This window comes from Amblyraja radiata, chromosome 20 (genome assembly GCF_010909765.2).
Source record: "Amblyraja radiata isolate CabotCenter1 chromosome 20, sAmbRad1.1.pri, whole genome shotgun sequence".
Lineage (NCBI taxonomy): Eukaryota > Metazoa > Chordata > Chondrichthyes > Rajiformes > Rajidae > Amblyraja > Amblyraja radiata.
Window position 1 is genome coordinate 35,459,264 of NC_045975.1, and position 121,896 is coordinate 35,581,159.

Consider the following 121,896-nt stretch of genomic DNA (forward strand, 5'->3'; position numbering starts at 1 on the left):
CTTGACAATCCGACTCTCCGTAATCTTCTCAGGAAGTAGAGGCGCTGATGAGCTTTTTTGATAATTGCGTTAGTGTTCTCGGACCAGGAAAGATCTTCAGAGATGTGCACCCCCAGGAATTTGAAGTTCTTGACCCTTTCAACCATCGACCCGTTGATATAAATGGGGCTGTGGGTCCCCCTCCTACTCCTTCCAATGTCATACAGCCCACTGAGACCATATGCAAGAGTTGGCAGGTTATGGTGGCAACATAATCAAGTACCATGAAACAGGACCTTTGGTCTGCATTTGACCCATATCCCCCCAAACCTTTCCTATCCATGTAGTTATCGAAATATATTTTAAATGTTATCATTGCACCCGTGTCTATAGCTTCTCCTAGCAGCTCGCACCATATATTCATCACCCTATGTGTGAAAAACCTGTTTCTTAGGTTCCCATTAAATCTTTCCTCTCTCACACTAAACCTATGCCTTCTCATTCTAAACTCCACAACCCTGGGTAAAAGACTATGACTATCCACTTTATGTCTCTCATGATTTTATATATCTCCTTCAGGGCATCCTTAGTCTCTTATCAGTCTTTGTGAATCGTTTCAAGCTTAATGATATCCAACCTATAGCAGATCCACCAGATCTGCACTCAGTACTCCAAATGTGGTCTCGCCAACGTCTTGTACGGTTGTAATATGATATTCCAACTCTTGTACACAAACCCTGCCAAACGCCTATTGTTTACCCTGTGTACCTGTATCACCATTTTCAGGGAGCTCGGTACCTGTACCCCTGTCTCATTAATTCAGCCTTTCAGGGCCCCCCTCATTCCACGAGTTCTCTGGTTTCTTTACCAAAAGTCCAGGATACTTGCCTCAAATGCTCGCTGTGGCAATTAGTTCCACATTGCTTCTGAATACTTCCCCTTGACTGGATTTATCAGTGATCATCAGTCACCTTCTGCATGGCAACGTTCCATAATCACGCCATTAAAGACTCCCCTGTGGTCTCCTCTCTTCTGATAGGAAATCCCAGCCTGTTCAATCTTTTGATGGATTACATAAATCAGTAGTAATTGAACATTATGTTTAATGTAGTGGAGGATATTTAGCGCAATACAGCAATGACAACTATTCTGTTTGCTCATTTTTCTTTTATGTAAATCGCCCCATTGAATCTATAATAATAATAATAATACATTTTATTTATGGGCGCCTTTCAAGAGTCTCAAGGACACCTTACAAAAATTTAGCAGGTAGAGGAAAAACATGTAAGGGGAATGAAATAAATAGTAGAGACATGACTAGTACACAAAGTAAAGACAGAATACAATTCAAAACACAATATGCCAGTTCTCAAAGTAATCCCATCAATCCCAATCCCCCAATAACTTCTGTGCAACATATTATCTCTGTCCATCAACTGCCTCCTGATTCTCTGAATCATACACATACACCAGAGGGAATTTACAGTGGCCAGTTACCTATCAGCCAAAATGTCTTTAAGATTGTGAGGCAACTGGAGCACCCAGGGCCAATCCATGCAGTTGCACGGACAACGTGCAACCTCCCCACAGACAGCACCAGAAGACACGATTGAGGGTGGATCTGTGAAGCAGAACTACCTGCTGCCCTACTGTGCTGTGCACGAACTCAGGTTATAAAGCACCAGACAGCTAGCACCCTGCTTTATGTTCTTGAGATCAAGGGAGAGGAAAGTTATGCTGGTTTTGCTTTTGGATATAGCTACCAATCAGAGCAAAGTATCCTGGAGGAATAGAGTCATAGAATCATACAATGGGGAAACAGGCCCTTCGGCCTAACTTTCCCACGCCAACCAACATGCTCCATCTACACTAGTCCCACCTGCCTGCGTTTGACCCATAATCCCTCTAAACCTAAGATAGACACAAAATGCTGGAGTAACTCAACAGGTCAGGCAACATCTCTGGGTAAAAGGAATAGGTGATGCTTCCAGTGGGAACCCGCTTCAGACTCCTACACATTTTGTCCGATAAACCTACCCTATCCATATACCTGTCTAAATGTTTCCTAAACGTTGCGATAGTACTTGCCTCAACTACCTCCTCTGGCAGCTCATTCCATACACCCACCCCCTTTGTGTAAAAAAGTTACCGCCTAGGTTCCTATTAAATCTTTCCCCCGTCACCTTAAACCTATGTCTTCTGGTTCTCGATTCCTCTCTGAGAAAAAGTCTGTGCAATTACCTGATCTATTCCTTCCATGTTTTTGTACACCTCTATAAAATCACCCATCATCCTCCTGTGCTCCAAGGAATAAAGTCTTAGCCTGTTCCAACTTTCCCTAAAGCTCAGGCCCTTGAGTCCTGGCAACACCTTCATAAATCTTCTCTGCATCCATTTGAACTTGACAACATTAGATTAGATTAGATTATTTAATGACCACACAGTCAAGCTGGTGGAATTCAGGTTCAGTACAGGATGTTACAAGGTAGGCTGATTCCCGTCAAACATAACATAAAACACAACATCATACAATATACAGTACATGCATGGGGAGGATATGTGCTGTTGTCATAGTGTGTTCAGAATTCGGATTGCGTGTGGGCCATTTTAACATGCTAGTGACAAGGTGTAATCAGCTCCATGATGCAGCTTCTCAGGATGAAGTTAATTTCTGGAGATATTGCTAATTACTTACACTTGAACTCCAATGAACCATTATAATTCTGTGTTTTAACTTGTCAACTTTTAATGCATGTTTATTTAGGCTAATTGGAACACTGCACACTGTTCTCAGGGAAACAATCCCTTCTTAAATTGTTAATCAGTCACAAATTAAATGGTAAATTATTGATGTAACTAAACCCTTTCTATTACCCATGTCAACACTTATTATTTACATTATGTTTAGTTTGATTTCTTTATGATTCTAAACTTATTGAACCAAAGTTATAATATTCTTATTAATAATAACACCTTTTATTTATGTGGCATTTTTACGTTGTAAGTCATCCCGAAACAGTTTGGGAAGATTAGCAAGCAAAATTACTGAACCATATCAGGTAATATTAGGTTTGCTGTTCACAAAAGGTCACAGAGATATTTTTAAAGTTAGAAAAGTAGATAGACACAAAATGCTGGGGGAACTCAGTGGGTCAGGCAGCAACTCTGGAGAAAAAGGATGGGTGACGTTTTGGGTCAGGGTAACAGACTCTGCCGGACAGCCGTCTACCCTCTCTAGACCTTTTCATTACGACCCGAGATGAGAGGGAAATGATTTAATAGGAATGAGGGGTAACTTTTTCACACAAAGGGTGGTGGGTGTATGGAACAAGCTGCCAGAGGAGGTAGTTGAGGCTAGGACTATCCCATCGTTTAAGAGACAGTTAGTGGAGACAGTAACTACACGGAGGCAGTAACACCGGAAATTGGAGGAACAGCACCTTATATTCCGCTTGGGGAGTCTGCATCCTGCGGGCATGAACATTGAATTCTCCCAATTTTGTTAGCCCTTGTTGTCTCCTCCCCTTCCTCAGCACTCGGGCTGTCTCCTCCCATCCCCCAGCCCTCAGGCTCCTCCTCCTCCTTTTTCCTTCCTTCTCCCCGCCACCCCCTATCAGTCTGAAGAAGGGTTTCGGCCCGAAACGTTACCCATTTCCTTCGCTCCATAGATGCTGCTGCACCCGCTGAGTTTCTCCAGCATTTTTGTGTAACTACATGGATAGGTCAGGTTTGGAGGGATATGGACCAAGCGCAGGCAAGTGGGATTAGTGTAGCTGGGACATTTTTGGCCAGTGTGGGCAAGTTGGGTTGAAGGGCCTGTTTCCACACTGTATCACTCTATGACTCTATGAATGAAATGGTAAATTCTAACATAGATTGTGACAAGGATAATCATGGATAAGGGAGGATTTTTCAAGGATTTAGGGGGATAAAGGGTGGAGATGGGGCTGTAAGGTATAGGGCCAGAGGGAAGCTTTAAAGGGAAGTCAGACTGTACATGAGGAAAGGGAATATTATCAAGTAACAGGGAGGCCTGTAAGGGCAGCTGGGTGGTCAACATCTGGATGGGAATAGGTTTGAGGGAGTAAGAAGCAGCCCTCCGGGAGATGAAAGAAAGAGGAAATGAGGGGAAGCAGAAGGAAAGATAGAAAACAATATGATATTTGGGTGAATTCAGATGGAATTGACGTAGATGTCTGACCTGCTGAACTTTATGAGGGTAGCGGGGAAACGATTGAACTCAGCTCAATGAAGCGGCAGGCCCAATGAATTACACAAGCTGGTATCTTGAGCAACCAGCAAACTACAGGAAAACTGTAGTTGGGTCGAAGGGCCTGTTTCCGTGCTGAATGAGTCTGTGACTTCAGGGCTCTACATCTCTCCAGAGTTTTGAGCTGCCTGCTGCAGATGATCCACATCTCAGAAGCATGAAGTTGGTCAGGAATCATCTCTGCTCGCTGGACCATGGCTTGGTGCCAGCTTTGAAGTCTTGATCTATAAACACTCCGTTCCTTAGATAGCCAAAGGCTGTGTTGCGCACATGGACAGTGATGGTAAAGTTTATCATCTGATTTTACAAGGAGGTGGCATTTGAGATATGAAAAGATTCTTTATGGACCTTGATTACGCAGTGGGTTGACAAACAGCCACAGCCCCACTGACTGAGAGCCCAGACTAATGAAGAGCTTATGGTGGACAGGGAGACTAACAGTGGGAAGGGACATCTCAAGGAACAGTTCAACCTAGTGTTCATCTTTGACATGATTGTCTTTGATTCCATTCTGTAATACATTCCAATCCACCTCTATGCTGCACCAGACAAACAAGAGGCTTAATAGGCCACCCAAGACCCAATACAATGTGGCCTCTGGGCCAGATGGTGAAGACCTAGAGCATGGCAGAAATTTACTTCTGGTACAAATTACCAACCTTGGCTCCTCCACCCAGAAATTGGAGAGCATGCCAGGGGTGACCAAACTGTCAAAACACAAACCATCTTCAGGAAAGGAAATGAAACTGGAAACGGTCACAATTTAACCTGCACTGAATTTCTGCTGGAGTTTTCTTTTGTCCCGGTTTTACTGCACCCCAGAATAGTGACGTAAATGACTACTGAGGTTAATGTTAATTGGATCGTGCATGAGAGGCTGTCGGAGAAACATGCGATGCTTAATCATTTGTTTACCTGCATATATCGAGTGTGTCTGGGGTGTCTTTAACTAAATGCTTAATTGGCAAGATATTATTGTTATTTCCAGTGAATGAACAAACAAAATAAGCTTTGTTTTTGCAAAGCCCAGCAAGGAATGCCAGCATTAGTATTTCCTGCTCAAGGAAATAAATAGTTAGCAAACAGTTGAATGCGAGCTGGCCAATCAGCCCTTAATGAGCTACTCCTACCGTCCAAAGAGACCTTGGCCCACCCACACACCAAACTAGCCTTTTTCTACAACACTTCCTGTGCTTCCCTCAAGTAGAGGAAAGGAAGATGCTGCCAATGCGGTGGAAGAAAGCTTGGAGGAACAAGTAGTGGCCACGGGGAGAGGAATAGAGCATACACTGTGGTGTCCCATTGCTGCTAACATCCATGGTGCTCAGTCCTGAAGGTTACTGTTGACCCCAGCGCTTCTCTTCCTCTAGTTATATAAAGGGTGCACTGGGACAGGTTTCATTCAGTCGATTGTAAAAACTGGGCAAAATATATATATTTTTTGTATTTCTTGGGATGGAGAGTGGTGGACTACTCATGACAGTGCAAATAAATATCATCGAATGCCCTATTGTTGGCTTAATTGATGGCATTATAGTGACAATTAGGTAATTAGATGTTTGCTCATTCAGGAACCCTTGTATCTACGGTGTTTGGCGGAGTATGTCTTGCATTTCCCATCCTGTGTTCCTGAGGAATCAGTAATGATTCACAAATTCTTTCTCTAAGTGGCCAGCTCTGATTTTGAGATAATCCCTAAGAAAGTGGCTTCTTAGCATTCAATCTTATAATAATTTTAAACACATTGATTAGCTCTTTTTCGACTCCTCTATACCCAATGTATTTGTAAAGAGATTCTTCCAATTTAGCCCATCGTCACACTGCAGCCCAGCCAAACCTTGCAGTGTGCATCAGGTGGTGTAATCTGGAACTCGACTTCTACAAGCAGTTGAGGCTTGGATCTTGGAGACTGTGAATGGAAAGTACAGCAGGGGAACAGATGTTCATGAAGGGACTGAAGAGGTAGGGTGGGGTGGGGGATAGAATATGGGTGTGGGAGACTGTGAATGGAGATGAAAGGTGGCTGGGAGAGGGGTTAGTCCAGGGAGATGGGAATAAATTAAACACATTTCAAAATTCATTTTTTAATTATGGGTTAATAATAGCAAAAATACTCATACTCAAATTTTGGGAAAATACACCCATACCAACGCTTAAAATGTGGATTATAAATATGTTGGACACAGCACATCTTAAAGAAATGCGATTCCTCCTAACAGATAAACCAGACCAATTCTTAACAAGTTGGTCTCCATTTATTGACTTCTTGGAAGCATATGGTGCAACAAAATCGTAAAATCCAACTGTTTCAGGTTTGGGTGAAAGATGGTCTAGAATATAAATACTTATCTCCTATCTCCTATTTTCTACTCTTTCTCTCTTTCTTTTTTCTTTTTTACTTCTCTCCCTCACTCTCTCTCTCTTTTCGTTCTTTTTTTTCTCACACACTACACACCACATGTTTTTTCTACTCTCTATAGCCTACTCTCTTTTTCTCTCTCTCATTAAAAAAAAAAATGAAGCTGTACATAGCCTGAAAAAAGGTACTGAAAAAATGAAGCATTGTACTTACTTCTAATAAATAAATAAAAATATTTTTCCTCATCTCAGTCCGAAATAGCATACCCCTTATTCTTACACTGTGACTGGAGTATTGTGTGCAGTCCCCAAATTTGAGGAAGGACATTCTTGCTATTGAGGGAGTATAGCGTAGGTTTACAAGGTTAATTCCCGGGATGGCAGGACTGTCATATGCTGAGAGAATGGAGCAGCTGGGCTTGTACACTCTGGAGTTTAGAAGGATGAGAGGATATCTCATTGAAACATATAAGATTGTTAAGGGCTTGGACACGCTAGAGGCAGGAAACATGTTCCCGATGTTGGGTGAGTCCAGAACCAGGGTCCACAGTTTAAGAATAAGGAGTAAGCCATTTAGAACGGAGACAAGGAAACACTTTTTCTCACAGACAGTGGTGAGTCTGTGGAATTCTCTGCCTCAGAGGGCGGTGGAGGCATGTTCTCTGGATGCTTTCAAGAGAGAGCTAGATATGGGCTCTTAAAAATAGCAGAGTCAGGGGATATGGGGATAAGGCAGGAACGGGGTACTGATTGGGGATGATCAGCCATGATCACATTGAATTGCGGTGCTGGCTCGAAGGGCCGAATGGCCTACTCCTGCACCTATTGTCTATTGACTAATGACCCCTGGTTCTGGACTCCCCCAACTTCGGGAACATTTTTCCAGCATCTACTTTGTGCAATCCTTTAAGAATTTTATATGTTTCTATAAGATATCCTCTCATCTTTCTAAGCCCAGTCGATCCATTGTCATTTGAACTTATTCATTTGGCGTCATAGAGTCACAGAGGAATAGCATGGGAAGAGGCCTTTCAGCCCATCGAATACAGGCTTACCACATACATCTATTTGCATTAATCCTACACCAAACTCATTTTATTCTCCCCACATTCCCAGATTCTATCTCTCGCTGATACAGTACGGGCAACTTAAAATGGCCAATTAATCTACCAACTCCGCGCATCTTTCGGGTATGGAAGGAAACTGGAGCACCCCGTGGCGGAAACCCGGGGGAAGGGGCCACAGGGAGCACGTGCAAACTTCACACAGACAGCACGGAAGGTCATAGGTCAGTGGATCTGTGAGCAAGCAGCTGTTTGCTGCACCACAGTCGAGTCTCCACCTTCAGTTTCCTGCAGTTAAAAATACAAACCTCAAAAGAATTTAGAAGTTCGGCAGTTTTATTATCTAAGAAAAATTTGAATAAATTAGAAAAATTATTCTGCAATCTTGTTAAATCTGCTGCTTTTATTATCGTTACTAGACAATGCCATCTCCAGCAACTTTAGATGTAGATTTGTAGATCACATGATCTATCTGTGCTGCACTTAAATCACGTGTCTCAAGATGATCATAATACTTCTAGTGTCAGCTAAAGAATAAAATAGTTCACTGTGAACCTGGAAGAAGAACACTGGTCTGGATATTATCTTCACAAGGCCAAATCATAACTCTTTTCTCTGATGGGTGATGATTGCATTGAATGATGGCATTGTGTGGCTTTGCGTGATATCTGTGCTGAACATGATGCCATTTCTAAACTAAACCCATTCCTATCCAAAGATGCTGCTTGTCCCGCTGAGTTACCCCAGCATGTTCTGTCTATCTTCAGTATAACCCAGCATCTGCAGTTCCTTCCAATACATTCAGTGATCCCTCTTCAGAAAATCCTTGTCCTTTTCTTTAGTTATACTGAAAATCTGCAATTTCCTCTGCATGCAGTCAGTCCCTTTTAATGGAAGTAACGTTCTCTCATCTCCAACACACACTATTGCTAATATTTTTTTTGTATTTGTGGAGAAATTAAGAGAAGGAGCTTTAGCTGGATTTTCTCTTGAAATGAAATTGTTTTGTATTTCGGAAGAACTTGTATCTTTAAAATATTCTGAATCTCAGATTAATGTAAGGCCGCTGGATTTAGTCAATTTGTGCAATTTAACAACCCACATCAAAAAGTAATCAAATCATGCTTTTTCTAGACTGAATCTGAGCTAAACCATAGCTATAATATCCTGTTGTTAGGCTGTGCTAAAATGCAAGCATGTTTTATTAGATAATAAATCCATTTAGGTTTTATAGTGAGGAAGCTTTGCTTGCTTTACCCAATATTTTGTTGAAGTTTATTTTCAACCAAGTGCCTTAGTGAAGAAGATCCAATAATCGTTTGAAGCTTTTCTATCTATTCGACTGATCTGAAGCCAGTTTTGACATTCTTCCAGCAAACTAGTTGGTGAGACTGTGAATATACAGCCAGGACAGTTCAATGATTAGTCTTCCACAGGAGTAATCGAGAGGGCTCTTCCAATCAGAGTCCCCAATAGGACTGCACAAGACCCAGACCTGTCGGTCAAATCAGGGGAGCAGTAACCACCAAATGAAACAGAGAAAACTCCCCCTCAGACTGTGAAAGATTTAACCTCACAAACAACAAGCAAGCTGTAATTGACAGCAACATCAGCCATCTGCTCTGCTGCTGGATGTACAGATTCATCAGCACTGCCACCAGTGATCAATGTCAAACACCAGCATTTGTCGTGTGCATTATATTTAATGGAGGGGTGAGCAGAGAATGAGGGGCTGGCAGCTATGATGCTGATGAGCTCTGGGGGAGGTTGAGATGAACAGTCCACTGGGAAGTCTAGGAGGCAAGTAGCACTCATTTGCTGAGGTGTAGGAAGATTGGGAACACCTCCTCCTCCCATTGATGGCTACGCTTCAGGAATACCAGGGGTAGACCTACAGAGATCGCAGTTACTGTGAGCCCGCTTTGCATCTGTTGAAGTTTGTCGCACACTTAACTCCACAGTGGCTGCCCCAGGTCAGAGCTTGGGCTGTATGAAGGTGTTTGGTGCATAAGCATGACGTAGAAACATAGAAATTAGGTGCAGGAGTAGGCCATTCGGCCCTTCGAGCCTGCACCGCCATTTAATATGATCATGGCTGATCATCCAACTCAGTATCCCGTACCTGCCTTCTCTCCATACCCTCTGATCCCCTTAGCCACAAGGGCCACATCTAACTCCCTCTTAAATATAGCCAATGAACTGGCCTTGACTACCCTCTGTGGCAGGGAATTCCAGAGATTCACCACTCTCTGTGTGAACATGCGTATGTGCACATGCTCAGAATATTTGGAGAATGTTGAATAATCATCCATTTGTTTATTTGTACCTTTTCATATCTCTTGTTTCCCTCTCCCATGACTCTCAGTCCGAAGAAGGGTCTTAACCCAAAACGTCACCTATTCCTTTTCTCCAGAGATGCAGCCTGACCTGCTGCGTTACTCCAGCTTTTTGTGTCTATCTTCCATTTGTTTAAGATGGACACCATGATTCTTAGTGGTGTGAAAGAGCTATGAATATATCGGAAATTAGGAAATGTTTTAATTTATATTTTCATTTTTGGGGGGTTATGAGTGTCATTGGCTAGGATAGCCAACCACCGCCCTACCTTCATAGCCACCGTATTTATGTGGCTGACCCGATGAGCTTCACGTCAGTGTTAACCCCAGGATGTTGCTGATGGGGGTCTTACTGCATGTGCGTGTGTACATATGCCACGGTGTGCATGCATGTGTATGTGTGTATGTGTGTCTGTGTGTGTGTTTGTGCGTCTGTCTTGTGTGTGTGTATGTGTCTGTGTGTGTCTGTGCATGTATGTGTGCCTGCCTGCCTGTGTGTGTGTGTGCGTGCGTGCGTGTGTGTGTTAGTGTGTGTGTGTGTGTGTGTTTGTGTATTAGTGTGGATGTGTGTGTGTTAGTGTGTGTGCATGTATGTGTGCATGTATGTGTCTGTGTATGTGTGTGTGTGTGTGTGTGTGTGTGTGTGTGTGTGTGTGTGTGTGTGTGTGTGTCTGTGTCTGTGTCTGTGTCTGTGTCTGTGTGTGTCTGTGTGTGTGCGTGCGTGTCTCTGTGTCTGCGTGTGGGATAAGAGAGTTTCATGATGGGTCAAACTGTATGGCAATAACAATAACAAATCATTGCAGTTAGATTAATGAATCACAGAGCAAAGGAATTAAATAGACACTATAGCAACAGGAAATGTTGCACGTTTTGGTGTGACAGCATTAATTCCATTGGAATTGTATCCGTCGCAGAAACAAATTGCTGCTTGCACTCACTGGTTACATTGGAAACCTCAGTGTCTGATCAGAGATGCAAGCCTTTCATCTTGGTCATGACACTGTTTCTGGAGGAAATATTACAGTGAAAGTTGATGGTGAGAGGTACATCTGCATAATGTTTTGCAGTATAGCTACCTTGGCTCTAGACATGCTGAGGTTGCATGCAAGATATGTATACTTCTGACTACAATGGAGTACACTAGGAAACCTTCTCACACTATGGAGAGTCAGAGATGTTTGTTTTCACAAAGTATTTCTAATGTTACAAGATGCCTTCAATCCTAATCGTTCAGAGAGTGCCAAATTTAGAACTAGGAATCCAACAGCCAGGCAAGACTAACAGCAAGTTTAGTTTGGTTCATTATTGTCATGGGTACTGAGGTATAGTGAAAAGCTTTTGTTTGCATGCTATTCAGTCAAAGAAAAGACTACACATGAATAAAATCAAACCGTCCATAGTGCGCAGATAAATGATAAAGGGGACAACTATCTTTAACTGGACAAGTTAAAGATAATTCAAAGGTCTCCAATGGGGAGATGGGAGGCCAGGACTGCATTCGAGCTGATGAGAGGTTCGTTCGGTGGCCTGATAACAGCTAGGAAGAAACTTTCCCTGAATCTGGAGGTGAACGTTTGCAGACCTCTGTACCTCTTGCTTGATGGGAGTGGGGGGGGGGGGGGGGGGGGGGGGGGGGGGGTTAGGATGTGACCGGGATGAGACTGGCCCCATGTGGTGGTGGCCTTGCTGACGCAGCCTGAAGTATAGACAATGGAAGGGAGGTAGGTTTGCTCATGGTCTGGGCTATGTCCACAACTCTCTGCAATTCCTTGTGGTCTTGGATGGAGCTGTTCCCAAACCAGTCTATGATGCATTTTGATAAAATGCTTTCTACAGCGCATCTGTGCAAGTTGGTGATGGTTGTGGAGAACATGCTAAACTTCCTAACCCTTCGAAGGAAGTAGCAGCGTTGGTGGGCTTTCTTGGCCATAGCTTTGGATGTGGCTGATCCAGGACAAATTGCTGATGTTATTTATTCCAAGAAACTTGAAGCTTTCCACCGTCTCTACTTTGGTGCCATCAATGGAGACTGAGGTGTGTGTTCTGCTTTGCGTCATGAAGTTAATCACAATCTCCTTTGTCTTGCTCTCTTGGCACCAAGTTACAAGATTTTTTAATCTCCTTTCTGTACTCTGTCTCATCATTATTTGATATCTGGCCCACTATGGTGGTGCCATAATCATAGAGTCATAGTCATGGAGTGATAAAGTGTGTAAACAGGCCCTTCGACCCAGCTTGCCAACACCGGCCAACATGTCCCAGCTACACTAGTCCCACCTGCCTGTGCTTGGTCCATATCCTTCCAAACCTGTCCTATCCATGTACGTCGAACTGTTTCTTAAACATTGGGATAGTCCCAGCCTCAACTACCTCATCTGGCAGCAGCTTGTTCCATACACCCACCATCCTTAGTGTGAAAAATTTACACCTCAGATTCCTATTAAATCTTTTCCCCTTCACCTTGAATCTATGTCCTCTGGTCCTCAATTCCCCTACTATGGGGTAAGAGACTCTGTGCATCTACCTGATCTATTCCTCTCATGATTTTGTACACCTCTATAAGATCATCCCTCATCCTCCTGCGCACCAAGGAATAGAGACCCAGCCTACTCAACCTCTCCCTATAGCTCATACCTTTCCTATAACATGGTGCCCAGAACTGAACACAATATTCTAAATGCGGTCTCACCAACATCTTATACAACTGCAAAATGACCTCCCACCTTCTATACTCAACACTCTGACTGATGAAGGCCAATGTGCAAAAAGCCTTTTTGACCACTTTATCTACCTGTGACTCGAACTTCAAGGACCAATGCACCTGCACTCTTAGATCCCTCTGTTCTACAACACTCCCCAGAGGCCCTCCATTCACTGTCTAGGCCCTGCCCTTGTTAATCGTCCCAAAATGCAACACCTCATACTTCTCTGTATTAAATTCCATCAACCATTCCTCAGCCCACCTGGTTAATCGATCCAGATCCTGCTGCAATCTTTCACAACCATCTTCATTATCTGCAAAACAACTCACTTTTGTATCATCAGCAAACTTGCTAATATTGCCCTGTATGTTCTCATCTAAATCATTGATGTAGATGACAAACAGTAACGGACCAGCACCGAACCCTGAGGCACACCACTAGTCATAGGCTTCCAGTCCAAGAAGCTATCTTCCATCATCACCCTCTGCTTCCTTCCATGGAGCCAATTTGCTATCCATTCAGCTATCTCTCCTTGGAGCAGCCCACCATGTAGCCCTTGCCCATCCAAATGCCTGTATAACCTATCCTTCAGAATACTCACTAGTATCCTTCCAACTACAGAAATTAAGCTAACCGGCCTATAATTCCCAGCATTTTCCCTGCAGCCCTTCTTGAATAGAGGCACAACATTTGTCACCCTCCAGTCTTCCGGCACCTCTCCTGTATTTAGGTACGAATCATAACTTCAACCAGGGCTCCCGCAATTTCCTCTCTGGTTTTCCACAATGTCTTCGGATATATCTGATCAGGCCCTGGAGATTTGTCCACATTCATACATGATAGTACCTTCTGTACTTCTTCGATGGTAACATTGACTGCACTCAACCCTTCCATTGACTGGTCCAGATTCCTCTGTCCTATTGTCTTTCTCCTCGGTAAATACTGAGGAGAAATACACAATGAGGACTCTGCCCATCTCCTGTGGCTCCACACAGAGGTGACTGCTTTGATTCCTCAGAGGTCCCGCTCTCTCTCTAGTTACCCTTTTCCCCCTTACGTATTTATAAAATCTTTTGGGATTGTCCTTAATGCTAACCGCCAGAGCTATCTCCTGGCCCCTTTTTACCCTTCTGATCTCCTTTTTCAGTTTACTCCTTAGTTCCAGAAACTCCTCCAGGGATGCACATGATAGAAGCTTTCTATACCTGTCCCATGCATCTTTCTTGTTTTTGACCAATGCCTCAATTTCCCTCGTCAGCCAAGCTTCCTTACTTTTGCCTGCTTTGCCCTTCACTCTAACGGGGACGTACATATCCGGAGCTTTCATCAGCACACTTTAAAAAACATCCCACTTGGCCGATGTTCCTTTCCCCTCAAATAACCTGCTCCAGTCAACTTGAGCAAGACCTTCTCTCATACCCTCAAAGTTGGCCTTACCCCAGTTGAGTATTTTAACACGTGGACCCTCTCTGTCCCTATCCATAACTATCTTAAACCTAATCAAACTGTGGTCACTAGTTCCTGCGAACTTGTAGATTGAGTTGGATTGTTATTTGGCTGCAGAGTTGTGAGTGTATAAGGAGTATAGAAGGGGGCTGAGAATGCATCCTTATGGGGCACCAGTGTTAAGAATTATCATACAGGAAGATTTGTTACCTATCCTCACTGATTATGTTCTGTTGGTCAGGAAGCCAAGGATCCAGTTGCAGAGATGAGTGCTGACTCCAAGTTCCATGGATTTAGAGATGAGCTTGGTTGGGGTAATGGTGTTGAAAGCAGAGCTGTGGCCTGTGAATAGGAGTCTGACGTAGGTGTCCTTCTTGTCCAGGTGTTCCAGGGATGAGTTTAGGGCCAGGGAGATGGCATGAGTCTTGGGCCAGTGGTGTCGGTAAGAGAACTACTGTGGATCAAGGATGCTTGGAAGGTTGAAGTTAATGTGTGCCATAAACAACCTCTTGAAGCATTTCATGATAGTGGATGTCAAGGCCACTGGACACTAGTCATTAAGTATGATGAAGATTCTAATGAAAATTCATCGAGCAAACTCAATTTCTCTTTCCTCATTTGCTGCGTGATATGCTGAGAATATTGAGAATTTTCTGATTTATTGTTAATTTTACAGCATCCACAATTTATTATTTTCAATTATTGACAGCAAGAATGTAATCTTTGTACTCTACCTCAGCACTAGAGTATTGGTCCCTTTTGATACTTTGTGCCATGAACCTGGTTTGTACAGAATGAATGCTGTCAATTATTAAAAACACAAATCTCACATTTAAGGAGACAACATCGAGGAATGTTAGTGAATTTTGTCCAGAGCAAAGTACAAATGTGTGAGGAGCTCAAAGTAATGGAACAGGAGACTGGGGTTCCAAAGCTGATGGCAAAGTGTCTGACTGGGACTGGTGAGAATTGTGGTTGTGGATGGATTGGAAGCCATTCACCATGTGTGGCAATTTAAAATACACGGGGTTTCAATACATAGAGAAAAGATCCGTATCCGCAGCAAGCAAGTCTGAAGTCGAAACAACTCCAATACATGATTTCTTCACAGAATCAAAATGTCTGCAGCAAGAAACTAAATGCTATATTGGAGTGAGTGGAAAGGATGGAAAGATGGGCTTTATGGCATTCACACCAGTGACATTTTCGGACAACAGTGAGAGCAAAGTCTAGTTAAATTGTCGATGCATCGACAAAGAGGTAGGTGGGTCAATGGCGACAAGGACGTGTAGCTCAGTCAGTTCAGTAATGGTCCAGGGGTGATGAGAACAGATACTTGTAAGCAAGTATTGAGGACTTTAGGCCAGAAGATCAGTGTATGACAGCAACGACAATGAGCAAAGATTAGCTCGGAAGAGTTGTTCGGTTGGGATGCTTTACGAAAACTCTTAAGCTGCTGGGAAAGATAATAGCAATGAAATGGAGAAACAAGGAATTGCCGATACTGGAATCGTGAGCAAAACACAAAGTGCTGGAGTAACTCAGCAGGTCAGGCAACCTCTGTTGGGGGAATGAATAGGCAACGTTACAGGTCAGGATTCTTCTTCGGGCACAGACTATTCAGAGATTACAACAGTGCTCAGTGTACAACAGGACCCACATAGTTATGGCAGATTATAATGCACTATCAGACGGATGCACAATATATCTACTACAGGTTCCATTCCTGGACTTCACTCTTCATCGGTGCTAGTTCCCCATTGCCCTCAATTCCCTGATCTTTCAGCAATGTATCCGTCTCCTCTTTAAATACCCACATGATCCAGCCTCAACAGCCTTCCTGGGCAAAGATTCACCTCCACCATCTGCGAAGAAACACAGGTGAACCTCCAGCCCCTCATATTTCCCTTGGGCAGTTTACAACCCAGCAGTGAACGTTAATTTTTCTAATTTCAAGTAACCTCTGCTTTCACTTCCGTCCACCCTCCCACACCCGAGTCATCCTACAAGTTCCACTGTTTGCATCCTAGTATCCCTTCATTACCATCTCTTCCCCAGCCAACAATGGGTCATTATGGGCTCCACCCTTCCTTGGTCATCTTTTGCCAGCCCTGCTCAGTTCTGATCTTTTCTTACCTCCAGTTCTCTCCACCTCTACTTTCAGACTGAAGAAGGGTCGTGACCCGAAACGTCATCTATCCTTTTTCTCCAGAGATGCTGATTTACTCCAGCACTTCATGTCTATCTACAGAGATGAGTAATTGGGCAAGGAATTAGGCAATTTGGTCAGGGAGACAATCAAGGAGGCAGGTGATCAGGGGCTTGGGTGACGGTGTGGAATCAGCATCAGCGAGGAAGTCACTGAGGTCCGATGACAAGGATTAAGAGGCAGGTGGGAGTAGTCACTAACAAATAAAAGTTAATGCGGGACCTTCCTAAGACACACTGGATTTCCCAACGGACACTGAAGTGAGGATAGGCACCTTAAATAATGACATCAACCTTCCAGTACAATGGTACTTTATTATCACATGTACCTGTGCCCTGTGAAATTCCTTTTTTCAATACAGTTCAGTAAATATTTTACTATACGTGGGCACAATCATGCTTAGGTACAAGAATACGAATAGCAGATTACACTGAGGCAGTGCACAAGAGTCACCGTATTCTGTCACTGTCTTGTATCCTTCAAGTTCAAAGTTGTTAAAAAATGTAGAGTCTTATTGTACCCATAAAAGCTTGTTGTCCTGGCAGCAGAACTGGGTCACAGTTGCAGGGGTCGGCTTGGCCAGTAGATGTTGTTGGTCCTCCACCACTTCTCTGCGCCGCTCAAGGCCATAATCGATCCACGTGCTCGGCCTCTTCGGGCAGTGCTGACCCAATCGAGCCCCAGGCTGCTGCAAGGCCTCCAGCGGCTCACTCCACCGAAAGATCGATCTGGACACGTCGACCCATGAACATGCCATCCTTGCCTTACATGGCCACCTCTTAGCCTCCATGTCCTAGGATACCTCCTGCAGTTAACCTTGAAGCCCCAGAGTGCCTCCGAGGATGCGGGAAGTGAGCCCACAGCCCACTCACAGTTATTTTCCACTGTCCACAGCCGCAGCTGCCATCTTGAAAGATCAGTTGAAATCAACTTCAGGTTCAGGCCCACATTATATTTGGTCCTCATATGCACAATGCGGTTTTGTGCAAGTGATGGCAAAATTAGTATTGTACAGCAGAGTGATAGAGCTGTACAGCGCAGAAACAGGTCAGCACACCAAATACATACCAACATTGAACTTATTCACTTGTCTCTCTTGCCCACATTTCATCTGTAGTCCTCTATGCCTTGGCAATTAAAGTGTTTATCTGGATGCTCTTGAATATTAGGAGCGTTTCTGCCTCAATCATCCCCTCAGGCAGCACATTCAAGGTTCCAACCACCCTTTATGTGACAAACTATTGTTGTCACCAAGAATGCCAATGTCCTTGTTGCAACGTGTGTCTTATATATATAGAACATGCAGCTAATGGCTGGGAGCACATTCGGTATGCTTGATGCCTAAACATTTAGTGATCAGGACTTGTAAACCATTCCATTTCATTGCAAGCTACTATGTTGTAGAATTTCTGGACAAATGTTTGTTTAAGTTGAGCTGATTGGCATGTGCATAAGTACAGTGAGTACCTTGCTTGCAGCAGCAGCACAGTCACATAGACACAAAAACATAAATCATACATAAATTACACATAAAGTCTGCAAATTGTGAAAAGGAAAAGATTGCAAGAAGGAACAAGACATAACTGCAAAAATACACAATTAGAAAATAAGTCTATGGTAGTGAAAGAGGTAGTCCGTAGTGTTCCATCTCACAGTAGGATTAGGGTTACGCAAGCTGGTTCACGAACCTGATGGTTATAGGAAAGTAACTGTTCTTGAATTTGGAGATGTGGGACTTCAAGATTCTGTGCCTCATGCCCAATGAGTGCATGGCCCAGATGGTGGGGAACTTTGATGATGGATGCCACCTCCTTGTTGCAGCACGTCATGTAGATGCTTTTGATGAAGAGGAGAGCTGTGCATGTAATTGGCTAGACTAAGTCCACTACTCTCTGCAGCCTCTTACATTCCTCTGCATTGGAATTGCCATACCAGGCCACAATGCAAACTGCCAGGATATTTACATGTATTGTTTTTTAAAAAACCCCGTCACCCTCCACGTCCTAGCTACATCTCTTTGAGGAGAGGAATATGGGGAGGGAATTGGCCAAAAGCTATGGTCATTGTTGGGGTTCCAAGCTGATGTGAAAATCGCCATCCCGTTTTGCCAAAACTTATGTTATCCTGACACAGAAGACCTAGAAGGTCAGCTCCCTGGAAAGCATTTCCTTAGTTCCAACCCCCTCTCCTCATTCCCCTGTACGTACAATAGTTCTTCCACACACATGCCCATCAACCCTTTGGTTTGCCACCTGCCAACACCAAGGGTATTGACAGCAGCCAATTGACTTTCCTGTGAGCTGTAACCGGAGCATCTGGGGAAAACCAATCCAATGCCAGCAGACATACACAGACAGAATTCGAGGACAGGACTGAACCCAAGTTCAGCTGGAGCTTGGATTGTTTGCTCTGGAGCGTTGGAGGCTGAGGTGAGACCTGCTAGAATGTTATAGAATTATGAGAGGCGTTGATAAGTGGACACAGAAACTTTCTCCTAGAATGGAAATGTTAAATACTGGAGGGCATAACTACAAGATCAAAGGGATAAAGTTTAAAGGAGTTTTGTGGGACAAGTTTTTTCACACTGGGTGCCTGGAATGCACTGCAGGAGTGGTGGTAAAAGCAGATATGATAGTTCAAATGGGTTTTAGATAGACATATGAATATGCAAAGAATAGGGAGATATAGATCACGTAAGCTGAAGGGATTCATTTAGGCAGGCACAAACATTATGAGCTAAAGTTCACAATTTCCCTGAGCTGTGCTGTTCTACATTCTATGTTTTATTGAGCTATGGGCAGAAGCATTACTTGCTATGCACCTCACACCCGCCTGAAGTATAGAGGCAAGGAATAACAACAGTGCAATGTTAATTGGCCGCATTGGAACCCTAGACTACAACTAAAGGTCTATTTTATTGCAATCCAACTGTGTACACCATCACATTCTAAAGTGCAATTAGTAATGGGCAATTAACGCTGGTAATGGCCAAATCTACAAAAATTAATAAATCCAAAAACAGATGGTAAATTGTGTGGACCTGCTATCTACACTAGTTTGCCACAATATTGGACCTTTACACAACAGCTGCAGTCAATGAATATCACGTTTTATACAGGCTGTAAGTACATTTCATGACCACATCTGTATGATGCTTGTGTGTAATGGCTCCTTTTGATTCCTTTGGTTACTGCACTGTATATCTGGCATTAATATCATTAACCGGAACAGCTATTATATTCACCCTATAAGAAGAACCTTAACAGTACATACCATTGCACCTGTTGATGTGAGATCATTTAGCTCAGTGTTCAGAACCAGGTTACTTGTAAACCAGCCACCTCCCAGTTATTCGTTCTGCCATTTTTCAGGATTTGCGGATCTCTTTTCACACTCAGTATAAAATCCTGGAAAGTAAGTGAACCAATGTCAACATCCCAACCAAAGATTCTCTAATTATATTCAGTCACCTCCGTTGGGCAGACCATATTACAGGAAGGTTGTGAAGGCTTCGGAGAGGTTGCAGAATGCTGCCGGAATTGGAGGATATTAAAGGTTAGACAAATTTAAATTGTTGTATCTGGAATATTTGTGGCTGAGGGAACACTTGATCAAATGATATAAAATATTGAGAGGCATATATATGAAGGCAATCAGAACCTTTTTCCCAGGGTGGAAGTGTCAAAGACTAGAGGCCATAGCTTTAAGATAAGAGGGGCAACATTTAAAGGAGATATGCTGGACATGTTATTCACACATCCGATAACACATTCCCAAATCAGACACTTTATTCCCAGCTCCATCGTGGGAGGAGATTGCCAGACGGCAGAGGAAATGATTCAAGGATGTGTAGGAAGGAACTGCAGATGTTGTTAAAACCGAAGATAGACACAACAAGATGGAGTAACTCAGCGGGTTTTCTCTAAGGAATAGGTGACGTTTCGGGTCGAGACCTGAAGAAGGATCTCGAAATGAAACGTCACCTAATCCTTTTCTCCTGAGATGCTGTCTGACCCGTTGAATCACTCCAGTTTTTTGTGTCTATCTCTGATTCCAGGATATGCTGTGAGCCTACTTGGAGAAAGATAACAGCTCCAATGAATCCTGGGAACCTGGCCAAAGTGGAGAAGGAGCATTCTGGGTGGCATTGCGAACCTAGAGTTCATGCATCAGAAACACACAGAGGCCCTGCTTGAACCTCACAAACTACTCAACTGCACTGTCCGGCACCTCCACCTTCACCTGCGAGAGCCTGCCACGTTGACCTCAGAACTCAGAGAACTGAAGCAGAAGCAAGCCGTCTTCCATCCCTTTGGACTGTTACATTTGAGAGCAGTAACAAGGAAAGAACTATCATTTATGTGAGCTTCATCCATGCTTACCATGTCAGTGCTGAAATGGTGAAGACCCAGTGGCCAATAAGGACCACAAGAGTCCATAAAGTGCAAGGAAATAAATGGTCAGATGGTTGATGCAGGCTGGGGAGTAAATATTGCCCAGGGCAATAGGTGAAATTCCATACTCGTAGTTGAGATATTTTATGTCCATTCTTGAGGGCAGATGGAGTTAAATGTCAGCCAAATCTCTTCTACCAATGAGCAAGGTTATGTATGATTTCCTACTACTCAGCTGCAGTTTATGGAGTTAATGAAACTGAATTTCAGAGCAGATTATATTGCAGAGTAACTGAATGCAACTGAGCAAAGGTCAACTATCCTGTACATGACTGTTTCACTCTTTCAGTGTTGCACTGAAATGTTAACTGAGGTTAGATTGCTCGGCCCAAGGACTGTTTCAACCTTATTCTCATAACTCCTGGTAAAACTCCTACAGTCTGATATCAAATAATTTCAAAATCCCAACCCCTCACCAGCGCCTCAGTTCCTACACTCCCTGTAGACTTACCTGGTTCCCTGGAAAGTTTATTATAATAATATATCGCATACGAAAGAAAATGTTAATTAAGCGATTATTGGTTTACTATTGTAACACTTACCAAGATTGAGTGAAAAGTTGTTGTTTTATTTAGTTTCATGATATGGCATGGAAAAGGTCCTACAGCCCACCAAAGTACGAGTGGTGGTGCCATCGAGTGTGGCACCCTTGCCAGCAGCTGTCTGTCCTTTCATCCTTTTTGTTATTTGTATTCTGTCTAAAATTTTGTTTTTAGAGGTCTTTTAGTCTTTTTTATGTGGGAGGTGGGGGGCGGGGGGGGAACCGTTTTTCTCAGTAACTACTTGGTCGCGTATGCGTCTTTTCTCCGATCCGCATCTTCACCCCCTCCTCGCGGCCTACCATCTGGATTGGTGTGGCCTTTCCTGCCGGAGACCGGCCAGAGCTTCAGCGGCGTCGCAGCACTGAATTCCATAGCAGAATGGGCGATGCCTTACCGGGATCGCCGTGTTGGAACTCCGGAGTGTTGGGCCTGCTGACGTTAACACCGTGGAGCTGTGGTCTGCGGCGCTTCCAGCCGCGGGCGGCGCTATCTCTAACATCACGGAGCCCTGGGATCTTTCGCCGAGGATCGCCAGTGTTGGAGCTCCTCCCAGCTCGGCCTGTGGACTTTGGTCTCTGGTAGGAACCGGCCGATTCGGAACTCCAAGCCGCTGAATGTGTTCTTCTGTTCCAACATCGGAGTTTCATCATCCCAGCGAGAGGGCCTGAAACATCGCGTCACCGTTGCGGCGACTGCGGAGGCTTCAATAAGCCCCAACCATGGGTGAACATGAGGCAGAGGACTGAACTTTATTGCCTTCCCTCACAGTGGGAAACGTTGATTTATCTGTGGGGGATGTTTTATGTTAAATTCTATAGTGTTGTGTTTATCTTATTTGTGTGCTGCATGGCAACTCAAATTTCACTGCACCAATTGGTGTATGTGGCAATAAATGTCCTTTGTTCTTTGTCCACACTGACTATCCATCGCCCGTTCATGCTAGTTCCAATGTCCCACGTGCATCAATTGCCTACACACTAGGGCCAATGTAGAGAGGTCAATCAACCTACAAATCTGCAGGGCTTTGGGATGGAGCACCCGGAGGAAACCCATGCAGTCACAGTGAGAACATGCAAACTCCACTCCGACAGCACTCATGGTCAGGTTTGGACCGGGGTCTCTGGGGCTGTGAAGCTGCAGCTCTACCAGCTGCACCACTGTGCCGCCCAGTTTATGGAGTCAACGTTTTGGCCCGTTTTGTTTAGTACCAATAGAAATAAAATCCAATAGTCCATAACATATAGTCTGGCACTGGCAAGGTCGTAAGCATGTTAGATTAGTAGAGTGTTTCTGCATTTACTTCTAGGTGGAGAGGTAGTTGGGTTGGCAGTCCCTCGGGGATCAGTAAACCTCCAACTCATCAGTCAATAAGGTCCCTAAACCCCAGCCTGTGCCCCAGTGGTGGAACTCCCTGCATGACCACCGGGACTGGCCTGCATGGAATGGTGGTGGGCCTCTGACTGATGAGGCCCCGGTACTGTATTCAGCCTGGTGGCGAGGTGGGGAGGGGAGGGGGGCATAGAGTGGGAGAAGTGCTTGGAGAAGGAATGCAAAGCTGCATTTTGTTCCTAATGTCGGGGGAAGCAGCTGATCTATTTTAATCGAGTTAAACAAACTGCATGATTAATTCCTTAAATATAATTTTAAAAATCAACATTGTTGGAAGCACACTGGAGGTCAGGCAACATCTGTCGAGAGAGAAATGTTTAACATTTCAGGTACAGCACCCTTCATCAGATCTGGATCGTAAACTTGAAAAGTTGGTTCTTTTGATTTCAGATTTCCAATGTCTGCAGTTTTTAATAAATGTTTGAAATATAACCTTCCCCCACTTTATTGATGGATATGTCTTTGCTGATGCTGCTTGGCTGTGTGGGGATGGGTTGAGGCCACTTGCGGCCCCAAAGAGAATACTGCTGTGGAGTGTCTCCATCAGTGTGTGTGAGCAGGGGTCTCACGGACTTCCACTGCCTGCCACGGATTAATGATCACCAGGCCCTGACTGGCATATATTGCCGCCGTAAACTACCACAATGCAGGTTTCCAATCCGATAATCTGGCACAGAGTGTTCTTGAGTCAAAGAAAGGTACAGCATGGAAACAGGCCCTTCAGCCCATTGAGCACCCCATTTGCACTAATTCTAGCCTAATTACATTTTTTATTCACCCCATATTTCCACCACCTCCCCGCACTCACCCACTCGCTAGAGGCCATTCACGGAAGTCGATTATGTTCCCAAGCTGCACGTCTCAGGGACAGGGAGAAAACCAGCCTGCCCAGGGGAAACCCTCATGGTTGCAAGGGAGAACGTGCAAACTCCATAAAGACAGCACCCAAAATCAAGATTCTCTGGCACTGTGAGGCAGTGGTTCAACCTGCTGCACCCCTATACCACCCTAATGCCCCTGTCCCACTTAGGAAACCTGAACAGAAACCTCTGGAGACTTTGCGCCCCACCCAAGGTTTCCGTGCGGTTCCCGGAGGTTGCAGGTGGTTGCCGGAGGTTGCAGGTAGTGGAAGCAAGTAGGGAGACTGACAAAAACCTCCAGGAACCTCCGGGACTGCACGGAAACCTTGGGTGGGGCGCAAAGTCTCCAGAGGTTTCCGTTCAGGTTTCCTAAGTGGGACAGGGGGACAGGGGCATAAGTGTTTGAGTCTCTCATGTGAGTTCTGTTTCAGAGGCAAGAGTGCTCATAGACCTGCAGCTGGTACCCCTTAACTTCTGATGTAGATTTCCATGATTTATTATTCTTTTCTTCCTGCCATTCTACATTTTAAAGCTTCTGTCATTTGTCTGCCAGATCAGCCACCCTATTGACATCCCTTTTTAACCACCTGCCTCCTTTCTGGCAGTTTGTTGCCACACTTGCTGTGGTGTCATCAAACACTGACACCCATTGTTTATGCTGAGCTCCAGCTGGGGTATGTGGAAAGGCCTCTGTTGTGACCTATGCTGCTTAGGTCACAGCTTTGCAGCTGACACTGGACCACAGGGATCCTTGCCTTGCAAAGCAGTGAGGCATTTGTTTAATGGTGTTTTGATGTCAGGAAAGTTGACAGGATCTGAGCACTTCCTTGTGTAATATACCGACTCAGCTTTCCAAACCAGACATTAAGCCTCTGTGCATAATTATAACTTTTGTCTAGCAGCGCACAAAAGACATCAAATGCGCGGAGGTGGCAGTTGACAGGTTCATCATTTCAGAAAGATGACAAAAAAGATTAAGAGGGTTCTGTAGTCAGACCATAAAAGAGTGAATTCATTTCACCAGGCCATGGATATGGAAGCAGGAGAGAATCAGTCTCTACTGCAAGGGGAGAGATGGAGAGACCAAATGGTGGGGAGGACAGAGTCTGGTTAATGTCTGCGGACCCGGAACATCACCTATTCCTTTTCTCCAGATACAGTCTGGCCCGCTGAGTTACTGCAGCTTTTCGTGTCTATCTGCCGGTTAATGATTGCATTACATTCAAAAATCCAGACAGCAGAAGGAACAGACAGTGAAATCTCATTGCAACAAATATCATAGCAGCGACCCCCCTCCCCCTCCAAACCCAATTGGGGAAGGGGTTGCAAAGTGGCAGCTATGGATAAATGACTCCTAAAAGAAAGGATTGAGCCCAATGTCAGGTCTCCATAGCAACCTGCCCTTCCCGACTCCTCAAGGCAGATTCCCACAGGCAAGTTAAAATTGCCCCCTCTCATGCCTCACTTTACAATGGAATTGCAACAGTCGGAACTCATAGCAAAGGGTTGCTTACATGAGACCTGGATCTGACTTTCGAAAAAGCAAAACTGAATGCCTTGTGTTTGAACCTGGGATAATGTTCAGCTCTATCTGCATTCACCAGCTGCAGGCCGACATTACTGATGGGTAATAAACTTCCTTTATACACCAAGCTTCAAACTGAGCTTTTAATGGACTAAAATTATAATAATCAATATATCAACCTTTACTTTTCAATGTCTGCAAGTATTTATCTTTATTTGATTGCTCTATATCCGCCTTTGAGTTTGAATGCTTAAAGTTATTTTAGGCTATTTATAAAATATTTATATGTTAGAGCTGTATATTACATCCTCATTACTTACATAATTAAGATGTCAGATTGCTTCAAGATTGCATGGGATCCAAGGAGAGCAAGGTTGCACTGTAGAGAGCATTTTATCGGGATGCATCACAGCTTGGTTTGGGAACAGCTCCATCCAAAACCGTAAGAAATTGCAGAGAATTGTGGACGCAGCCCAGACCATCACACAAACCAACCTCCCTTCCATTGACTCCATTTATACTTCCTGCTGCCTCGGCAAGGCCAGCAGCATAATCAAGTACGAGTCGCACCCTGGCCGCTCCCTCTTCTCCTTCTCCCATCAGGCAAAAGGTATAGAAAGAAGTGTGAAAACGAACACCTATAGAATCAGGGACAGTTCCTTCCCAGCTGTAATCAGGCAACTGGACCATCCTATCAACAACTAGAGAGCAGTCCTGGACTACTATCTACCTCATTGGAGATCCTCTGACTATTTTTGATCGAACTTTACTGGACTTTACCTTGCACTAAATGTTATTCACATTGTTCCCTTTATCATGTATCTGGACACTGTGGATCGTTCTATTGTAATCATGTATCATCTTTCCGCTGACTGGTTAGCATGCAACAAAAGTTTTTCAACAAGAAATAGTTGAGGCAGGTACAATAACAACATTTAAAACACATTCAGACTGGTAACTGGATAAAAAACACTTGGAGGGATATGGGCCAATGGTGGGCAAATGGGACATGTTTGAACAAAGTATCTTGGTCTGCATGGACAGGTTTGGCCAAAACCCGTGTTTCCATGCTGTATATGATTCTATGATACTAGAAACATAGAAAATAGGTGCAGGAGGAGGCCATTTGGCACTTTGAGCCAGCACCGCCATTCATTGTGATCATGGCTGATCATCCAGAATCAGTTACTCGTGTCTGCCTTCTCCCCATATCCCTTGATTCCGCTAGTCCCTAGAGCTCCATCTAACTCTCTTTTAAATTCATCCAGTGAATTGGCCTCTACTGCCTTCTGTGGCAGAGAATTCCACAAATCCACAACTTCCTGGGTGAAAAAGTTTTATCTCATCTCAGTTTTAAATGGCCTCCCCTTTATTCTTAGACTGTGGCCCCTGGTTCTGGACTCCCCCAACATTGGGAACATTTTTCCTGCATCTAGCTTGTCCAGTCCTTTTATAATTGTACACGTCTCTATAAGATATCCCCTCATCCTTCTAAATTCCAGTGAATACAAGCACAGTCTTTCCAATCTTTCCTCATATGACAAGTCCCGCTATCCCAGGGATTAACCTCGTGAACCTACCTCAATAGGAAGGATGTCCTTCCTCAAATTAGGAGACCAAAACTGCACACAATACTCCAGATATGGTTTGCATAAGGACCTCTTTACTCCTATACTCAAATCCTCTTGTTATGCTCTCGATACTGTATGATATAAGTGTATAATACCCACACAGCATTGCGTACTCTGAGTTATTTTCTCTTCTTATGGGTATAATATCTTGGATATCCTGTTCTAAATGTCACAAAAATCAAACAACCATTAGAAAGTGTGAATGGATGATCGATGATTGACAAGAACTTGATGGGCTGAAGGGTCTGTTTCCATGCTATATTTCAAAAAACATTAGACACACGGGGTGGCACAGTGACGCAGTAGTAGAGTTGCTGTCCAACAGCACCAGAGACCCAGGTTTGATCCTCACTACGTGTGCTGTCCGTCCAGAGTTGGTAAGTTCTCCCTATGACTGCATGGGTTTCCTCCAGGTGCTCCGGTTTCCTCCCACACTTACAGGTTTGTAAGTGAATTGGCTTTGGTAAAGATAGTAAATGATACCTAGTGTGTAGTATAATGTTAGTGTACAGGTTGGTCGCTGGTTGGCACAGTCTCGTTGGGGTGAAGGGTATGTTTCTGCGCTGTATCCTTAAACTAAACTAAATTAGACCTATCATTTCAGAGTTGTTGAGCTATACACAAGTAATTCCAGTTTGATTTTCTTTGTTGCAACAAAATGTTTCTTCATAAAGAATTTGCGGGATTCAGTTAATGAATTCTGTGTGATCATCAGCTTGGACAACAATTTCCACCCCCTTTCAAACAGTGCATTCAGTACCATGATAAGGCACTGCATAAAAACTCCTCCTTGGTCTCCCACTCAGCTCCCTTGTCATTTATTACATAAGCTATAAGCCAAATGTAGTTCATAGATTAGGTTGTATATTCTTTTCCCAGACACATTGAGCCAGAAATTCCATGCAGCCCCGTAATTCCCTGGATAAGCCTCAAGTGACATTCTGATAAGGAAACCTCCTTGGTATGTGTAAGAAGGACCTGCAGATGTTGGTTTACACTGAAGATAGACACAAAATGCTGGAGTAACTCAGCTGGTCAGGCAGCATAAAATAAATAACATAACATAACATAAATGGGTTTCCAAAGCATACCTTCCATTAAGTCACCAGGCCAAAGTTACCGTGCTACATACATATGTAAAGACTTCAGGTCTGAGTTACACAATGGGGAGAAAAAAATTTAAAACTCGTTTTGCAGCCGGGAGGTGCTCTCCATGCTTAAGTCAGTCCATCTGAAATAATTCCTTTCCATGTGTATCAACTCTCCACTTGAGTCATGCCTCTTGTAAAGAACACAACAGCATTTTGAGGGTCCATGCATTATTTTCAAGTCTAGGCTCAATTTTGTTGGATTTTATTACATGGTAATGAATAATGATACTCCTGTGATAGTGTCCCCCAGTTCACCTGAATCACAATGGATAAGGATCATAGAATTGTTCGGATACATAAGGAGGCCCCTAGCTCCTGAGGCTATACTAGCTCCTTGCAGAGAAACAAAACATTTTGCAATTATGCAATGCATTCAACATGAATGTGTTGGCCGTTTAGATTCAGAACTGGCTTACACATAGAAAACAGAGAGTAGTGGTGGAAGGATATTATTCTGGCTGGAGGTCTGTGGCCAGTGGTGTCCAGAGGGGTCAGTGCTGGGTGCTCTGTTGTTTGTTTTGTGTGTATAAATAACTGGGATGAAAATGTGGATGGTTGGTTCAAACATTTGCAGACATCACAAAAATGATTGGAATGCAGATACTGCAGGATATAGATCAGTTGCAGATAAAGTGGAGGAATGGCAGTAGAATTTAATCTGATCAAGTTTGAGGTGTTATACATTGGGAGGCCAAATGTAAAAGGAATATATACAGTTGTGGCAGGTCCCTGAACAGCTTTGATGTAAAGAGGAATCTTGGAGTTCAACATCTATGGCCCCCTGAACATAGTATCAAAGTAGATAGAATGGTAAAGAAAGCATGTGGTATGCTTGACTTCTTTGGTCAGGGCATTGAGTATAAGAGTCAGGAAGTTGGGTTGCGTCTTTATAAAATGCCTGTCACATTTGGAGTATTGTGCGCAGTTCTGGTTGCTTCAATATAAGAAGGTGAAGTACTTGGAGAAAGTGCAGAAACCATTTACCAGAATGCTACCTGGATTAGAGGGTTTTTGCTATTGGGGGAAGTGGATTGTTTACTCTGGAGGTTTGTAAACTGAAGCAAGACCTGATTGAAGTTTGTAAAATTCTGAGAGGCATGGATAGGGTAGACAGTCGGTATCTTTTTTTTCCCAGGGAGCAAATATCAAATACCAGTTTAACGAGGATGTGAGCAGAAAGTTACTTAGACAAGTGCCTGAAACCCACTGCCAGGGGTGGTGGTGGCAACAAATAAATTTGAGGTGTTTAAGAAGCTTTGAAATAGGCACATAAACATGTGTGGAATGGAAGGATGTGGATCATGTGCAGGCAGAGAGATTGGTTTAGTTTGCCATCATCTTCAGCATATGCATTTTGAGTTGAGTTGTAGTTGAGTTCCTGTGCACGACTATTCTACTGATGTGAAGATTGCTATTGTTAACTATTACTGTTAATGTGAAGAATGTTAGGTTGGGTAGCTGTGGACAGAACTGTTTTAGACTTTTTTAGAGATACAACGTGGAAACAGGATCTTCGGCCCACCAAATCTGCACCGATCAGTGATCACCCCATACACTAACCTACACACTCGCGGGACAATTTTACAATTTTACCTGTAAGTCTTTGAAGGGAGGTGAGGACATCGAAGCATCTGGAGAAAACTCATTCAGTCACGATGAGAACGTGCAAACTCCATACAGACAGCACCCGTAGTACATAAATAGTCCACTGATCTTGTGTGCTAGAGGCGCCAAGTTTTGGCGCCTTTTTCAAAGTTCAGACCACACACTGGGTATTATGAGTGGTGCCCATTCCAGGCAAGCCCCATGTGGGCCTCCAGCCTTCCCTGGGACGTGGGTTGATCTGCCAACCAACAACTTTCTCCTTGCCCATCCACCTTTGTGCTTCAGGGGAGTCTTCCACATCCGACCTCGAGGGCGCAGTGGGTCAGACCCCGGTTACCTCTACTCTCCTCTCCTCTCCTTCCGGCCTCGCTCCTCATACCATCATGCCCGTCATCGCTGGCTCCAACCTCCAGGTGTTTGGTCTTCATGGAACGAGCATGGGTCCACTCGGCGGGTTCCCCCTTCCAGTCCGCGGTTCGTCGGGTTCTCCGAGCAGGGGTCGGCTCGGCAGCTTCCCCCTGCAAGTCGTGGTCCACTGGGTCTTGCATTGTGCCACGTGGGGCCGATGCCGCGGCCATCCCCTGTAGGCAGCAGCCATGCTCTGGAAGCATTTGCTGCCACAAATTCGCTCACTGGAAATCTTGCTTCCAGCAGCATCACAACATATAAAAACATAAATTATATATTAATTACACAAATTCTACAAGACTGAAAAGAAAAAGATCATGCAAAAACACGACATTAGTACAAAATGATAATTGGAATACAGTCCATGATAGGCATGATTAGTGACGCTGCGTGCTTTATGCCTTTATTCAGACTCTGGCTCACAGCGATCTCGCTTGATGTTTGCTGAATGACCACAGTTCACTCTGCTGTGTGAGTTTAATTTGCTCATCCTAGTAGAGCTAGTCAAATAGCGTGGAGAAGGCCGTCTACATTTTTGTCTTTCCACATTTGACAGGTTCTGAGGGACGTACCCGAGGTCCTGAATGAATGGATCCATCTGTCAGATGTAGCAATTAGATCACTGCTCACCTCATTATTCCAAGCTGAATCCAGACATTGACTCTTTATTTTGAGGCCTTATACATGCTTCCATGGCTTACCACCAAAAGGTGAAAAGTCACCTATTTTTCTCCAGGGATGCTGTCTGACCCGCAGGGTAACTCCAGCTTTATGTGTCTATCCTCACTTTGGTTGGTGATTGATTGCACTTCCTAGTATTATCATAATATTAAATCCCTTGCACAAAGACTTCTCAATTAAAACTAAACATTCAGACACATTATGATGCACTTCCATGACTGCAAGTTACAGAGGAAATTTTTCAATATTTCCTTTAAACTCTTGAACCTCTTTACTTCATTCAGATTCTCAAAGAACATTGAAAAACCTGTCCATTCCCATTTTCCTTCGGGATGCCTTCAACCACTATGAATATGAGCCATTCTTTCCTCAGGTTACACCGTGGCTTTCGTGCTACTTGCCGTGCTTCTCCCTGAAGTGTTTCACGGTTGACCTGCACGCCTTACCCACTCAAACCCTCAATGTGCTCAGTGTAGGAAGGAACTGCAGATGCTGGTTTAAACCGAAGATAGACGGAGCTTCTCTTCTTCAGAAGAAGGGTCTCAACCCGAAACGTCACCCATTCCTTCTCTCCAGGGATGCTGCCTGTTCCGCTGAGTTACTCCAGCGTTTTGTGTCTATCTCAAGACGCTCAGTATGTTTCAGGAGAAATCGCCCCATCTGATTGTCACCCCATCCACCAACCTAAACATTCATTCCCTCCTCCACTCGCGTAGGGCGGTCACAGTGTGTACCATTTCCAAAAGGCTCTGTAGTTACTTACTCAGGCTACTGCGAGAGCACCTCCCACACCCACGACCCCCACCATCAAGAATGACAAGAACAGCTGGTGCATGAGTACACCACCACCTTCAGGTTCCACACCAAGTCACGCACCATCCTGCCTTGGAAGAATATTGCTGCTCTTTCATCATCATTGGATCTGAATTCTGGACTTTGCTAATCAACTACACTCCAATGGTTCAAGAAGGCGGCTTACCACCACCTTATCAAGGGCAGTGGCAGAAGGACAATGAATGCTGGCTATGTCAACAATGGCCAGACCCTGAACATGTGGTTCATCTCTGACACTTTTCATCTGAGCGTGTGCCAGCGGTTCACACAGGTGTCTGCCTTCTTTCTCCGCTTCACTGCAGTGAAACTGAAGCAGATCAAGTGATTCTGAAGGGAACGGAGGAAATCTGTCCCTTCCATCTGTCCCTGCTTAAGTCAAGGCCTCTATTTATTCATTCCTCAACCTGGGAAAAAGACTGTGCATTCACCTGTCCGTGATATTACAGTAAATCCTCATTATAACGGACCACGGGGGGGGGGGGGGAGGAGTGAACATTGTATTAATAGAAGAAACAAAGGAATGCAGATGCTGATTAATACACAAAAGGGCACAAAGTGCTGGAGGAACTCAGCGGGTCAGGCAACATCTCTGGAGAACATGAATGGGTGACGTCTCGGGTCCAGGCCTTTCTTTAGACTCTTGGTCTGGAACTGGACTTGGACTCCGGGGGAGAGGCGAGGATCGGTGCAGTCATTGGTGGCGGCTCATGGCTGGAGTGCAGGTAAGGGTCGGACTCGGCATTGGTGTTGGCGGTGGCGATGGTGTCGACTGCGGTGGTGGCGGCTATGATGGCAGTGGAGGCGACGGTGTTGGTAGTGACTGTGGTAGCAACTGTGGTGATGGAGGCTGTGGTGGTCTGCTATAACCGAAACCCGTTAACCGTTCGAAAAACGAGGGTTTACTATATACACCTGAAATATCACTCTTCAGTCCCCTACACCTTAAGGAATATGGTCCTAGCCTGTCACTATAACTCAACCACTCTGAGTCTTCACAACATCCTTGTAAATGTTTTCTGTATTCTTCCCGTCTATGGAAGGGTCTGTGGTCCCGACTTCAATCACTACAGGAATTCATGGACATGGAGCCTTTCTTCATCCCTGAGCATTACCATTAGACAATAGACAATAGATAATAGGTGCAGGAATAGGCCATTCGGTCCTTCGAGCCAGCACCACCATTCAATGTGACCATGGCTGATCATCCACAATCAATACCCCTGCCTTCTCCCCATATCCCATGGCTAGAGCCCTATCAAGCTCTCTCTTGAAAGTATCCAGAGTACCGGCCTCCACCGTCCTCTGAGGCAGAGAATTCCACAGACTCACAACCCTCTGTGTGAAAAAGTGTTTCCTCATCTCCTTTCTAAATGCCTTACCCCTTATTCTTAAACTGTGGCCCCTAGTTCTGGACTCTCCCAACATCGGGAACATGTTCCCTGCCTCTAGCGTGTCCAAACCCTTAATAATCTTATATGTTCAATAAGATGCCCTCTCATCCTTCTACATTCCAGAGTATACAAGCCCAGCCGCTCCATTCTCTCAGCACATGACAGTCCCGCCATCCCGGGAATTAACCTTGTGAACCTACGCTGCACTCCCTCCATAGCAAGAATGTCCTTCCTCAAATTAGGGGACCAAAACTGCACACAATACTCCAGGTATGGTCTCACTAGGGCCCTGTACAACTGCAGAAGGACCTCTTTGCTCCTATACTCAATTCCTCTTGTTATAGAAACATAGAAAATAGGTGCAGGAGTAGGCCATTCGGCCCTTCGAGCCTGCACCGCCATTCAATATGATCGTGGCTGATCATCGAACTCAGTATCCTGTACCTGCCTTCTCTCCATACCCCCTGATCCCTTTAGCCACAAGGGCCACATGTAACTCCCTCTTAAATATAGCCAATGAACTGGCCTCAACTACCTTTTGTGGCAGAGAGTTCCTGAGATTCACCACTCTCTGTGTGAAAAATGTTTTTCTCATCTCGGTTCTAATGGATTTGCCCTTTATCCTTAAACTGTGACCCCTTGTCCTGGACTTCCCCAACATCGGGAACAATCTTCCTGCATCTAGCCTGTCCAACCCCTTATGAAGGCCTTTACCCAGGAGAAGGTTACTGTGAGTATTGTGGAAGGAAGGTTTGGGTCTACCAGTTGCTTTACTTTGCTGTCCTAGACTGTACTGGAGACAACTGGAGATTGAGTACTCTGTCCCCATCGCTGGAGATAAAACAGTAACGGGATTCAAAGCTGTTTCAGAAAGAACTGCAGATTATGGAACAATCGAAGGTAGACAAAAAATGCTGGAGAAACTCAGCGGGTGAGGCAGCATCTATGGAGTGAAGAGTTTCTCCAGGATTGTTTTGTCTACCCACGGGATTCAAGGTGGGTTTTTCCCCATTCACTGGATGTAATCAGCAATGTGATCTTCCTCTCCAAGGTGAATTCCTCTACATTGTCTTTTTAAATCTCTAGAAATAATATAGCAGTGAGTCTGCGTTTATGGGATGAATTGCACTGCTTTTTGTCCATGACTGGAAGTTATACGGTGGGAGTGCGCATCTCTTAGGAGACTCGCCCTGGTATACTGAGGTAATACGGTAGGAGTGCGCGTCTACTGTGGGTATTGCGCGCCCGCCCGCCGGGCTCAGTGCGCTACTCTGGGTGCAGTGCAGGCTGCTGCTGCCCGGCATCGCCCTGGACTGGAGTCTAGTGGAGTGGACCAGACTGGAGTAGAGTGCAAGTCAGCGCTGGCAGCGGACACACGCGGGATCCCGGGCGGCACGGGGTGTATGCCAGTGCCCACACTCCCCCAGGTGAGTGACTCTGCTCGCTGCAGCAGCCCGACACCGCGGCGGGAGCTTGGTGCCTGAACTCATCCCATGCAACTAAGTGCTGCGAACTTTGGTGCCCGGAAGCCGGGTGGGAGAGTGACCCGGGGCAGTGCAAGGGTGGGCGACTCCCAGTCCAGCGGGCCATGCACGCCAGCAGTCTGTCGCCAACTCCAGTATGGACAGGAGCCGTGGGGATGAGAGTAGTTGTGTCCGGAACAGTCACAGACTCCGAGAGAGAGCGGGAGAGTGACCACAGGACTCTGTGTGTGTGTATATGTATGTGTGCGAGAGAGAGAGAGAGAGAGAGACCACAAGACTATATGTGCGAGAGAGTGACCACTAAACTGTATATATGTATGTATATATGTATGTGTGTGAGAATGACCATAAAACTGTATATATGTGTATGTCTGAGGGTGACCACTAAACTGTATATTGTTTAAGAAGAAACTGCAGATGCTGGAAAATCGAAGGTAGACAAAAGTGCTGGAGAAACTCAGCGGGCGAGGCAGCATCTATGGAGCGAAGGAAGTAGGCAACGTTTCGGGTCGAGACCCTTCTTCAGACTGGAGTTCCTTCGCTCCATAGATGTTGCCTCGCCCGCTGAGTTTCTCCAGCATTTTTGTCTACCTACAAAACTGTGTGTGTGTGTATATGTATATATATATATATGTGTGTGTGTGTGTGTGTGTGAGTGACCACAAAACTTTGTGTGTGTGTGAAAGTGATCACAAGACTGTGTGTGTGTGAGAGAGATACCGCAATACTGTGTGTGTGTGTGTGAGAGAGATACCACAATACTGTGTGTGAGTGACCACAAGACTTTGTGTGTGTGTGTGAGAGAGAGAGACTACAAGACAGGAAGAGAGACTGTGTGTTCCTGACCCCTGGGTGGGGAGAGTACTTGACAAACGGACAGTGACTGATTGACCATGGGAGAAGAATGACCGCAAGACTCCGAGAGAGGGGGAGATAGACACAGAAACTGACAGTAGAACAGACAGACTTGTCTTCCAGGTAGAGAATAACAACTTCCAGGACGACGTGACAGATTCCCAGAGAAAGAATGATGTGCCTCCGCCTCGACCTCAGAAGTTTATAAATCATGTGGGGTTAATGGTGACTGTCTTTGCCCCTGGGTGGGTGGTTATAACACTCGAGGGCATAGGTTTAAGGTGTGAGGGGATTATTTGAAGGAGACCCGAGGAGCATGTTTTTCACACAGGTTGGTGGGTATGTGGAATTAGCTGTCAGAGGAATTAGCTGTCAGAGGAGGTGGTCGAGGCAGGTACAATCAGTGTTTAAAAAACATTTAGACAGATACATGGAATAGGGGCCAAACGCAGTCAAATAGAACTAGTGTGGATAGGCATCTTGGTGAGCATTTCTGTGGGCTGAGTGAGTGACTCCCTCTGGAACAGAGATTTTGTACCCCCAGATGGCGAGGGGATAGATAGTGAGGGGCTCCAGTACACTGAGGGTGTTGCTATGTATTTAGCCAGGGTGTACAGAGAAGAGATGTGTGTCTCGGGAGCAAGTATTGTTGTAAATAACTCGAGCAGTGCTGAGGGAGATGATATACCATTTCCTCTCCGTTAACAATGAACCATTCTACATTTCCTTGAGCCTCATCTGCTTTGATCTGTCGTTTTCACAGGTTGCCATTCCATATCTCTAGTCCCCTCTCCTGACTCTCAGTCTGAAGAGGGTGCCAAACCAAAATGTCACCCTTTACATCTCTCCAGAAAAACTGAGTTACTCCAGCATTTTGTGTCCATCTAAGATATCCCAGTTGCCTGGGAACTCCTTTGATCTCAAGCAAGGTGTACTCTTGGCTGTTGCTTTGTGTGGTGTGGTTCCAGAGACCCTGCTGGGAACTTCATGGGTCTCTTGTTGTTGGGCGGGAAGGCTGCTTCCATCAGTGCCCTGTTCACTGTGACACTGGAGCTCCATGCAGAGGCTCCAGCGAGTGGTACAGAGGAGGACTCTGACAGGTTAAGGGCCCGTCCCACTTTCACGACCTAATTCACAACCTTTTTTACTCGTGGACATTTTACATCATGTTAAAAAAACACCCCGACCTACTTGATGCAACGAGTACCTACGACTAGCATCATGACCTGCTACGACCTACCTACGACCTCGTGACGACTATGCTGCTAGTACTAGTCAAGGGCAAACTCGGCAGAGGCCGTGAATTAGGTCGTGAAAGTGGGACAGGCCCTTTAGCGCTCCCAATCCCATCATTCTCTTGAGCCAACCAGCCCGAGGATCTACCTTGGGCACTGGCCTAGTCAGCGGCTACCAACAGCCTACCAGGCATTGAACTTCTCCCATTAGTTCTTCTGCAAATGTTTTATAAATATTAGTCTGGTAACCCAGTACATGCACAGTGAACATTTTGCACAGAGAATGATTTACCCACTTCCAGCTGGGGATTTTACACCTGTGGCCATACATGGGGCAGTGGCTCTGAAGGGCGGGGGGGGGGGGGCAGAGGAGGGTACAGACATGGTACTGCGATCAACTGTGTTGCAGAACAAATGGTGGCTGAAGACAGGCACACCCAGCAGTGAGGAGAACTACAGGTGGACGATCCTGCACTAGAGCTGGTGTGACTATGGTGTGTGGTGCCAGTTCCCATTGTCTGTGCAGTCTTCACAGTTTCCTGCATCAGCTCAGACTGATTGAGAAACCTAGTTAAGTTAACCTGGGGGGGGGTTGTCAGTGCTGTGCTGGGTGTAGTGAAAGAACAGGTTGCTGCTTAAATAAATAGGGTTAAAGAGTTATTAAAATCGTGGGTTAACAATAATAAAAAAAATTAAGGCAAAATTTTATTCGGAATAAAATGAGAACTAGTTGTGTCGCCAGTCCCGTGCATCCATACAGCGCCACCAGATACAGGGTTTGACCCTTTAATGGGTCATCCCAGCTTTGACTGTGTGTGGTGGCCACATGTTAGAGAGGGGCGGCTGTCCGAGCCCTGAAGGCCAAGGGTATTGGTTGTGGATGGTCTGGGCTTGTTGTGGGTTGGCAAATATCCCTGGGTGAGGAGGCAGCTACAGAACTGCAAACCTTCACCCCTCAGCTGGGATTGAAGAGAGGTGAGGAAAGGTTTGCGTTGGCAGGGCAATCAGAATGGATGTGGTGTGGTGCCCGCTGCCATTGCATTGATCCCCAGGGTGATGTCATTCCAGCCTCCAATGTCAGCGTGTCCCCATGGCACTGCCCAGTGACATTGTGGCACATCGCATCATGTCTCTGCCAGGCACAGAGGAATGCAGCATGCAAATAGACCCTTCAGCCCACCATGTCTCTGCTGGTCAACACATTCCTGATCTATGCTAATTCTACTTTACCACCACTTGGTCTGCAGCTTTCTATGCCTTGCTGAGTCCAGTTCTTGTCTAAATACTCATTAAATGTTGTGAGAGTCTTTGTCTCCATCATCCTCTTGGGCACTGTGTGTGTGATGCAGAATTTAATCATCCTCTAGGGGAAATAATTATTTCTAATATTCCCTCTAAACCTCTTGCTCAATTCCCTATGGTCATAGATAACTACGGGGAAAAATATTTTTACTATCCACGCCTCTCATAGTTTTGTACAGCTTCATCAGAATTCCCTCGTCAGACTACTCAGCTCCAAGGGAAATGAGCCCAGTTAGTCCAGCCATAACTAGTATTCCATCGTAGGCATAGGTTCATGTCATAGGAACAGAATTAGGTCATTCGGCCCATCAAGTCTGCTCTGGCATTCAATCATGACCGATCTATTTTTCCCTCTAAACCCCAATCTTCTGCCTTCACCCTGTAACCTTTGACACCTTTACTAATCAAGAACCTAGACAGCATCCTGGTAAATCTCCCCTGCACTCTATTCAGTGCAATTGCTTCTGGCAGCCAGAACTGTACACACTACAAGAGCTGTCACTCAATCGATGTTCCATATACGCTTGCATTTATATTTTGTGCCCCAGCTAAAGAAGGCAAGTAGCCATATGGCTTCTTCATCACCTTAACTACCCTCACGCAGTTGTACACCGAGTTCCAAGTACACCAAGGCCCTACCATTCATTACGTGGCCACGTTGCTTAACCATCTGCTCTATTAAGAGCTCAGGGTCTCGGGTGATCAGCAGGCAAGCATGACCTCCAGCTGCAGTCTGTGTAACAACGAGCAGAAGGTCTGGCTCAACTTCGCCTCGATCTCTGTCTCTGAAGTCTGACAGACAAGTAGTGTGGGCAATAAACTCTGCAATTCTGAGCCAAGAAGTCCAGTCATGTACAGATTTCAGTCACATGGTCCACAGTACCTGTTGAATCATTGCCTATGGACTTTAGCTAGTGGGTTATTATTCTACATAATATATTATGGCATTGACATTACTTGTGGCTGTTGGTTCCACATCAGATGTATGAGCGGGTGATTGATGCTGACATTTTGGTGTTGCACCCAGGTGTCACTTAAACAGTTAGTCTGGCAATTAGCACATTGCTGCCTGTGGGATAGCTGGGATGAGTTTGTTGTTCATGGAACAATAAGGAGGTGTCAAGATTAATTGGTGAGTTGTGAGTAGTGCCGTGTGAGTGGGGTTATTATTGCTGTTGATAACGGATTACATCTGGACGCTGATGTACCTTCAGGCACTTTAACTATATGTTATTCAGTCAATTACATGAACAGATTAATTTATGTAACAAAATGGCTATGTTTGCTTATCTGTTAATTACACTTGTTTGCCTGATTTAAGATATCTCCTTTCACAGTTGTTTCACTGTTTTCTAAGGTGTCCTAAGTAAGCCTAAACTATATAAATTCTCTAGTGGCTTCTAGTGGCAATAATTTGATACAACACTACCTTTCTACATTGAAGGAATTTAAAAAATACCTGCGATTTTAGGTGTGTGTGTGTATATATATACATGTTGTGCTGTGCTGGAATACACATTCAGGAGTTCATGTGTTACTGCATTGTCAACCATAAACTGGAATTCTATTTTGTTTAGAGTATCTAAATGTAGATAGTTGACAGCTGCTCTTTAATCTCTGGTACTGGTAGCTGTTTTAGGAATTTATAATTTAACGGAGCACAATAAAATAAGGTATAATAAAATACCCACTGGGCGTAGAACAGAGAGAGTGAAGTTGCCAGGGCATCTCTTGTTCTAAGTGGACCTGTGATGAGGAGGTAAGATGCAACTGATAGATATGGTGGGTTTGAGAGAGTGAAGCTGAGTGATTGAATTACTCTCCTGGTGTGGACCAGCGCAGACTGACATTGAGAGCCAAGATCCTGTTTGCTGCACAGGTGTAATCCAACTGGTACTGGCTCCCGGCTAATTACGTCACCCCTCCCCCTTTTCTTCTGCTGGAAACAATGAGTTGAACCTTTTGCGGATCAGTGGTGTGAGCGTCTCGTCACGAAATGCACGGGAACATCAGCACACAGCCAAATAAAGGCCAGCATCATTACTCCTGGAGTTAGTGTTAAAGGGGCAGGCCAGAGGAAATCAAAGAGTTGATTTGAGCAGCAAAAATTACCCAGTCAAAGCTTTATCCATCTCCGAGTAGAGATTCATTGAACTCTTGGACTCATTGTAGCTTGTACATGCAACTGAAGAATAGCACAAGCCCTAGTGAGTCAGATGTCAAGATTTCCAGCAAATCCAATCACAGGTATCGGAGTTTCACTGTCATTTGAAAGTGATTTTCGGTCCTCACCTGAAAACGCAACCTATTCATTTTCTCCAGGGAAGCTGCCGGACCCGCTGAGTTATTCCAACATTTTATGTCTATCTTTATTTTAGAGCTCATTCTGTGTATCTCCAGTAGTTGTTTCTTGAATCAGCAATTAATGCATTTACACATTGTCCTTAACGTAAAACATAAACGTGCTTCTGAAAAGCAATAGCAAATAAAATGTGGCTGTAAATCTCAAGGAGTTATTAGAGTAAGTTAACCAAAAGGCTTGGCTACAGTTTTAGCTTTGTAAGTAGACAGATGAGAAGAAGAGAAATCAAGTTGGTGGTGGGGAAGACATTAGCGACCATATGGGCCTACTCCTTCTGTTTACTTGTGTTGCTCTGTTCAGTTACCAATAATAGAGTGAAGAATTGCAGGAGATCACAGGATTGAGTGGGAATGGTGAGGTTTGAAACCGAAATAAGATTCAGACAGGTAGACAAACGTGCTGGAGAAACTCAGCGGGTGCAGCAGCAGCTATGGAGCGAAGGAAGATTCGGACAGTTTGATTGACCTGGAGGTCATGTAGTTGATAGGCTGGGGTCAGCAGTGAACGAGAGTTGATGTGATTGAAGATTCGGGTAATAGACATTGTTCCACACATAGGGGAGCCAACATATCGCAGTGGGGTTGTAATGTCACAGGAAAGATGGAGTCCAACTAATTTTTGGGTGGTGAGCAGGGACCAAGAAAAAACAACAGAGAGAACATGTTGAGTGTATAGATGACAGTGAGAGAAAGATAGTGATAAATAGTTCAGACACTGGAAGAGTCAGATAAGAGAAAGCACAAGAGGTTTGTGGAGGGGAGGGGGGAGGAAGGTTCAGAAGTACGTTTATGGAGTGTGGTAAAAAGAGGTCACATGCGACTGAGGTGGCACTGAAGGATTCTAAGACCTGGCTCAAGGAGGGAATTATAAGGAAATTGGAATAGCTTGTTGCAAATGACCTGAAAATGAAAAAAGGCTGTCCCTACGTAATGAATGGGATTTTTTAAACAGACGTCCATAAACCAATTTTGTCCATAAATCAGAAAATACACAAATCACTTGATTACAGTAACTCTGCCTCCAGGATATTACAATGAACAGCATCAAAAGTACATAAGACTTAAAAAAAAAAAAAAGAACAATTACCAGAAGTGGAGAGAGAGGAAACTAGTTCTGCCATTTGTCAGTATGTACATTTTGAATTTAGTAATGTAATGGGAGCTCATCCATATGCAGAGATGTCTGTAAGTAGAGCATTTGTAACCTGGAGATGGTTTAGATTAGGAGAAAAATGTGGTAGGGTTGAACAAATAAACTTTGGCGGGACTGAAGAATGTTAATGCTTGATTAGATTTAAGGAAAGTAGGAGAGCTAATATGCTCCTAGTTACTATAGGTCAACAGCAGCAGTAAGGAATCAAGGGATATGGGGAGAAAGCAGGAATGGGGTACTGATTTTGGATGATCAACCATGATTTTATTGAATGACGGTGCTGGCTTGAAGGGCTGAATGGCCTAATCCTGTACCAATTTTTTATGTTTCTAAGTAAGGAGAGAGAGGACTAAATTTGCAAGCATTTTAGAAAATTTGAAGAGGTGAATGTTAGTATTCCAGATGGTGCCGTAACCGTGTATCGGACAAAGTGAGCCAGCAATTCTTAATGTAGCAATGTTACAAAATTTTGAGATTTTAAAAATCAAGTCTGCAATTTATCCCATCAGATAAAGCATAAAAAGAAGTTGAATTTGACACCTAATTCACATTCATATCTTCAGTATTAAAAAAGTTATGGCCATTTTCATACTCTGAAATTAGCATCTTGTTCCCTATTGCTTTTCCATTGACTTAACTCAAAAGCTGTGATCGAGGACAGTCAAAAGCTCATAACTTTCTTAAAAATTAAGAGAACTGAATGAAATTTTCAGTTATTATAGATTGAAGCATTCTGAAACAAATATTGAACAATCTTACTTGGATGACCTGAAATTAAAGCATATAATTAGTTAGTTAGAGACAAAATGATCAAATAGTGAAGCATGAAAAAAACTGAACAAAAGGAAGAAAGTAAAAAAATCTGCCCATGTGTAATGTAATGACAGGTTGACAGGCAAACATGACGTTGAAAGAGAAGAGAGGACTGTGTACTGAATCAATGCAATCCAATGAAGAAAATAGGAAAATAATTTCACCTTGCATTCAGACCAATAAATAAACTGACAGAATAAATGTATCTATTCAAACAAAATTAATAAAATATCCAATAATCAAGTTGAAAGTGGAAAGTAGAAAGTAGAAGGTTGAAAATAAAAGAAATTGGCGGATCACTGGTGACTGACAGAAAAGTACAAAGTAAGAGGTTTTTTTCGAGTAAATATTTTCAATGGTCAAACAAAGTAGTCAAAAGAAGACGAAGGTTCAAAACAGAGGTCATTTTTTGATGGCTGGAGAGAGTTGTTGTGAAAGGGAGGAATTATTAACGAGGCATTCATTGCATACATTACTTTCTTCTCTAGATGAATAAAGTATCAGAACTGCATAATAGAGGATGTAATTGTGGTATTTGAGTGATAAAATGAGATGATGGAAGGTGTAATAAATAGAAGGCATGCATAAAGTTGTAGTGAATGGAATGATGGGGAATTGTAGAGTCTGGGTACCAGCTTCCTTCCACACTGGGAGATGCCTGAAGATTGTAAGATAGCAATATTACAACATTTTTACAAAAGGAGGAGATGAATCCCACAAACACTGGCTAGTCAGAGTAACACTTGGAGACAAAATTCAGAGCAAAGTTAGTGGTGCTTGAAAACAAACACACCAAATAGAACTACTGGGCAAAAGAGGGCTAACACAAATAACAGCCCGCAGGGAAATCCTACTCTGCTGATTGAACAGAAGTGTGTAGTGGATGCCCACCAAGGATTAGTAACTTGTCCCCTGCCCTTTCTGGTCATCATCGTGACCAACATGCAGGTAGAGAGGAGATCATTTTAAAGCTTGTCAGTGAAACAAGACAAGTAACCATTGAAGGGAGAGTGTCAAGCTTCTGAACTACACAATCTGGGGCCGCCAAACCTTTGTGCTGTGAGACCTGATTTAAGTGCTCAGCAGGAGATCATGGGCTAAAGTGACTGGTGCATCTGTTAACATGAATTGTTTGCTTGTCGTATGCTGTATTTGATGACTGCAGGCATAATTACTGAAACAGACGTTGACCAGAGGGCCAAGGTCTGGTTTAACAAGAGCTCACCTCGGTCTATTTTTTTGTGATAAAGTAAGATTAAATTCCGTATACTTTACTTTTTTCTTCATTGGATTGCATTGATTCAGTATATGGTCCTCTTTTCCTTAAGTCTTTTTAGCCTGTCAAGTTTTGATTCCAATCTGGTCAGTGTAAACCACCGCAGGAGAGTCCATGCGAGTATCTGCTTTGTTGTTTCCACCTCAGAGGCCTCTCTCCACCCAGCTATCTTCTTTGCCAACAATGCCTTTAGGGTGCCCTTAGGTTTATAGACGTCTGACCTCTCCCACTGTATCCCCTCATCCAGGGGCGGAAATCCAGGGGGGGACAGGAGGGACATGTCCAGCCCCCACCCCCCCTGCTTTGAGAGGTGGGAGACAATTGTCCCCATGTTTTGTAATCCAGACTTTATCAGCCGATTTCTAAGGGCTGAATCGGCCCGTTCGCGGGGCCTTTCAGCACCCGGTGGGGCTTAAAATCAAACTGCTGCATCGAGGCGATTGAGGCTCCCGATGCTGAAGCCCCCGCCGGCCGATGAAAGACCCCGTGAACGGGCCGATTCAAGCCCCACGATTCGGGGTGGACAAAGCTGCTGTTGCTGGAGTTCGGAGTCGGTCACCAACCAGGTCAGCTCCCGATGTTACCGTCCACAGGGCCACGGCCGAAGCCCCGCACGTGTGCCCATGCGCGCGCGGCCGCCAAGAAATTGTGTCCCCCGCAAGTTTTGACAGCGATTTCCGTGCCTCCCCTTACCTTCCATCCTCCTCCCTCACCCTTTGCCCATGATCATCTCTCCACTTCTGGCATACACACACACACACACACACACACGCGCGCACACACGCACACACAGACACACACACACAGACGCGCGCACACACAAATTCCATGTTTAAGAAGGAACTGCAGATGCTGGAAAATCGAAGGTACACAAAAATGGTGGAGAAACTCAGCGGGTGCAGCAGCATCTATGGAGCGAAGGAAATAGTCAACGTTTCGGGCCGAAACCCTTCTTCAGACTCAGATTCAGTCTGAAGAAGGGGTTAGGCCCGAAACGTTACCTATTTCCTTCGCTCCATAGATGCTGCTGCACCCGCTGAGTTTCTCCACCATTTTTGTGTACACACAAACTCTGTGTTGGCAGGAGATCATTCCAGATTATGCAGAAAATTCTATCAACCACAATACTTTGAGCCTCCTGTTCGTAAAATATCTGAGTCAGCTGGTAAACTGAGTTGCTGTGCGCTGGATTTGGCCCACGCACAATCCTCTGGGTTTCCCCCGATCTTGCGAAGCGGTGAACTAGGAAAAAACATGACAGAAAAAACTTGATAGAGAAATGAGTGAACTAATATGTTTTTGTCTGGAAGAATGATGCAAGGTAATTCCTGTAAACGGAACAAAGTGGGTATAGGAATAAGAATTTGTAAATGTACAAATCTTTACAGATGAGGAAGTTGTTGAGAAACATGTGAGATCACTTAGTTTATTCATAGGGGCTTGGTGTAGGAATGTAAGGAAATTATACCCAATCTACATACATTTTTGGCTAGGCAGTCTTTAAAAATGGGATGGGTTATACCTTAACTGGATGGGGACCAACCTTCTGGCAGGCAGGTTTGCTACTGCTACACACATGGGTTTAAACTAAATAGCACGGGGGGAGGGATTGACACATTGGGAGTATAAAGATGGAGTTAAAGGGGAAGTGAGTACAGGAAAAGTTACAAAAGACTCCCAAATTAATGGGAAGGAAAGTTCGACAAGGGATAAGAGAGTAAGGTCAGGGGCAATAGTGAGAGGGGAGGTGAATGCCCAAGTTAAAGTGTTATATGTGTGGTATAAGGATGAGCTTGAGGCTCAGTTAGAGATTGGCAAGTTTGATGTTGTGGGAATTACAGAGACATGGCTGCAAGATGACCTGGGCTGGGAACTGAATATTCAGAGATACACGTCCTATCGAAAAGACAGGCAGGTGGGTGTGCAAAATTAGAGCACATGGTATTGGGGGTAGGGTACTGATATGGATAGAGAATTGGTTGACAGACAGGAAACAAAGAATAGGGATTAACAGGTCCCTTTCAGAATGGCAGGCAGTGACTAGTGGGGTACCGCAAGGCTCGGTGCTGGGACCACAGCTATTTACAATATACATTAATGATTTAGATGAAGGGATGAACTAAAAGTAACATTAGCAAATTTGCAGATAACACAAAGCTAGCAGTGTGAACTGTGAGGAGGATGCTATGAGGATGCAGGGTGACTTGGACAGGTTGGGTGAGTGGGCAGATGCATGGCAGTTGCAGTTTAATGTAGATAAATGTGAGGTTATTCACTTTGGTGGCAAGAACAGAAGGCAGTGAAGAAAGCGAATGGCATGTTGGCCCTCATAACAAGAGGGGTTGAGTATAGGAGCAAAGAGGTCCTTCTGCAGTTGTACAATGCCTTGGTGAGACCATACTTGGAGTGTTTTGTGCAGTTTTGGCCTCCAAATTTGAGGGAGTGCAGCGTAGTTTCACAAGGATAATTCCCAGGATGGCTGGACTGTCATATGTTGAAAGAATTGAGCGACTGGGCTTGTATACACTGGAATTTAGGAGGTTGAGAGGGGATCTTATTGAAACATATAAGATTATTAAGGGGTTGGACACGCTAGAGGCAGAAAACATGTTCCTGATGTTGGGGGAGTGCAGAACCAGGGGCCTCAGTCTAAGAATAAGGGGTAAGCCGTTCAGAATGGAGATGAGGAAAAACTTTTTCACCCAGAGAGTTGTGAATCTGTGGAATTCTCTGCCTCAGAAGGCAGCGGAGGCCGGTTCTCTGGATGCTTTCAAGAGAGAGTTGGGTAGAGCTCTTAAAGATAGCAGAGTCAAGGGATATGGGGAGAAGGCAGGAACGGGGTACTGATTGTGGATGATCAGATATGATTACAGTGAATGGCGGTGCTGGCTCGAAGGGCCAAATGGCCTAATCCTGCTCGGTATTGTCTAATGTCATCATTGTAAGCACTATATTTTAGGAAGGATCTCGGTGTCTGAAAGAATGCAGAAGCATCATGCTAAAATTAGACACAGTTTACAGAAACATAGCCATGTACGGATTTAGAAGATTGGACTTTTTTGCCTTCCATCACAGTGAGGAATGTGTGGAATCCGCTGTGGTGGATGTTTATGGTAACTTTTATGTAGTTGTGTGTCTTGTTTCTTTTTTTTTCGTATGGCTGTATGGTAATTCGCAAATCACTGTGCCTTAATTGGTACACGTGACAAAACATATTTCTGAAGCTGCAAGAGACTGCGGCAGCTGGAATCTTGAGCAAAACCAGCGCTGAAGGAACTCGGCAGGCCAGACAGTATCTGTGGAGGAAAATGGACAGATGACGTTTCAGGTCGGGACCCTTCTGACCGATGAAGAGGAGTGGGGAGGGGAAGGACAATCCTGAAGTGGTAGCTTGATAACTTGGATATATTTTCAGGCTAAAGTTTGCACGATAGTTATGAGAGGTCAGAGCCAACAGTTGCGCATCCTGTAAACTAGATGGATCTTGACCAGTGACCTTGGAGGAGTAGAAACTGGAATCAATCTAGTGGAGAGGGGTGGACATATTCTCATGCTAGCCTGAAATCACATGGAAAAAGCAAACCGATGAAGGAACTCAATGGGTCAGGCAGCATGTCTGGAGGGAAAGGGAGGGACAATGTTTTGGGTCAGACCTTTCTTCAGACTGATGGAGCAGAGGGGAGGTAGAAGGAGTGCGGCAAGAATGAACAAATGATAGGTAAACTCAAGTGAAGAGGGTTAATTGGCAGATAAGTCAGATGGGGGAGAGATGGGTGAAGACAGGCTGGAGATGATAAGTGGAAAAAAGACAAATATAATCCATCATCCATAGTCGCTTGTCTCCAGAATCTATATTCCAGAACTCTGAGTGTTAAGTTCAGGCACGTGCCGTCAGGGTGGGCAAGGTAGGCAGTGCCTACCATAACTAAAATTATAAAATGGTAATTATTAAATATGAATAGTAAAGGCACGGGAGAATTATACCTACCTAAGAGATCGATCGCTTAGGAAGGCATAATTCTCCCGTGTTTTTCATCCGCAGTACATGTAACACGCGATAGTATGTGCAACTTGCGTGCCGTCGACGCTGCATCAAGCCTTCAATGAGAACGGTCGAAAAAGGCAGCTGAAATTCTGCCTTTGCACCGTGGACTGCGCATGCGCAGCTCGAGTTTCTTGGCGGGTTTTTCAAACATGGATTGTCATTATATTAAGAGTATCTTAAGAAACAAAGAGAGAAGAATGGAGTTTGTGAACAAATAATGTGGTAAGTACATTTCTTTGAGCTATATGTTTTTAAAGACTTTATTAAGAGAAGGCTTTTGAAGACAAATAACTATAAAAGTCGACTGACTGTCAACTGGAGAGGAGAACAATCTGCACATGTGCGGTTTTCAAGATTTTTTAAAAGCCTACCCTGAGTAATTAATCATGGCACGTGCCATGTTAAGTTAGATGTGTGCCAGTATAAGTGACACCCTGTGGCATTGCTTACTGTTCATTAGAATGTGAATCTCTTTCCTGTGGTGTTTTGTATCACCTGGCTCAGTGATCCAGACTATTAGATAACCCAAAACCCTTTCACAATCTGAAATGTCACAACCATTTTCACCAGAGATTCTGCCTGTCCTGCTGAGTTACTCCAGCATTTTGTGCCTATGTTTGTTTTAAACCAGCATTTGCAGTCCTTTTTACTGCCTTTTCACAGCTGCTGGCCTGTAATAAAGTGAGTGGCAGCATGGCAGGTAACCTATTCAGAGCTGTAAACCCAATCAATCAATCACCCAAGATAGACACAAAATGCTACAGTAACTCAGTGGGACAGGCAGTATCTCTGGAAAGAAGGAATGGGTGATGTTTTGGGTCGAGACCCTTCTTCAGAATGATCTTTGGTGTAAACCAGCATCTACAGTGTTTTCCTACACGTCAGTCAGTCACTTGTCCCTGTCTCACCACTCCCTCATTCCTGTTCATACCGGCTACCTCAGTCCTCATGCAGGGCTTTGACCCAAAACATGACTGTATCCTTCCTGCCATAGATGCTGCTCGACCTGCTAACTTCCTCCAGCACATTGCTTGTTGCTCCATGATTGCATGCTGCTGTCCTTTCCTTCCCAGTAAAGCTCTTTAAGTCCAATCAGATGATGGGTACAAAACGGAGTGCTGGAAATGCTCAACATTTTGGAAAGAGAAAGAATGGAGTTAGCGTTCCCTTTCATCAGAACTGGAAAAGTGGAAAAGCCAGCGTGCCTTAAGCAACAGCATGGGAAGGGTGGGGAAAACGAGAATCCATATAATGCAAATGTTATTGTGTCATCACCTTTCCATTCTAATAAGCATAGCTACCGCTTCTCTCTCTGCAGATGCTGCATGACATGCTGAGATGTCTGAAGCGCCCATTAAATAAAATTTATTATTATTATTATTATTATTCAACTGCTTCTGATTTTGTTTCAGATGCCTGGCAGGTGCTGCAGTTTCTTGCTGGTTATTTCGGTAATCGGTTCAATGTTCTGCAGCATTTTTCATCCTCGTTCCTTCTTTCTGAACAGTTTGATCCCACACAAATGAGAGACCGGTAAAGCTTTAAGCTGGTTCCTCTTTATCATTTGACAATCTTTGATAATTCCTTTGGAGAAGGACCAGAGCTTTACTGCTCCCCAGTTACGTAAACAGTTAACTTGAATCGTTCAGTTTTTCATTGCACATAACTGCTTCATCTTCTTTGAGCCGAACTGCAGATTCCAATTATCGCAGTGTTGACAGCTAAAATCTGTGCCACTTAGAGACTCGTGGGAGGTTTATTTCCTCGACCTAGATGAAGTAAATTGCTGTGTCTCAAAGAAGTTTCCGAAACATTGTGCTTCCAAAGTTTAAAAACAAACTGCTGGTGGATCTCAGTGAGTCAGGCGGCATCTATCTGTGCAAGGAAATGAACAGCGAAAGTTTCCATTCAGGACCCTCTTTCAGACTGAAGGAAACTACTTGGAGTCTGAGCCAGGGCCCCAAAGTGAAACATTGTCTGTCCATTTCCCTCCACCGAAGCTGCCTGACCCACTGGGTTCCTCCAGCAGTTTGTTTTGACTCAAGTTTCCAGCAGCCACAGTCTCTTGTGTCTCTATGATTCTAATGTTAACACTGCTCCCACTATTAGGGAAACAGTGTCTGAGACTGTGGTCAATGGGTTCAGTGACTTTGTGTATTTCTGACATTGAAATGAGTGATTTCACTGAATGAACAGTCAGTGTATTCCTCCCCTTGTAATTAGAGATTTCATGGATTCTGGAACACTGAGTTGACCAGTTTGTAGATTCCTTTCATGGGCATGAGTAGTTTCACAGATATTTGTGACACGGCTGGGTTTGATTTTGAAGAGTTCCTTCCGAAGACCGTCAAATGGGAATTGGTGCTGGGAGCAGATCTGCACTTAGTCTACAGCTGAGCAATGCAATAATTAGTGAATAAATAATCTGAACTGGCCATGAAATATCTTGAGTCGTCAGTGTGGTGGTCCAACTAAGAAGCTGTTGCTTCATCCGAGCTGCAATGGCCAGTGCTCTAGTGTTGAAGATGGTAATTGCTGTTCCCAGGGTGTACCAGATCCAGGAAAAGTTGCATTTGTTACTCGCCCCAACTTATCCTGAACAGTGAGACTGACTGTGCAGGAAAGAACTGCAGATGCTGGTTTAAATCCAAGGTAGATGCAAAATGCTGGAGCAACTCAGCGGGACAGGCAGCATCTCTGGAGAGAAGGAATGGGTGACGTTTCAGGTCAAGACCCTTCCTCAGACTGATATCGGGGGAGTGGACGGCACAGAGATAAAATTAAGTCGGAGACAGTAAGACTGGTGGGAGAACTGGGAAGGGGGAGGAGATGGAGAGAGAGGGAAAGCAAGGGCTACTTGAAGTTAGAGAAGTCAATGTTCATACTGCTGGGGTGTAATCTACCCAAGTGAAATATGAGGTGCTGTTCCTCCAATTTGTGCTGAGCCTCACTCTGACAATGGAGGAGGCCCAGGTCAGATTGGGAATGGGAGGGGGAGTTAAAGTGCTGAGCCACCGGGAAATCAGGGAAGTTTAGGCAGACTGAGCGGAGGTGTTCAGCGAAACGATCGCTGAGCCTGCGCTTGGTCTCGCCAATATACAGGAGTTGACACCTGGAACAGCGGATACAGTAGATGAGGTTGGAGGAGGCGCAAGTGAACCTCTGCCTCACCTGGAATGACTGTAGGATCCTTGGACGGAGGCGAGGGGGCAGGTAAAGGGACAGGTGTTGCATCTCCTGCGTTGCAGGGGAACGTACCTGGGGAGGGGGTGGTTTTGGTGGGAAGGGACGAGTAAACCGGGGATTTGCGGAGGGAACGGTCTCTGCGGAAAACAGAAAGGGGTGGAGATGGGACGATGTGGGACTGGCTTATCTCTCTGTGGACTGCAGACGTCCTCCAGGCAATGGGCGGTTCAACGGGGTCATAGAGTAATACGCACAGAAACAGGACCCTTGTGTATCTTGGTGTAGCTTCCAAATAATGATCCAGTGGCAGTGAAGGATGGGCAATGTTAAAGCCTACAGTGGAGATGGGGTCCTGGAGATAATAAGGTTGTCTTGACATCAGTGGTTGACTAGCCTACTCCGTTTGCTTCTATCTTTATTCCTCTGCCTTTTTGAAAAGACATTACAAGTGGGATAATGATTTGCCTTTAGTGTAAGGATGATTGTTAGAATCATGGGGATGTTGATGGAAATGTGAGGAGAACAAAATGGGATTGGCGTAGGATGGGTACCCATGGGTGATACGTGGTAATTGAAGTTGGTGGATGTCCGACTCCATGCCGCCATAACTATGACTATGTCTCAGTCAGTCCCTTCTGAAGTGTGAGAAGATGGAAACAAAGCACCAATTTTGCAAGCTTCCAATAACAGAAATCTGATAATGCCCAGATAATCGGTGGAGTATTCTTGAATGAGAGACAAATATTTTCCAGGATTTCAGGGGAATTAAGATTCCTTCAAACATTGACTCTTCCCCCCCCCCCCCCCCCAAACTTCATCTGACAAGGTCAATTTTGGCAACATGGACATCGCTGCCAAAGGCCAGCATTTATCACTCATCCCTAATTACCCTGGAGAAAATGGTGGGTAGCTGCCTACTTGAATCACTGCAGTCCTTCTGGTGAAGGTGCTCCTTTAGCACTGTTGGGGAGGGAGTTCGGGATTTGGAGATGGTGATGGTGCAGGAGCAACCGTATATTACCACGTTGGAATGGTGAGCGACTTGGAGGGGAATCTGCTAGTGGTGGTGTCCCCTACACCTGCTGCCCTCATCTTTCTCGGCAGAGGATGTTGCGCGACTCCCCTGATGAGAGTTCAGTTTAGTTTAGAGATACAGCGCGGAAACAGGCCTTTTGGCCCACCATGTCCGCACTGACCAGCAATCCCTGCACACTAACACAAGCCAACACACACACAAGACAATTTACACTTATACCAAGTATACAGACCCAAGCCAATTAACCTGTACATCTGTGGAGTGTGGGAGGAAATCGAAGATCTTGGAGAAAACCCACGCGGTCACGGGGAGAACTTACAGACAGCACCCGTAGTCGGGATCAAGCTACAGGTTTCTGGCGCTGCAATTCTACCGCTGCGACACCCTGCCGCCCTTTTCTGAATAGATTGGCAACATCATTTTAAACATGTATAGCCATGCTGGTAAACCGCTGAAGAGCTTTGCTGTGCCTCTCGCGTGCCCTCAGCAAGTTTTGCTTTTGTGCCTTAAACTACAAACAGCTGTGAGACAACTGTGAAGGACCCACATCAACCGCAGAACTAAAATAAACTCACACATTAGCAATAACTCATGTAAAACATGAATCAGTGGGAGGCCATTTAGGACTGAGATGAGGAAACATTTCTTCACCCATCAAGTTGTGAATCTGGAATTCTCTGCCACAGAAGGCAGTGGAGGCCAATTCACTGGATGTTTTCAAGAGAGAGTTAGATTTAGCTCTTAATTCTTGCCCTGAATGGTGTCAAACTCCTTAAGTGGTGAGAGAGCCCGACTCGTCCAAGGAAGTAAGAGAGTATTCCATCGTACTCTGGTTTGGCAAGGCTTTGAGGTATCAGGAGGCGAGTCACTCTCTATGGGATAACAAGCTTCCGACCTGCCCTGCAGTCAGAGTATTTATGAAGTTAGTCCTGTTGAGTTTCTGGTCCAGCATTTGAGTGCTTAAGACAATTCTGAAGAATTGCAGTAAAATTTGGACTGATTGCACAATCCATCTTGGCTTCCTGCAGAGGTCCCACTATCCCAGAAGCTAATGACACATCAAGAGATGTCTGAACGTACTGGATACAGCCAAGACCATGGGACCCGACAACCTCCTTGACTTGATCCCGAGAAATGGCTCTGCCTCATGAACTACCATGTAACGCAGTGAATCTCTTGGGGTTTTCCCTCAGAACTTGTAAAGTGTCCCGTCTGGCCAGCTGTACAGATGGTCCTGTTCAAAGTGGTGTCTGAATCATTAAATTCTGCCTGAATTATGCATTTCCAATGCTTCTTTACCCGACGGTTGACATCACACTTTCAAACGGAATGAATTTCTGACCATTAAATCCCCAGGTTTTTAATGCTCTTCATGTTCCTGCAGTGAGCTCTCTCTGGGGAAAATAAAGTTCATTCCATTTTCAAGGCCAGAATCGAAAATGAGAGCAGCTGTCCAGCTGTGACATCTATAATAAATCGCCACCTTCAGGAGACTGGGTTGCGGAGAGGAGAAGTTGCATTCCATCTGTGGTGTCTGGGATAACATGTTCACCTGCAAGTTAGGTCATGTACCGCCAGGCACCACATCTATGTGTAGCTCACTTTAGACGTGAGTGGAAAACATTCAGCAAAGGGAGTGGGTGGGACCACTGTAATCCTGTGGTGTCCTTCATCTTGTCCACTCATCTGCTAAGCCATGCAGGGACCAGAGGCGTGTCCCACAGTGTGACTGCCTGATGTTTTATTTAATGCCTGGGATGCATTGTCTGACAGCATTAATTCTCCTGTGCTAGTCACCTTGTGGTCTGAGTCTGTGTTCCCCTTCCTGTTCTGCCAGATTCCTCATGTAACTAATAGTCGACTCAGCTGCCTAGACCTGCTAGCTCTACTTGCCACCAAACTGCTCCCCTCATCGCCCAATACATCAGTGTGCAGGGTTGCAGAGGTGGCTTCCAAGAGTCAAAGCAGATAATGGTCATTGTTGTAGCTTGGTTTTCAAGACCAGTAATTAATCCAAAATACCAAATGAGTTTCTCCTAAAACCATGGTATCTTTCCCAAATATTCTTTCCCATTAAAGTCGATCCATTGCTGAGCCTTTCAAATTAGTGCCCTACAAATAATGTGGACTCGTATGCAGAATGCACCAAGTTTAGTTAAGGTGCAGGTTCTGTCGCTCAGAGGTTTCGCAACTGTTTGTAAATGATGTGTTGCGAGCTCTGTTTTTTGAGGAGGAGGAGGAATCAGCTTAAGGTTTTGACAGGAATTAATAACACTGTAGTGGTCTGCTAAATTCAAATACGTAGGTGAAAGAGCACCTCTCTCTCTCCACCCCAGATAACCCTTCCTTCATCAAAATAGTGAGAGTCTTGTTATTGTGGCACTATTGAGCGGAATTTGTGGTCGGCAAATATGTACACTGCATGCTACTAACCTCACAGGAAGTTCCTCTAAAAGATCGGGCTATTATGTGCAATTCTGGTTGCCGCATTACAGGAAGGATGTGGATGCTTTGGGGATGTTGCAAAAGAGATTCACCAAGATGTTTCCTGGATTAAAGAGTATTCGCTACAAGGAAAAGTTGGACAAACTTTCATTGTTCTTTCTGGAGCATCGGATGGTGAGGGAGGACCGATAGAAGTTAATAAAGTTATGGGTGGTGTGGAGAGTATAAAGTCCATGAATTCCGCATCTCCCTTCCCGGTGATGGGTGCCGCAGAATGACTTGCCACAAGCCACGTTGCCTGTGGTCTTCCTCGCAGCTGAAGAGTGATGATGCAGATGTCCTTTAATGGAGATGCACTGTGGCCCAGGGTGGAAATGTCCAATACTAGCAGATATAGCTTCAAGGTGAGAGGGGGATGGTTTAAATGAGATTTGCACAGCAAGTTTATTTTTACACATGGAGTGCTAGGTGCCAAGAAAGCACTGCAGGAAGAGATGGTGGCAGCAGGTACATTCAATATATTTACAAGGCATTTGGAGAGATGCGTGCACAGGTGGAATACTTGCAGGCAAATGAGCAGTTTAATTTGGCATTGTGGTAAGCACAGATATGGTGGGTAGAAGGGCCTTTTCCCTTGCTGTATCGTTCAACGTTCTATATCCCTGTGACAATTACCTCCCCTTTCTCTTTGTTGGTAACTGTCAGGCATCAATTCAAAGACATTTCTTCCATCATCAAGCTGGCGGATACAATAAAGAGTTCTCCCAAGCAGCAAATAAGGAAACAAAAAGCATGATGCATAAACGGTAGAAACTGTGGGGAGAATAAAATGTGGTTAATATTGTGTAGTATGTCCACACAGAGTCAGTGGGCTGAAGGGCCTGTTTCCATGCTATATGACTCCTTGTGAACAGTGAATTAAAGATTTGATTACATATGGTTATATATTTTTTTGATGTTAAAATCTCTTTTATCTGAAATATTCATGTTGAGGGAATTGTGCACAAGAATAAAATTAATATTTTCAGATCTGATGTTGGTAATTATACATTGGTTTAGTGCATTGTCACAACCCGCAGAACTAATGCAAGGAAGTGATAGCGACTGGCTTAAATTTGCATCACTTCAGATGACTTCTCTTGAGAGCAGGGGAGGAAGAGAAGGCGGGGGATGCAATGAATCAGCTTCACACATCGACAGCACAATCTCCATTCGAAGCTACACTGGGGCAGAAATCTCAACTTTTCTGCCGGTTTCACAAAGAAGTGAATGTGAGCGGCAATTGCTTTTGCCGTTATTTCCACCCAATGCATGGGTGTTAAAGTCCTGGCCAGATAGTGTAGTTTTCAATATAAATCGTGTTGTAAGTGATTGGAGTTGATTTTATTCAGAAATTATCCTATCCATCACAGCATTTTGTGAAGAAATAATATTGCACACATCCACATAGGTTAGGAGCAGGTACTACCCACTCACTCTTTTGCCTGTTCTAGCATTCAGAAAGAACATGGGTGATAATAAGATTGCAATCTGTAGATCACACTCCTGCTTGTCTCTGGCAACACTTATTAGAAATCTCTCTACCTCTGCCTTGAAAGCACTCAAACTCCCCTCCCACTGTGCTTTGGGTTCCAAAGACTTGCCGGTTGGCATAAAAGTGCAGGCAGTAGAGTGGCTGCCTCACAGTGCTGGAGACCCTGGTTCAATCCCGACCTCCAGTGCTGATTGTGTGGAATTTGTGCGTTCTCCACGTGACCGTTTGGGTTTCACATGGGTGCTCCAGTTCCCGCCACATCCTAAAGATTTGTGAATTGGTAGATTAATCGGCCACTGTTAATGCCCTTCTCGTGTAGGTGAACGGTACAATCTGTGAGCATTTGATGAGAATGCAGGATAGATAAACTGAGATTGGTGAGTGATTAGTTTAAATGGGTGGTTATGGTCAGCATGGATTTGGTGGGCTGAACGGACTCTGTTCTGTATGACTCTGATCCTCGAAGAGTAAAAATGCCTCACCTCTGTCTTGGAGCTGACTCGTTATTTTTAACCAGTAACTTTGGTCAGGATGCATTGGTGTTTCAGTTACGAATTTCTGTTTTCTGTAGTTTGAAGTAATTCTTCCTAAATCAACTCTGTTTGCAGTAAAACAGGTACTGTCTTAGTCTGGTCCACCGTGAACTCGCCTGCAGAGTTGTTGGTATTCATTCTGCCCATTTTCATTCACTAATCCAGCTCGGCTAGTTCCCCATGAGTAATCCCACAATACCGAAGACCAACGGAACTGATGAGTGTGGAATAATGTTATACCCTGCAAGAAGATTATCAAGTGGTCCTTCCCGACTGCTTTACTCTAGCAACCTTCCACCTAGTTACTAGCATTACTAACGTTTTTATTCAGAGGCATTGGCCAATTTATAAGCTTGCGCTTGTCAGCCTAGAAAAGGTAGCATATGTAGGAAGGAGCTGCAGATGCTGGTTTACAAAATGCCGGAGTAACTCAGTGGGTCAGGGAGCATCTCTGGAGAAAAGGAATAGGTGACGTTTCGGGTCGGAACCCTACTTTACCAGACCCCCGAAGAAGGGTTCCAACCCGAAGCGTCACCTATTCCTTTTCTCAAGAGATACTGCCTGACCCGTTGAGTTACTCCAGCATTTTGTATCTATAATAGAAAAGATAACAGTTGACTTATGGGTTTTAACAGGATGCGGAAGGATATGGGTGCACTCATAGTGAGGGTAAGACCCCATTCTAAATCAGCAGGAAATTTGCAAATAGCAAGTTTCCACTCACGTGGTGGTTGTCCAGTTTACAACAAGGATGTTAAACCTACGTGTTAAATATGCAGCTATTAATTCCCGGAAATTCAGTGTTCCTGCTGCGCTCCATAGGAAAAGACTTGACTCTATATTAAGCGACAAGAGCCAGTGTACACCTTCCCCTTAGGACCTTTGTCTGTGATCTTGCTCACAGCTGCAGAGTGAAGATATAATGTGCTTTGTGGTAAATCTCTCTAGCACACGACATCTGAAGAGAGAAACAGAATTCATTTGTGGGGATTACAAATTAACTTTGCAGAGTGCTGACATGACTATGTCTGCATTCATACACGCGTGTGTGTGTGTGCATGCGTGCCACTGCGCATCTATGTACAGTATGTGTGTATGTAAGAACATGCACTTTGTGTGTGGGCATATTCGCCTGTGAATGGGAGAGCTAGTGCATGTGAGTTTATCAGTGATGGAAATAGGGGGGTACGCAAGGGTACGGCATTCCCCTAGTTTTCAAATTCCAGCTCGGATTTAATGAGTACTGCAGAAAGATTCGAGCCGTTTCTCACTTTATTCAACTCACAAAAACGATTTGTTAACTGCTACTGTTAGCACTTGTTAACAGCCAGCAGTTAACAGTAGTTATATAATGTGTCATCAATACATCAATCCACATTCCTCAGTAAATGTAATTGTGTTTTAACACCGCGTTCCTTTGAATAAAATTCAAGGGAGAATTTCTTAAACTCACTCTCAAGGCTACCGGACCGCGAGCCGGGCTCAGGTAAAGTCACGTTATTTTAGTATTCCACATTATTTTATTTGCCTCCCTGCCTCCGCGCTCTCCCCCCCGCTCTCCACCCCGCTCTCCCCCCCCCCGCTCTCCGCTCTCTCCCCCGCTCTCCGCTCTCTCCCCCGCTCTCCCCCCGCTCTCCGCTCTCCCCCCCACTCTCCGCTCTCTCGCCCGCTCTCCGCTCTCTCGCCCGCTCTCTCCCCCACTCTGCCCGCTCTCGAAAACCCGAAGATGTATTTTGGGATGTATTTTGGAGAAAGGAGATGCATAAAATGTGCATATTTAAAAAAATCAGGGTTCATATATACGAACCTTTAAAAGTAAATGATATGCTACATTTTCAAATGGGAAATAATGCTTAAGAAGCTAATAGAAAACTTGTATAAATCATTGGTTATGCCATAGTTAGAATATTGTGTTCAATTTGTCTGGAACGATATGTCCTTCAGCTAACAAAAATAATGAATAATTAGTCTGAGTTAGTCAATTAGTTAATGGTGCAGTAACGCTTGCCTAGCAGTCACCGTTGAATGGTATTCGATAAACTATAGGGAGAAGGATGAGTCAGAAAACAAGGCTCTAAATTTAAGTAAACTTTGGGAAAGTGAGGCAGAAGAGCAGACTGTGCAGAACATTGACAAACAATGTGAAATGTTCCAAGATCTTCTTGGTAATAAACCTGTACATTTTGAATTGAATTGAAACTATTTGTATTTCAAAAATGAATGAAAAGAAATGAATGTTATCCCTAACAACTAAGTTGAAGTAGACAGTAACATGGATAAGGGAGAGCCAGTGGATGCAGTATACCTGGACTTTCAGAAAGCCTTTGATAAGGTCCCACACAATAGATTAGTGGGCAAAATTAGAGCACATGGTATAGGGTATAGGGTATTGACATGGATAGAAAATTGGTTGGCAGACAGGAAAGAAAGAGTAGGAATTAACGGTTCCCTTTCAGAATGGCAGGTAGTGACTAGTGGGGTGCCTCAAGGCTCAGTGCTGGGACCGCAGCTATTCACAATATATATTAGAAGAAGAATAGAATAGAATAGAATAGAATAGAATTACCTTTATTGTCATTCAGACCTTACGGTCTGAACGAAATTTCGTGCCTGCAGTCATGCATACAATAATACAATAATAAACAACAATAAACACAAATTAACATCCACCACAGTGAGTCTTCCAAGCACCTCCTCACTGTGGTGGAGGCAAAAATCCTTAGGGCTGCAGTCTCTTCCCTCCTCTTCTCCCTCTGCGCTGAGGCGATACCCCACCGGGCGATGGCACAAACAGTCCCGCGGCTCACCGAACCCCGCAAACGGGCCGGCTCAAACTCCGCGGCCCGGGGTGGTCGAAGCTGCCGTCCTCCAGTCCAGCGGACGCAGCCGCTGGCCCGCGGCTGAACCCCGGACTCAGGTCACCGCCGCCAGAACGCCGCCCCTAGCCGGATCGCCCTCACGTGAGTGCCGTTCCTCCCTCGAGCTGGGCCGCTCTGACGGGAGCGCCATTCCACCCTCGAGCTGGGCCGCTCCGACGGGAGCGCCACAGCCCCTCACGGGAGAGTCTCAGCCCCGCGCCAGGCCGCCTTCACGGGAGTGTCACAGCCCCTCACGGGAGCGCCGTTCCAGCCCCGAGCCGGACCACCCTCACGGGAGCGAGCCCAGGGCAAGTCCTGACTGGCTCTGCCTCCGGAGTCTCGAGGTCGCCAGCTCCGCCATTAGGCCTCAGCGCAGACGGAGGCAGAGAAGGGGGATACGACAAAAAAAGTCGCATTCCCCCGAAGGGAGAGACAGCAAGCCCTGTTTCAACCCCCCCCCCCCCCCCCCACATAAACACAACCTAAAAACCAAAAACTTAACTAGACAAAACGAAAAAAATCAACACAAAAAAGTAAAAACAAACGGACTGCAGGCGAGCCGCTGCTGCCAGGGCAGCGCCGCCACTTAATGATTTAGATGAAGGAATTAATAGTAACATTAGCAAAGTTGCAGGTGACACAAAGCTGGATGGCAGTGTGAAGTTTGAAGAGGATGCTATGAGGATGCAGGGTGACTTGGATAGGTTGGGTGAGTGGGAAGATGCATGGCAGATGCAGTATAATGTGGATAAATGTGAGGGTATCCACTTTAGTGGCAAGAACAAGAGGCAGATTAACATCTGAATGGCAGGTAGACACAATGCTGGAGTAACTCAGCGGGTCAGGCAGCATCTCTGGAGCAAAGGAATGGGTGATGTTTCGGGTCGAGACCCTTCTGTATGGTGTCAGATTAGGAAAAGGGGAAGTGCAACGAGACCTGGATGTACTTGCACGTCAGTTACTGAAAGTAAGCATGCAAGAAACAGCAGGCAGTGAAGAAAACAAATAGCATGTTGGCCTTCATAATGATAGGATTTGAGTATAGGAGCAAATAGGTCCTTCTGCAGTTGTACACTGCCCTGGTGAGACCACGCCTGGAGTATTGTATGCAGTTTTGGTCTCCTAATTTGAGAAAGGACATTCTTGCTATTGAGAGAGTGCAACGTAGGTTCACGAGGTTAATTCCCGGGATGGCAGAAATGTCATATGATGATAGAATGGAACGACTGGGCTTATATCTGCTGGAATTTAGGATGAGAGGGGATCTTATAGAAACATAAAATTATTAAGGGATTGGACACGCTAGATTGAGGAAACATGTTCCCGATGTTGGAGGAGTCCAGAACCAAGGGCCACAGTTTAAGAAAATGGGGTAGGCCATTTAGAACTGAGATGAGGAAAAATCTTTTCACCCAGAGTGTTGTGAATTTGTGGAATTATCTGCCTCAGAAGGCAGTGGAGGCCGACTCATTGACTGCATTCAAAATAGTTAGATAGAGCTCTTAGGGCTAGTGGAATCAAGGGATATGGGGAGAAGGCAGGAATGGGGTACTGATTGTGGATGATCAGCCATTATCACATTGAATGGCTCGATGGGCCGAATGGCCTACTCCTGCACCTATTTTCTATGTATCTATGTAAAATGCTGGAATAACTCAACGGAACAGGCAGCATCTCTGGAGAGAAGGAATGGGTGACGTTTCGGGTCGAGACCCTTTTTCATACTGATGTCAGGGATGAGTGGGACAGAGATAGAATGCAGTCGGAGACAGTAAGATTGGTGGGAGAACTGGGGAGGGGATGGAGAGATAGGGAAAGCAAGGGCTGTTTGAAGTTAGAGAAGTCAATGTTCATACTGCTGGGTTGTAAGCTGCCCAAGCGAAACATGAGGTGCTGTTCCTCCAATTTGCGCTGGGCCTTACTCTGACCATGGAGGAGGCCCAGGACAGAAAGGTCAGATTCGGCCCTTCGAACTAGCACCACCATTCAATATGATCATGGCTGTTCATCCAAAATCAGTACCTCGTTCCAGCTTTTCCCCCTTATCCCTTGATTCCCTTAACCCTAAGAGCTAGATCTAACTCTCTCTTGAAAACATCCAGTGAATTGGCCTCCACTGCCTTCTGTGGCAGATAATTCCGCAGATTCACAACTCCCTGGGTGAAAAAGGTTTTCCTTATCTCAGTCTTAAATGGCCTACCCCTTATTCTTAAACTGTGAGCCCTGGTTCAGGATTCCCCCAACATCGGGAACATTTTTCCTGCATCTACCCTGTCCAATCCTCTAAGTATTTTATATGTTTCTGTATGAAGACCTCTCATCCTTCTAAATTTCAGCGAATACAAGCCCAGTCGACCCATTCTGTCATCATACGTCAGTCCTGCCTTCCCAGGAATGAACCTGGTGAACCTACGCTGCACTCCCTCAATAGAAATAATGTCCCTCACATTGGGAGACCAAAATTGCACACAATACTCCAGGTGCGATCTCACCAGGGCCCTGGACAACTACAGTAAGATGGTGGTAGATTCTTAATTGCGGAAGGATGTACCGGCATCAGGGGTTCAATGATCTACATGCTCATGGCCATATTTACACTCCATGTCGCCTTTGAAGAAGATTTATTCATGATGATTCAAAGCAACACTTGAAGTGTGTGACTGAGTGAGTCGGGGTGAGTGCAAACCCTTGAAGAGCAGAGTCGGCTTGGGTGTGAACAATGTGTTCATGCAGTGTACATCAGCCACACACAACCTACATGTGAACAGTGTGCCTACTTTAGTTTTGTTAGTTTAGTTTATTGCCGCGTGTACTGAGGTACAGTGAAAAGCATTGGTTGCATGCTAACCAGTCAGCAGAAAGACAATACATGATTACAACTGATCCATTTACAGTGTACAGATATATGATAAGGTATACTGGTACCCGATACTTGGTGTGGACGGACAGCTGCTGAGTTGCCAGTGGGGAGTTCACTGGGGCTCGGAGTTGACTGCCCTTTGAGATGGTCAGTACTGCCCAGTTTGGTTCCTACTCTGCATGGTCAAGGACAGCAGATGCCGAGCCTTGTGCAGAATGCAGGAAGTGACCCTTGAGCAACAGTGCCTTTACTGATATCACAATGGTATCACTTATACATCTTCAAATCTTTTGTGTAGTTTTGCACTCTGTATATTCCTTTGCTCCATCCATTGTACTTGCGTTTGCTTTGATTGTTTGGATAGCATGCAAAACAAAACTTTCACTGCACCTCGATACACATGGCAAAAATAAACCTAAACCCAGTCAGTGCTCAGAACATGGTCTCCTCTGCACTGGATAAACTAAACATAGTTTAGATGATGATATTGATGCCCTGCTTCAGTCTTTAATTACCCAGCCCTCTCCTGTTTCTGGCTTCCAACATTGGCCAACAAATCTCAACATGTGTTCTGCCTGTCTGTGTTTGAACCCTCGGGACTCTACGTGAATCCAGCAGTTTCCGAAACTGGCCTTTCCAGCACTTGCGGTACTGATCCAAGATTATCCATTAGTTCAATATTTCTCTCTCCTCGGCTGCTGCCTGACCAGCTGGGCATTTGCATCCTTCTCTCCTGTTTGATATTTCCAGCAACTACAGTGTAGCGTATCTCGCAGCTCCAGTATATTTTTTCTCCTCTCGAACATCTCCCTCTATGTCCTACCTACAGATTGATCTGCAATGGCTAACAAGCATTCATCGCCATCTCTTTGATAACACCAACAGCATTTGCATCACCCAGACAAATGGCAACCAATCCAATCACATGGATCCCCTCATCTCTTTATCCCTCCCCCTTTCTATAACATTAAACAAACTTGTTTTCTCATCTTTCCACCGAAAAGTCTTTGAGATGAAACATGAACTCAGTTTCTCCCTCCTCGTCGCAGACTGACCACAGTATCCCAGCGTTTTTTCTCCTGATTTCACTTTTCCAGCATCTGCAGTTTTGCTTTCTGTTGACAGTGGTCACTTTGTTGGGAATTCTGAGGGGATGTGGAGGTGAGGGTTTTTCTTTTACTCGATGCCCACGACATGAACCCTGTTGCCTCGAGCTCTGTGACCAAGTGTGTGACGTCACGGTGCCAATGAGCCACTGAATTAAATTCACTCGCTGATGCGGGAGGAAGCAATGTGAGCATGGTGTGAATTATTGACACCTCACTGCAGTGAGGTGAGTGAGGTGTCAATAATAATGTGCAGAGATCTATGAACTGACCAACCCCCACATCTTTGGGACAAGCAAACTCCAACAGACAGAACCAGATGTGAGGATTGCTTCTGGAGCTACGAGGCAGCTGTGTACTAACTGTGCCACTCTGTACCGCCCTCATGTATTTAATTATATCCTGTAAATTCCCTTCTCCCAAACTGATTCAAGGTTTACCTGGGCTTGGATGAATCTGCCTCTCTGCTCTTTTGTAACTCCATTATGCAATCCTGCGCCCCCCCCACTGCTTCTCAGTGTCAGACGTCCCATTAGTAATTAATGCATTGGACACTTTGCGTGACAGTGCTGTCGGACAAATTAACAGGTTTAACATCAAGTGGCTGAAGAAACCCACACGCATGGAATATTAAGGCCGAAGTAAATAGTGAAACACTGCAGGCTGTCCAGTGTGTGAGCTGTTGGCACTTCTCTTGTTTCAGAAGCAGAACGTTGTCAGGTTCAGTTCCGCTCTGGTGACTTGAGCATAAAATCCAGGTTGACACGTTGGTCCTGCACTCGTGGAGACCTGCACTGTCAGCTGAGATATTAAACCACAACTCCATCGGCTCTCAGACGGGTGTAAAATCTCATGACACTGCTTCAGAGAAGAGCAGGGAAGATTGCTCTGGTGCCCTGGCTAATGTTTGTACTTCCAGTACTGTCAGGGCCAAATAAATTGCCCGTTAATGGCTATTGCTGTTTCCTACATTACTGTTTCATCTGTTGATGTTCAAAGGGACGTGTCTTTGAATCAGTTACTGAAGGCCAGCATGCAGGTATAGCAACAGAGGCATCTGGTATGTTAAGCTTTATTATGAGACAATTTTAATTTTAATGTTGGAGCAAAGACGTCTTGCTACAGTTGTATAGAGCCTTGATGAGGCAATGCTTGGCTTTTTGTGCATAGTTTTAGCGAGCAAGTTTATTTACATAGCACATTTCAGCAACAAAGCATTAAAAAGCAATCCAAAACAATTAAAAACAATCATTAAAAAGAATAGAAAATAAAAACAAGCTAAAATAGAAAAAGACAAGTATAAAATACAAGAATAAAAGTTACAGTGCAGTGTAAGAAATGAATAATTATTTAATTAAAGGCAGCGTCAAACAGAAAAGTCTTCAGCCCCGATTTAAAAGAACTGAGAGTTGGAACAGACCTGCATTTTTATGGAAGTTTGTTCCATATATGTGGTGCATAAAAACTAAACGCTGCTTCTCCATGTTTGGTTCTGACTGGGGACAGAAAGCAGACCTCAGAGGTCTGGATGGTTCATAATGTGGCAGATGATCAGAAATATGTTTTGGCCCTAGACCATTCAGTGCTTTATAAACCAACAGTGATATTTTGAAATCAATTCTTTGACAGACTGGAAGCCAGTTTAAAGACCTCAAAACTGGAGTGATGTGATCCATTTTCTTGGTCTTAGAGAGGACTCGAGCAGCAGCGTTCTGAATCAGCTACAGCTGCCTAATCATTATTTTTAGGGAGACCTGTGAACACAACACTACAGTAGTCAAGTCTGCTGAAGATAAATGCATGGACAAGTTTTTCCAAATCCTGTTGAACCATAAGTCCTTTAACCCTTGATATATTCTTAAGGTGATAGTAGGCTGACTTTGTAATTGTCTTAGAGTGGCTGTTGAAATTCAGGTCTGAGTCCATGATTACAATAAGAGTTCTGGCTTTGTCCGTGGGTTTTAACATTGCCGATTGAAGCTGACCACTGACTTTTAATCGTTCCTCTTTGGCTCCAAAAATAACTACCTCAATTTTGTCTTTGTTTAATTGAAGAAAGTTTTGGCACATCCAAATGTTGATTTGATCAATGCACCCACTCAGTATCCATATTGGACCATAGTGATATGGTGATATGGTTTTGTAAATTTGTGTGTCGTCTGCATAATTATGGTAACTTATTGTTGTTTTCCATAATCTGAGCCAGTGGGACCATGTAGATGTTAAACAGAAGAGGTCCCAGAATGGAGCCCTGGGGAACTCCACATGTCATATTTGTCCGCTCTGATGTGTAATTACCTACAGACACAAAGTAGTCCCTGTTCTTTAAGTAGGATTCAAACCAGTTTCGTGCTGTGCCAGAAAGTCCAACCCAGTTTTCCAATCGGTCTAGTAATATGGTGTGGTCGACTGTGTCAAATGCAGCACTGAGATCCAGTAATACTAAGACTGAAATGTTGCCACTGTCTGCATTTAAGTGGATGTCATTGAAGACCTTAACAAGAGCAGTCTCAGTGCTGTGGTCGAAAACCTAACTGGAAGGCATCAAAACAGTTGTTTAGTGACAAGAAGTTGTTAAGCTGTAGAAAAACAGCTTTTTCAATGATTTTACTTACAAATGGCAGGTTTGATATGGGCCTGTAATTGCACATTAGTGATGTGTCTAGATTGTTCTTTTTAAGAGTGGTTTGATGACTGCAGAACCTTTGGGAAGAGATCTGAGAGAAGAGACGTGTTTATGATTTGTAGAAGATCTGAGGACAAATAATTTGAAACATTTTTGAAAAAGCCTGTTGGCAGAATATCAAGGCAGCAGGAGGAGGATTTCAGATGTTGTATAATGTCCTCCAGGATTTTATGGTTGATTGCACAAAATTGTGTCATGGCATTTAAATTGGTTTTACGTGGACACACGGACGACACACATCCTGTACCTGATATGGAGGCAGTGATTGCATGTCTAATTTTCTGAATTTTGTCAGTGAAGGAGGCGGCAAATTCATTGCAGGTCCTGGTAGAAAGAAGTTCAGAGGCTACTGACACAGGAGGGTTTGTTAGCCTGTCGACAGTAGCAAACGAGGCACGTGCGTTATTATTGTTTTTGACGATGATGTCAGAGAAGAAAGACCGCCTTGCATTTCTCAGCTCCAAGCCATAAATGCGAAGTCTCTCCCTATAGATGTCATAGTGAACCTGGAGGTTTGTTTTTCGCCACCTGCGTTCAGTTTTTGGACGCTCTTATTTCTGTTCTTACCAGCGTGGCATTTCTCCATGGAGATTTTTTCATAGACTTATTTAAAAATATATGTGTCTGCCTAAATGGGAGTGTCACAAAGATTCACCCAACTGCTCATTTCAGGTTTGCTGCTTGAAGAGAGACTAAATCGATAAGTTCTGTAATCTCTAAAGTTCAGAAGAATTAAAAGTCATCACATTGAATCTAACAGAATTCCTACAGTAAAGACAAATGGAATTGGAGATGCTGGAGTCTTGAACAACTACAAATTGCTGGTGTAACTCAACAGGTCAGGCTGCATCTGTGGAAGGAATGGACAGACGACATTTCAGGTCTGGATCCTTCAGAATTAAGGATTCTTCAGAACTCTTGCAGATCCTGACAAAGTGAATGCAGGGAAGGTGTTTTCCTTGGCTGTGAATCGAGAACCAGCCTCAGAATAGTCTCAGAGTAAGGAGTAGCAGTTTAGGACTGAGATGAGGAGAAATTTCCTTGCTCTTTGGTGATGAACACATAATCCTCTACACTGGAGAATAGTGGAGGCTCAGCTACCGAGTTCATTCAAAATGGAGACTGATATTCAAGGAATCAAGGGACATGGAGAAAGCAGAGAAAAATTACCCTTAAGCAGTGATCGGCCATGAACATGATGAATACGGCAGCTGGCTTGTACCATGTGACCAACTAATTCTCCCGCATCTTATGTTATGTATAAAGTGCTTCGATCTACAACATAAATGCAGACCTTCCTTTTTAAGACCAAGATTACAGACAGTCCCCAGGGATGAGGCAGCCTCTGCTACCGGCTGCTTAACACATTCATACTGCTGATTCAGTGACCCCCGACTATGGTGTTAATTGGCCATAGTATGCCAGTGTTTTTTATTCTGATTTCACTTTTCCAGCATCTGGTGTTAATTCAGATGCTGGAACCTTTACCCTGCCAATCTGTTCAATCCTAACCCCGACCACCAGTAGACACTGGAGAGTTTGCATTGGGGTTTCTGTGTATTATTTCTCCATGACGCCTCGTGCCACGTGCTAGTTTGGCAATTCATTCAGACTGTTCTGTTCCCCAGAGTAGAGTGCAGTCCTCAGATAATTCCAGGCTCTTGCATATTGTAACGTGTGGGATGAGTAAATCTAGCCAGGGAGTCCTCTGCTGTTGTTTGTTGGACCATCCTAAGAATTGTATGGCACTGAAGCTTTCATCATGAACACCCAGCAGGAGGGCAAATGTATGCAGCATCTGTTACTGAACTGTTGTCCATCATCGGACACTCATATCCTGGTGCATGTATTCCGTCTCTTGTCTAATGCACTCATCACAAGACCACATCAAGTTCTCAGGCTATTTTCACATTTCCTGCAGTGTAATAACAAAAGTATTTTTCTTATATACCCAGATTTCCTTCAGCAAAATTCAGAAGAGATATATTGTCAGCATGGAACAAGGCCCTTCAGCTCACTGAACATGCTGACCATCAACTACTCATTTACACTGAAGATAGACACAAAAAGCTGGAGTAACTCAGCAGGACAGGCAGCATCTCTGGAGAGAAGGAATGGGTGATGTTTTGGGTTGAGACCCTTCTTCAGACTGAAGAAGGGTCTCGACCTGAAATGTCACCCATTCCTTCTCTCTGGAGATGCTGCCTGTCCCACTCCCGCTGAGCTTCTTGTGTCTATCTTCGGTTTAAACCAGCATCTGCAGTTCCTTCCTACTCATTTACAATAATGCTACACTCATCTCATTATAGGCTCATCATATTCCCACCAGCTCCCCTTCTGATTCTGCTACTACTGATTCTACTACTCATAATTCTACTTTGTTTTGGGTGTTCTGGTTGACAGTGGTCAATTCAGTGGGAGAAAACCAAAGCACCTGGAAGAAAGCCAGGCGGTGACAGGACGAATGGGAAAACTCCACACAGACAGTTACCAATGTCAGGATTGAACCTGGGTTTCTGGAGCGGTGAAGCAGCTCTACTAACTGTACCACTACACTGCCCATTGCACATAGATCAATCCAAGAGGGTTGGCAATGGACCATGTAGCAACGATTGAAATCCTGACCCAGCAGTAAAGACTTGAGTGGTTCCCAGGATTGATTGTCCTGATTGAAGACTTCTTCTGATTACATTGCTGCCATTGCACTCAACATCACAGAGGGGAAAGGAAATAACTCTGGAGATATTCAGCAGGTTAGATTCTTAGTGCAGATGGGCAAGCAGATTGGCATGGATGCGGTGGGCCAATGGCCATTCCTCTGCTACCCAACTTCATGATGATGAGGTCAGTCAGCACCTGTGGAAAGAGAAACAGAGTTTACGTTTCAGGTTGAATATCTTCCTTCAGCACAGTCCAACGTCGAGCCTTGACCTGAACCCTGTTGATCTCTCTGCTTTCTGCCTGCTCTGAATCTCCAGATTTTCTGTATTTAGATTTCCAGTATGTGGCTTTACAATTGCCATCACAAAGGGCCTGCAGATTGTACAAGCTTCAAATATTACAGAGGACTGACCATGTACAAGCCTAGGCCTTTATGAGAATGACAGAGCTGCTGGGGCACTTTTTGGAGAAATATTTAGTTTAAGTGAGCCTTTGGGCTATGAATTTGCCTATAGTAATTTGTCCAGAATAATATGCTCATTGGTCATTATTTTCTACCACCAATGATAGACAAATAAATTCTGCTCACAACACGATCATTTAATGGTGATACAGTATCTTTCCTTGCTCTCCTTCTCCAGAAAACTTACTGAATAGTGAAAGGCCTGGATCGAGTGAATGTGGAGAAGATGTTTCCACTAGTGGGAGTGTCTAGGACCAGAGGCCATAGCCTCAGAATAAAAAAGAATAAAAGAATATATCTTCAGAAAGGAGATGAGGAAGTTCTTTAGGCAGAGGGTGGTGAATATGTGCAATTCATTGCCACAGAAGGCTGTGGAGCCCAAGTCAATGGATATTTTTAAAGTGGAGATTAATAAATGCTTGATTAGTACGCCTCAGGGATTATGGGGAGAAGGCAGGAGAATGGGGTTGAGAAGAAAATATCGATCATCCATGATTGAATGGCAGAGTATTGATGGGCTGAATGGCCTAATTATGCTCCTGCAACTTATGAACGTATATTTGGTATTGGTTCACATACTAAGATACAGTGCAAGGCATTGTGTGCTTGCCAGTCAAATTATACCATACATGAGAAAAATCAAACCATTACACAATTACAACAGGTAGTGCAAGGAGAAAAATATCAAAGTGCAAGAAATAGTGTTACAGCATTAAAGTGTTATAATTGCAGAGAAAGTGGAGAGATAAAAAGAGTGGGAGACCAGGGTGATACCCTTCGGTTATGATGTTAATCCTGGCTAAATTGGGGCAGCTAGGACTTCAAAATGGGGTAAATCTTCAGGGTTGCTGGGAGATTTGGTCAATTTGGAGTTGCTCTCTGCAGAGCTGGGACAAGCTGCGGAGAGGTGCCAGAGTGTCTGGAGCTTAGATACAATTTGCAAGCAAAGATTGTGAATATCTGCAAACCCTGTCAATTAGGTGCAAAATGCATAGAATGGATTGGATGGCTGCAAACCAGACATACACCTTGTAAATAATGTTGCAGAGTTTGACTTTGCCGAGTGTTGATTGGATGAGGTGTTGAGCCTTGTCTGGGTTTTCTGTAAATTAGGGTAAATGTTTCTAAGTTGGCTTCCTCTCGAAGTCCGTTTTGAATAGAAGAACTTTTTCTTTGAATGAGAAGAACTTTTTTCACACAGAGAGTGGTGAATCTCTGGAACTCTCTGCCACAGAGGGTAGTCGAGGCCAGTTCATTGGCTATATTTAAGAGGGAGTTAGATGTGGCCCTTGTGGCTAAGGGGATCAGAGGGTATGGAGAGAAGGCAGGTACGGGATACTGAGTTGGATGATCAGCCATGATCATATTGAATGGCGGTGCAGGCTCGAAGGGCCGAATGGCCTACTCCTGCACCTAATTTCTATGTTTCTATGTTTCTATGAATACAATGTATTGAGCTGTTGTATCATTGGGTTAGGGGAATGCCTGGTATGTATGGGGTTAATAGATATTTGTAATTGGATGATTAAGAGACCACCCCCGTGTGGTTCGGCCCCTCGAGGTCCCGGGACATATAAAAGACCGCTATCATGAGGCTCAGCGTCGATCCTCTGGGAGAGCGCTTTGGACTGCGTGAACTTCTGCAGTGTCTCTATCTGAGCGAGGCTTAGAGGGCTTGAACAGGCAGACACGAGGGTCAAACCCGCGGTGGGATAGATACAGTAGTTGAACTGTGACGTGCTTTTGGTAAAATAAAGATTAGTTGTTTCAAGTGCGTGGTTCAGTGTTTTGACTGAAACTAGACTGGGGGGAAGCTTAGAAACGAGCAATTATCAATGAGAGGACCGTTCATTAGTCTGGGAAGAAACCGTACCTGAATTTCCGTGGAGGTTTGGAGATGAAACATTGGTGTGCTTTCCATACGGTTGGTCCAGGACAAATTGTTGATGATATTTATGCTTGGGAACTTGAGGCTCTCGACCATCTCCACTTCAGCACCTTTAATATTGGCTCGAAGAGTGCACACAACCTAATTTCCTGAAGTAATTAATTAGTTCCTTCAAGGGCCTGTCCCACTTGGCGATTTTTTATTGGCGACTGTCGGCAGCACTGACTGACGTATCAGGTCACTGAAAAAGTCGCGGCATGACGCGGCGTGATGACGTATTGACACGCGGGGTTTCCTCAAGTGTTGCAACATTTTTGTCGCCGCTGGAATTTGAAATGTTCAAAATCTTTCGACAACTCTGATACGTCAGTTAATTACGCCAGCAGTCGCCGGAAAAATCGGCAAGTGGGACAGGCCCTTCATCTTGCTGACATTGAGGGAGAGATTGTTGGCTTTACACCATGTTACTAAGCGCTCTGTCTCTCTTTGCTGTGTTCTGTGTAGTTTTGTTTGAGATCTGGCCCAAGATGGTGGTATCTGCAAACTTGTAAATGGAATTAGAGCAGAATTTGGTTTCCCAGTCATCTAGTGTGGTAAGGGGCTGAGAACGCATCCTTGTATTGAGAAATTTCGTGGTAGATGTGTTGTCAACTATTCTCACTGATTATGGATTATTGGTCAGAAAGTCGTGGATCCCATTAGACATTGAGTGCTGACTCCTAGGTTCAGGAGTTTGGGGATGAGTTTAGTTGGGATGATAGTGTTGAAGGTGGACCTACAGACCTACAGTAATAGCAGTCTGACATAAGTGACCTTGTTACCCACATGTTCCAGCGATAAAAATCCCTTTAAGGTTCATGCCCAATCTTTGTCGATATTATTTAATAAAGATTGTTTCTAAATAGGAACATTGCTGACATATGAAGCTCCCACCTTTGGAGAGCGGAGACTATTCAAACATAGGGATATGCATACGAGTGTCGGCCTTGCATGATCCTTTCTGATATGAAGATCATATCTCCTCTCATCCAGCCTTGTTGACCGACGTTCTTTTCTCAATCCCTGTCTCTCTCACTCTCTTATTTTCAAACATCTCTCTCTCAATTACTCTGTCTCAGTCTTTCTCTTTCTATTTCTATTACGTGCTCCATACTCCCTGAAGCTAATACTTCAATTTATATTTAATGCATTACCATTAGATACACTTCCTGTCAATTTCCAATGATAAATTCTAATGTGCACATTTATAACTGTATAAGTAAATAAATCTTTCTTCTACTGGTACCAAAAGACTTATATAATCTATTTATGGAACTTTTATGCCTTTCAGACAATGTACATCTCCTGTAAAAAAAGGAAAATCAGTGTTGTTTAAGAGATAAGAGTAAATAATCTCTGAACTGTAACATTCAAAGTAAATTTGGATAGCTCTCAGGCATTCCTATGTATGTTCAGTACAAATACAAAAGATTTAAGATTAAATTCCAACAGCACTTTCCAAACCCTAACCACCAAGGACAAAGACAGCAGGTATATGGGAGCACCACCACCAGCAGTCTCTCACCATCCTGACTTGGAAATATATCGTCATTGGTCTAAATTCTGGAGCACAGTCCCCAAGGGCAGAGGTGGGAGTATCTTCACCATAAAAACGGCAGTGGTTCAAGAAAGTGGCTTGTTTCCACATATTAGGGATGGACAATAAACAGTGGCCACATTTGTGCATAACCCATAAAAAAAAATCTAAAATGTTGCAAATGCACTAAACAAAATTCAAACGAGTCATTGAGTGAAAGTATCCATCCCATGGTGCAAAACCTAATTCTCCAATCATTCATTGTACAACAATTAAATCTTCAGGTTATGATTCTACATGCTTTCTCAATATTTTCATCATTCCCTGGCTGAAGTGTCTACATCATGCAGGCTTCATTGTCCACAGACAGGGGTAATAAACTCTGCCAAATGGTGCAAAATAATTCAGAGACAAATTGTCACTGTCAAACTCGGATCTTAACACGTCTGGGTTCTTGCTGCATAGCTCTGGGAGATTGGCTGTTATGTAAAATTGTTGTGTCAAGCATGCATTTGCTGTCAGCCCCACTTCACTTGATTTCTTTACACTTTCTATCATGCTTAATATAAGATGAGCGTTTGACAGCACTGGGCCTGTACTCGCTGGAGTTGAGAAGAATGAGGGGGGGGACTTCATTGGAAAGTACAGGATAGTGAAAGGCTTGGATAGAGTGGATGTGGAGAGGATGTCACCACAAGTGGGAGAGTCTAGGACTAGAGGCAGAATTAAAGGACGTTCTTTTAGGAAGGAGATGAGGAGGAATTTATTTTGTCAGAAGGTGTTGAATCCGAAATTTTTGCTACAGAAGGCTGTGGAGGCAAAGTCAGTGGATATATTTAAGGCAGAGATAGATAGATTCTTGATTGGTATGGGTGTCAGAGGTTATGGGGAGAAGGCAGGAGAATGGGTTTAGGGTGGAGAGATAGATTAGCCATGATTGAATAGCGGGGTAGAATTGATGGGCCGAATGGCCTAATTCTGCTACTATCACATGATCTTATGATGCTTGTGAGACAGAAATTTATTATGATCAGTTCTTTGGTCTCCTCTGGAGTTAACTGGAGATTCCTCCATCTCTACCCAGCCTTGTTGCTTTTTATAGAGACCTCATTGGGCTGACAACACAAAATAAAACGATTAACTTCTCTTGGGCTATTTTGTGGTGTTTTTCTGTTGTTGAGGCTGGCAGACACAAAATGCTGGAGTAAATCAACGGGACAGGCAGCATCTCTGGAGAGAAGGAATGGGTGACGTTTCGTGTCGAGACTCTCTTTCAGACTTTGTTGTTGTTGAGGCTGGTTCTAAGTATTTTGCCTCGATACTTGTTTTGTATTTGGAATGAGGAGAAAAGGCAATCTTGTTAATGTCCTTATTTAACAATGTTTGCTTGTGGTCCAAAATGGACATATAAACCTATTAGCAGAATAATTTACTGCACATTCCAGGCTGCACAGCTCAAATCTTTACATTATCACCCACATTTAGTATAAATATTGAAAATGGCACGGATGACAGATGTAAGGAACTCCCGACCTCCAGACTCTACTGAGTGAGTTTGAACAAAAGAATCATGGGGATTGTAGTTTTTAACTCCAACCAGTGATGTGACAATACCCACATGTCCAATGATAAAATGGTGCAGAATAAGCGTGGATTATTATAGCAAAGCTCCAGCTTGGCAAGAATGCTTCTTGGCTGGAGTTCATAAACTGTTAAGCATTTGCATTGCAATACGTCACCCAAAGCTTCCATTCAAATTATAACATAGAAACATAGAAACATAGAAATTAGGTGCAGGAGTAGGCCATTCGGCCCTTCGAGCCTGCACTGCCATTCAATATGATCATGGCTGATCATCCAACTCAGTATTCCGTACCTGCCTTCTCTCCATACCCTCTGATCCCCTTAGCCACAAGGGCCACATCTAACTCCCTCTTAAATATAGCCAATGAACTGGCCTCGACTACCCTCTGTGGCAGAGAGTTCCAGAGATTCACCACTCTCTGTGTGAAAAAAGTTCTTCTCATCTCGGTTTTAAAGGATTTCCCCCTTATCCTTAAGCTGTGACCCCTTGTCCTGGACTTCCCCAACATCGGGAGCAATCTTCCTGCATCTAGCCTGTCCAACCCCTTAAGAATTTTGTAAGTTTCTATAAGATCCCCTCTCAATCTCCTAAATTCTAGAGAGTATAAACCAAGTCTATCCAGTCTTTCTTCATAAGACAGTCCTGACATCCCAGGAATCAGTCTGGTGAACCTTCTCTGCACTCCCTCTATTGGAATAATGTCCTTCCTCAGATTTGGAGACCAAAACTGTACGCAATACTCCAGGTGTGGTCTCACCAAGACCCTGTACAACTGCAGTAGAACCTCCCTGCTCCTATACTCAAATCCTTTTGCTATGAAAGCTAACATACCATTCGCTTTCTTCACTGCCTGCTGCACCTGCATGCCCACTTTCAATGACTGGTGTACCATGACACCCAGGTCTCGCTGCATCTCCCCTTTTCCTAGTCGGCCACCATTTAGATAATAGTCTGACGCCCCGGGTTCAGGCATAAGAACAAAAGGCCACCTCTGCATTCGCAAAGGTCGATTATAAAAATGAGTGAGGATAGATTTAATGAGAAGAATTTGTGATGTTTGAATTTTGAAAAATGTTTGAACAATGTGAGCATTAGGTTAAAAGGCAGTGGCACTTGTGATTAACGCTAATATAACTGCATAAGTAAGATGAATATAAAAGTCACAAGGACCAGGAAAATGTGGTAGAAGGAGCATTGGGGGAGATTTGTGTTAAGGCTAGAACCACGGAATAGCAGATGCTGGAATCTTGGGTAAAACACATTACTGGGGGGGGGACACAGTGGATCAGGCAGCATCTGTGGAGGGAATGGACAGGTGACACTTTGGGTTGGGACCCTTCTTCAGAAGGATCTTCAGACTGACAAGGCTATCCATTGCCTCTGTAGATGCTGCCTGACCCATTGAGTTGCTCCAGCACTAAGAAGTGGAAGAGAAATATCAAGATTTTGTTTTGTACTGACTAAACCTGCGGCAAAATATGAAGATTTGAAGGAAGAGTTAGGCTAGAGATGGGTTGGATAGGCAACTGAAGAAATATTTGATCCTGAGATGGAGGAATGGGAAAATAAACCACATGTTTCTCTCTCCACTGGTGCTGCCCAACTTGCTGTTGATTTTCAGCATTTTCTGCCAGTATAAATATATTTAGTACTCGTGGATGCACTTTAGGGCAAAAGGTTGCATCAAAATGCTGATTTTGTTGACTTTGTGCAGTTGCTTCTCACATTCGCATTGCCATAATTCCTGAGACTATAGTAACAAAGTCAGTGGCTCCATTAATGCTGAGAGCCGTGCAGACTATGTCTGCTGCTTGTTCCTGTTTGACTTTCCCTCATTCCAGTACTACTCTAAGAGCAATTATCTTCAAATGCCCACAGCGGTGATCTCAGAAACATCCCCTCCTGCTCCAGCAGTTGCCTCCTGGGTAGAGAGAGAGCTGACTGATCTACCAGCCTGTGCCATCCAACAGCATTCCAGATAGCTGAGCTGCCACACCTGGAAGTGAAGGTTGGATGCTAAATACCAAAGAGATATATTTTAACAATGGAGACATTGGTTGTGGATGTCCTGGGAAATCTCCAACCAACAGTACAACACAGATGCTCTCAGAATTTCCTGGGCAGTGTCTGATGTCTCAAAAATCCAGCTGAATGTGGAGCCTCTGAGGACTTTTGGGACAGTGTGTATTATCCTCTATAGCACTGCAAGTGAAGGGGTATTTCCATAGCTGTGTGGGATGACCTTGGAGTTTGGAGAGACAGACGTTCTGACAGGTGCTGTCTGTACGGAGTTTGTACGTTCTCCCGTGACCTGCGTGGGTTTTCGCCGAGATCTCCGGTTTCTTCCCACACTACAAAGACGTACAGGTTTGTAGGTTAATTGGCTTGGTAAATGGAAAGTAAATTGTCCCTAGTGGGTGTAGGATGGTGTTAATTTATGAGGATTGCTGGTCGGCATGGACCCGGTGGGCCGAAGGGCCTGTTTCCGAGCTGTATCTCTAAACTAAAACTAAACTAAACTAAAACCACATACTTCGGCAAAATTGAGTTGCTCATAGCCTGAGGAATGAAGTTGAACCTGGGATATAGAATGTCTCCAGGCATTTCTTACTCAGTCTAAGATGCTTTATAGGCATTGTTGTATTCTATAATTTGTGTATCAACTAAAGCTGTAAGAACGAGTGGTGAAGTTTTTGAATTTGAGTAGGCGTTCTGACAAGGTCCCACATTGCAGATTGGGAACCAGGTAAGAGCATCTAACTGGATCCAAAATAGTCTCGGTGGCAGGAAGCAAAGGTTAATGGTTGATAAGGGTTTTTGTGACCGGAAGGTTATTAGCAGTGAGACTACGCAGGACTCTGCATTTGGCCACTTGTCTTTTTAATAAATATTAATGATTTAGAGGCAAATGTAACTGCCAGGTGATATAAATAATGGCCATGGGGTTGACTGGGTGAGAGGAAGGTTGTACACTGCAGGAAGGTGATATGAAATATTAATAACATTAGTTAGGCCACAGCTGGAGTCCTGTGTGCAGTTGTAGTCTCCACACCTCAGGAAAGATGTGATGCAACTGCAGGCTATGTTCAGTTATGAGGAGAGACTGATGGACTGGGTTTGTTTTCCAGGGAGGAGAGGAAGCTGAGGGACTCCTGATGCAAGTACACGGGACCTGATGTGATCCTGAAGAGAGTAGATAAAATTATGAGATAGTGAAAGGGTTGATAGTCGGATATTTTTCCTTGTAGCAGTGATGTCTTGAGGCATGAACTTAAGGTGAGGTGTAGAAGGTTTAGAGGATTCCGTGAGAGTGAATTTTATTCTGCTTCTTAAACTTTTGGGAGGTAATCTGAGATGTCTGTGAAGAGTAAAGGGCCTGTCCCACTTGGCCGTCATTTATGCGACAGGCCGGTAGAGACTGACGCGCGATTGTTGCAGGCGTCATCATGCGTCCGCACGGCCGTCTGGAGCGCGTGACGTCATTTGAAGATAGACACAAAATGCTGGAGTAACTCAGCGGGACTGGCAGCATCTCTGGAGAGAAGGAATGGATGATGTTTCGGGTCGAGACACTTCTTCAGTCTTCTCCAGTGAGGAGTGAGGAGCAGAGAGACCAATAACAAAACAAATGCCATCCCTTTAATTGTCTAATCCTTCCCAAGCCATTTTATCACAGTCCCACACTTTGACTGAATTCACTTTTCCCCCCAATACTAATGGAAGGTCATTAACCTGATGCATGGACTCTGCAAATGCCCATAGTGTTTCAGTGAAATTTAAGATGGTTCATTTTGCAAAACTGATTATGTGAAGGAAAATGCACGTTTTTTAATCCCCAGAAGACCTCACTCACTAAGAAGTGTGATCACTGTTGAAGTCAGTGAGGCACTGAAACAAACCAGCCGAGTAACTAGCTTTGTTGGTGGTGGGACGCCTCTTGTTATGGTTTACAGTCATACAGCACGGAAACAGGCCCTTCAGCCCAGCTCGTCCATGCCAACCAAGATGCCCCATCCAAGTTAATCCCATTTGCCTGCATTTGGTCCATTTGCCTCTAAACCTTTCCTATCCACATACCTGTCGAAGTGTCTTCCACAACCAAAACCAACAACTTACAATAGGAATGAAGACAAAGGCAAACTGTGAGGAGGGGGGAAAGGGGAAATACCTTTATCAGTTCTGATATAAATATGACGTGAACTCTAAAATTATTTCTCACTGATGAGAGAGCAAATCATTTAAACTATTTCAGTAATCAGCATGGAAACACTCCAGGAAACACAATCATTATGTTTAAGGGACATTTAGACAAACACTTATGTAGGCGCAAAAGGATATGACCCTCTTGCAGGTAATTGGAATTGCGTAGATGGGTAAAAACATTGGCATGGACATAGTGGGCCGTTTCTTGCTGTACCACACCATAACTCTACTTGGTGTGTAGCCAAACTGTGTTGTCAATTCAAATGATCATCAACTGTATTTAGTATAATCATTTGGTAAAGCTCAGACACGCTAACATAATTTGGAAGGTGAGAGACTGCAAAACATTTTAACGGAACCATTGTGATTCAGAACTCTGACAATATCTTGTGACTTTTCACAGTAATATTACCATGGCATTTGTCCTACTTTTCAGGCAGGTCGCTGCTTTAGGCAGAGGTCTCCCCAGGTACTGAAATGAGAAAGTGGACAATCTCTGGCATAGCAAAGGCACAGAGACTGGGGGTTTCCTGGATTATTCGCCCTGGTTCTTGCTGGGTTGATGGATCTAAGACGGGCTTTGAGCCACACCTCTATCAGGAAACAAAAGGCTTGCATTTATAATTACAATCCCATGATTACAGTTGACAAAGTACTTTTGAAATGAGGTCTGTGTGGTAAAGTAGGGAATGCCACAGCTAGCTGTATCACGGGAAGTTCAAGAAGAGTCTGTAAATGCAGAATGCTGATGACCAAGTACATTACATCCTCTCATAACAGAGAGGTGGCAATCTGAAAAAAAACATCCATATCGCTATCTCCCATATCTAGAAACATTAACAAAATTTGTTGTTGATGTCACAATTTGTGTTTATTTCATTATCTTTCCTCGCGTAATTCCGAAAGAGCGGATTATTATTCCCTATCAATTTTTTTGCATTTGGTAATTTGTAAATTCCGTAAAGATGAATATCGTTACCTGAACAGCCGTAATGTGGGGATATACTGTAACTTTAGTGCTGCTGATTTGGCTCCCATGTCATTCTTTGAAACTGTGCCATAGGATTCCTCACATCCATCCAAAAGCAGAGGGAGCCTATGATTAATGTTTGCGCACAGCTCAGTGCTGCATGGGAGAGACTGACAAGATGTTTGGACCCAATCTTTGAAGTGGAATGCACAACCTTCTGAATAGTGAAAGGATAGATTTGTGAGACTCCATTCTCCTTCTTGGAATACTCATATTTCACAAAAGAATTAAAAAAAAATAATATCGGAAATACAGCAGCTAATTCATGCACAGAAAACTCAGAAAAAGGCATGGTTGAGCAAAGTTGAATATTTATCAAAATATGGGATTTTGATTTCCACTTAAGAAAGCATTCACGGAGCAGTCTGCACCAGCGCACTGGATCAACGCAAATTTTGTCCTACTTTTGCTTCAAATCATTTCCTATCTTCTCTCCAACAAAAAAAAATTGTGACCAACAATTTAATTCACTCCGCACTTAAAATTATAAGGCAGTTTGGGGGTGAAGGGGTGGGGTTGAGTCATGGAAGGCTATGGACCAATTGTGTATATATATATATATATATATGTGACTGGTGTAGCTGCTCAATGGCTGGCATGGACATGGTGGACCAACTGGCTTGCTTCTGTGCTGTGTGACTCTGTTCCAATATCCTATGAGTAAAGGAAATGGTGCATCCAGATCTCCCCATTTGGATCTTTTTACTTCTACAATTAGTGATGGTGTCTGTATAACAGAAGCAGACCTTTCAGCCCTCTGAGTCCATGATGACCCATTTACACTAATCATTTCATTTATTTGCCTCACATTCCCATCAACTTCCCCCAGATTCTACCACTCGCCTATACATGAGGAGCAATTTACAGCAGCCAATTAATCTGCTAGCCGACATGTCTTTGAGATGAGTCAAGAAACCAGAGCACCCGGAGGAAACTCAAATGTTTGGTCACGTGGAAAACGTGCAAATTCCACACAGGCAGCACCCAAAGTCATAAATGAATCTGAGTTGCTTGTAAGGGAGCAGTTCTGCTTGCTGCATCACTTTGTAACGGGCCCAGTGCAGCACAGTGCACTAGCAGAGAAAGTGGGAGAAACTGGAAGAGTGACCAGCATTTAGATCTTTGCGACATTTTAAATTACTGGGATTAGGAGTGAAAGTTGTAACTTCTAATTTCCACTGCCTTGTGTCTGTGCTTGACAAAGAGCATTGAGAAAAACAACATCTCTTCTATGTGAAATGTATTCAATTCTTAATGCTCTAGGTATTCAACTTCTATAGAATTTTTGCCCTGCAGTAACTCAGAAACTGCACGGTTGTACAGTATGTATAGAACTGGTGCAGCACTCTGATAATTACAGCTCCACAAATAGTCCCATCTCGGGATGCTTTCTGAGACTCTTTTCCATGAATCGATTATTCTTTGACATGAAAAAAACAGTTATCAATATCAAAATTATTTATAGCGTGGAGCCGTATCATAATTCCACTTAGAATAGTACTTTTACTTACACAGTATAGTTAAATATTGCATTTTGGCGGATGAGACGAGAGTCTATTGTTCAAACGAGTTTATTAACAAAACAAGTAAACTGACAAAGTATCTCAACACAACCAATAAACAGATCCAGCCACAACGGTGGTCCAGAGCGACTGAAAGGGCATCGCACATAAAGCACGCGAAACCAGCAGGTGCCGCTACAGCGTAAAATCTCTAAGATCACTGCTGGGATGGCTCCTGTCAAGGCCAAAGCTAGTTTAGTAGCAACTCATTTTACTGAATTAATTGTGATTTTCTCCATCCCTTTAACTGGCATTACTAATCTGTTGCACAAATCATTGTATTGCTCTTTGTTGTATGAAATCTTGAACAGTACTTTCTTTTGAAAAAAGACTCTGATGAGAATGATTAGAGGGCAGATTGATTAAAAAAGCCATTTCCTCAACAGGGATCCACGAAGATGCTGATTAGATCAGTTTGCTCAGTGCAATGGCCATGCAAGGAATTGTTCTGGAGAATAATTGCTGCTCAAAATAGTTACTTAACAATGTTCAACAACAGTAAAGCTGTTGCAGTTTGTGGTTCATATCAACGATTTGTATCAGAATGTAGAAGGCATGATTATTAAGTTTGCAGATTACTCAAAAGCGGTTTGTATTGTAGCTAGCGCAGATGGCTATCAAAAATGACAGCAGGACCACTATATGACCACTAGCCCAACTTGATCAGTTGGGCTAGTGGTCTGACCAATGGTTAATTAAGTTTAACGCGGATAAATGTGAGGTGCAGCATTTTGTGAAGTCAAACCAGTGCAGGAACTTCACATTGAATGGCTGGGCCCCGGGGAGTGTTGTAGAGCAGAGGTATCTAGGAGTGCAGGTACATGGTTCCTTGAAAATGGCATCACAGGTTTTTGGTACATTAGCCCTCATCAGAGTATTGAGTATAGAGGTTGGAATGTTAAGGGCCTGTCCCACTTGGGCATCATTTGCGCTTCATTTACGCGACATCATTTACATGTCACGACGCACAACGTAGGCGCCTAGGATTTTGGGATTCACAAAATCTTCGCTTGCCACCTGCGTGACGCCCAAATGACGCCCACGTGGGACAGGCCCTTTATGTTAAAGTTGTAAAAGATATTGGTGAGGCTGCATTTGAACTATTGTGTTCAGTTTTGTTCACCCTGCTATATGAAGTTAAGCTGGAAAGAGTGCAGAGAAGATATACAAGGATGTTGCCAGCACTTGAGGTCCTGAGTTATAGGGAGAGGCTGGGCAGGCTATGAATGTATTCCTTGGCACACAGGAGACTGAGGGGTGACCTATTAGAGCTGTACATGATCAGGAAGGGAATAGTTAGAGGGAATATGTTTAAGAAGGAACTGCAGATGCTGGAAAATCGAAGGTACACAAGAATGCTGGAGAAACTCAGCGGGTGCAGCAGCATCTATGGAGCGAAGGAAATAGGCAACGTTTCGTGCCAAAACCCTTCTTCAGACTGATGGGGGGTGGCGGGGAGAAGAAAGGAAAAAGGAGGAGGAGGAGCCCGAGGGCTGAGGGATGGGAGGAGACAGCAAGGACTAACAAAATTGGGAGAATTCAATGTTCATGCCCGCAGGATGCTGACTCCCCAAGGGCCATATGAGGTGCTGTTCCTCCAATTTCCAGTGTTGCTCACTCTGGCCATGGAGGAGACCCAGGACAGAGAGGTCGGATGGGGAATGGGAGGGGGAGTTTAAGTGCTGAGCCACCGGGAGGTCAGGTTGGTTATTGCGGACTGAACTGAGGTGTTCGTGAAACGATGTAGATCAGCTGACATCTAGAGCAGCGGATGCAATAGATGAGGTTGGAGGAGATGCAGGTGAACCTCTGTCGCACCTGGACTGCTTGGGTCCTTGAATGGAGTCGAGGGGGGAGGTAAAGGGACAAGTGTTGCATCTCTTGTGGTTGCAACGGAAAGTGCCCGGGGAGGGGGTGGTACGGGAGGGAAGGGAAGAATTGACAAGGGAGTTACGGAGGGAGCGGTCTTTGCGGAAGGCAGACATGGGGGGAGATGGGAAGATGTGGCGAGTGGTGGGGTCACGTTGGAGGTGGCGAAACCGACGGAGGATTACTTGTTGTATGTGACGGCTGGTGGGGTGAAAGGTGAGGACTAGGGGGGACTCTGCCCTTGTTGCGAGTGGGGGATGGGGAGAGAGAGCAGTGTTGCGGGGTATGGAAGAGACCCTGGTGCGAGCCTCATCTATGGTGGAGGAGGGGAACCCCCGTTCCCTGAAGAATGAGGGAATATACTGTGTCTTTCCCAATAGTAGGGGAATCAAGAAACATAGGTTTAAGGTGAGAGGGGAAAGAGTTTAATAGGAACCTGAGGAGCAACTTTTTCCACGGTTACAATAAAAAGCGATCTTTGTGTATTTTCCAACTTAATCGATTTAAGGATGTTTATAAATAGGAGCCGTTCGTTACCCGGGGATTGTTTGTAGCTTCCTCCACCGCCCTATCTGTGTATTTCAGATTCCAACCACTCGATTGAAAGAAATTCCTCCTCAGGTACCTTATAAATCTTCCCCAAGTCCTTACCCTGAACTTCCTCTGGGGGAATGTTTCTCATTATTCACCCCATAATTTAGTATACCTCTCAGTCTGCTTGCTCCAAGGAGAACAAACCTATCCGTTGCAGCTTATCTTCATAACTTCATCCCAGACAACATCCTGGTGAATGTTGTCTTTACCCCCCTCCAGTGCAATCACATCCTTCCTGTGGTGTGGTGAGCAGAATTATGCACAGCACTCTAGCTACGGCCTAACCGATGTTGTTAATGTTTCATAACGTCTTCCCGCAGTGCACAACTTTCCACTCACCCAGGCAAGCATGTGATTATTATTTCTATCATCTGGCAGCTACATTTACTGCTCGGTCATTAATATTGTGCACAGCATCTACAGAGTGGATCTCAGTCTCATTGCCTTCCCTCCCTTTGTTTTCAGTCTACGACCAGGTCTGCCTTTTGCTGGCGACCATGATTGCCAAACATCAACCACCCCTGATGAAAAAGCACAGTCAGACTGACCTGGTGAGCCGGCTGAAGTCTCGGAAGGTCCTCGGCGTGGGCGGAGAAGATGACGATGGAGAGATTCACAGGTCCAAGGTAAGGGTTTTTGCACTCTTTCCTAAGACCTGTAGATGGCATTTCTCACATGGGAAAAGTTTGTGCACCCTCTCCAGGATTTATTAACTTACACAATGCATGGCGCCCAGGATTAAACAAGTTGCACACTGTGGCCTTCCCAATGTTTTACAAAGGTTCAGCATATGTTTTGAATTTTACATATTTGGTCCCAATTTCAAAGCCCGTATATCACAAACACTTTCCTAACAACCTTATGAACTGGACCTGACACCTCCAAAGATTTGTGAACAGAACTCCTTAAAACTCTCTTAAAATTAATAGCTTTGCTTTGCAGTTTCCTAGAGATTCATCCATGTCGATAGAGTTAAAGGCACAATGAAATAGCAGCTGTAGGTCCCACTTCTGAAATTCATTGACACGTCGCTGCCATTTTGAAGTGAACATAATGTGATTTCCTAGATAGACACAAAAAGGAGTAACTCAGCGGGACGGGCAGCATCTCTGGAAAGAAGGAATCGGTGATGTTTCGGGTCGAGTCCCTAGCATGGTGTTTTGAGCATCTGTGTCCAAATTGCTTCTGCCAATGGGCACCACTCCGTAATGTGCAGCATTTAATTGCAAGGACTTCATGTCCATACATTTTATCAGTCTAAGGCTTCTTAAACCCGATCACATTATTCACTACTTGTATGTTTCCCTATCCAAAATTGTTATCATTTGTACAGAACAAGGAATGCAATTGTCTGAAGGACAACCATTGGGATTGATAACTTTACAAACCCCATTAGAGATTGGAACATTAGTTCCCCTCTACTCTCTTCCTTCTATTTTTTTGTTCCTTCAAAGCCACATTATAAAACTCCATTTGAAAGTCCTGTTGAACATAGTAAATTCCTTTGGTCAACCTTCCACGACACAGACACAGACACAGACACAGACACAGACACAGACACAGACACAGACACAGACACAGACACAGACACAGACACAGACACAGACACAGACACAGACACAGACACAGACACAGACACAGACACAGACACAGACACAGACACAGACACAGACACAGACACACACAGACACACACAGACACAGACAGACACACACACACACACACACACACACACACACACACACACACACACACACACACACACACACACACACACACACACAGTACAGAGATACACACACACAGTACAGAGACTCACCGTGATAAAAAGGAAGTTTGGTGATGTAATTAAGATGGCTAAAGCACAGTGTATGGTAAGTCCTTTAAAAGAGGGGGGGGGGGGGGAAGGGGTGGAAACAACTTTTAAGAAACCAGACATACATGGCTGTGAAGTTCGGTGGACATTTAACATTACCAGTCGGTTATCCTTGGTTCTGAAGACTACTGCTTACGTTTTTTTCCACGAATGAGCCAATGAAATTCACCGGTCAGCACCGGCTACAACCTATGAGAACCTTTGAGACCCTTCGACCTCCTGGCAACCCACTAGGACCTCCTGGTGACCCACCTACGGCACGAGAATTCTCGCTACTCTCCATGGCGGCTTCATTCTAGTCGCCGCTAATTTTTCAACATGTTGAGAAATTTGCGGCGACCATAATGAGGCCGCAACTAGTTCCCAGAATGTGGGAACTGCTTGCGACCATGAAGGCGACTCCCCGGCAACCACCCGCGAACATGTGGCGACTGCACAGTCTCCTGCAGTCGCCTAATAAGTCGCCTAAGTGGGACAGGCCCATAATCCCATTTTACTCTCCGCACATTCCCATCAATTCCCCCGCAGATTCCACCACTCACAAATAAATTAAGGACAATTAACAGTGGCCAATTAACCTACCAACCTGCATGTCTTTAGGATGTGGGAGGAAACCAGAGCACCTGGGGGAAACCCACACAGTCACACGGAGAACATGTAAACTCCACACAAGCAGCACCAGAGGTCAGCATGGAACACAAGTCATTGAAGCTGTGAGTTGGCAACTGTACTGGTTGCCCTCCCGTTCCCCACACTATGGCGGGCATTCCCCACAAACATAACTTTGGCGTCTCTTATTTAGCACCTTATTATTTTTAGATGATGTGATATCCCACCCCAACTCTCTCCTTCCTCCGCACTGCACCACTATCTCCTTCTACTCTGTGAACATGGATATAGAAATCCTCCCTTGCTCTATCTACACAGATTCCCTTTCTTGTCTTTGATTAACCCCACAGGCCCTTTGCATATCTTTGTTCTTTCTATGTGTTCTGAAAATAATTTTGCATTCTCTTTCATGCACATACTATTCTTTTCTCTTTGCACACTGATTTATATTTTCCCCGCAGTGCCTGTCCTCTGCCTGCTGTTCGGTTGGATTATTTAGTCCTTTCTAGTTCAGCAGAACTTTTGTTTTACTTGCATCCAGAGAGCCTGAGCTTTCAATGCTCAATGTTTTGAGACCGTGCCCTTTCACCCAATGAAAGCTTGTCAACCTGCTGAATACTTCATTGAGTCTTACAGCACGCAAACAGGCCCTTCGGCCCATCTTGCTCATGCCGACCTAGATGCCCAATCTACACTAGTCCCATCTACCTGCATTTGGCCCAAGTCCCTCTAAACTTTTCCTATCCATGTACCTGTCCAAATATCATTTAAATGTTATTATAGTGCCAGTGCCAACTCATTCCATATACCCACCACCCTCAGGCTCTCATCAAACCCTTCCCCTCTCAACCCAAACCTACATCCTCCGGTACTGGATCCCCCTGCACTGGGCTCCCCCCACAAGACAATGTGCATTCACTGCATCTTCTCCCCTCATGATCTCACACACCTCTATACAATCATCCCTCATCCTCCCGCGCTCCAAGGAACATGGTCCAAGCATGCCCGACTTCTCCCAACAGCAAGTCCTGCTAACTTCCCGGAAATCTTTTCTGCACTCCCTCTAGTCCTACAATATTCCTCCCTCGGCAGGGCGACCAAAACTGAACACAATTCTCCAAATGAGGCTCTGCGCCCTGCACAACTGTAACATAACATCCCAACTCCCACATTCAATAACCCCGACTGACGGAGGCCAATGTATCAGGAAGGCTTTCGCTACATTGGTCTTTGTCGATGTTATGTACTGTGTAGAAAGGAACTCCAGATGCTGGTTTATACTGAAGATAGACACAACGTGCTAGAGTAATTCAGCAGGTCAGGCAGCATCTCTAGAGAACAAGGATGGGTGATGTTTTGGGTCAGGACCCTTCTTCAGACTGGGGATGTTTTAGGTCGGGTCTGATGAAGGGTCCTGACCCGAAATGCCGCCCATCCTTTTTCTCTCGAGATGCTGCCTGACCTGCTGAGAAGCTCTTGTACTGGTTTAGTCACTTCTGGAACTTACACCCTGTGTTGGATGACATACTTTAGGAAGGATGTGAAGATTCGGAGGGGGAGGAGGGGGGGAGCGGTCAAAAGTTATTGTGCAAGCCAGGACTTGAATAATGTGGGGAGACTGGGCTGTTGCTGTCAGAATGGAGAGGGCTCAAAAAAGATATAGTACAAGTGTTCAAATCATGGTTCTAGTGAAGAAAGTGAGGAATAACTGTCTCCGGGAGTAGAAAGTAACCAATCAGCGGACACAGATTTCAAGGAATTGGATAAATAAAACAACACAAAGAAACCAGAGACTGTAGACACTTTAGCCTGGAGCAAAAAGTAAACAGCTGAAAGAACTCAGTGGGTCGAGCAGCATCAGTGGAGTCACAGGGAGAGCCAACTCTTTGGGTGGAGTCCCTGCATTATACCCGAGGATACCAGATCACCCGGAGGAAAACCGCGTGGTTGCATGGAAAACGTGCAAACTCCACAAAAACAGGTCAGGATTGAATCTGGGTCTCTAGTGCCGTGATGCAGCAGTTTTATGAGCCCACCACTATGCAATGCTTTGAAATGACTACCATCAAGAAAGGTTGTTGAGGGAGCTGCAGAGCTGCGAAGGCCTCTGCTGTTGTACAATAAACAATGTACAGCCATTAGTGTCCGTGTTAAATGAGTAAAAATATCCCAGCTGCTGTTTTGCTTGAGTTGACAGGATGATGATGTAATTTCCTGTGATTGACAGTGGACTTCCTGTCAGCTGTGTGGCTTCCTGAACAAGCATCAAGGAGAGACTCTAAACAGAAGATGGGTCAGCTCAGCCCATGCTTACACTTGCAGATACTTAGTAATGAAGAAAGACAGCACATTTTCTGTCCTGTTCTCATTGCCTTGAATTGCATTCTGTATACTGGTGGCATTGTGATTTTCTTTTTGTCTTCATTGACCAAGCAGCCGATTGGCCCAAGCAGACAGGGAGATGTCATAGAAGGAACTGGATTGTTATTAGATGGGATTGAGGCCTGGAAGGAGGAGTGGGCTTTCAGTATGGTAGTGCTGGGAGCATCTCCTGATGGTCCTCAACAGTATTCCAGAAGGACTTTCACTATGGACAACACAAATGGTTGGGGGAGACTTTGGGAAGGTGGGCAGTTCCTATGAGAACTTGAGGAGAACAATCAGCTGCCAATAAGTTAAGTGACTTGGTAATTGAGCCAATAACACCCCTTTAAATTCTCAAAATTCACTGTTTGGTTAATTAGAATGTTTCATCTTCCGTTTGGTGTACAGGATGTAGTCATACAGCTTTCCACTTCAATATGTGACTGCATATCCCATATCGTGAGAACGATTAATGATTTAGATGAGGGAATTAAATGTAACATATCCAGTGTGCGGATGACACAAAACTGGGTGGGCAGAAGCATGCGGGAGCTTGATCGCCCAGATGCGGAGGGCTCGACCGCCGGTTGCAGGAGCCAAGATCGGCCCGAAAACGGAAGGTTCAAGTGCACTGACCCCGGGAGAACAAAGAAGGGAAGAAGATTGAACTTTTTTTGCCTTCCATCACAGTGAGGAATGTGGGGTAGTCGCTGTGGTGGATGTTCATATTAAACATTTATTTGTGTGTCTTGTTGCTCTTTATCAGTATGACTGTATGGCAATCTGGATTTCACTGTACCTTAATTGGTACATGTGACAATAATCTCACCTTGAATAATGTGGATAAATGTGAGGTTATCCACTTTGGTGGCAAGAACAGGAAGAGAGATTATTATCTGAATGGTGTCAGATTAGGAGAATTGGAGGTGTAACGAGACTTGGGTGTGCTTGTACATCAGTCACTGAAAGTAAGCATGCAGGTACAGCAGGCAGTGAAGAAAGCCAATGTAGGCCTTCATTGCGAGAGGATTTGAGTTTAGGAGCAAGGAGGTCCTACTGCAGTTGTACAGGGCCCTGGTGAGATCACACCTGGAGTATTGTGTGCAATTTTGGTCTCCTAATTTGAGGAAGGACATTATTGCTATTGACGGAGTGCAGCGTAGGTTCACCAGGTTAATTCCCGGGATGGCTGGACTGACGTATGATGAAAGAATGGGGCGACTGGCTTTGTATTCACTGGAATTTAGGATGAGAGGGGATTTTATAGAAACATATAAAATTCTTAAGGGATAGGACAGCGTAGATGCAGGAAAACAATTACTGATGAAAAACCTTCTCACCCAGAGAGAATCTGTGGAATTGTTGCAGAAGACAGTGGTGGCCAATTCACTGGATGTTTTCAAGAGAGAGTTAGATTTAGCTCTTTGGGCTAAGGGAATCGAGGGATATGGGGAAAAGCCAGAACATGGTACTGATTTTGGATGATGAGCCCTGATCATATTGAATGGCGGTGCTGGCTCAAAGGGCAGAATGGCCTACTCCTGCACCTATTTTCTATGTTTCTAAATCCAGGGAATTATAGGCTGGTGAGCTTTACATCAGTTATAGAGAAGCTATTCAAGATGATTATTCGGGGTAAGATTTACTCCAATTTGGAAGAATAAGGGTTAATTAAAGACCGTCAGCATGGCTTTCTATGTTGCAAGTTGTCTTACAACCTTGATCGAGTTTTTTGACAAGGTGACAAAAATGATTGACGGCAAGGCGGTAGATTTCGTCTACATAGTTATAACACTAAACATACTAATAACAAGATTTCATTATATGCAGACGATGTACTTTTATATATTACCAACTCTCAAGTCAGTATCCCAAATATATTAAATGCCCTTATTCAATTTTGGAAACCACTTCTGATTTCCCTTATAGGTAGAGTAAATGCTATAAAGATTACTTTCCTTCCACAACTCCTTTACCTATTTCAATCAATACCGATTTATCTCCCTAAAAGCTTTTTTTTTAAACTTGACTGTGATTATCTGGGATTATAAAACACATAGAATTCATAAACAACATTTATATAAACCCAAAGAAATTGGTGGACTGGCTCTCCCCAATTTTCTTTTCTATTACTGGGCAACTAATATTAAAAATTTAATCTACTGGATGGATGATACATGTCAACAAGAAAACTGGTTAAAAATGGAGAGGGAGATTGTTCGCCTTTCAATATAGGCGCGATTCTTCTTTCTCCAATACATCTGAATAAATCAATGTATGAGAAAAATCCGATAATTCATAGCACCCTACGAATTTGGAAACAGTTGAAATCAACCCTCAAATTGAGAAATTTCCCTCTCCTCTTACCAATCGCCAACAATCCCTCTTTTAAACCATCTACTTTAGATATGGCGTTTGCACAATGGGAAAACTCAGGAATTAAAACGCTGGGAGATCTTTATGATAAGGGGATCTTCCTCTCGTTTCAAGAATTACAGGTGAAATATCATTTGAAAGTTAGTAATTTTTTTAGATATCAAATCCGAGACTATGTGAAAACACACACGCAAGACTGTCACTCTATGGGCCCAGATATATTAGACAAATGCATGAATAGAAAGGCGGATACAAGCAAGTTAATATCCTACATTGACAATACCCTTTTATCTGCACATATCCCACCTTCGGAAATAATGGGAAGATGAATTGGGTTTATCAATTTCAAAGGATAGTTGTGAGCAAAGCCTTTTATACATACATTACTGTTCTCTTAATGTTAGGCACTCCCTGATACAATTTAAAATACTGCACAGACTATTACTCAAAGTCTAAATTGAACAAGATCTTCCCAAATGTCTCTCCTATTTGTGATAAATGTCTCCTCCAAGAAGCGACTATAACCCACTCTTTTGCTTCCTGCACAAAGTTACAAAACTTCTGGAGGGGAATCTTTGATACCTTTTCCAAAATACTTAAAACTAAATTGGACCTCGATATAAAACTGATCACATTAGGTATGTCAGAGGCCTGTTCTAAGCTAACGATATTTCAAAGACGTTTCCTTAATTACGGCCTAATAACGGCAAAAAAATGAATACTTACATTTTGGAAACAGACAACAGTCCCCACAGTGAAGATGTGGATTACAGATATGTCTGAGTCACTACATTTGGAAAACATTAGGCTTGTCTTGGCGGAAAAACCAGATCAATTTCTTAAGACATGGACACCCTTTACTGAATTTTTACAACAATAGTATGGTGAAACACAAATTTAAATTTCAATCCGATGCTATGTTGGGTAAGGCGGGGGGGGGGGGTGAGGGAGGTATATCTCCATCATTTCTTATTCCTCTACTTTTCTGCTGCACTGCTTTGGTATCTTAGGGGACTTTTTCTCGTTCTTCTCTATTCTATCCTTTCACTTTTTCTTTTCTGCTTTCCTTGCTTTCCCTTTCTTTCCTTTCTTCCATTTTTTCAATTTTGGTCAAGGTTAAAAGTGAAGCTGTACAATAATTGTATAATTCTAGATGCCGAACGTTTTATCTTTGTACAATTGCTTCTGATAAAATAAAATTAAATAAAAAAAAAAAAACGATTCTTGTAGGACATTTGATAAAGTCTCCCACGGTTGATGCATCCACAAGATTAAGATGCATGGGATTAACAATGACGGTTATTTGTTTTCAGAACTTGTTTACTGCTACAAGGAGGGTTGTGGTGGTAGGACAATATTCAATATCAGAGGCATGGATAGTCAGAACAGTTTCAGTATAAAAATATCAATTACCAAAGGCCATAGCTTGAAGGAGAGAGGGGCAAAGTTTGAAGGAGATGTGCAGAGAAAGCGGGACGACAGATGGCACAATGGGCTAAGTGTTCGGCTGGCGACCGGAAGGTAGCCGGTTCGAATCCCGCTTGGAGTGCATACTGTCGTTGTGTCCTTGGGCAAGACACTTCACCCACCTTTGCCTGTGTGTGAATGTGTGTGAATGTGTGTGAGTGATTGGTGGTGGTCGGAGGGGCCGTAGGCGCAGAATGGCAGCCACGCTTCCGTCAGTCTGCCCCAGGGCAGCTGTGGCTACAGAAGTAGCTTACCACCACCGAGTGTGACTGAGGAGTGAATGAATAATGCGATGTAAAGCGCCTTGAGTATTAGAAAGGCGCTATGTAAATCCCATCCATTATTATTATTATTAAAGCTTTTTATTTACACAGAGGTGATGTGCCTAGAATGCATTGCCAGACGTGGCGGTGGAAGCAGATACAATAGTGGCTTTCCAGGGACTTGGATAGACTCATGGATATGAAGGGAATTGGAAGGATATCGATTATATGCAGGCGGATAAGGGTTGACCTTGCCATCAAGTTCGGCACAGACACAGTGGGCCAAAGGGCCTATTCCTGTGCTATACTGTTCTATGGTCATCATTTACCTACCCCATCATTTAAGTACCCCACTGATCTTTGGTCCACACTCAGATGCTGGAGGTTTGGAGCCAAGTCAATCCTGGTGAAATCTGGAGGTCGAAACGCTCCGAGAGATCCCAGTCCTCGAGGTCCCGTCAATCTTGGAGGCCCTGGCTCCCCTAGAAATTCCAGTGCCCAGTAATCTGATCACCAAGACGACCCAACACTCTGAGATCTGGTCAGCTAAGAAGCTGAACCTAAATTCAATTTGTGTTCAGGAGTGAGCATTCGAGAAGATTGAATGTTTTTTTTTACAATGGTTCCCAAATCTCTCCGTGACGCAGACATAGATTGTTAGAACACAGCAACCAGGAGTAGGAGGAGGCCATTCGACCCTCTGAGCCTGGCTTGCTCTTCAGTATGATCACGGCTCATCATTTAAATTCACTACCCTGTTCCAGACTTCTCATATTCATTGATCCCTCCAGTTCTAATTTATAAAAACCTGTATTGTCTTTTTTAATATATTTAGTAATTTGACTTCAATTGCTTTTGCTGGCAGAGTTCCACAGAGGTTTGCCACTTTCTAGGAAGAGAAATTTTCGCTTTTCACCACAATACCAAATAACTTATCCAGAGACGGTTCCCCTGGTCCTGGACTTTGTCCATTGGGAACAATGTCCTGTATTTAATGGGCCTGTCCCACTTGCACAACTTTTTAGGCGACTTCAGGAGACTATGAGGTCGCCATAAAGTCGCCACATGTTTGCCGGAGGTTGCCGGTGGTGTCATCTGCATGGTGGTGAATAGTTCCGCATTCTCGTAACTAGTCACGGCTTCATTCTGTTCGCAGCCAACATGTTGACGACCAGATTTTTGACGCCATGGAGAGTAACGAGAATTCTCGTGACGTAGGTGCAGTGGTAGTCGGTCGCCAAGAGGTCGTAGGTTCTCGTAGTTTGTCGCCGGTGCTGACTCATTTCATTGGCTCATTGGGGAAAAAATACGTAAACGTTAGTTTTCAGAACCAAGGATAACCGACCGGTAATGTTAATGTCCGTGTATCTCTGGCTTCTTAAAAGTTGGCTCCACCCTTTCTCCACCCTCTCTCCCCCCCCCTCTTTTAAAGGACATAAGTGACCCTTCTCGCACACTGTGCTTTCACCGTCTTATTTACAGCGTCAACCTTCCTGTTCATCGCGGTGTGTGTCTGTATCACATTGGCTTTGCACTGTGTGAATTTCACTCAGACAGCGCTCTCCCCGCTTGCCCTGTCCCCCGCCTGTATAACGGGCTGGTGAAGGAAACGATGTGTGTGTGTGTGTGTGTTCCACTCAGACAGTCGCCGTTCCAGTTGCCGGTTTCTCAGCGACCTGCTACGACTTGAAAAATTGCATATGTGTGACAGGCCCATAAGAAATTCTATTAGAACTTTGCAAGTTTCTTTGTAATCCCCCCCTCATTCTTTTAACTCTAGTAATAGAAGTCCAAAGCTAATCTTCCCCAAGTGAGCCAGCTAAAGAGAGGAGGTGAAAGTATCATCTATAAAAAGTTTTAGACTGACCCCATATGTTGAATGCAGCCAAGCACTAGCAAGGGAGGTTTATTCAGTTTCCAAGGCAGATTACTCACTGTTCCAGAGCCCTGAATGTAAGAGCCATGGACTGCCTCTGGTCAAGCTGTTCACCGCAGTTGGTCATAATGAGCTTCTCCCACCCGTACATCACCAGGGCCATTTACCAAAGGGGCCACAGGGTGCAACAATATAACTGCCCTTCATTTAGCAGATTCCACCCTTCTCCAGCCAACCTCAGCAGGCGGGAGACGACTGTAAACTACTCAGTTCCAGTAAAAGCTGGAACGCTTTGGCACTGCTTTGCATCTGAATAGTCGGCACAGCAGAACATTAAAACGATGGTAACCGTGTCTGTCTGTGGTGGGTAACTTTCCATCCATTCAAACCACAAACAAGGCCTGAACACTGCCACGCATGTGGCAAGGATGCTGGCTTAAGAGGGTGTTGTATTTGAGCTGGTTTTGTTTGTTTTTGAGGTTGTTGTACTTCTGACAATTTGGCAGAGAAAGTTGAATGGGTTGTTCAGCTTTTACTGTTTTCCAGTTGACTGAGTTTTGATCAAAAGCACACACAGCAAGTGTGACCGGGTAGTTAATGTGCTAGCCAGTGACTTGGAGGAGTTAATATGGATTCCCTTGTGGATGGGACGCGCAGTGATGGCTATAGTATGCAGGGGCGGAAAACCCGGGGGGGGCCAGAGGGACACGTCCCCCCCATGTTTTGAGAGGTGGGGGACATCCCCCCAAGTTTCTGTGATCTCGATTTTAAAATCGCCGTTTTTAGCGCTGGATTGAGCCGCCGAAGCCTCGCGCGTGTGTGAGTGTGCGCATGCGCGCGTGGCCGCCAAAAAATTGTGTCCCCCGTCCCCTCCATGTTTTGATAGTGAGTTCTGTTCTTGATAGTATGCAACGCATGTTTTCGACATCACCTGAAGGGCAACCTGCAGTGTTGCCCATCCACCACGTGCTTCCTCGGCTAGACGTTTTCATCCAGATTGTTAACACCCTCACTGCAAATGTCCATAGGTTCCTCAGCACCCAACCCTGCTCAATCCTGTTCTGAAGATTCAGACATAATGGTGAGAAATTATTGGAATAGTGGGTGAGGACCTGAAAGAAATTTGAATTCATGGGGAAAAAAAACATTGGGTGAAATTAATGGGGCAATGCTATCAGCGTCGAAGGGGTCATGGATTGGTGACATAGATTGGGTGATAAGTCAATCAAGTTTCAGGTTTGGGTGATGTGGCCATCAAGGGAGTCAAAGATCGGGTGATGAGGTGATTAGGGGGTCAGAGGTTGGGTGATGAAGCCATTGAGGGTCAGATGTTTTCCCGACCTTTGACCACCTTGATGGCCTCATCATTCAAAACCTGACCCTTGATTGAGTTATCACCCAATCTATGTTACCGATCACCTCACTGAACCCTTCGGCGCTGATTGCATTGCCCATTAATTTCATCCAATGCTTTTTTTCCCCATGGATTCAAATTTCTTTCAGGTCCTCACCCACTATTCCAATAATTTCTCACCATTGTGTCTGAATCTTCAGAACCGAATTGAGAAGAGACGATGGAAATTTACAGTCATGCAGCACAGAAACAAGCTCTTTGTGCATGACTAAAACATCTAAAATATTTTACTAACTTTTTCCTTTTTCCTAACATATTGAGGCAATATTTCTATTTATCTTATCCTTTATTTTACCTGGGAGAGAAGGCTGCCTCATAATAAGAACTATATATTAGGCTGAGACATCTAACATTATTATTTGCTCTGTCTTCCAAGTAATATCTTTCCCCACTATCAATGGATATTGCAACTGAGACTCAATCTCTTAACTGTGTATCCAATTAATTTCCAAGGGAACCAGACAGATTTTCTTATCAAAATGCCAGATTAGAATCATAGAAAAATAGGCGCAGGAGTAGGACATTCGGCCCTTTGAGCCAGCACAGTCATTCAATATGATCATGGCTGATCATCTAAAATCAGTACCCCGTTCCTGCTTTTCCCCCCCATATCCCTTAATTCCTTTTGCCTTAAGAGCTAAATCTAACTCTCTCTTGAAAACATCCAGTCAATTGGCCTCCACTGCCTTCTGTTGGATAGAATGCCACAGATTCAAACTCTCTGGGTGAATATGTTTTTCCTCATATCAATCCTAAATGGCCTACCCCTTATTCTTAATCTGTGACCAATGGTTCTGTACTCCCCCAACATCGGGAACATTTTTTCTGCATCTAGCCTATCCAATCCTTTAAGAATTTAATATGTTTCTATAAGAATCCCTCTCATCCTTCCAAATTCCAGTGAATACAAGCACAGTCAACCCATTCTTTCATCATATGTCAGTCCCGCCACCCCGGGAACCTTTGTTGTACCCCCATCAATAGCAAGAATGTCCTTCCTCAAATTAGGAGACCAAAATTGCACACAATACTCCAGGTGAGGTCTCTCCAGGGCCCTGTACAATGGCAGTAGGACCTCCTTGCTCCTAAACTCAAATCCTCTTGCAATGAAGGCCAACATGCCATTAGCTTTCTTCACTGCCTGCTGTACCTGCATGCTTACTTTGCAGGAAATATGAAATAAAGACAAAGATTATGATGGAAACATTCAAAGGGTTAGGCCGCATCTCTGGAAAAATAATCTGTCAATAATCCAGTTGAATATCTGGGCTATTAAGCTATGATGACCAAAAATGCTGACTGTTTCTCTCTCCACAGTTGCTGCCTGACCTGTTGATCCTTTATTTCAGATTTCCAGCATCTGCAGTACAGTGCATCATTAACATAACACAGCTTGTTATATTATTGTTTTTGAATATGCCACGATTATTAAAATGCTTCATAAAATTGACATAGTAACTGTTAGCTTCACCTATAACATGGGTAGTTTGTAACACTGTCGTCAAAGCTTCCCCACATTACAGATATTGCATTGGGTATATTCCTTCTGAATATCCTGTTGTTTTGCAGGTTGTGTAGGAATTTTCTCCAGCAAACACCCTTTCTCACCCTTCAGTGAGGTGATCGGTAACATAGATTGGGTGGTGGCTGTATGGAACAAGCTGCCAGAGGAGGTAGTTGAGGCAGGGACTATCCCAACATTTAAGAAACCCTTGAATGTGCCTTGTTGCTCTGACAACTGACAGGCCAGGTTGGAAACCAGAGGAGAGTAGTGATGCAGTTTACCCCTTAATTGGCATCAATGGCCAAGCCTCGGTGCAAGAGATGAGTGCAAATGGTCATCTGGTTGAAATCAACCCCTCCTTTCATTAGTTAGTGTTGGGCAGCAGACTCCTCCAGCGAGTGCTCCAAGCTCATTACAATGTCTCTTTCAGCACTCACTCAGACCTACGCAATGTGCCTTTAATACACACACACACGACTGTAACATGCCCCTCGAGAGCACAATGAAGTTCACCCACTGCTCTCTTCACAAACTCGTGAATCAGTGCAATCTGCACAATGTCCCTTTATGTAGGCATTAGTTCGTACAATACATGTCTGTTATTCACTGCAATCCAGAATGATTTATTTATTAAATGCCGAGGTCCTCCTAATCCCTCTGCATGCACAGTATTCCTTCAACGCAGAGTTTGCCACAGTGCTCCATTAATCTGCACAGTAGGTCGTTCAAAGGAGAGGTTTGTGAATTCTCGCTGAAAGAAGGGGATTGCATTTTTAAAGCATCTTTCTCAAACCTAGGATGTCTTTACAGCTCATTTGAAATGAAGTCACTGTTTAGTGAACACTGCAAGATTACAGAAGCAATGATACAGTAATGACTGGATCATCTTTGACAAGCAATGTTGAGCACGAGATAAGAATTGGCCAGGAACCGTGAGACGAGCCCCTTGGTGGCACAGTGTTGCAGCAGTAGAGTTGCTGCTTTACAGCGCCAGTGACAGTGTTTGATCGCGACTACAGGTGCTGTCTGTATGGAGTTTGCACATTCTCCCCATGGGTTTACTGAGATCTTCAGGTTCCTTTCACTCTCCAAGGACATATAGGTTTGTGGGTTAATTGGCTTGGTATAAATGTAAATTGTCCTTAGTGTATGTAGGATAGTGTTAATGTGCGAGGATCGCTGGTAGGTGTGGACACAGTGGGCCGAAGGGCCCGTTTCCACGTTGCATCTCTAAACTAAACTTATGAAATGGAACATCCTCTTAAAGCTGGACAGATCCCACCATTCCAACCAGGGTTTCCTCTCAACAATTTGAATGCCTTCAATAGCAAGGCACTGATGATTATCAAAGTGTTGACAGTTACCCCTCTAACCCCAAATCCTGCAACAATGACCACAGAGAATATCCCAACGTTCTCCCTCTGCCACAAAGAAATGGGAATAGCAGTGAGAATGTCACTTCAAGTTAGAAACACTGGCCTATTTACAGGTAGGGATATTCATGAGAAGCAGATACAATCAGTACAAGGTATAGAAAACGCAGAAACTTAACCAGAATTCAAGAGTTTAAGCCTTTTAAAATGCAAGTCCAATGATCATCAAGTAAATGAATTAACCAAATGTTTACAAACTCCTCAACTGTTGGTTATAAGGTCCCATTCCTACCCAACACATAGAATTTAGGAAAGATTGCTAAACAATGAACTAGAAATCAAATGGCTGAAGGAGACTTTTATGGTCAATATATACTCATTCACTCATTTGAACTATCTTTAGGTTCCCATATAAAACCACGGAAGGAGGAGATACTTGCACAATGATCAGTTCCATTTGCAACTCTAGTTAAAGGATCAGCACATATTTGCATGCACCCAGATCCGTGGCAGTAACATTCAGACCATGTTGTAACAGGTTATGATGGATTCCAATGAGAGGGAATCTAATCTCTCGTCCTTTGCATTTGTTTGCATTATCATCACTGGGTCCCCTACCATCAAAGCCCTTAAGATCACCAATGACCAACATCTTCTTCTTGTGTATGGCTTGCACAGCCTAAAGTTGTAGGTCAACTTGTTCTATTTGATCTATTTGTTTGTGCACGTCGGGTTGATTGCATTAGTCGAAACAGGGTGGACCACATGAAGGTTGCAACCTCCCACCCCAATGACCAACATGAACACCGTGGTTACAAGAGCAGGTGGGAGGGTTTGTATCCTGGACATTCGGCACATCAAGTCTACTCTGCCATTCAATCATGGCTGATCGACCCTTAACTCTCAACCCCATTCTCCTCATAACCCCTGACACCTGGAGCGCAATGGAGCACTCTCCATCTGCCTGGATGCGAGCAGCTCCAACAATGTTTGAAGTAGTCCGATATCATCCAGAAAAGTCTTTGGTTAAAATGTACCCGGTCTGCAAAAAGCACTGCCGATACTCACCCGGTCAGTCCCACCAGCAGCTGTCAAACTCCGAGACCTGTTCCAACAAGCAGAACAATGTTATAGGGTCAGAGGAACACCACCACCTTCCCCTCCAAGTGTCATGCCATCATGACTTGGAAACCTATCACCATTACTTCTTTGTCATTGAATCCAAATGCTGACTATCCACCCCTGCCCCCCACAAATAAATAAGAAAAGGCTATTCAGGGCCAACTTATACTTTAGTTGTTGTTTACCCAGCCTTATTCCATTTCTCTATGCAGTCACTGAACAAAATCCATCACTTCGTAACAAAAGTTGCAGCTGAGCCAACATGCACAATCCAGATCTCTACTCATCTTTGATTGTAAACATACTTCCTGACATCATTCCAAAATAGCCTGACACTAACGTGAAGGTTCTGCTCCCGTTTGCTGAAGTTCTGCACCTAGATTTTCTGCCCAACTTCCCTTTCTAATACTTTTAATATTTTAAACATCAAGGAGATCACTGTCAATGACCCCACTCCTCCACCCTTCAGTTTCTAATCTAAATCAAATGGAAACTGTTCAAGCAACTTTTCTCCCTATTTAATTCTTAAGCCTTGGTGTTATTTTGGTGAATCCTCCAAGGTCCTTTGTTTAGTGCGCTCCTCCCAAAACTGACGAATCAAGGTCCTGTCCATCTGAACGACTATGCCCCACCCTTTATATTCCTGCTCTCATTCACAATTCATAAACTTCTATTATATTTTTATTTAACACATTATGTACCTGTCTTCGTTCTTTACCAGTGCCATGTGCCAGCACAAATATCTTTTCAATGTTCTAATTGTACATACCTCAACTCCTTCCTCTGGCAATTTGTCCATCTACCCACCACCATCAGTTTGTAGAAAGAAATTACCCCTCAGGTCCCAATGAAATGCTTTCCCTCTCAAATAACACCTATGCCATCTAGTTCTTGATCCCGACCCTGGGAAAAAGACTGTGTATTGAATCCCCTCATGATTTTATACACCTCCCACAACTCCAATCAAACAATTTAACAAAGTAATTATTATGGAGCCTTCACAGTAATGCACTTGGTCAAAAGGGTATGTGATTTATTTGCCAAGAAAGGATGTCTAGTCCAGTCTGCACCTTTGAGACTATAAGAGAGTGGATTGAGCGGCCCCACATCTAAGTGCCTGGACTTCTGGTCAGGTTCCTGCATTTAACCAAGAGCATGTAACGAAGTTCAGCACTGATTTATTTTAAAAACACCGTAGCTAAATGCCGTGCTTGACAGTTTAATAGAGCCATTCGATTTCAGGCCTTATTATCCTGCAGGACGCTGTGACCAGGTGACAGCAAGCGTGGCCTTTGCGCATTGAGTAATGAGTCAGGCAGCACTCTGACAGAGTGATGTCAAACAGCAGCACTTAACATCCCAGCAGGGACACTCCAATTCAAATCGACTTTTCCAAATACCAACCGCTCCATCCCGAGATTATAAATAAATGCCTCCCGCTGAGGCAAATACAAAAAATGACAAAACATGTAAAAACCACAGCAAATAATAACACACAAGAGCATTTTATACCCATTAATTGAAGGCACATTAGCAATTCCTTGAAGCCACTGTTACACTAATAAAAACAGAGAATGACGAAAGGACTCGGCAAGTCAGGCGGTGTCTGTAGAAGGAGAAGCAGTTAATGTTTTGGGTAGCCGAGCTTTCAGTTAGTGTGGTGGTTAGTTAGTTCTTAGGCCTGAAATGTTACCTCTGTTTCTCTCCCAACTCCAGAACTGCAATTTAAAAATAAAATTGTACATCATTAAACTGTAACTTTTTTTTCCACAACTTAAATAATCGCCGACAAGCCAATTCACAAACACTGCTGCACACAAACATTAATTTACACCAGAGTTAGACACAAAGTGCTGGAATAAGTCAGCGGATCAGGCAGCACCATTTTCTCCAGAGATGCTGCCTGATCTGCTGAGTTACTCCAGCACTTTGGTATCAACCAGCATCTGCAGTTCCTTTCTATGCTCTTTTACATTGTGAATTAGTGAATTAGCTCCTGCTGTTCATTTTAGAACCCAAATAAAAAACACCAGTAAACATCAGCAGCCTGTCTCGCAAACTAATTGAACAAGCAACCAATTACAGAATGCAAATAGACACTGCCAGTCCATTACACTATTCCAATAAACACTGATAGTCCTATTTATTGATCGTTAAACACTAACTCTCTCTCACACATCATTAAATAACAGTGGACTATTTCAATGAGCATTAACATAACCTAATGGAAGCCCAAGTCAATTTCACAGTACAATAACGACTAATGGCCCATTTTGTACCGACTATCCGCCACACAGCCTAATCAATACAGTGTCCAGTGGGAACATAAGAGATAGAAGCAAGGGTAGACCTTTGACGTCTCGTGCTAACTGCTGTCTTTCTAAAGATTGTGGCTGATATTTGACGTCAGCACCACTTTTCTGCACTAACCCCAAATCCCCTATATTCACATAAAATCCAAAATCCATGGACCTTTTCTTTGAGATAATCTCATTGACGGAGCCACTAAAGCTCTCTGGTGTAGGCAGCTCCACAGGTTCATCACCAGCCGGGGGCAGAAGTTCCCTCACATCTCAGTCCTGCATGGCCAGATTCAGAGACTGGTTCCAAGCACCCTGGCCAGCGGAAATATCACCTCCGTGAACCCCCAGGAGAATTGTATATGTTTCAATATAGTCAGTTCTCATTCTTCAAAACTCTGGAGAATGCAGGCCCAGCCTGATCAATCTCTGCTCATTTCCAAATAGTGATTCCTTAATGTGTTGATCCAGATCGCCAGTGAATTCCTCTCCACTTTTGCTGATCATTTGTTTAAGCCCTCTCTGTGGATGAAAGCCCATCATGAATATTGCTCTTGTTTTCCCTACACCTCGAACTTCCTGATTTACCCAACGTTACTACAAAGATATTTGGCCATATAAACAACTCCCACCAATCTTCTCTCCCTTGTAGTTTTACAGCTTTACCCAAACAGATTCTACTTTCCTCTCGGTCTATGCCGATGACGTGCTCCTCATGGTCACTGAACCCGCTGACCTGCAGAGGATGCGCGAGTGCCAACAGGTCTTCTTGGCTGCGTCCTCTTCCAGGACCAACTGAGGGAAATGTTCTGGACTCTTGGTGTGTCCGTGGCAGGTGTACTTCCTCCCGGAGGAGATGAGGTCTTTCTCGTGGAGCACCACGCACCTCCTCTACTTGGGGGTCTACCTGAGTCCCGCTGCGGAGACCTGGCCTGCGAACTGGTAGGAGCTGGAGATGAAAGTCGTCGCCCGGCTGGGGTGCTGGTCGGGTCTCCTCAAAATGCTTCCCTCCTGGTGCAGGGTGTTGGTCATTAACCAACTCGTGGCTTCCATGCTCTGGTACTGGTTGACCACCTTGGTCCCATCAGTCACCTTTGCTGGGATCATCCAGAAGACGTTGGTGGACTTCTTCTGGGACAACAGAAAGCACTGGGTCTCTGTTGTGGTCCTTAGTCTCCCGATCAAGGAGGGCGGTCAGTCACTGGTGTGCATCCGCACCCAGCTGGTGGCTCTCCGCATCAGGAAGCTGCAGAGATGCCTGTACTCAGGGCATCCTCCCAGGTGGCACGTGCTGGCGACGCACTTTTTCCAACAGTGCTGCTACCTTCAAGGAGGTTCGCGGATACTGATGGTGGGCGTCAGCCGTGCTGTACTGCAGAGGATGCCCGGCTACTACCGGGACCTACTGAGTGTCTGGAACCTACTGAGGGTCTGGGGCCCTCCTCGCCAGCGGATGTCGCTGGCCCGGTCGTGAGAGCGAACGGCCCTTGTCCTGCCCCACCGGGTGTCGGGGAGGCTCGAACGTGCGGAGTTCTTGCAGCTGAGCAAACCCCCGCTCAGCCGGAAGTACTGGTCGGACCCAGGCGCCGTAATCCTTCCCGGGAGCCGGTCCTGCACAACACGAGCCGACTTTCCTCGACACCCTTCATCTCCGAGATGCAGGGAGGCGTGTCCTGTACGGGCTGCTCCTCCACACCCTGCACTTCCTCGCCCTGGTCCACCGTCCGGTCACCAAGTGGAGGTCGGTGTTGCCTTTCGGTAGTGAGAGGGCCCCCCAGTGGGGGTCCCTCTACTCAGGGATTCTCTCCCTCTACATCGGGGACCTGGGGTGGAGAGTCCTTTGTAACCTGTTTCTCTCGCGGTTCATAGACTCGCCTGCCGCCTGCCACTGTTGCGGGCTGGAAGAGCCTGTGTTCCACGTGTATATGGAGTGTGTGAGGTTGCAGCCCCCGTTCCAATATCTAAAGCGGCTGCGCCTTTGGCTGAACTTACCATACTCATCTTTGGTCACCCTGTGCGTAGGGGAGAGGGTCGGGCCGAAGATATCCTAGTTGGGTTGCTCCTGGGCCTGGCCAGGCTGGCCATCTGCGAGTCACGGCACCAGGCGGAAGTGGGCACTGCCCGAGCCGGCTGCCTGCCCCTTATCCGGGGTTACGTCCGGGGTTACGTGGTACTTGAATAAGCGCCCTGGGGGATTTCCGGGACCATTCGGCACTGTGTGGGTGGAAGTCATCCTCAGTGTGGATTATAATATAGTTATATTGTAGTTCATTTAGTATTTTGTTTGACTTGTATTTAGATGGTGGGTTTTGTTTTGTTTTATATTGTACTGTAAATATTATTTTTAATAATAAAAAAAACCATTATTTATTGATTTTCTGAGCTAAGATCCTTCCTCTCAATAAACACCAGCGATTCATTTCACAACCTCGATAAACACTAGAAGTCACAAAGTGTGTGGGAAAGAACTGCAGATGTAATGTAACACTAAACTAAACTAAACTAAACTCAGCGGGTCAAACACCATCTCTGGAGAAAAGGAACAGGTGACATTTCGGGTTGAGACAAGAAGTGTCTGAAGCCGAACGGTCACCTATCCATGTTCTCCAGAGATGCTGCCTGACCTGCTGAGTTACTACAGCACTTTGTCTCTTTCATAAACCAGCATGGCTAATAATACAACATCAATTAACATCAAGGTGATTTGTATGAATTGGGAAATTTATTATCATTTCAACAACTAAAATCAAAATGTAAATTGAATAACAATCAATATTTTAAATACCTACAGGTATGTGACTTTATGAAGAAATATATACCAAGATTCCAAAGTATAATTTTAGACCCACTGGAAGAAGTAATGAATATCAAGGCGGAGTCAACAAAATTAATATCATACTTGTATAGCAGTATTTTAAATATAGAATTACCATCAACAGAGGCAATTAGAGAAGACTGGGAAAAAGAATTAATGATAAAAATCTCAAAAGAAACATGGGAAAAATATTTGATACATATACATAAATGTTCGATCAACGCTAGACATAACTTAATTCAATTTAAAATATTACATAGATTATATTATTCCAAAACTAGGTTGAATAAATTTTATTCAAATATTTCTCCCATTTGTGATAAATGTCTTTCTCAAAATGCCAATATTACGCACTCATTTGTCTCTTGTACAAAACTTTATAAATTTTGGTGTGATATATTTGATATATTCTCAAAGCTATTTAAGACAAAAATGGAACCTAACACTGAAATGATTATATTTGGAGTAAGTGGCGATGGGAACAAATTAAATACACACCAAAACTCATTTTTCAATTATGGGTTAATAACAGCAAAAAAACTTATACTTAAATTTTGGAAAAATGCTAATATACCAACATTTAAAATGTGGATCAGTAATATGCTGGACACAGCACATTTGGAAGAAATGAGACTCCTCCTAATAGACAAACAAGACCTATTCTTGAGGAGTTGGTCCCCATTTATTGAATTTTTGGATTCATGTGGTGACATAGTATCATGAAAACTAACAGTTTCAGGTATGGGTGAAAGATGATTTAGAATATTAAAAAAAAATCATCTCACTGTGGCGATTGAACAATCTCCCTCCTGCTTTCCTTCTGCACTTATTCCTTCTCTTTCACTTTTCTTTATCGGTTTTTCACCCACGCTCACTAATTTATTCTTCACTTTTCACAACCTCTTTTTCTTCTTTCCTTCCTCACTTCTCTCTTTTTAAAAAAAAGGGAAGTTGTACAGAGAATGTAATATGTTAACATAGTTGCAGAATAAGGGGGGGCTCTTTTAAAACTGAGATGAGGAAGAACTTCTTCACCCAGAGGGTGGTTAATTTATGGAATTCACTGCCCCAGGGAGCAGTGGAAGCAGAAACGTTAAATATATTTAAGACTAAAATAGATGGTTTTTTAGCTGCCAAGGGGATAAGGGGCTACGGGGAGAGGGCAGGGATATGGACCTAGGTATGGTTAGTATAGTAAGACCTGAGTGATCTCCTGGACAAGTGTCGATCGCCTGGATTGGGGTCGGAGAGGAATTTCCCGGATTTTTTTCCCGAATTGGACCTGGGTTTTTATCCGGTTTTTTGCCTCCCCAGGAGATCACGAGGTTCTTGGGGTGGAGAGGGGTGATAGCGGTATAAAGGGGAGGGTAGTGTCTTGTGTTCTGTGTCTTGTGTCTACTGTTTGTGGGTAAGTGTGTCTGTTTAGTGTTCAGCCATGAGCGAATGGCGGTGCGGGCTCGACGGACCTGATGGTCTACTCTCGCACCTACTTTCTATGTTTCTATGTTTCTATGTAACATCATTTTTGTAGCAATGCATTGTACTCACTTCTAATAAATAAAATATTTTAAAAAAATTTAAAAAAATTAACATCAATGGTTCATTTCGCAACTGCAATAAACACTAACCATCCATTTTGGAGCCTGAATAAACAGTATTGTTAGCTTTCAGAACCCCATGATCTTTCACACAATGACATACATTTTTGATGGTCCATTTAAAAACCTCAATCGAACCATTTAACAAATTGATTGAACATTACAGATCTAATGCATAATCCTGATATAATTGATTTGTCTCCAATTACAATAATGGTGCCTTACACAGTGGTGGCAAACACCAATAACTCATTCACAACCACATAATGGCCTGTTATTTAACAATTAAAAATAATTGTTCAATTCTACAAAATTCAATGAACTCTAGTAAGTCACCACAGAAAGCCTGCAAACACTGATTATTGCATAAGCCAAAGACTAAATGCCATTACAGGAGCCACTAACCACCATCTGTCTCTATTACAGAAGCCACAGAAAATCACTTGCTGGTTACACAAATCCATTAAACAATAAGCATAAGAAGAACCATGTCCAAGTAGATGTATGGGGATGAAGAATTTCATAAACCAACTCAAGCGATGTAGAGAATATAATGGATGATAAGATAAATAAGCTCTTCTGACTGTAGTTTATGGTTGAGCTAAGGATGAGATGAGAGTTATTTGGTGGGGGGGCTGGGACACGAGGCACCTAGAGTTCCCACAGAGGTTTTATGCAAAGGCCATTAATTCTGAAGTAGACACAAAATGCTGGAGAAACTCAGCAGGTGAGGCAGCATCTTTGGAGAGAAGGAATTGGCGACATTTCTGAGCGGTGTTATATGGGTGAAGAAGTAGATGTGATTTTAAAACTCAGTCATTGGTGGGTCACTGACGTAACTGCCAGACAAACGTAGTTAAAGACACATGGAGAGAGGTTTTCATCAGGAATGTTATCAACAACGTGGGACCAGGTCAAATCACTAAATAATAGCAGGATTGGGGATTAGGGCAGGACCAATCCAGGATCAGGGTCTCAGATGAGGGCAGGACTAATCTAAGAGCAGGGTTTGGGATTAATGCAGGACCATTTCAGGAGCATGGTCTGGATGTGAGCAGGACTAATCCAAGAGCATGGTCTGGATGTGAGCAGGACTAATCCAGGATCAGGGTCTCAGATGAGGCATGACCATCTCCAGGAGCAGAGTATGCAATTAGTTCAGGACCAATCCTGGGTCAGAGTCTGGGATGAAGGCAGGACCAGCTCCAGGAGCAGGGTCTGGATGAGGACCAGACCAATCCAGGATTAGGATCTGGGATTAATGAGTTTAGTTTATTATCACATGCACCGAGCTACAGTGAAAAACTTCTGTTGCATGCTAACTAAATGCAGGACCAATCTGGGACCAGGGTCTGCGATGAGTGGAAGATCATCTCTAAGGGTGGGATCTACGACCAGAGAGAGCCAGAGAGATGTGGGGTCAGATACCAGCGATCATGTTGCGTGGAGTGACCAGGGGGTGCAGAGTGAATAGATGCAGATTGCAGTCTGAAGTCGGTGTGGGTAGTTTGTTCTTCAGATGAAGGGGAACCAACATTATTTCATACCTGTCTTTTCTTTTCCAGATCAGTCAAGTCTTGGGTAATGAAATGAAATTCACCATGAAAGAGCCCTTGGGACTCAGGTACAATGTTCAACATTCCTACTTATGGGGCTTTTTCACAGGGCGAGTTGACGCAAGATGTCACCAGAGTGATGTGGTCGTGGTCCAGCACGAGTCTCGCACGATATAACGGGGGGTAGATAAAGAGTTCCCACGGTACTCGGCATTTCTGTTATTTGTGCGAGTGACTTGTCCGTCTCCCGAGCTTTCGCGTTAAATCTTGAATGAACATCGTGAACTACACGTGACACAAATGATGTAACTTTTTTTTTCACACACTATAAATATCCTCCCTTGGTTGAATTGGCTCATTTGGAGACATGTTTTACTGTGTATGTGGGAGACACAGATGGACTGAGCACAGTACCTCGGTCTTACTGTGTGTGGGAGAGGGGGAGAAAGAGACGTACACTCACAGAGGCAGAGTCTCTCAGCCTGTGTAAGAGGAAGGGAGAGAGAGAGAGAGGCACACACAAGGTGGATGTGAAATCTCACCTGCCTGTTTCAGTGACAGACACCCGCCGCCAGTAAATGAAGACACCCCCATCTGTCTCCCCCTCCTCTCCCTCGACTATAATCTTTAAAAGGGACTTTAAAAGGGACTTTACTGAAAGGTTACGCATTTATCGACCACAGGCAGCATATCAGAAGGGTCTCGATATCTCTGGAGAAAAAGAATAGGTGGCGATTCGAATCGGAACCCTTCTTCAGACATCCTAATCGGAATTGAGTCTGAAGATGTGTCTCGTCCCGAAACATCAGCTATTTTTCTCCAGAGATGCTGCTTGACTCGCTGAGTTACTCCAGCGTTTTGTGTCTGTCTTCGGTTTAAACCAGCATGTGCAGTTCACTCCTTACACGGGTCTCTGGAGAACATTGATTGGTAGCGTTCCGGACCCTGCTTCGGAAAGGCATCGATCGCTAGTCGGCGAGGACTCCGAGCTGTATCTCTCAAAGAAGTACATGTGAAAAATTTCTCACGGACCATAAAAATGCGTAACCTTTCAGTAAAGTCCCTTTTAAAGTCCCTTTTAAAGATTATAGTTATTTTCTTGAATCTCATTAACATAACTCATGAATAAGTTGATGTCCATATGCGGATGCAAATCTTTATTTTTATTTATTTTTTAAATTCAATCCCACAGAAGACAATTTTTACTCACCTTCTGTCCCCTCTGTCCAGCTTCCGGGTTCACCGTTCGCAGGAGTTCCCACGGTACCCGCAAGAGTTATTACGGATATCGCACTGGCCACTATGTTCATACAATGTTGCAATACTCAACCACAAGTGTACAAGTCACTCTTGGAGAAATTCAAACTTTCTTGAATTTTCTCCCAAGTGACCAAGATACACGATTACCTGCCGTTAGCGCTACGGTGGTCCACGGTGGTCCACGAATGCCGCACTGTTATCGCACGAGGTTCCCACGATGTTAAACTCTGGTTAACTCTTGCGTCAAGTCGCCCCGTGAAAAGGCCGCTTAAGTGTAATTGCTAATTACAGTGTGACCAGAGTGATGGATACATCTCCTCTTGTGACAATAAACTACACTTAAACTCCTGTGCTGGGCTATTAGTTCACACTGTCTGGAGCAGGAGCTGCCCTGCGAGCAATGCTTGGCATTTATTCCCATCAACCATTTGCCACAGACATTATGTATTTGGCATTCTCTGGGCCTGTCCCCATCCCACCTACCCCACCCCCTGAGTCCAGCCCAAGGCTCGAGTCTTGCCTGCTGGTGACCTCTCAAAGAACCGCCAAAGGAGACAAAGGGGGCAGTGAGGAGATGAGACTGCTGGTCTCACTGCTCTGGCCTACCTGTCCCCTCTTTGGGTACCGTATGATGCTGTCAATTCTACCCACTCTCTGCTTAAAGGATTACAGGCCAGTCAGTGAGGCTTCGACCCAAGTCTATTTCTGCATTTGGGACTACTAAATACTTCTAAACACACCTAAAATATCCAGAAAATGGCATTATTGACATTTGGAACAGTGCAGTGGTGAGATCACATCTGGAGTCCCGTGTACAGTGTTGGTCATTTTATTTAAAGATGGATATTACACACTGGAAATATTTCAGAGAAGATTTACTGGTCATCTGAGGAAAGCTGGGACAGGTTCAGTGTGTATCTGCTGTGCTGAATGATTCTGTGAGTGAGAGTCATATGATCATTCAGCAGAGAAACAGGCTCCTCAGTCCACCATGTCCATGCCGACCATGAAACACTAATCCACACTCATTTTTTCCAGCACCTGGTTTGTAACCGTTATGTCTTAGTCATTCAAGTGTTGGGCCAAGTGCTTCTTAAACATTAATGTCTCGAGCTTCACAATCCCCTCAGGCAAGAGTGAGAGGGATTTACTTGAAGGATATAAGATTCTGAGTAAGGAATGTGAGCTAATGTAGAGTCAGGGGTCAATGTTTAAAAATAAGGGCCGGATATTTGAGGCGGAGACAAGGTGGATTTTCTTCTCTCAAGGGTCAGAGTCCTTGAACTCTCTTCTTCAAAAGTCAGCGATTCAACCACTGAGGCACTTGTGGAGTGATCATCTCAGCGGCTACATGCTGAAGAAAGCTCTGCCTGTTAGTTGAAGCACGCCCTGTGGAAGTAGGAAAGTGTCCGACACCCTGCAGTCAGTCCTGAACTTGCCCAGTCCGACCGGAACAGGGCCCCCTTAATAAAAACACAACAAACCAGCATAAGGGGCTAAAAACAAACTGCTGGAGGAACTCAGCAGCTCAGCATCTGTCGAGGGAACTAGCCAGAAGACATTTAGGGTCAAGACCCTTCTACAGACTGCCTGACCTGCTGAGTTCCTCCAGCAGTTAGTTTTTTTTTTGCTCAGGATTCCAGCATCTGCAGTGTCTTTTGTGTAGCATGAGGTGTTCCCAGTTTCACTGAGACTCGGCCATTGTAGAGTTGGGGTCATGGGATGAGCGAGGGGCTATGATTGGCAGTGACGTGGGTGGAAGTGGCGACTCTGCGAATAATGGGAGCATCGAGCCTCTGGGAGAACATTTGTGTGTAAATATGCACGGTGTAGGAAGCATCTGGGTTGGTCCCCGTCTTGACCTGAGTTCTCATGGGAAGTTCATGAGCCCAAAACAATGAGTGTTACGTAATCCAGTTTCCAAGTTTTGATCATTTGAAATAAAAAATGTGGATTCTAAAACACAGCAGTATCGTAAGTTTGAGCGGCTTGTGCAGGGCAGATGGTGTTAGGGGTTCTCCTGCCCCCTGCAGGTGCAGGCTGGTGATGCTGCTCTGGGTGTCTGATTGTTGCGGCACTCTGCCAATGAGACAACACAGCTCTGTCCATGGAACATAGAACAGTACAGCACAGGAACAGGCCCTTCAGCCCACAATGTCCGTGCCAAACATAATGCCAGATTAAATTAATCTCCGCTGCCTTCACTTGATACACATCCCTCCAGTCCCTGCATATCCATGTGCGTATCTAAAATCCTTTTAAATTTCATTATCTTAGCTGCTTCCACCACCATTCACAGCAGCACGTTCCAGGCACCCACCACCCTCTGTGTAAGAAAAACATTCCCCGCACATCTCTTTAACTTTGCTCCTCTCATCTTATAGCTGTGCCCTCTGTTCTTTGATATTTCCACCCTGGAAAAGAAGACTGCCTATTCTATCCATGCCTCTGGTAATTTTATACACTTCTCTCAGGTCTCCCCTCAGCCTCTGATGCTCCAGAGAAAAAAAAATCAACTTTATGCAACCTCTCCTTAAATATCCTCTAATCCAGGCAACCTACCAGCAATGTTCTGGTAAACTTCTGAACAAGCTGAGTCATACATTGCTCCACCATCAGAGGGACACATTCATCGCAGGAACATGCCCAAACCAAACAAATATTCATCTCTACAAAATAATACTGTGATAAATGGCAAGCTATTTACACTGCATTATGTGTCACTGCCTGCGTCTGTGTGTCCAAGATGTGTGTTCATTGTTTATGTGCATTGTGTGTGTGAATATATACGTGTGTCTATCAAGCTTGAAAGCATGTACCACCAGATTCAAGAACAGTTCAAGTTCAAGTGAGTTTATTGTCATGTGTCCCTGATAGGACAATGAAATTCTTGCTTTGCTTCAACACACAGAACATAGTAGGCATTGACTACAAAACAGATCAATGTGTCCATATACCGTAATATAAATATATACACACATGAATAAATAAAATTATAAAGTGCAGATAACAGATAATTGGTTATTAATAATCAAAGTTTTGTCCGAGCCAGGTTTAATAGCCTGATGGCTGTGGGGAAGTAGCTATTCCTGAACCTGGTTGTTGCAATCTTCAGGGTCTTCCTAGCGGTTATCAGACTCTTGAATGTACCCGTCATAAGCTAAGGATGAATTCCAGATCATCACATCTACCTCGTTGCAGCCCTTGCACTTTAAAAAAAATCTGCAGTTTCTCTGCAGCTGTAACACTGTATTCTGCTGGTGATTTTGTTTTCTTTTGCACCACGCCATGTATTCATGTACGGTAAGATTTGCCCGGTAAACACACACAACAAATATTTTCACTATATCTCGGTCGGTGCACACGACAATGATAAACCCATACCAGTACCAATAGGTGTGTATGAATGTGTTTGTGTGTGCATGTGTTTGGAGTGTGTGTATCGGCAAGTTTGTCTATGAATGAATGTTCATGTGTGTCTAATTGTGCATGCATGTGCATTTGTGAGCGTGCACTTGTGTGAGTTTTGTGTGAGACTGTGCACTAATCAGTCTGTTTAACTCCATTTAGGTTGTGGCAGTTGGTGTCGGCCGTCATGTTCAGTGTCGTTGCCATGATGGTGAGTTTACCCAGACTGCATGGTCCCTGCTTTATTCACACACACAGGAATGACTGCATGATGGATACAGCAGAGTGGGACGGCCATTATTCCGAGTCCTTCCTCCCACAATCTCCTACTGGGGTAGGGTACACTGGTGACAGCATTTACTGTGTGGGCAAGAAGGGAAAGGCATGCAAGTGTTTTACCTCCAGACAAATCACAAACTGAAGATTGCAGAATCGGTGCTGCTGCCATCTAATGCAAGATGTCGGTGAGATACACAGACAATAGGTGCAGAAGAAGGCCATTCGGCCCTTCAAGTGATCTTGACCAATGTGATCATGGCTGATCATCCACAATCAGTACCCCGTTCCTTCTCCCCATATCTCTTGATTCCGCTAGCCCTAAGAGCTCTAACTAACTCTCTTTTGAATGCATCCAGTGTATCGGCCACCACTGCCTTCTGAGGCAGAGAATTCCACAAATTCACAACTCTCTGTGTGAAAAAGTTTTTCCTCATCTCAGTTCTAAATGGCCTACCCCTTATTCTTAAACTGTGGCCCCTGGTTCTGGACTTCCCCAACAGCGAGAACATGTTTCCTGCATCTAGCATGTCCGATCCCTTAATAATTTTATATGTTACTATATGATACCCTCTCATCCTTCTAAAGTCCAGTTAATATAAGCCTAGTCGCTTCATTCTTTCATCATATGACAGTCCCGTCATCCCGGGAATTAACCTGGTGAACCTACGTTGCACTCCCTCAATAGCAAGAATGTCCTTCCTCAAATTAGGAGACCAAAACTGCACACAATACTCCAGATGTGGTCTCACCAGGGCCCTGTACAATTGCTGAAGGACCTCTTTGCTTCTATTCTCAACTCCTCTCGTTATAAACATGCCGTTAGCTTTCTTCACTGCCTGTTGTACCTGTATGCTTGCTTTCATTGACTGATGTACTAGGACACCCAGGTCTCGTTGTATTTCCCCTTTTCCTAACTTGACACCATTCAGATAATAATCTGCCTTCCCGTTCTTGCCTCCAAAGTGGATAACCTCACATTTATCCACATTATACTACACCTGCCCACTCATCTAACCTGTCCAAGTCACTCTGCATTCTCATAGCATCCTCTTCACCGTGCCACCCAGCTTTGTGTCTTCTGCAAATTTGCTAATGTTACTTTTAATTCCTTCATCTAAATCATTAATGGATGTTGTCAATAGCTGCGGTCCCAGCACCGAGCCTTGCGGCACCCCACTGGTCACTGCCTGCCATTCTGAAAGGGACCCGTTAATCCCTACTCTTTGTTTCCAGTCTACCAAACAATTTTCTATCCACGTCAGTAACCTACCCCCAATACCATGTGCCCTAATTCTGTCCACTAATCTCCTAATCCAAAATAACTGCTTGGAACAAATGGAAAGAAAAGCAAGGAGTGGTTGGGAACTTTACCGAAACACCACGAGAGCTTTCCCAGTTTAAATATGCATTGGTAACACAAATGACAGAGTGTTGACAGTGCGACCCCAGAGGTACTCTCCAGGAAGAATGCTGTACCCTCACTCCCAGTGTGCGGAATCCTGTTGTACACACGGCGGGTGTGATAAATCCTGTTGTACGCTCACTCCGGGTGGGGGAATCCTGTTGTGCACTCACTCCCAGTGTGGGTAATCTTGTTGCCCGCTCACTTCCAGTGTGGGAATCACTATGCCTGTCACGTACTCAAACCCACTCATAATTATACCGACATGTTTCTAAGATGCCACCCAGATCCCCCTGAACAGCAACATTTCCCAATTGGTCACCATTTAAAAAATGTTGCATTTTATATCCAAAGTACATAAATTCCTGAGAGTCATAGAATCCTAAAGCACAGATACAGGCCCTTTGTGTCAACTAGTCCTTTCCCACCCTATGTTCACTAGTCCCACCTGTCCGTGTTTGGCCCAGATTACCCGTAACCTTTATTTGCCAGTCACCCTTTCTCTCAATCTCCCTCTCTCACTTCCTGTTTCCCTCGCACTTAAAAACTGTCTCCCTGACACTTTCTCTCTCTGCCAACCTCCCTCTCTCATTACTGGTCTCCTTCATTCACTCCTATACACACCCCTGATCTCCCTCCCTCATTCGTGATCTCCCTCCCTCATTCCTGATCTCCCTCCCTCCCTCCGAATCTCCCCTTCTCCCAGTCTCCCGATCTCCTTCCCTCTCTCCCAATCTACCCCTCTCCCAGTTTCCCTCCCTCTCCCCTACTCTCTCTCCCAGTCTCCCTTCCTCCCTCTGTCTCCCTCCCTCTCTCCTAGTCTCCCTCCATCCCAGCCTTTATCCCCACTGCTGCACAACCATTTTCCATCTTCATCGGTTCGGAAGGTCCATTTGCAGTTATATTTCGGGTGTCTGGGAACCCGATGGACACCTGTATCCAGGTTGGTAACTGGTGGGTGCCTGTCTGTGTACCAGTGTGTACACCACCCTGTGGGAGTTGGACCTCGGTGAACGTGCCCCGAACAGTACCAGCCCACACACCTGCCACACCACACAGGGCTTGTCATGCTGAGACACCAGTGCCAGTTGTGCAGGATGTTGGATGTTGTCAGTAAGACTGTTCCCTTCCTGTTACCAGGCGCTCACCTTTCCTGACCAGCTCTACGATTTAGTCTTTGACAAAGGAGGATCGGAGAGTAAGATATCTGTGAGGCTGTATGGAGGCGCACTGCTCAGTAAGTACCACTGCCCAAGCTCGTCGCAGCAAGTAATCCGAGTTCACACACACTACTGCACTGCAATGCAACTGCAACTCAAGAAAGACTCACTACACTGACTGTACATGGAGCACTCCACACTAACACAAACTTACCACATCAACTGTACGTAGAACTCCATATTAACACAAACGACTACACATCTGTGTACAGGGAGCACTGCACCTTATCACTAATCCATTACACCGACTCCACAGGGAGAACTCCAGCCTAACACAAACTTACTGTACTGGGAACTCTGCACCTTAACACACGCCCACGACACCGACTGTACACCGACTGCACCTTAACAAGACCACTGTGGTGGCGCAGTGGGGGAGTTGCTGCCTTACAGCACCAGAGACCTGAGTTTTATCCTGACTACGGGTGTTGCCTGTATGGAGTTTGTGCGTTCTCTCTGTGACCGCCTGCGTTTCCTCTGGGTGCTCCGGTTCCCTCCCACATTCCAAAGACGTGCAGGTTTGTAGGTGATTTGGCTTTGGTAAAATTGTAAAATTGACCCTGAGTTACTCCAGCATTTTGTGCCTATCCTAGGAGGAGGAACATTGGGGATAGAACTGAGGACCTGACCCCGTGCATTGGAGACATAACTCATAAGTGATAGGAGCAGAATTAGGCCATTTGGCCCATTAGTCCACTGCACCATTCAATCATGGGTGATCCATCTCTCCTTCCCAACCTCACTCTCCTGCCTTCTCCCCACAACTCCTGACATCCGTACCAATCAAGAATCTATCCATCTACGGCTTAAAAGCATCCATTGGCTTCCACAGCCTTCTGTGGCAAAGAATTCCACAGATTCACCACCCTCTGACTAAAGGAAGGGACGCCTAGAGATCAGCTGTAGGTGGAACTGCGTGTTTCCTCTGTGTGTCCCACATTGACCTCACCACCGCAGGGCTGTAACACCGGGGGAAACCCATTCACCGCAATAATGACTCCCAGCAGCCCAGGGAACCACGCCGAACTTCTTTAAGAGCTGCCGATTTCCTGGGGGCACAGCGGGTAGTTTCACGGGTACACGGTGCACACAGACGTGACTGGCAGCTCCTGACTTTGTCCCTGCCTGTCCCGTCTGCACATTCTGGCTGGTGGGAGCCAGCCTGTCCATGCCCAGCCTGCTGGTGGGAGCCGGCTCTTCCAAGGATGGCCCTGCCATCCGCTGGGTTCCCGCAGCTCAATCTCCTCTTGAAACCTCCGTCCATTTGTCCCTCACCCGCTGCCCCGACTTTCTTAGTCATAGAGTGATACAGCATGGGAACTGGCCCTTCGCCCCAACATGTCCCAGCTACACTAGTCCCACCTGCCCGCATTTGGGCCATATCCCTCCAAACCTGTCTTATGCATTTATCTGTCTAACTCTTTCTTAAATGTTGGGATAGTCCCTACCTCCTCTGGCAGCTTGTTCCTTACATCCACCACCTTTTGTGTGAAAATGTTACCCCTCAAATTCCTATTAAATCTTTTCCCCTTCACCTTAAACCTATCTCCTCTTGTCCTCAACTCACCTACTCTGGGCAAGAGACTCTTAGATGATCTATTCCTCTCATGATTTTATACACCTCTATAAGATTGCACCTCATCCTCCTGTGCTCCAAGGAATAGAGACCTAGCCTACTCAACTTCTGCCTATAACTCACACCCTCTAGTCCTGGCAACATCCTCGTAAATCTTCTCTGAACCCTTTCCAGCTTGACAACATCTTTCCTATAATAATGGTGCCCAGAACTGAACACAATACTCTAAATGTGGCCTCACCGATGTCTTACACAACTGCAACATGACCTCCCAACTTCCAAACTATCTTCATGTCCACGTTCGGTGCTGTGCTGCTCATGGACTGAGCCAAGTATTGGTCAGGGTCTGAGCCCTGGGTCTCTGCGTGTGGTAACCGGGGGATCTGATCACGGGCCTGTGTAGGGGGCAGGCTCCAGGGAACCCCCTCATGTTCCCCCCTCTCTTACCTTGCAGGTATTTCCTTGATAATGTGGAACGTGCTGTACACGGCAGAGAAGATGGTGATCCGGTGGACACTGCTGTGTGAAGCCTGTTACTTCACAGTGCAGTTTATAGGTGGGTTATCAATGGATTACTTCAGCCAACAGACATTTCATCATGGGGTCCCCTCACTCCCGCTCATAACCTCGTCCCCCTGTCCCCCACTCCCCCTGTCTCCCTCTCCCCTGTAGCCCAGCCCATGTACCCCCACTGCACGTACCCCACCCCCTCTGTCCCAGTCTCCTTGTACACCCATAGTCCATGCAGTCCCACTCCCCAGTATCCCAGACTTCCCGTACCCCAAACCTAGCTTACCCCATACTCCTTGCACCCCTATACTGCATGTAACTCACTCCCCCCCTGTACCCTTACTACACCAGACCGCTTGTTGCCAGTCTCCACATGCTCAGTCTCCCTGCCACACACCTCACCATGAGACAGGGTCTCTGAGGTCTGTTGTGTTGCAGTGGCAGCAGATGGCCACGAGATGGCAGTGCTGTCCAACAATTGCTGCCCTGGACCACAGGTCTATCTCTAGATGCTGGGGTGTAGGGTGATAATCAGAGGCTATTGGGCTGCGAGTTCCGTACTGCCCGACCTAACGTCCACCCGTGTTAATAATATGATCACCGGTCACCGCACGACAAATGGGTGGCCAGTTTCACTAGTTTCTGTGGGAATTGCATTTCTCGTCTGATGCGTTCTGAATAAAACTGATCCCAGTTGGTGCTGACAAGCCCGGACTTCCGTTGCTTCAGAACCACAGTATGAGCCAGCAGGGCTATAACGTCGAACTACGGTGGCAGCGGCAGCCACCTCCCAACAGCCTTCCAGTTCTTGTGTCACGGTACCTGTCCTCTGATCCTATGCTTACTTCAAACACCAGCTCCCTGTCAGGCCCACTCCTCCCCGCCATCACCTTCCCACCTACCCTAGAGAGCAGGAAGCCAATAACTTCCCGTTAGTTCCCGGGTGTACCACTGCCCAAGGGAGTTGGTGCAGGAAGACATTGCGTAAAAGTGACATTAATCCTTTGTGTGTAATAAGGAGTTGCAGATGCTGGTTTAAACCAAAGATAGACATAAAAAGCTGGACAGGCAGCATCTCTGGAGAGAAGGAAATGAGTGATGTTTCGGGTTGAGACCCTTCTTCAGACTGAATGGTCAGACTTCAGATCATTCCTTCTCTCCAGTCTTAATCCTTCGTGTGTTCTAAATGTGTGAATATGACTGTGGCTTACACATGTGTGAAAGTGGCATTAACCCATTGTGCGTAGGACATGCATGAAGATGGTATTAACACATTGTATGTGGTACATGTGAGGATAGTATTAACCCCTAATGTGAGGTGCATGGGAGGACAATGTTAACCTCTTAGGTGTAGAATTGTGTGAGGACTATGTGAATCCATTTGTGTGTTGCACACGTTTGAAGAAGAAATTAACCTCTTGTATCTCGTATGTGTGAACATGATAATCAGACATTGTGTGGTTGTATTTGACGTGACAATGTAAAGTTCCTTGAAAGTGGTGTCACAGGTAGATAGGGTCGTCAAAAAGGTTTTTGGCACATTGGCCTTCCTCAATCAGAGTATTGAGTATAGAAGTTGGGAGGTCATGTTGCAGTTGTATAAGACGTTGGTGAGGCCAGATTTACAGTATTGTGTTCAGTTTGGGGCACCAGTTATAGGAAAGATGTTGTCAAGATGGAAAGGGTTCAGAGAAGATTTATGAGAATGTTGCCAGGACTCGAGGGCTTGAGCTATAGGGAGAGGTTGGGTAGACTAGGACTCTATTCCTTGGAGCACAGGAGGATGAGGGGTCCTTATAGATTTGTACAAAATCATGAGAGGAATAGATTGGGTTAACACACAGTCTCCTGCCCAGAAGAGAGGACATCGGTTTAAGGTGAGGGGGGAGAGATTTAATAGGAACTTGAGGCGTAACATTTTTACACCAAGGGTGGTGGGTGCATGGAACGAGCTGTTGTATCAGGTAGATGAGACAGGTGCTATTGTGACATTTAAGAGGTATTTGGACAGGTAACAGTGATAGGACGGATGTAGGAATATGGGCCATACGCAGGCAGGTGGGACTAGTGTAGACATGTTGGTCGGTCAGGGCAAGTTGAATCTCAGGGCCTGTTTCCACACTGTATGACTAATAAACTCTTCATTGTATTTTTAAAGATAATTGCCAGAAGCCATTTGTCCCGGCCTTTGCTTTCTCGCTGTGATGCATCAGGTCAGGGCCGGCCTTAAGCCAATTGGACCAATTGCTCCCAATTGGGCCCCACGCCTAAGGGGGCCCCGCGCTAGAGTAATCTACTCTCGGCTCGGATAGATCTACCCCAGGTGGAGGGGGAAGAGAGGGGTGGAGAGAGAGTAGAGAGGTGGTGGGGGGGGGGGGAAGAGAGAGGTAGACGGGGAGGGGGGTGTGAGGGGGAATGGAGAAGGGGGAGGTGGGTCATTCCCTCACGGTCCTGGGGCAGCGCTCCCGCCCCTCCAGTCGCCGTGCTTCACGCACACAGCCCCGGCTCCACCCCTCTCTCTCCCCAGGAAGACGCGGTGAACAATACAGGGAGGGCCGGGCGGGGGTTGGAGCAACGTTTACAAACCTCGGCCTCAGCTCACACCCGTCCGCCCGGACCCCGGCATCCGCTCCCGCCGCCGGCCCTCTCCCCCCCTTCTCTCCTTCCCTCCCTCCCTTCCCTTCTTCCCTTCTCTCCTTCCCTCCCTCCTTCCTCTCTCTCTTTTCCCTTCTCTCCTTCCCTCCCTCCCTTCCTTCACTACTTCTCTCACCCTCTTCTCTCCTCCCTCCCTTCTCTCCTTCCCTCCCACACACACACACATAACACACACACACATAACACACGCACACACAACTAAGTTAGGATGGGGTAGAAGCCCAAAGGGTAGGATGGGGCTGGAGCCCAAATTTTAATGCCTGGACTGGTTTTTCGCCAATAGTTATTGGTGTTCCAGGATCTAGTTAATTAAATTACTTTTTTTTCATTTCACAGTCACTAAAACAAGTGGTATTGTAACTATGTATTTTTCTACACATTTTGTTTGTTACTTGTAGGCTTACATGTATGCAATTTTATATTAAAATGTAGCTTAGATCTATTTGGTCCCTTAACTCGCAGGCACTTTTTAAGCGCACATTTTGATTACTTTCCATTCTACCATAGAGATATAAAGTCTATAATAGACTTTATTTGTATTTCTATGATTCTACAGACCTTGGCTGGGAACCTGGGGCTCACCAAAATTGTTCCCAATTGGGCCCCGTACGTCCTGAGGCCAGCCCTGCTTCGGGTTATGATTATCGCAGTTACTGTCACCTCGCACTCCCCACTCTGCAGGTTCTGAGGGGTTCTTTGTTCTGTTCCAGTTACAAGCATCACGCTGTTGGAAGTTGGAGTGCTACCATGGGGAGCATCGCTGCTGCTCTTCAGCCGGGGGCTCTTCATCATCATCAGTGTCTATTACTATTATCAACTGGGTCTCAAGGCCAAGAAGGTGTGAGGAATGTGGGAGACATTTGGTTCTGCTGGAGGAAGCTCGGAAACCTGCGGTCGGAGAGTTAGTTTGTAATTCTTGCGTCATGTTCTGTTTCTCACGTTTGGATTTGTGCCTTCCTAGTACTATTGTATTTTTAAAAATGTGTGTGCTCGTTCTGTGTGTGTGGGCACATGTTTGTGTGCACATGCGTGTGTGTGAACCCGTATGTGTGTCCACACGTGTATGTGTCATTCTTTTGCTGCACATTCATTCTGAATGCGTATGTTAGTGAATGTGTGCTTGTGTCTTTCGTCATTGTAAAGCCTGTCTGTGTATATTTTTGCCTGTATGTATGTGTGGCTGCTTGTGTTTATCTCTCTGACTTTCATTTTCTATGTCTACGTTTGTGTGTGGATGTGTTTGTACACATGTAAGTGTGCCTGTGCTTGTGTGTCTTTAGGTATGTCATGTATGCCTGCATTTTTACATGCGTGTCTGTGTGACTGTGTTTGTATGTGGGCCCTTTGTGCATGAATGTGTGTGAACCTGAGTTTATATGCATGTGTTGTGTATGTATGAATGTGTGCGCGCATGTGTGTGTGCGTTTGTGCATGTATGTTTGTGCGTGTATGTGTGTGGATGTGTTTGTACACATGTAGGTGTGCTTGTGTGTCTTTAGGTATGTCATGTATGTCTGCATTTTTGCATGCATGTCTGTGTGTCGGTGTTTGTATCTGGCCCTTTTGTGCATGAATGTCTATGAACCTATGAGTCTGTATGCATGCTGTATGGATGTGTGTGTGCGCGCGTTTGTGTGTGTGTTTGTGCGTGTATGTGTGTGCATGGATGTGTGTGTGCGTGTGTGTTCTGCCTCTCTGCATGTGCAGCAACAGTTGAACATTGTTGAATTATTTACCTCAAGAATGATCAATAAATGTGTGATGTGACCCTGTGAGTGGTCTGATGAGCCAGGCCTATAGTGCCAGCACCACACTCAACCTCCAGCAGGGGGAGCCAAGGAGCCACCCATCCACCAGGACTTCCCAACCACCACGAATTAGAAGCTCGCATCCAGGGTATCGTTTGTGTGGGAGGGAGAAGTGCCCTTCATGTTAGAAACAACATTTTGTCAAAATCAGATAGTGTTGCAGTGAATGAATCTTGGCGCAGTGTGTGATAACATTTCATAACAATAAAGCACAATAAAACATGAGGTGTT

The 121,896-nt window shown here is 44.6% G+C and overlaps 1 protein-coding gene across 1 annotated transcript; it reads left to right on the forward strand.

The window, feature by feature from the left end:
* Positions 1–34,078: 34,078 nt before the first annotated feature.
* On the forward strand, positions 34,079–121,624 carry tp53i11 (tumor protein p53 inducible protein 11). The gene is made up of 7 exons (XM_033039273.1): positions 34,079–34,258; positions 83,497–83,660; positions 107,557–107,615; positions 112,378–112,426; positions 115,037–115,133; positions 117,147–117,248; positions 120,568–121,624. The coding sequence occupies exons 2-7, from the start codon at positions 83,532–83,534 to the stop codon at positions 120,699–120,701; spliced, it is 570 nt and encodes a 189-aa protein (XP_032895164.1). The 5' UTR covers positions 34,079–34,258; positions 83,497–83,531; the 3' UTR covers positions 120,702–121,624.
* Positions 121,625–121,896: the final 272 nt, after the last annotated feature.

Excerpts from the sequence above, each read along its gene's own strand:
- tp53i11 (XM_033039273.1), top strand. The coding sequence starts at position 83,532 with ATGATTGCCAAACATCAACCACCCCTGATGAAAAAGCACAGTCAGACT. Across the intron at positions 83,661-107,556 it reads GAGAGATTCACAGGTCCAAG|ATCAGTCAAGTCTTGGGTAA; the intron begins GTAAGGGTTTTT and ends TTTCTTTTCCAG. Across the intron at positions 115,134-117,146 it reads GTATGGAGGCGCACTGCTCA|GTATTTCCTTGATAATGTGG; the intron begins GTAAGTACCACT and ends CTTACCTTGCAG.